The sequence below is a fragment of the Dipodomys ordii genome, unplaced genomic scaffold (genome assembly GCF_000151885.1).
Source record: "Dipodomys ordii isolate 6190 unplaced genomic scaffold, Dord_2.0 Scaffold39, whole genome shotgun sequence".
Classification (NCBI taxonomy): Eukaryota; Metazoa; Chordata; class Mammalia; order Rodentia; family Heteromyidae; genus Dipodomys; species Dipodomys ordii.
This window is the reverse complement of record NW_012267255.1, coordinates 6,632,427-6,776,605: the sequence shown is the minus strand read 5'-3', so window position 1 is coordinate 6,776,605 and position 144,179 is coordinate 6,632,427. Positions and strand designations below refer to the sequence as shown.

The 144,179-nt window shown below is 40.1% G+C and overlaps 2 protein-coding genes across 6 annotated transcripts in view; both read left to right on the top strand.

The window, feature by feature from the left end:
• The window catches only part of Mcoln2 (mucolipin 2), a 53,801-nt gene extending 16,124 nt beyond the window's left edge, over positions 1–37,677 (top strand). The window contains exons 3-14 of one of the 3 annotated variants that reach the window (XM_013018257.1): positions 3,022–3,195; positions 5,334–5,487; positions 11,061–11,145; positions 11,254–11,350; positions 13,880–13,979; positions 20,156–20,268; positions 21,610–21,759; positions 25,528–25,629; positions 25,739–25,861; positions 33,129–33,335; positions 34,437–34,552; positions 37,264–37,677. In XM_013018257.1, coding sequence (XP_012873711.1) covers positions 3,022–3,195; positions 5,334–5,487; positions 11,061–11,145; positions 11,254–11,350; positions 13,880–13,979; positions 20,156–20,268; positions 21,610–21,759; positions 25,528–25,629; positions 25,739–25,861; positions 33,129–33,335; positions 34,437–34,552; positions 37,264–37,300 — 1,458 coding nt within the window. In that variant the 3' untranslated portion in view covers positions 37,301–37,677. Of the gene's footprint in view, positions 1–3,021; positions 3,196–5,333; positions 5,488–11,060; positions 11,146–11,253; positions 11,351–13,879; positions 13,980–20,155; positions 20,269–21,609; positions 21,760–25,527; positions 25,630–25,738; positions 25,862–32,547; positions 32,636–33,128; positions 33,336–34,436; positions 34,553–37,263 lie in introns of those variants that run through there. The other 2 variants (XM_013018258.1, XM_013018259.1) reach the window with 2 other exon arrangements.
• Positions 37,678–65,833: 28,156 nt separating this feature from the next.
• Positions 65,834–132,246, top strand: Lpar3 (lysophosphatidic acid receptor 3). Of its 3 annotated transcripts, none has more exons than XM_013018192.1 (4): positions 65,834–65,982; positions 74,982–75,092; positions 90,591–91,347; positions 130,465–132,246. In XM_013018192.1, the coding sequence occupies exons 2-4, from the start codon at positions 75,048–75,050 to the stop codon at positions 130,791–130,793; spliced, it is 1,131 nt and encodes a 376-aa protein (XP_012873646.1). In that variant the 5' UTR covers positions 65,834–65,982; positions 74,982–75,047; the 3' UTR covers positions 130,794–132,246. The 3 variants fall into 3 exon arrangements, with proteins under 3 accessions (XP_012873646.1, XP_012873648.1, XP_012873647.1); XM_013018194.1 differs by lacking the exon at positions 130,465–132,246 and adding an exon at positions 91,937–92,108; XM_013018193.1 differs by lacking the exon at positions 74,982–75,092.
• The last annotated feature ends 11,933 nt before the right edge of the window (positions 132,247–144,179 follow it).

Below are 144,179 nucleotides of genomic sequence, written 5' to 3'. Positions count from 1 at the left end.
CTTGTGATGAGCTTTGCTTCCCTTCTGGAGTATCTGGTAGTAGGAAAAAAGAAAAAAAATTGCCTCACATAGTGTGGAGGCATCAAATGAAAATGAAAATCATTAAGTTTTAGCACTGTGCCTGGTATTCCACTCTAAGGGTTGGTGTTGCCCACATTGTATCCCAAGCTTGGCACAAGACAGACTTAGCAAACTGTGATGGAAGCTTCAGTGGTCAGAGAGTGTGGTGGCCTCTGCTAAACCTTAAAACAATTGTGTACATCCATTTCCAGATTTTTCAGCTTTTAGAGAGCAATAAGATCTTTCCTGAAGTCTCCTACAGTTACCACTGACAGACAACAAATGATTAGAAGAACTTTTAACCTTCAGTTGCTTGATTTTCAGCACAGGTTGGAGGGTGTGGGACCTCTTCTCTGATGTTTTTCTTCCAGTGGGTGGGTTTTAGCACTTGCTCAATCATTGGATGTGGTATTTGAGGAATGTGACATGGTGAAAGCATCATCTATGTATATTCTCCAGCAATAATTGCATTTCATAATTTGGAAAAACTTGCAATTAAATTCTTTTTCATAAGAAATCTCTCAGAGATACTTGATAGAAAAGCATTCATTGTTGCACACAAAATAAGATAGGGTGGGTGTTATATCTCACTCTTATTCTAGTTAGTTGGCTTGTGGCAATTTAATGGGACTAAATCTCAGTTTCTACTGTACAAAAGCACAACAGTTGTGATGGTACACTAAATAATGCACGTACAAGCTGGACCCAGTGGACCCTGTAATCCTAGCTACATAGGAGGCTGAGACCTGGAGGATTATTATTTGAATTAGCCCATGTGGAAAAGTCCTTGAGATTCCATCATCAAAATGACCAGCAAAAAGCTGGCTGGAGGCATGGTTCATGTGATAAGATCACCAACCAAGCAAGTAAGGCAAGGAGGTTTGAGGCCCTAAGGAAAAAAAATCTCCTTTGACACTTTATCAAAATGAATACCAGGAAGCTGAAATATGTATTACCTGAGGGAGGAGCTTAATAAGAAGGGAGCGGACAATTGAGTAGGGGAAGGGTGAATGAATAAATCGTAATACTCAGTGTATATATGTGCAAATAAAGCCAGGTAACTGGAGAGGATGGTTGGGGTTGTGAAATTAGGGAGAATGAATAAAGGAGTGACATTTATCAAAATTCTTTCTCCTCAAAAACTGACATGGTGAATTGAAACCCCTTTCTATTACTCCTTAAAGCTAATAAGAAAATAAATATAAAACATTAAACAGATAACAATGCTTGAACAGAAGTTAACATAGTACCTGGCATAATACTCATTGTTGACAATGGTGGTGGTTAATTTTAATTATTCAATTCTTTAAAATAATCCAACAAAATGTAAAATCTAAAAAATGTAAAGGACTAAGGCTGGGTGCCAGTGGCTCATGCCCACCATCATATCTATTCAGGAGGCTGGGATCTAAGGATCATGGTTCAAAGCCAACCCAGGCAGGAAAGTCAGTGAGACCCATCTCCAATTAACAGCCAGAAAAGTGGAAGTAGAGCTGTGGCTCAAAGTGGTAGAGCAACTAGCCTTGAGAAAAAATTGCTCAGAAATAGTGCTCAGACTTTGAGCTCAAGCCTCATGACCAATAAAAACAAAAGTAAAGCACTAAAAACCCTTATTCCAGTTTGTATATTCAAATGGATATTAGCTTCATCTGAGTGGTTCATAATTGATTTCTTTTTATTGGGGGGGGGAGTCCAGTCGTGGGGCCTGAACTCTGGGCCTGGGCACTGTCCCTCAGCTCTTCAGCTCAAGGCTAGCACTCTACCACTTGAGCCACAGCACCACTTCCAGCTTTTTTCTTTTTGCTTATATGGTGCTGAGGAATCGAACCCAGGGCCTCATGCATGCAAGGCAAGTGCTCTACCACTGAGCCACCTTCCTAGCCCCATAATTGATTTCTTATATACTAGTATTCAGACGGATCCCATTGGATGACGGAATGACAGAACCATCAGGACCAGTTAATTAACTTAAAATTTCACCCCTGAAGAAACAATTTCAAAATGTTTTGCTGTCTTAGTTGGGTGAGGACTTTGGGAGACTTTAGAAGGTTTCTTTGATTATATTATAAGACAACTTAGGAAGGTATAGAAAGATATGTTTGAGGGGGTTATAGAAGATTGCCCAGATATAGTATGTGAGAGACAGAGAGGGGGTCGAGGGCATGGATCAGGGTGTAGTAGATATGCCGAGCACACAAGGTGAGGGCACGTGTGACAGTATGTGTGTGTGTGCACATGTGTGTGTGTGTATGAGAAATAGATATATCTACAAGAACTATGGATGAGCTATATACACACATACAGCTATACAGCTATATATATATATATATTTATATATCTGTATCTATCTATATGTATATATGTGTATCATTTATACCATTTTTAGTTTTTGGAAAGTTTGGGTGCTGACTAATTTTCCCCTTTATTGGGTTTCAAGAAAACTCTTTTCACTTCCTGTTGAAGTGAGCCTTTGGCTATCTAAACTTGTGTGTGAGAACACAGTGTAAGAGTGAGCAAGAATGTGTTTTATCAGGAGCAGGTGGGTGTTTGGTGACATGTCTGGGTTTGACATCTACAATTATGTTTCTTCTGGAAGAATTTCTCTTTAGTGAGAGAAAGTACAGGGAAAACCCCTCCCTGTACTTGAGAGAAAGGATTTGTGAGAAGATCAGAGGCCCTGGCTCTCAGCTTGATTCTTTAGTTCACTTTTGAAATTAGCATGTCAAAGTGCCATACTTTTAGATCATTGTTTTCTGAGCCCCAACACAATATTATCCTGCTTAGAACTGCTGATATAGCACAAGGAGGTTGTTCTTTTTGCTGGTGTTTTGAAATTGTTGCTACTAGTGTAAAGTTAAATATTGAAAATTTTCTTTCTTTTAGAAGTGAGGGTTGGTAATAATAAGGAATTTTCTTCCATTGGCAAGGGGTAAATTTCATATTCCTATTGTTTTTTCCTAGCTTGTTCGATTTGGTTTAGGTAACCAGTTGGTGGTTACTTTCAAGGAAGAAAACATTGTTTCATTTAAGCACTTGTTTTTGAAAGGATATTCTGGTGTAGATGAAGATGACTATAGCTGTAGTATTTATACTGAAGAGGACGCCTATGAGAGCATCTTTTTTACTATTAATCAGGTAAGAGCTTTCATATACACATGACCTGTACTTGATACTTGTCTTTGCAAACAAATGAAAATTATACATATATCAAAAATTTCAATGAAATTGTGCATTGTCTTCCAAAATGCTATTATTTCTAGAGCTTTATAACAGTGGTTTTCTATTTTGAGTTTAAAAAAATTACCCTGTCTTTATTTCTTCATAGCTACTACCTTGGAGGAGATTATCAAGTGGCTAAGAGGGTTAGAATGTCAAATTTGATGAAGATTTGAAACCCATTCTAAAAGTCTATGGTGGTCTCAGTTTTGACTTGTTAGTATTAGGAAACCTAGCTAAATCTTGAGGATAAGAAATATAATATAGTTGTAGCTAGATAGGTATAAGAAAGTAGATTTGTTAGTCTGAAGAAACATTTAAGGGAGAAAGACTGTTTCACTATTTATTGGAGTCAGTGGTATATAGAAAGCACTAGTCTAGGCCTCGGTGGTATAACTAAATAAAACAAAATCCTTGTTCTTTTTAGAGGAGAGAGATAGCCAAGTGAAATATGTAGTATTAAGTAAGTTTTGGCTTCCACAACACATGTGGATACATAGAGCTGAGTTTTCTTGCAATTGTGGTAAGAATACAGCTACCTTGACCAATCTTCATCCTTTACTGTGGAGGGACCTTAATTAAAACTAAGTAAAGATCATGCTAGAATAGTTTAAGATTGGCTGATACAGCAAGGTGGGGGCTGGGGAAGCAGTGTGAAAGATTCTTGGAATTGTTAATAGATTAGATCTTCAAACGAGTATTTATTTGGTTTGTGGGGAGGGGGTTGGTCTTGAAATAGACAAGAGTTCTTTGCAAGTTTTATGTTCCTGAGTCAAAATTCCCTGTGTAATAAAATCGTATTAGTGAAGATGGAGATGAGTATAGCTCTTCAAGTACAGATAGGCAAATAGTAAAGTGTTAATATAGGCTGTGGTATGGGAGCCTCCATCGTGTGTCCAAAAGTGAGAACCACTGAGGAATGAAACCAGGAAGGAGATGGAGAAGTAGGTGGGCACTGGATGGATATTTGCAAGTTTCTTTAGAAGTATCATCATCATCATCATCATCATCATCATCATCACTATTATTTTTATTATTGCCAGTGCAGGGCCTTGAACTCAGGACCACTTACTTGGCTTTTTTACTCAGTAAGGTTGGTGCTCTGCCATTTGAGCCACAACTTCACATCTAGCTTTTTGCTGGTTAATTGGAGATAAGAGTCTCATGGACTTTTTGGCTCAGGCTGACTTCAAACCTTGAGCCTCAGATCTCAGCTCCTTGAGTAGCTAGGATTACAGCTGTGAGCCACCAGTGCCCAGCAAAAGTATGTTTTACTTACTTATATTTTATATTTATATTTTTAAAGGACAGACATAATTACATGTCATGTATTTATGGGGTATAGTGTGACAATTTGGTATGTTTGCAATTTTCCTTTGCTTCACTGAGGTGATATTTTGAATCAAAACCTGATGGAGCAGGTAGATACGGAAGTTCCAGGGAGAAAGAGGCCAGAGGCAGAAGTATAGCTGGCAAGCTCCAGAAACTGCCTGGAGGCAGACCAGTGTGACTTTGGGACCCCAGTATGTGATAAAGACTGAGAGATAAGACAGGACCTTGGCTGTGGCTCTGAGGGAGACAGGATCCATGGTCAGCACTTAATGTAGTGGAGTGTTGCATGAAGCAATGTGTCCCCACACAACCTGAGAAGATTACTTTGAGGTATTTTTACTACAGAGGACCACAAGGGACATGATGTAACTATAAAAAGTAGCTCAAAGGGCATTTCATATGCTGCAACAACTGGTTAAACTCTTAAAAGCTTGTGTGTGTGTGTGTGTGTGTGTGTGTGTTTAAAACTTAAAAAAAAATCTTTTTGAGTCAGTCCTGGGGCTGGAACTCAGGGTCAGCACACTGTTTCTGATCTTTGTTGCCCAAAGCTAGGGCTCTCCCTTTTGAGCCATAGCTCCATGTCTAACTTTTTGGTGGTTAATTGGACTTAAGAGACCTGCAGACTTTCCTGTCTGGGTTGACTTTGAACCATGATCTTAGCCTCCTGAGAAGCTAGGATTACAAGCCATGAGCCACCAGTACCTAACTATTTTGTTTTTAAATAGTATCATCGCCTAAAGAACATCTCCCTGGCACCTCTTGATTATGGTGAAAATGAAGAGAAGAGAATTGGCTTAAAAATCTGCAAGCAATATTATAAGAAGGGGACCACATTTTCTTCTAATGAGAGCCTGACTATTGACAGTGACGTCGAGATAGGTAAGAGGGTGACCATCTTGTCATATGCCTCTCTCTGTTATCCCCGGTGATCAGAGCAAATGGCTCCCATGTGCTGGCAACTCCGTGGAACACCTTGTCTCTGGGCAAGGACCCTTATCCAGGCTGTGCCTGTCACATTTGCCTGTAAGGACTTTGGCTCAGGAAACTGTGTGATAACAGGACATAGTCATCATTTTGGTAGATCTCTTTGGTAGAACTCAAAGTACTGGTTTGTGGGTTCATGCTTGTTTAGGTTATTTTCCCAATAAGGGAATGATTATCCTTCTTTCCTTCCTTCCTTCCTTCCTTCCTTCCTTCTTTCCTTCCTTCCTTCCTTCCTTCCTTTCTTCCTTCTTTCCTTCCTTCCTTCCTTCCTTCCTTCCTTCCTTTCTTTTTTCTCTCCTTCTTTGTTTTTCTTTTTAAGAAAACTGGGTGTGTATGTATCAAATGAGATAAGGAAGTAAAAATGTTTTGCATCCTTGTTTTTATTAGTTATAAAATATAAAAATGCTTTTCAAAGGTGATTATTAACTGAATATCTCTTTTAGGGGATTCTTAGCAGCAAGTTAGCAGTTGATCATGTTAGAATTATTTTGCACCCATTCTGTTGAGAATGTCAAAGAACACTATTTAGAAATGCAATATATCTGACTTAGAGCTTGAAGGTTTTGTATTTTATTCAGTAAACTCAAGGCACTCGCTGTTACATATAGTGGGGTTGTGAGTAACCAACTAACCAACTAGGAATCCTAGTAGCATTTAGAACCTGGAATTGTGCTAGTACTGGGTCTTGAATGTTAGGCCTTGTGCTATTATTGCTTGGCCTTTTTCCGCTAGAGGCTGGTACTATATCCCTTGAGCCACACCTCCACTTCTGGGTTCTTGCTGGTTAATTAGAGATAAGAGTCAGATTTCTCTGCCTGGGCTGGCTTTGAATCACGATTCTCAAATCTCAGCCTCCTGAGAAGCTAGGATTACAGGCATGAGCCTGTAGAGCCATGCTACAATGGTTTTTATGAAATGAATGAACCATATAGTTCATTTGGTCATAAATGACTCTTTGATCTTAGGGTATCTTGGTAACACAGAAAAGGACATTGTTGTAGGACAGAGGTTTTACCTCTGTTTCTGCCTGTTCAGAATATCTATATGTACATATGTGTTCTAGGTTCTTGATTCTGAAAGATGCAGCCCCTAAGCCATGCATTGAAGCCATGTGCTGCCTGGTTCCAGGCTGCCATCAGAGACCCCTTTGCGGAGAGTTGCTTGGTTTTGCAGCTGGAAATGCTGAACTGTTGCTCCTTTCAGCCATGTATCCTGTGACTCTGTGAGAGATGGCTCAAAGCCAGTCTGGTTCCCCCCCTGCTTCATGTAGGCCCTGCCCTGTGTCATGTATTTGCCTTTTTAAATGTGTCACTCAAATTCCATACAACAGAAAATGTTTTCCACTGGTTCACATGCTGTTTTTCTCAACTGACTTATGAAAAATTGGTAAAAGAAATTTGGAAAATTAAATTAAATTAAAAAAAAAAGAAATTTGGCCCAAGTCAATATCTGGAGGCTGCCACCAGACAGTGGTGCTATTGTTCATTTTTTCTCTGTAAGAATATGAGGCCATGTTGAATACATGGAGAGAGGTTGATTGATTTGACTTTAAGCAGATGAATTGTATTTTTTGCCTTATTAAGCATAATTCATCAAGAGTCTTTCAATAGCTGGGTGCTGGTGGCTCACACCTGTAATCCTAGCTACTCAGATCTGAGGATCATGATTTAAAGCCAGCCTGGGCAGGAAAAGTATGTGAGACTCTTATCTCCAATAAACTACCAGAAAACCAGAAATGGCACTGTGGCTCAAGTGGTGGAGTGCTAGCCTTGAGCTGAAGAGCTGAGGGACAGCACCCAGGCCCAGAGTTCAAGCCCCATAACCAACACACACACAAAAAAAGTCAGTGTATTAAAAAGGTATAAATATTTTAAGAAATTCTTGGTACTCGAATTTAGGCCAGCTTTTCTTAGATATATTGGGTGATAATAAATATGAATTGAGTTTGGCTTCATTGAGGAGGCATTAAGGCATTATAGTTTGAGTAAGGTGAATTGATCAATGCTCTCCCAGATTAGCTACTCAAGAAAAGTTTATATTCTTTACTAAGAGACTGTGCTAAATGCAGAGATGTGCCTACTATCCAGCTTTTCTGGGGGGTTTATATTTAGTTGCACCACTGATTTCATAGATCAAGCTAAGTGATTGCCCAGGTTCTGAGTTCAAGTTCCGGGACTAGTGATATGCACACACGTGTGCGTGTGCACGTACACGCACGCACACACACACACACACACACACACACACACACACAACTGTTATGAATTCTGTCAAAGTATATTTCCCAATAGTTAAGTGGTTATCATTTTAATACAGGTTCAGTGTACTTTATCCAAAATTCTTGGAACCAGAAGTGTTTCTTTTCTTCAGATTTTGGAATTATTGCATGACAATAATGCAAAAATATCTTTGCAATGAGATTCAAATCTGAACATGAAGTTCCTTAATGTTTCATACAAATAACCAGAAAGGAATTTCATACGACATCTTTAGCCCATCTGCATATTGAAAGTCACTCATTGTGTGAGATCAGGTGTGGAATTTTCCAATTGTATCAAGTAAATGCTCAAAAAGCTTCAGATTTTGAGTGTTCCAGAGGTGTTTGCCCTAAAAAGTGTTCTATTTTTGGTTATGGTTTTTAGTTTGTTACATGCTTCTTTCCACGTGTTTTTAACATGAGGCATAGTCACTGTGTCATCATTTTTCCTGTTGTTTTCAGAGTAGAGAAGATTGTTATAATGTCAAGTAGGCTTCAGAGAATTCTGATCATGTATTAAGGAAACGAGCTCTAGAATAATAAAGTAACACAAAACTTGCACACTAAGCAAACTTATAAGGCAAGTTTTATAGAGAGTATAAAATTAATGGAACCAGAGAGGTTCTTAGGTCTCTAAATGTAAGATTCCATTAAAAAAAAAACACCTCTACCACCCACATTCACCACAGTGGGATTTTAAAAACTATACAATTGGATTGAGTCACTTCCTAGTTTCAAAATTATTATTATTATTACTGTTATTATTGTTATTAGTATTATTATTGTTGGTACTGGAGCTGAACTTAGGGCCTCTCATATTCCCTTGGCATTGTTGCTCAAGGTTGGTGCTCTACTGCTTGAGCAACTGCCCTACTTCTGTGTTTTTGCTGGCTAATTGGAAATAAAAGTTTCATGGACTTTTCTGCCCAGGCTGACTTTGAACCAAGATCCTCAGATCTCAGACTCCTGAGTAGTGAGGATCACAAGCATGAGCTATTAATGCCCAGCTCTAGCTTCAAAATCAGTGATGGCTTCTCATTCAAGTTGAAATCATATATACAGGTCTCTATGGGAGCTGACCACTTAGCTGCTACACCACGCTCTTCACAATTGCAATCTTGGTTCTCTGTTCTACCATCCTTTCTGTTACTGGAACAAGCCACGCTCTGTTTGGTCGGATTCCTTACTGCTTGCTTGGAGGCCTGGAGTATCCTGTTCCTTTCCTCCATATCCCGACTGGTTCATTTCTCTTCAGCAACTTTAGCATCTTGAGTGTTCCTCTCTGGTTCACCTTTCCTCAAGTGACTTTATTCTGCTAACTGACCTTCATTCCATCTTCACCATCTTTACTTCTCACACTGGACTTCTCTTGTGTCATGTTTTTGATGGATTGTTTAGCTTCCCCACAAGGAGATGAGCTCCATGCTGACAGTGGCCGTGTCTGTCTTGTTCATTGCTTTACCCTCAGTGCTTAGTACAGGGCCTGGCTTGTTTCAGCAAATATTCCCTGAAGAAATGAATGAGTTAAGGAGGGAACTCTTCAATGTTTTAAAAGCCAGGCTTTTAGACATGGTGGTGGCATATACCTGTAACTCCTGCCACTCGGGAGGTAGAGGCAGGAGAAAGCAGAATTTGAGGCTAACCCTGACAAACAGAGACTTTGTCTCAAAAGCAACGTATAAAACTACATGGGCTGGGAGAGGGGCCTGGCTCAAGTGACAAAGTGCTTGTCTGGCATCCACAGGGCCTTGGTTTGATCCTCAGCACTAAAACTACACACATGCTCAGAGGTCACCCCCAGGGAAACAGGATCTGGAACCAAAAAACCAGGTAGATTTAAGTGTTGGATAAACACAAACTACTTGTGTGGCATTAAGGAAGCTTCCTGCCTTGTTTTGTTCATCTGTAAAGGGTAACCATGGTACTTATCTCACAAAGTCACTTTGAAGATCAAACAGAACGGTGCAATAAATGAGAAGACGCAGAAGGCCCTCGCACACTGCCTACGTGGTACTGTGTGTACTGGAGTGTCCTGAGATCCTGGAGGGCCCTGGCTTCTCCATGCCACACACTGACCCAGGAAGGCACAGGCTAGCCTGAGGGGGTCTGCCAAGTGTATCTCACATGAGTTCTGCCACACATGCTCCTGACCATGGCAGAGGCGCACCTGCAGCCTTCCTGCCTTCCTGCTCCGGAAGGCACCAGTGTTGAGCCACACAGTAATAAAATAAACTTCGTGGGAGGTTTGTTCTCATTAATGCTATGTATAAATGTTTCTCCTGAATGCCATCATGCTGTTTCTTCCACACAAGACCATCTCCCTGTAACAACTGTCTGGTACTCAAAATGATGAGTTAACACTACAATCTACAAGCCTTCTCCATACATCATTTGCTGTCCTTTGGTTCTTTAAAACCAAACTATATTTTGCCCCTACCCTCTCCTGTCAGGATCACACATCAAAATGAGCTACCACATATTGATCTTTTCATCTGGACTAAGATAAAGTTACTTGAATATGTATTTCTTTCTTTTATGATGTTGAGTTTTTGTGTGTGCCAGTCCTGGGGTTTGAACTCAGGGCCTGGATGTTATCCTTGAGCTTCTTTGCTCAAGACTGACAGACTGGCCCTCTACCACTTGAGCTACAGTTCTAATCCTGGCTTTTCTGGGAGTTAATTGGAGATAAGAATCTCAGGGGCTTTCCTGCCTGGGCCTGGCTTTAAACCATGATTCTCAGATCTCAGCCTCTTGAATAGCTAGAATTATAGGAGTGAGCCACTGGGTGTCTGACTGATCTTGAATTGTGTGTGTGTGTGTGTGTGTGTGTGTGTGTGTGTGTGTGTGTGATGGGGGAGGGGGGTCTAAGGATTGTACTGAGGGCCCTGCAAATGCTAGGTAAGTGCTCTGCCTTTTAAGCCATGCCCTCCACACTATCTTGACAAATGCAATTTTGACTGTCTCTTACTATGAGGGAGCATTGCTATTTCTTCATGCATCTGGAGCAGGGATACCACAGAAGCTCTGTGTCCTCAGTTCATCTTGTGACTGGCCTGTCAGCTTTGCTCCCTGAAAAGTCTTCATTTTCTTGTATATAATTAGTATTTTTCTGGGGAGATATTTGGAAACTTTCTACATATCTCACTACTTTGCCCATCCGCTTTGGCCTTGAAATGTGAAGTAGTCTTTGTTTGTTCTTCCCCTGCCCTAGGCTGCGTTCACTTAGACCTGCAGGCTCTCTTGAATGGGCCCGAGGACTGGAAGCAACTCCCTTTCTTCAAACTGGAATTTTATCGGTAAGTACATGCTCAAGTCCTCTCTCCCAGGAGAGAAGAGTTGGGTGAGCAAGGAGAATAGAATTGTCAGATGATGTTCACTCACACCTTTTCATATGTTTTATTTAGACTCTTACAAGTTGAAATCTCCTTTCACCTCAAAGGCATTGACCTACAGGCAATTCAGTCCCGCGAGTTACCAGATTGTTATGTCTTTCGAAATAAGGCAAGTGTCCTGTGTTTGTGTGTGTGTGTGTGTGTGTGTGTGTGTGTGTGTGTGTGTTTGCATGCATGCATGCACGTGCATAGGGCATAGATGCTGTACCTTAGATATTTTTGCTACCACCTGAGCCACAGCTCCACTTCTGGCTTTTTGGTAGTTAATTGTAGATAAAGAGTCTCATGGACTATTTTTTTGTACGTTTTGTGATTGTAAAAATGCTGTACAGAGGGGTTACAGTTACATGAGCAAGGTAATGAGTACATTTCCTCTGGAGCATTATTGCCTCCTCCTTTGTTTTTTCCTCCCACCCCTTCCCTCCGACCTCTACAACTTCCTCCCTACCCCCGCCCCCCACAAAGTTGTAAAGTCCGTTTTCAACATAGAGTCTTATACATCTCGTTGTTACAATGGGTCAACCTGTATCCCTATTTAAGCATTTTGTTTTTTCCCTTCCCCTCTCCAAATTAAAAAAGTGTATATATAAAATGCAGGGCACCGAAATCAAATACAGTGAAAACAGGGGTTATATGTGGGGAGAGGAACATGCCAAAGAAACAACAACAAAAAATCACATAGTACATTATAATTACATTATAAGCAATACCAAGAAAGAAAAAACCATGGCTTCAAAAACCACAATCCTTAGATCTCTGCCTACTGAGTAGCTAGGATTACAGGCGTGAGCCAGCTAAATGCCCAGCTAAATGTTTGCTTCACTAGGTTTTCATATTCCCTTTCCTATTCATTTTACTTTACATATTCTTCCATACCGCTTTAGTAGGTAAAAAGTGGAAATCACACCAACCTAGCTTTGGTCATGTTTACTAATCATTTGCGGTGTCATTGTTCCAGAGAGCCTGCTACTTCTGTACATGGGAACAGGTAGGTCCCGATTTTTACAGACTGGATGTATGACTTGAAACAGTTTTCAGAATCGCCATTAGCCTCCCATTCCTCTATGACATCATGACGATGCTTTTATCCAGCTCTGGAAGAAGGTTTGCCTTGGCAATTGGGAACCTCAAGGTTGAAACTACCCAGCTCAGTCCGAAGGCCTGCGAAGACCAGCGTGTGCGGGAGCAGTTTTCTCTTCATTGTTTGGGCAGGAAGCACAGGCATTAAGGCTGCTCATCTGCAAGCTGCCTTCCTGATCTCCTGCAGTTCCTGTTGCCTTTCTTTTTTTCTTTCTTTCTTTGTTTCTTTTTCTCTGCTGCTATAACAGAATAGGACAGATTGGGTGATTTACAAACAAGAGAAGTTCACGTCCCCTCCAGTTCTGGAGACTGGAAGGCCAAGACCAAGGTGCTGCCTCTGGGGGAGGCTTTCTAGCCATGTCATAGCAAGACCTCGCTGTCTCTTAGTAGGCCTCACCTCCCCATCCAGTTTGCATTGGGAGTGGGGGGACACATTGAAATCGCAGTATGTGACATTGGTGGCTGAGGAGATGGAGGTTAACCTCCCTGGGTGAGCAGCAGCGCTGGGAATGCCTAGCGTGATAGAATAGGGACTGGAGAGGAGGAGGAGTGAGCACCCAAAGTCAAGGGCATTGATGGCTTTGTTCATAATTTGGTCGACAGTGTGCCTTAAATCAGATGCCCTGGATCCTTCCTTCCTTCCTTCCTTCCTTCCTTCCTTCCTTCCTTCCTTCCTTCCTTCCTTTCTTAAAATTTTGTCCTTTATATTTCGCTCTACTTAAAGTTCTGAAGGCTTAAGGGAAATACTTCAGGGGGCTCTTCTAGGGGAAAGTGTTTGGCAGTGTCAGCAGAGACCTGTGCTAGCTGCCCTGCATAGAGAAATGGGGCTGGTAGAGTTTAACTCTTTGGATGTCTGGTTTGGTCTTCGTGATGTTGTTGGATTGCAAATAACATGACTTGTTTTCAGCAGTACTCAAAGTGGTGTGAAGTGGATCACCCCCACATCCAGCTCTCTGAATCTTTTTAGTTGTGAAATCTTGGAATTGTTTTAATAGGTCCACCCTATGAACAACTCGGTATGCAGCTTATATCACCTGTAAACTTTACATGATTCCGATGATTAATTTAGCTTTTTAATGTGGAAGGGTTAAAGACAATTGACTATCTTTGTTTGGAATAATTCTGCCATTTCTGAAAGCATTGTACATAGCTCTGGAAGCAAACAGAGTTTTCAGACTAATAAAAACCTAAGTTTTTATATCCAAAAGACTGAACTGATAGAAGGTGTCCTTCAGTTCCATTCAGTAGAATACTTAAGGACAATGGGCTCTCTTGTCAAAGATTGGTGCATTCTTATTTTAGTTCCCGGGACTGGTCAGCTACGTTGCTCTAGGATTCCTCTAAACTAGAGAGCAGAAATCCTAAATTTGGTAGGGCATCCTGTATCTACCCTGCAAACTTTTCTTCATAATAAAAGAAAACTGTGAAGAAATCCCATACCGGAGACAGTCTCACCAGTATGATTCTCTTTGGATCAGGCTGAGTTTTAAAGCACAGTTGCTCTAATGTGTCCTATCTTTGGCTGAGCTATAATCTCTCACTCTCCTTGTATCTCCAGATTACCTTCGATAATAAAGCTCATAGTGGCAAAATCAAAATCTACTTCGACAGTGACGCCAACATTGAGGAATGTAGAGCCTTGAACATATCTGGATCCAGTGAGTATGCGCCATACCTGGCCCTGTGGCCCAGGGGATGTTTGTTTGTTTTTTTGTTGTTGTTTTGTTTTTTAAACACTGCATTTTGGAATTTGGAGGATTTAATTGGCTGGTCTACATGGTAATAGGAAAAAAGAGTTCTGGAAAGCCATATTGAATATGAGATTACATGGAGCATGTCCACAGCTATGTACTTTTGTTTAATACAGCAAAACATTTATTACAGCAAACATTTATTACATATCTCTTGGAAGAGGTAGTAGGACTGGGAAGTTAGGAATACAGGTGTTTGGTTCCTGGGTTTATTTGCCATGCCTGGAATCCTGAACACCTTCCTTTCTTTTTCCTTCCTTCCTTCTATTTCTTCTTTTTTCTCTCATTCCTTTGTGCATATTCTGGGGCTTGAACTCAGGGCCTGGAGCTGTCTCTGAGCTTTTTTGCTTAAGGCTAGTGCTCTACCACTTGAGTAGCAGCTTTACTCCGGCTTTTTTGGAGGTTAATTAGAAACTCTGGGCGTGAGTACTGTCCCTCAGCTCTTCAGCTCAAGGCGAGCGCTCTACCACTTGAGCTACAGCGCCACTTCTAGTTTTCTGGTGGTTTATTGGAGATAGGAGTCTCACGGTCTTTCCTGCCCAGGCTGGCTTTGGACTGTAAGCCTCAGATCTCAATCTCCTGAATAGCTAAGATTACAGGCATGAGTCACCTGGCTTGAATATATTTCTCAAGTTCTCTGTTTCAGAATCTTTCTGTATGAAAAGAGGGTAATAATACTAGCTAGCAGGTATAATAATTCCTTCCAGTGTGCTGAATATTAAATCAGCTAATATGAAAGCAAAGTGCCATGAGCAAGGTGGGCACCTGTGAATTGCTGGGCCCTTTGAAGCAAGGAGCAATGTTTTGGAGAGGTGGCCGTGTTGTTGAGTCTCTGTATGATATGGGTTGGGTAAATGAAGGGAATGCACAAAAGTTCTGAGGGACAAGAAAACAGAGGACAAATTTAGAGACAGAAGCAGGAAATGTAGGATGATTCTTGGAGAGGACATGTTTTGATCTAAGCCTTTGGCAGTAGACAAGAATGAAGGCCTTAGAGTCAGAGTACTGTCTGTACAAATGTGCAGCAGAGGACTTTGTAATCCACACAGTTAAAATGGCTACATGGATCTTGTTCTGTTTACTTAAGGAGAGTCTCAGCCATGGAAATAATGGATAGCCAGTATTTTTTATTTGATAAGCTTTAAGTAATAAACTTCCCTCTGGCCAAATTCTCAGAATAAAATAAAATGTAATATGTCAGTGGTTTGTAGTTTGAATCACATTTGTTTTCAGCTGGGTGCTGGTGGCTCACTCCTGTAATCCTAGCTACTCAGGAGGCTGAGATCTGAGGATTGCGGTTCAAAACCAGCCAGGGCAGGAAAGACCGTGAGACTCTTATCTCCAATAAACCACCAGAAAACTGGAAGTGGCGCTGTAGCTCAAGTGGTAGAGCGCTCGCCTTGAGCTGAAGAGATGAGGGACAGCACTCATGCCCAGAGTTCAAGCCCCACGACCGACAAAAAAAAAAAAAAATTGTTTTTGGCTTTCTACCTTTTCAAGCCCCACGACCGACAAAAACAAAAAAAAAATGTTTTCAATTGGGTCTGACTTGTGGCTTTCTACCTTTTGGTTGTATACTATAGCCTAATTATTTTGATTTTTAAAAAAAACTTTTGTGTTAGAATACACAGTTTTGGTTGTCTGTGAAAAATGTTTTCTCTCTTATAGACATGTTTCTCTCAGACCCCAAATCAAGCCCAAGTATAGACTTCAGATATTTTCTATGAGAAGAACTAGCTCTTGTCACATATAAAATGTCATTGTGTGATCAAATGATAGAATCAACTGGTTGATTAAACTTGTTACCAGAGCAGTAGTTTCTTAGAATGTTGGGATCTCTGGCTTCCTCTTGTGGCCAACAGGAAGAAATACAAGCCTCTTTCAAGGCTTGTTTATGCTAACATGTTTATGCTCATCACTAGAATGTATTTAAAGTGAGGGACAGGAAAGCCTTAAGGCTGAAGTTTAGAAACCAGTTCGGGAAATAGATTTTTGCCCTTGTAGGTGTATCTGTTTGGTGGGATGATATAACCCTGGCTTTGGGGAAACTGAGACAAGGGCAGGGCCAGCACCTAGTGGGTTCCTTATGCCATTTCCAAAATATTCTGAGGTCCTTTCCCATCCCTACAGCTTCTTGTACCCATATACAACTTCAAAGCAAAGATTTCTTCTCACTTGCAAATCTCATCTGGCCTTTGATGACTGTGGCATATGTTCCTATTTACTTCGGCTAGCTTGAATTTATAAGCACAGTAGTTTGTTTGGTTTGGAGGACATTCCTGTAGAGTAACAGTTTCTGTGGAGTAAGAAAGTCATTACTTTGTTTCTAAAAATACTTTTTTTAACACACCAAACTAGTCTTTTCAATAATTCAAGGGAAAAAATAAAACAGAACAAACAAAATCCAAGTACCAATGGCTCCTGGTAGTAATCCTTGCGATTGAAAAGACTGAAATCTGGAGAATAGCAGATCAAAACCATCCTAGGCAGAAAAGTTTACTAGAGCGCATCTTGAAGCAAACAAGCAAACAATTGAAAAAAATACAACTCAGGTTGGAGGTGTGACTCAATTGGTAGATTGCAGCTGAGTAAGCAGGCTGCCTGCATGAAGCCTTGTTCAAACCTTGATACTGCCAGAAATGAAAAACAAAACAAAGCTGACTAAAAAAGAAAAACCCCAGAATACCCTACTGGATTGTCAGTTAGGAGGGTTTATTTAGCTTTCTGGGACTGTAAGTTTGCTTATCTATAAAGAACAACCAATACAAATAGTCTTAGAGATTTCTGTTCTAAGTATTGGTCAGAAAGAAAAAGTGCCCCATGCTGTTGCATTTCATAAAATTTTGGTCCTCTCTTCCCTTATTTCCTCAGGCCCCTGGTCCACAGGTCCAAGGAAAGTTATTTGTTTTGGAAAAGTTCTTTTGTTATGTACAAATGAAATTCAGCACAGCTTGAGTATTCTTAAATCCAAAATGGCTAGAGGTAAATTCCAGCACCATTTCACCTGCCCTCAGGACTTGTGGGAGGTAGGGGCTGTCTGTCTCTTGCCTTCCCTGCTTTGTAGCGGAGGCTTCTGAAGCTTAGAAGAGTTAAACCAGTGGCTTGATGAGTTCCAGCTCTGCTCATCACCTACCACTTTTTCCTCTGTCCTTCATCCAGGGTGGCTCATTGAACAATGGAAACTGTCTGGCATTTTCTCAGATGCCTTTCCAGCTAGGTGTTGCTGATTGTGCGGCGCACAGATACATCTGAAGCACATGTGTCCCCAGGCCTGTGTCCTTGTGGTGAACCTCACAAAAAGAATGTAAAATGGGAAACCAGAGACAGAACAAAAATATTGATTATTAAGCATAGGACAAAACATTAAAGGCAGAACCTCTTTGTAGAGAGAAACTCCAGGTTAGTCACTAAAGGGACAATTCCAAAGATAAAGCCTTGAAGTATATTAGGGGGTTAAACACGGGGTTACTGGAATTCAGTAAATAGTAGTAAGACAATCAGTATCCGCCATAAGGAGGGAGTGGGGACTCACCAGGCCAGAGGTGACACCGAAGGCTCAGTGACCTCAATAACCGGAATCAAGCCTTCCCTCCGCAGATTCTGAGAGATGGGTGAGAGGCGAACCAAGCATAACCACCAAATTCCGGCTACCTGCACAATTCTTGCTTCTCTACCCCAGCTTGCTTGCTCTGGCTTATTGCAAAAATGGCACCTGTGTGTGGTGTGTGCCCTTAAATACTCGGCAGGTCCACATGTGGGGGCTACACTCCAAAGCTCTGCAAATTGGAAGCAGTTGCTATGGGGTAATAAAGGCTCCTAGCCTATTGACTGAGTGTTGGGGTGTCCCGTTGGGTACAACACTCCCCTGGACTTTCTTGCCCACCTGTTTCCTGAGATCATCTTCGAATTCTCAAACATGGATGCTCCCACCCCCATCCTGTCCAGGCTGCTGGTTCTCTGTGTATCTGTCCACATCGATGGCTTCAGTCATCACCAAGATACCCTGGCATGATTGTCCAGCTTGAACTCAGTTTACCCAAGATAGGAGCCATTCTTGGTTGTCTTTTTCTCTAGGTCCAATTGGGAGCAGGGTGTGACTCTTACACTTTCATCTCTGTTTTCTCTTCTTTCTCTGCTTCTGACTTGGTCCAGATTGTCTTGGAGATGATTCAGTGGTCTTCTCATATTCTGTGTGAAGCTCTTCTCTTATTTGTGAGCATGAGGAAAGCTTGTTATAAAACCACAATGTCATATTTGTACCCTGCTCAGGGCCCTGGTGTCACACTGCCCACCATGGTGCAAAGATGGATATTGAATGATAAAATACTGAGCACAGTTGAACACTGGTGGCTCATACCTATAATCTTAGCTACTCAGGAGTATTAGGTCCAAGGATTGCAGTTCAAAGCCCGCCCAGGCAGGAAAGTCTATGAGACTCTTATTTCCAATTAAGCAGAAAAAAAAACCCTGGAAGTGCAGCTGTGGCTCAAGTAGTACAGTGCTAGCCTTGAATATAAAAGCTCAGTGTACAGGGCCCGGATGTCCAGGACAGACAGACAGACAGATACACACAACACACATATTCACACACATACACACATATACACATACACACACTCGAGCACAATATGTGTCTGGTATTATTTTCCTAGGGCTTCTCTAGGAAAGAACTTGTGTCATCTTCACAGTAGGCCTATGATATGGATCTCATTATTATTGCCACTTTCCAGATGAGGAAATGGAGACTCAGAAGTTAAGCAGCTTTCCTGATGCTCCCCACCTTCTGAGTGTACCCAGGCTGTGCGGCTCCAGATACCATGTCCCCCCTTGTACTGTCCTGTGTCGGTACTCCATCCTGTGATGTCTCTGAGGATGTCATTGTGAAATTCAGTGGCTGGCACACAGAGAATGAAAGGGACCAACCATTTGTATCGTCATGGGGCTATGAAAGAATATAGGTGGGACTAACAGAGGTGGGAGTTTTGTTCAGATTTTTAATCTGAAACCTGATGATGAAACAAATAATTGGAACCTACTGTGTGGAGGGAAGAGCTGCTGTTTTCTGTCAGAGAAACGAGATGTACCAAGTCCCTGAGGCACAAGCAAGGACTGCAAGGGAGAGAGAGAAAGTGTGAACCGGGCAGGTGAGAGAGTATTTGGAACTTGGGATGGCGCTGTGAGGTCTGCGAGATACTAAGACTACAGGCCCATGTCTCTCTGACACAATCTCCTTGGGACTCTGTCTTTCAAATCATACATACAGCCATAGGGCTTTGAACTAAGGGTCTGGTGCTATCCCGGAGCTAGCGCTCGACCGCTTGAGCCACAGCGCCACTTCCAGTTGGCTGGCTTTTTCACTTAAGGCTGGCACTCTACCACTGAGGCCATAGCTTCATTTCTTGCTTTTCATGGTTAATTGGAGATAAGACTCTCACAGACTTTTCTGCCTGGGCTAGCTTCAAACCATGACCTCAGACTCCTGAGTACCTGGGATTACAGGTGTGAGCCTGCACCTGGCTCAGTGTGGTAGACTTGAATTGCAGACTGGATGTCTGTAGTTAATGTTTTTAAGTAAAGCACCTCAGAGTATGTTAGAGGTTTTAACCTTTTGAATAGAGAAAAATGGGTCACATTCTACTTCATTGTGTTCTACAGTAAAGATTTTTTTTTTCAGGCAAGGGGTAGGTTTATTCAGTAGACCTGCTGGGACCAGGCAAGGCTGGCACTCCATGTGGCTGGGAAAGGCCTGGGAAAGAGAGAGAGCTGGGAAAGAGAGAGGAAAGAGCTAGAAAAGAGCAGAGAGAGCAGAGAGCTACAGTAAAGATTTATAAATGCATTTTTTGTGTATTTATTGACAATTCGTATGTTTTCAAATGCATTCCTGTTCACCTCAGAGACTGGCTTTACCTTATTTGTGGACCTGGGAATGAATGTAGTGTGAGTTGTTTCTGATACTTACCATTTCCTTTTAGCTACAGACAAAACATTTTTCTCATTTACAGTTCCTTTCAGCTAGCCATTTTGCTTGAAGATGATTCTCAGCGTAGGTGTGTTTAACATGTGCTTTCTGTTTTGTTCTTCAGTTCAGAAAAATACTCAGTATGTCCTGCTCTTTGACGCATCTGTCATTGCCATTTGCCTGGCATCTCTTATCTTGTGCACGAGATCCATTGTTCTTGCTCTGAGGTTACGAAAGGTAAGCCTGTCTGCGTTTACCCCCTCCCTCTTAGTCTCCACCTCAAGGCTCTCTGACCGATATTGGGCTACTCTGGCCTTCTGGTACCCTTGGACACACTTAAATTCCTTTAAGTGATGGCCCTATATATGAAGCCCTATATGAGGCCCTATATAAGGCACTTCAAGCACAGGAAGTAAGAAAAGGGCTCTGGGTGTGTCAGGGCAGACCAGATAATTTACCTGCTTAAGGCTGAGCTAGGGAGTACATCCAGGTGCTTCACAGTGAGTGGTAAACTTCTGATCTTTTGGGTGTTTCTAGAATAAATGATATTCTTTTAGCTTCAGGAATTATCTCAAAAGAAAAGTAACAGCATGTGTAGGTTTCCTCTTTTGTTTTCAAATCAGAGTTCATTTTGACAGGAAAGGACAGACTCTAATGAACTTAAAATACTTTAATTCTATATTTAAAATAGTTGAAAAATTCTTCTCAAATTTCATCTGACCTTTTAACCTTTGGGGCTCCTGTGAATCTATGCTTCAGCTCCCCACCGATCTTCCAGCTGTGGCATTCATTTGAAGTCCTACTGGAATCAGAGGAAATGGGAAGTTGTGGGAATGCCATTGTGTAGCAAGGAAATAGTCTATGCCTATTTTCCTTGATGGAGGACTTTGGTCAAGCTGATTTGTAAATATCTACCCACTTCTCTTGTCTGCCTCCAACCTTCTTTTATTTGTGCCCATACTGGGGCTTGAACACAGGGTCATGTGCTCTTGATTAGCCTTTCCACTTAAGACAAGTGCTCTGCCACTTGAGTCACATCTCTACTTGTACTTTTTTGCTGCTTAATTGGGCATAAGAATCTCATGGACTTTTCCTGCCCAGCAATCCTCAGATCTCAGCCACCTGAGTAGCTACAGGCATGAGCCACCAATGCCTGGCTCTTCCAACCTTCTTGATATTCTGAGTCCAAAGTTTAGGTCCTATTTCTTCCAGAGAGAGGGAGACAACATGGAGAGCACCTCCTCAGGTCCAGGCTTAGACTCTCTGTACCTCAGTTCCCTTAACTGGGTGACAGGGCTTGCTAGCACCTAGTTTATAGGGTGCTGTTGGTTCAAATGAATTGAAAACATAAAGTATGTGGGAGATACCACGAGTTAGCTGGTGAGCATCAGTTAGAGTCAGAGCATGGGCATTTCATTTTTAGTTTGATTAGCAGGTGCACACATGATGAAGGAAAGTTTATTTCACATGTGTGAAATGATCCATCCATCTGGAAAAGGTAACACGGGGAGAAGCACTGCATCTCCTTCCAGAGGGCTGGGTGGTTCATAAGAAAGAATCTTTGAATATTTGCTGCAGAGACTTGAAAACTTCTTCCTGGAGAAGTACAAGCGACGTGTGTGTGATGTTGACCAGTGGGAGTTTATCAGCGGGTGGTATGTCCTGGTGATTATCAGCGACCTGATGACCATTATTGGATCCATCTTGAAAATGGAAATTACAGTCAAGGTAAGGGACAAGACATTCAAAATCACTTGTGATTCTTCCAGATGGCCTCAGGCATCTCCAAGGTACAATGTCCTTCCTGAGGGTAGTTTGATTCTCGGGCTTGCTCTTTCCCCATACCCACATTCTTCCCTCATACTTTCTTCAGCTGCTTTCTTGGCTAGGGGATAAGGAAGCTGGTGGCCTGTGCCAGTCTTACAGGGCCCTATAGAAAAGGTGTGGCATCTTCAGAAGAGTAACTGAAGTTCAAGTAGATTGGCTCTTGGCTTTCATGTTTGTTTCAGTTGCAGAAGGACTACTTATCCCACAAATCAATCAGTGCCCCTGAATGTAGGTGTGCCTCAGTGGTGGCAGTCTGTGACACTGGTGCCCTGATTGATGGAGGAAGGCAGGAGCATTGAGTGTCTGCATCCACAGACACTGTTGTTCAATGAGTTGATTCGATCTTGTGACTCATTTCTGATCCTACCTCTCATGCTGTGGCCCATCATCATGAGCAGAATCCCTCACTCTACAGTGCATGCACTTCTCTGTCTCTGGCTTTCTTGTCTTCTCTGGCCCGGTTTTAACCTCCTACTGTTTTCGTGTCTTCAGTGTTTTTGCAATTAAAAAATAACTTTAAAGCAGTTGTACAAAGGTGTTTTAATACAATGGGTCAGAGGATGAGTACAGTGCATCCTGATCCATGTCACCCCTTCCATCGCTTTCCCCCAGCTTACCCAATCCCATCCCTACCCTCAAGTGTGTCTTTAGTCTTTTAAAATCTGTCTACACAGCTGCCACAGTGACTTTTTTCTGGAAGTGTCTGCCTAGCTGATACAAACCTGTTTACCTCCTAGGCCTTCCCTTTGGATGTGGTGGCCTCCCTGTAACAGGGCCTCCAGGGAATCCCTCTGTCTGAGCTCTGGCCCTGATGCTACTCTTCCAGGATAACTTGTTGGCTCTCAAAGTTGTGCCTCTGTTCCACCTTTTTATTTGTCTGTGAAACTTTCTTCAGCCTGTGCAACTGCAGGCTGTGGGGTCTCAAGCGTGGCAAGCTTATAACAAGCAGTACATTGTGTCTCATTGCACTTTTATTAGAAGTCTCATTGCACTTCTATTAGAGTCATAATCATCTTTTTAGTGCCACTTAGAATTTATCTTTCTTTCTTTCTTTCTCTCTCTTTCTCTTTTTCCCTTTCTTTTTCTTTTCTTCTCTCTCCTTCCCTTCTCTCTTTTCTTTCTTTCTTCTCTTTTCTCCCTTTCTTTTTCTTTCCTACTCTCCCTCCCTTCTCTCTTTTCTTTTTTTCTTCCTTTCTCTCTCTCTTTCTTTCTTCTCTCCTTCCCTCCCTCCCTCTTTGCCTTCCTCTCTTCCTCCCACCCTCCTTTCTTCTTTCTTTTTATCTTTCTTTGTGTTGGTCCTGGGGCTTCAAATTAGGGCATAGGCACTGTCACTGAGCTTTTTTTGTATAAGGTTAGCACTCTGCTACTTCAGCCCCAGCTCCCCTTCCAATTGTTTGTTTGTTTGTTTTGTGATTAATTGGACATAAGCATTTCAGGGACTATCCTGCCCAGGCTGGCTTTGATTCTCACATCACAGCCTCCTGAGTAGCTATGATTTCAGGCATGAGCCGCTGTCACTTAGCTAGAATTTCTTGAGAAATTAGCAAATCATATTGGAGCTTGCTTGCACAAGTAGGTGAATTATATAGTCTGATTTTTATTTTGTTTTGTTTTTAATATACATTTTTATTGTAAAGACACAGAGGAGTTATAGTTACATGAGTAATGAGTACATTTCCTATCTTGTATTGTTACCTCCTCCTTTGATTTTCCTCTACTATACCGTCCCTCCCCACCTCCCCAACTTCTCCCTCTCCCTGCCCCCAAAGCTGTAAAGTTCATCTTCAACATAGTGTCTTGTACATCTCATTGTTACAATGGGTCAACCTGTATCCTTATTTAAGCATTTTGTTATTTTCCTTCCCTTTCCCAAATTAGAAAGATGTATATACAAGATGCAGGGCACCAGAATCAAAAACAGTGAAAACAGGAGTTATACCATGGGGGAAGAACATACAAAAGAACCAAAAAAAATCACATAGTATATTATAAATACATTAAAAACAATTACAAGAAAGATAAAAACCTCTTGAGTCCCTATCTTGGAGTTCATTTCACTTAGCATCATCTTGTATGGTCACATGTTCATAGCTTTTGACCTCTTCTATTTGTCCTAGACATATACTAGTTATTGCAAATAAGGGAAACCATGGGACCTATGTTTCTTTGGATCTAGCTTACTTCACTTAATATAATTTTTTCCAAGTCTTTCCATTTCCTAACAAATGGGGCAGTGTCATTTTTTTCTGATGGAGGCATAGAATTCATATATACATATACGTATATATCACATTTTCTTGATCCATTCATCTACTGAGGGGCATCTGGGTTGGTTCCATATCTTAGCTATGGTAAATAATGCTGCAGTAAACATAGTTGTGCTGGCAGCTTTGGTATGGCCTTGCTTGTGATCATTTGGATAAATGCCCAAAAGTGGGATTGCTGGATCATAAGGGAGCAATATGTGGAGTCTTTTGAGGAACCTCCATACTGCTTTCCAAAGTGGTTAAACAAGTTTACACTCCCAACAACAATGCAGTAGGGTTTCCTTTTGGCCATACTCCTTCCTGTTGTTATTAGATTTCTTGATTGTAGCCATTCTAACTGGGGTGAGGTGGAATCCCAATGTTGTCTTTATTTGCATTTTTTTTATGTCTAGAGAAGCTGAGCATTTCTTCATGTGTCTATTGGCTATTCTTATTTCCTCTTCAGAGAAGTTTCTCTTTAAGTCTTTAACCCACTTATTAATTGGGCAGTTGTTCTTTGAGGATTTGTTGTTGAGGGATTTAATTTTTGAGTTCTAAGTATATTTTAGATATGAGACCCTTGTCCATTGTATGGCTAGTGAAGATTTTCTCCAAATCTGTGGGCTTTCTATTGATCTTGCTAGTTGTGTCCTTTGCCATGAAGAAGCTCTGCAGTTTCATACATGCTTGATTTTTTTTAATGCTGTTAACATATTCTTTCTTGGGGGGGGGATCTGGTCGTGGGGCCTGAACTCTGGGCCTGGGCGCTGTTCCTCAGCTCTTCAGCTCAAAACTAGCACTCTACCACTTGAGCCAAAGTGTCACTTCTGGCTTTTTTCTTTTTGTTTATGTGGTGCTGAGGAATCGAACCCAGGACCTCATGCATGCAAGGCAAGCACTCTACCACTGAGCCACCTTCCCAGCCCCTGTTAACATATTCTTTAATGCTATTTCTACTTCACAATATTGTTTGGAAAAAATCAGTTCAATCAGTTGAAATACTGAAAGGAAATGAGAAAGAAACATTTAAATTATGTCCTAAATTCTTCTTTAGCTTTTAGTAAAAAACATTTAGTTGGGGTGGGAAGGTGGCTCAGTGGTAGAGTGCTTGCCTTGCATGTATGAGGCTCTGGGTTCGATTCCTCAGCACCACATAAGCAGAAAAAAGCAGGAAGTGGAGCTGTGGCTCAAGTGGTAGAGCGCTAGCCTTGAGCTGAAGAGCTGAGGGACAGCGCCCAGGCCCAGAGTTCAGGCCCCACGACCGACAACAAAACAAAACAAACCCACAACACCCCCCCTCCAAACCCAAAAACATTTAGTTGCCCCTATAAGGAAAAACTCATTCCACTCCTCCATTTGTTGAAAGAAAGTTAAATAAGTCAAGCAGACTAGAATGTTGCATTTATCTTTTTTTCCCCCATAGAATCTCACAAATTATGATTTGTGCAGCATTTTGCTTGGCACATCTACGCTGTTTGTGTGGATTGGAGTCATCAGATACCTGGGATACTTCCAAGCATACAATGTAAGCATTGGGCCCCGCGAAAGAAACACAGGGATTAAGACTCACCTCTTTGGGTTCTAGCACCCATTTTTCCATCTGGGCCATTACATGACCTTCTTTTTCTCCCCAGGTGCTCATTTTGACAATGCAAGCCTCGCTGCCCAAAGTCCTCCGGTTCTGTGCCTGTGCCGGCATGATATACCTGGGCTATACATTCTGTGGATGGATTGTCTTAGGACCATATCATGAGAAGGTGTGTAACTGTTCCTTCTGCTCTCCAGAGCCAGGCCTCCACACTGGACTTCTTCCTTCCTCCTCCTCTCCAGCATGTACCCTTGCAGCATCATGAGGATAGCTGTGCCTTTGATTTCTTTTCCTTTTCTTTTTCAGGATATTGAAGTGACTTTAGGATGTTGGGCCTTATTGGTTTGGTCACACATTCACTCAGATGATTGTCAGTTGAGAGATATTAGAACACAAGATCTCTTTGGTAAAAAAAAAATAATCCAAGTACTCACACCTGTAATTAATCTTAGCTATGTAAGAGGATGGGAACAGAGGATCATAGTTCAAAGCCAGCCCAAACAGGATAGTTCATAAGACTCTTATCTCCAATTAAAGTAAAAAGTTAGAAGCATAGCTGTGGTTCAAGTGGTAGAGCACCAGCCGTAAGTGAAAAAGCAAAGCAAGAAAGTGAAGCTCTGATTTCAAGCCCCAATACTGGCAAAAATAAATAAATGCATAAGTAAATAAGAAAATTATTACAAGATCTTTTAGTTGGAAGACTTAGATTTTTCATTTTGCTAGCTATGGAGGGAGGTAAGTAAAGACTCGGCTTCGAATGACCAATTTATTTCTGATTGAAATGAAAGCACATCTTTGTAGGCGGTTTTGATCAAAGCACCATCTTTGTGTCTTATTAAAGATCAAAATCTGTGTTCCACACTATTGCTGAGCTACAGGCAGCATTGGAATCTAAGCAATGTCAAAGTGCTACTAAGATGTTCTGGTTTTGAAATGATAACATTGATTGGAAGGTAATTTATGAAATGACACAGAAATGAAAGGAGTTATTATGACTTCTTCCACGGATCCATGGCTAATGGAACAAGAAAAATTACAAAAGCCAGCAAACAGCAGTAGCTAGCTCTTGTTGCTTGGGTGTTAAGCACGATGATCAGCATTGCTGCATTTTTTCTTATTCCATCCCTGTGAGTATCAAGGGCGCTGTAAGGATAAAATGGCTAGAAAGAAAGAAAGAAAGAAATAAAGAAAGAAATAAAGAAAGAAAGAAAGAAAGAAAGAAAGAAAGAAAGAAAGAAAGAAAGAAAGAAAGAAGGCAAGAAAGCAAAGGATTGCTACTAAATTTGGGTAACATTTCAATCCTAAATTTTGAGATTGACAGCTACATTAACCAAAATATGTGGTCAAATCTGGGTTCCAGACTCCACAGAGTAAATTGAGAGTTTGAAGTTCAAACATTCTCTGCTGTCCTACTAAAATAAACATACACATTATAGCTTTCCTCTCCAAGTGTCATATTTAATAAGCCCAAAGAGAATAACAATTTTTCTTAATTGAAAAATAGGATTAATTAACAAAGTGACAACCTATGATTCAAGAGTAAATCTTGATGATATGATCAATTTTCCAATTCCATATCACTTCCTTGATGGTGACTCATGAGGAAAATATTTCTTTGAAGCTGGACACTGGGGGCTCAATGCCTATAATCCTAGCTACTCAGTAGGCTGAGGTCTGAGGACTACAGTTCAAAGCCATCCCAGGCAGAAAGTCCATGAGACTCTTATCTCCAATTAATTACCGCCTTTCCCCCTCAAAAAGCCAGAGTGGAGTGGTTGCTCAAGTGGTAGAGTGCTAGCCTTGAGCAAAATACAGCTCAGGGACAGCGCCCAGGGCTTGAGCTCAAGACCAAGGACCAGCAACCCTCCCCCACCAGCAAATATTCTCTTTGATATGGTATTTATGATCTGGAGAACTCATTGTCTTAGTGTCCATGAAAATTTGCATTTTTCTTCCTCATTTTAGGCTCTGAAAGCTGTTGCATGTTTTTGTCATGAGAGGGCAGTGTTGCACTGTGTGGAATAAATATGGAGCCTAACAATTTGGCTTTAACTCCTTGGCTCCTAAGACTCCAGGACGAGTGGTATTATCTCCTTTGCCACTGGCTTCCTGTGTTCTCCACCCCATAATTATTCTGCAATTTTCTCAGTTAATGTTGCTTGAGTTTTACTAAGTGGGCTACTATTCTCAAGTGCTGTTTGTAAGGCCTGGTGCCTAAGTCTTTATCTCTTGGTGTGTTCACCACCCTATCCTGGTAGTCAGCTTTCTGTCATTGTGACAAAATGCCTGAGAGGGTCAACATTTAAAGAGGAAAAATTCAGTTTGGCTAATGGGTTTAGTTCATGCTCACTTGGCTCTGTTGCATTTAGGCCTGTAACAAGGCAAGACATCATGGTGGAAATGAGCGTCAGAGGAATGTATTTCACCCTACAGTGACCATGAAGAAAAGGAGAAAGAAAGGAACTAAGGTTCCAATAATTCCTTCAAGCACACACCCCTAATGACCCAACTTCCCCCTGGTAGACCACCTCCTAAAGGTTCAACCTACCCAATATTGCCTCAGGCTGGAAACTAAGCCTATAACACATGGCCCTTTGGGTTGATATTTGAGATCAAAACTACAACATTACAGCTGGGTGCTGGTGGCTCATACTTGTCATCCTAGCTACTCAGAAGGCTGAGATCTCAGGACCATGGCTTGAAGCCAACATGGGAATGAAAGTCTGTGAGACTCATATCTCCAATTAACCATCCTCAAATCAGAAGTAGAGCTGTGGCTTAAAGTGGAAGAGCACTACCCTTGGCCAAAGAGCTCAGGGACAGCACCCAGGCCCTTAGTTCAAGCTCCACAACCAACAGCAAAACAAAATACAACTACAGCATTTTCCTCTTTTCTTCCCCGTGGGAAAAGATTATCCTTTCTTTCTTTTCTTTTTTTTAAAGAACATTACAGTAAGGAAGAATCCTTTATAGAAAGAAATGTTTGATACTTCTTCTGAGGTCACCCAGATAATGAGTGACAGAAATGGTATTTAAACCCTGATATGCCTGACAAACTGATCTGTTTGTCAGTTGTCTATAGAGATTTTTTTTTTTGGTATAATCTAAGACAGAACATTGCAAGAGAATTCGGGTTGTACTTCTACATCAATGGTAAGGAAAAAGCCCCAGACTCTATCTTAATCTCTTAATGTGTGTCAAGATCACCTCATGGAAAGTGATGCCGTTTGCTTTCTGAGTCCAGCGACATTGCCACATGCTCAGTTTTGCTCTTTCATCAGATCAAGGTAAAATAGGGGTGCTCTGGGTCAGCAGTGTCCAATAAAAATGTAATATGAGCACAAATGGAGCCATGTGTAGACTTTACAGTATTCTAATCGCCATAGTAAAACAAATATGAAATTCATTTAAATTATATATTATATGGAACCTAGCATATCCAATATTGTTTCAGTACGTAAGCAGTGAAAAATATCACTGCTTTTTGACTAAGTCTTTGACAAAGTGTGGTATCTTTTGTATTCCCATGAACACCTCAATTTGGACATCCCACATATCAGGTACTATACAGTCCCACATGGTGAGAGGTTATTATTTGGGATAGTGGATTTTAAGCTGTGTGTCTCACTTAATGTCAGCTTCCCTTTAAGCCCTGGGTAGTAGAGGGATGAGGGATATCTCTGGGAATCCCTGGCAGGTCTGTGTAGGTACCACATTCCTGGTCTCTAGCCAGGCTGATAGACTGAGGTCATGTATGCTTGAGGTAATTCAGGAAATGCACAGGTCAGCAGAGGGAAAGAATTCCAGTCTTATGCTGCTTTTCTCTCCTTCTCTACCTCTTGCAGTAAAATTTCCCTCAAATGTATCCAAACTGCTCGGTATCTTCCTTCCCCAAGAGTTCCCTGAGGCCCTTTAATACCAAGGACAACTGCAAGCATTTCCGCAAAGTATTTTAGAATCACAACAAAGCTTTAGTGTGAAGGATATATCGTTAAAACAAACAAAACACCTCTGAAGAGGAGATATCAGAAAGTTACAATGGGATGCTACTGTTTGGAATCAGCCAGCGTCCTAAACATCTTAGCTTTCTGTCTTCCTGTAACCTTTAATTTCAGTGGGTCAACTAAAAGGAACAAAGGAATGAAAAGTGTCCTACTGATAGGTTTATCTCCAGCACTAATGGACTTTGGCTCTGTGCCCTTTGAAGATCTCTGGGCACAGAGTGCTAGAGACTATTGATGTTCTTCCAAACCTCATCTTGAATGATTAAGCATTTCTCTAATGTGGTTTTCACATTCCCAGAAGGTTTTCTCTAGTACGAGGCATAAGCAGTAGTTTTGCATTGTCCCCATTTTAAACATGAGGAGTCCAAAGCATTGGAAAATTGTTGGATTTTATGGTTAAGTTTCCCCAGATCCCGCATCACACCTTTACGCTTGACACTAGCCGAGAATCTCTTACTCAAAAATCTCTGAGCCAGCGACAACATTTTATCTAAATGTTACATGAGATTCTGGCCACCAGCTCTTGAAGCAAACTTTACCATCATTCTTCCACATAAGCGACTGCAGGTTATACTGCATTCAAATGGCAGTTCTTTTTGGCTCAATCACAAATGCTCATTTGTGAAATGAACTTTAGGTTCTCTTTGTAGTCCCATAGAATCTACAGAGACATTTTATGGAAATGCCCTTTTAATATTTATTAAATGTCCTCTGGGCACCAAAGCTTACACTCTGGCAAGAGTCAACCCAGTTCTTGGTACACATGTCCTTCTAACTGGAAACACATTAGGACATTACTGGTGGAATATTTGAAGCATACTTCCACAGAATTTACTCCCTGAAACGAACTCATAGCCAATTCTTATAGCACGAAAATATCCGAGTAGGAACCAGTAAATTTACTAGGTCTCCGCTTCCACTTGTTGGTGGCTTGAAATGATTCATATGTGCACACAAGAGGGAGATGTATAATGGTTATGAATAACAATGTTGAAATGACTTTAAATGACTTGAAAGCCACGCTCTGTAAAGCTTAAGTTTTACTGCAGCCTGAACTGGAGAGTAAAGAGGTTGAAATGGAAGACAAGTTTCACTACTAATCCTATAATGTTATCCTAATGAAGTGTTGATGTGAGAGTGGCGCAGAAAGGATGAATCGGCAAAACAGAAGACCGGACTGGCCTGAGACGGACAGAAGAAGATTTTTAGGAACTTCAGCTGATAGTTTTGAGTATTTGATTATTTCAAGTTAATCTTTATTTTTGGCAGGAGATTGAAATCAATGAGAGAAACAGGAGAATTGGGAAGGAAAACCCTTTTTTTTTCTGGTAAGGGTGGTGGGAGATTTTTTTTTTTGCATGTGAAGTAATAGCACAACTTTCAAGTCATGATGTCTTAGACATACATTCTCAAGGCTGTTCTATCTCCTCAGAGTCACGCTGACTTCATGAACATGCAGTCCTGACTGCCAGAGCGTGGAATTTGGCTCAAAATTCGGATCTGTGTTTCTATGAAACATTTTTTTTTTTGCCTACTAGATTATGATGTCTCCGTACAAGCTTTTCCTACTTACCAAATATTTAACTCACCACCTCCAGAGATGTTTTTGCCTGTTGTTTGTTTTTATTGGATGTGGCAGTAGGTCAACTTCTCAAAGCCAGGATGGCTGACTACCAGGTCCAGTGAGTGATATTTATTCTATTGTGGCCTGGGATTGGCTCCTGAACTCCAGTGTACACCTTCAACCAAACTACCTACTGTCAGCATTCCTGGGATATCACATCACCTTGTCTAAAATGGAACCCATAGCTAGCCCCTTCTCTTATCCATACTTCAGACATACTTTCTCCCTGCCCTCTTGCTTGTCCAATCAGGCCTCTCCCTCTCACCTAGACTCCTAGTCACCTCTGTCTGACATCCTGCCCAAGGGCTTTTCCCATTCTAGGACAGCTTTCACATACCATTGGCTACTTTGAGAAACACAGACCAGATCACATTACTGCTTTGATTACGATTTCTTTTACTTGTGTCTATTATGGGCTAGACTGAGCCTGAAGTATAAAGAAGAAAGATCCAGTGAGGTCCTGAACAGCATGCGGCAGATATCACCCTCCAGCCACTACCCCTGGGTGCAGCACCAACCTTCTCCTTCTAGGGCTAAGGGTACCTTACCTGCACAGCGCATCTCAGCTCTGCCAAGGGACCTTATTGTCGATCTTGTTTGGTTTGGTTTTGAGACAAGGTCTCAGCATGCTATGTAGCCTGGAAGCTCAAGAGCTTCCTGAAGCTCTTGATCATCCTGCTTTAGCTCTTGAGTACTTGGATTACAGATATGCACTACCATCCCTACTTGCTTACTGTTTGTCTTGATTGTGGACTACCTGCTCCTTCAGGTAGGGATAATTGGAAGTCATTAGCTATGTTTATTTCTCTTTCAACACTTCTCTCTTCTGGCATCCTTAATTTTTTTAACATGCTAAAATTACCTGGAGGAATGTTGGAAAGACAATGGCAAAACCATTTAGCAAGATCTTGTGGTCCTGTGTTACATCTCAGTCAATTTTAAAGATTGCTGGTCAGAGTATACAACCACTGCAGTTTGGCAGTTCATAGCCTTAAAAATGTTAACTCTTAGACTCTACAACAGGAAAAAAACATTTGCAGAAATGTTTGTTCCATTGTTCTTCAAATTAGCAGACATGGTGTCTCCAGTGGTAGAGAAGTATGTCAATTTGGCATTTTCAAGGATAACTTATTAGATAACGATACTTTCTCTGTGTGAGTAACGTAAGATTTTTTATGTGTGTGGCGGTTAACATGTGGCTTATCATGATGTCTCTTGTTCCCATAGTACCCTGGCTTCCCACTCAAATGCTGCTTCTTCCCATAATGATCTGGGTACCCATTCAACCAATTAAAAGGATCAGGATGATACATTTGCAAACCATTAATCAACCAGCACAAAGCCCATGGGAGGAGATATAGGAGGAGCCTTATACTATAAAACTCACCCACCAAGAAGACTTTATTGGACTTGTCTTTTTGGGAGAGACTTTCACTGCTTTCTTTCATTTTCAAGTAAACTTGCTCTGTCTGCTTTAAAAAGGAAAAGCTGTCGATGTGAAGTAGAAAAAAATTAGAACCAAAATTTGTTGGATGATAGGAATAAAACCGTGTAAAAAGTGCACGGGAAATGCCAACACAAATGTCAAATATTTATTTCTGAGAGCACAGTGGACAGTCAAGAGTTGAATGTTTCCTGTTTTTGTGGATTTCTAGCTGTCTTAAAAGGAATGCTTTTAGTATGACTAAACATCATCATCAACAACAACAAAACAGAAAGACCACTTTAAAAAAGAGAAGCTAAATATCTCTCTGCTTTGTTGGATGGATGTCTTATCTCTGAAGCTAATTTCTGTTTCCTCCCTACAGTTTGAAAATCTGAACCTAGTTTCTGAGTGCCTGTTTTCCCTGGTCAACGGTGATGACATGTTTGCAACCTTCGCTCAGATCCAGCAGAAGAGCATCTTAGTATGGCTGTTCAGCCGCCTCTACTTGTATTCCTTCATTAGCCTTTTTATATACATGATTCTCAGCCTTTTCATTGCATTGATTACGGATTCTTATGACACTATTAAGGTATGCAAACTGTGTAAAATCAGACCATAGGAAAATACCGTGTTTTTATTTAAGCATGATTATTTTATTTAGCTTTTGTTGAAAATGAATCTTTTGGTTTCCTGCAGCCAGGTTGCTGCACTCTGTACCACTTAATATTCCTGCCCACATGGCTAACTAAATTTAATTGATGAGAAGCCACTCTGAAAACTAGCTGGATAGTACCACACTTCATGCTGATCGTATAGGCCTTCCGGTGGCCATATGAAAGCAAAAGCTTCCCACTTTCCTAAACTACCTGATATGTTCCAGACTCCCTGAGGCCAAACCTAGTTATTTGAATTGTAGCATGGAGGAAGATCACTTCCTTGGGTGCTGGTACCTCCACAGAAGAAAGGATGTATGCAAAACTTTCTTTCAGGGTCAGTGCCTGATCAACATGGGGTACCATGTTGATGCCTTTGGGTGCTGTCTTCTGCTCAGCCTCTTCCCAGACTAACTCAGCATAAAGCCAGTCTTGTAGGAAAATGAAGCAGTCGGTGTGTATGTGTAGATTCTAGTGTTGGGCATGGTGGTTGGCTCTAGCATCCGATGTGGCAAGAAAGAACTGTACTCTTGTAGGAGGTCTAAATATTAAGGTGAACAACTTTACTAAGTGTGAAGGACAGGGACTTCCAGAGTCTTTGTGTCTATTGGGAAAACCCACTGACCTCTGTTCCACTCAGTGGACAACTTCCATAAAAGTAGAGCAAGTGGTTTACATTCCAGAAGATTCTAGGTGCACAAGGTATATAGTGGGATATCTTCTCTGTTCTCACTATTCATATTCTAACTTTCTACTTTTGACTATTTCCTTCTTTCCCTCTGTCAACACTCTTCTGCTCTTCCCACCAGCTCTCTTTCAGTGGTTTTCCTCTGTATTGTTCCCTGTTCCTGAGGCAGCCCTGGTGTGGCTGTTCTGGAACTGGCACATTGATTCATCATCGTCAATAGAGCTCTTTGGATCTGAGCTAGCACTGTGGGAGAGTTTTCTTTCAGCAAAGGTGGGGTGGTTTGTTGACAAAGAGAGCAATTTTTCATGCTCTATAAAGAAGGTAACAGCATTGTGTGCTTTTAAAAAAGAAATATCAGCAGAATGGGTTTCCTGAAACGGATCTACAAGAATTCCTGAAGGGATACTGCATCAAAGAGTATGAGAAAGACACCATTACCTTCCAGACCCAAGTCGGCTGTCAGAGGTCAGTATTGCATGTAATCTCCAGGTTCCTGAGGTGAGCTGCTGTGTTGCCTTAAGAAAGAGTTGATCCAATGCTCACACCATACTGTGAAATCTGCTCTTTGTGAACAATAGTTTATCCACCCAAATTGGCTTTAGAAATATGTTGTTTCTTGTAAAACAGGTTTGTGTAGAAGGCTTCATGACATAAAGTCAGGAGGTTGATCCCTTCTCCCTCTTCCTCTCCCTCCTCCTCCCCCCCACCTCCAGTCATAAGGCTTGAACTCTGTGCCTGGGCTCTGTCCCTGAGCTCTTTTGCTCAAGGCTAGTGCTCTACCATTTTAAGCCACAGGGCCACTTCTGGGTTTTGGTGGTGAGTTGTGATAAGAGTCTCATGGACTTTCCTGGCCAGCTGGCTTGGAACTGTGATTCTCAGATCTCAGCCTCCTGAGTAGCTAGGATTATAGGTGTGAACCACCGGTGCCTGGCAAGAATTTCTTTTTATTTCTTCCAAATATTTGTGGTTTATAATTCAGGAGGCTGATCTTTTAAGGGAGCAAAGAAAGAGCTCAGAGTTCTCTCTTTTTTTGTTGTTTGGAAGTGGGGCTTTGGGAATGTCTTATGGCAGTTTTTCTTCTCACAGTATGTGGCATGGATTGCTTCCTCCGGCAGAGAAGGAAGACTCTTTGAGAGGAAGCTGTGTGTGGCCTTGGTTGGGAGCAAGAACTTGTAGCTCTTCCTGACACATCTGAGGGTTTTGTTTTGTTTTGTTTTTTTGCTTGCTGCATTGGACTCAGAAAAGTGGCTAAGACCTTAGTGGACAACATATACCATCAGTGGTTTGGGGACTGGGGATCAGATGGAGACTGTTTTCTTCCATGTGTCTCTCCATGTTTTCATCAGAAGTTATTGGTGGGAGTTTTTGTGCACTACCCTTGTTTTTCAAGAAGGTTCTTTCAGTCAAATTCCTTGAGGAAGATGGGAGAAGATCATTGCGACTTAAAACCATAAGATGTATTTTTTTTCCTGCTAATCAATTCATACCACATCTTGGGATTTGAAATGATATAAGTGAGCCTATCCAAAGACTGTCTGGTAAATAAGAAATGAGGTCTTCTAGGAGAATTGAGTTTTCAAAATCACATTTCAGCTTCTCAGAGCATTAAATTGTTGTTGTGGAAGCTGGGAAAAGAGGAAATTAATTTTCTTAATAGGAAGCTGACTTCTAAGAGTCTGCCTGGATAGGGAAAGTTTCTCAGAATTGTTTTTCTAATTATGTAGTTAACTATAAGAGGGAAGAAATTGCACTGGAGAATGTGGCTGTGAATTGTAAAAGGTTAGTGACAGGCTTTTTGGTACTCTAGCTTGGGACCTGTTTTCTATGACCAAAAAACAAAAACAAAAACCCTCAAACTAGAAAGTTGTTAAATGTTTTCTTGTGCAGCCATTTAGAATAAAGGTAGTTTTGAGATAGGACCAGATGCCTTATATGTTAAGAATGGGCCTGAATGGTGAAAGAAGGGAGTATTATCAGCAGACAGTTGTCTTGTTATGTGCTAAAGGCCTGTTTAGAAGATGCATGGTGGGAAGGATGGGGAGCCCAATATGAGGGATGAAAGAATTAAGGGGAATAATAGAGTCCACCAAGGAAATTACAGAACTAGGATAATAGTTTTGAAAAAAGAGTTTATCAGGGGTTTGAGGTGTGGCTCAGGTAGTAGGGTGCCTGCCAATGAGCAAAAGCATCAGATCATCAGATACTGAGTTCAAGTCCAGGTCTCAGAAAAACAAACAAGCAACAACAAAATAACAAGTATATCAAACACATAGAAATGGTTCTTGCCATGTGATGTTAGTGGGATTAATGAACCAAAACCTAGATACCAGGAGGATCTGATGATTCCTGTAGAAAGTATATGAGTCATGGAGTCTGATGGGAGGGGTAGATTGCAATGGGACCTTGGGAGCTAGTGATTGTGCTGGTCCCATCAGAGATTATACCAAGATGTGTTTAAAGGCTAAAAAGGAAAGAACAGAATGAAACTGGGAAGGATATGGAGAATAAATACATATAGGAAAGGGACCTTGCTGAGGCACCTTGGGTAATAAAAGCTCTGCAAAGATTTGTGTCAGATGACTGTCAACCCCCTCAGCTCTGCCCCCTGCAGGATGTGAATGTGATTGCTCTTTTTCAACAAAGCAGTCTGGCAATGCCCACCTATGAATTCCCTTTGAATTGCTGACAGAGCTACTAGCCTGGTCATCAGAATACCTGGGTTTTGTTTTAGACTCTGACACTGATTACTTGTGTCCTATGACCTCTCCTAAACCTCTCTGTTTCTTCAGTGTTACCAGGGTAAGCCAGGTGGCCCATGAAAGTACTTCTAGGCTAAAGGGATGTGGTATTTTGGAGAAGGATGTTTTATTGAGCAGTTGTAAGTTAAATTTCCTCCTTATTTATTGGAGTAAAGGAAGAAAACCAGCCCTTGTGATTATTGATAAGGCTTTATTATGAAAGAGGGATGGAGGGTCCTAATTGATGAATGGCTGCTCACAAGTTGTTTCCAGAAAGGTGCACTAAACCTCAAATAATGCAAACTTCCCTCCTTTTACGTTGTACTCCTGTTACTCATGTGTGCCTAGGATGTAGAGTATTCTGATGACTTGGTGAAAGTTTTTTTTTTTTAACTCATTGCTCTTCTTTCTCTTCCTCTTCCCTGTTTCTATTTGTAGGAAAGGAAGTGATGATGACTTGATGCTTATTAATTAAAGTCCTTCAGCTATGGACAACTGTCAGGCTCCTTCTGCAGTGGAAATGCAGAGGTACCCCAGATGTCTTGGACCAATAGGTCCAAAAGGATTGGCTTATTTAACTGCGCATTAAGCAAGAAGACTGTCAGCTGGCTAATCGGAACCAAAGTTTCAAAGTCACTTTATGAACTTAGTGGATAAAAACAAACTGCAGGCTACTACAAAACATTAGTGCAATTGAAATATGGACAATGGACCCAGGTGCTGATTGCTCAGGCTTCTAGTCCTGTCTACACAGGTGACTAAGATTCAAGGATCATTAATTGAAGCCAGCATGGGCAGAAATTCTACATGACTCATCTCCAATTAACCACAAAAAAGCTGAAAGTGGAGCTCTGTTACAAGATTTAGAGTGCCATCCTTGAGCAAAAAGCCCAAGGACAGTGTCCTGACCATGAGTTCAAGCCCCAGCATGGAAACAAAAAGGGCAATGAAATTCTCCATTTATTTGATAACTCAGAACAGGATAATGTGGGGATGGAAACCCCATTCCCCTTTTCTAGTATGGAAAACAAGGTGTTTAAAGCCATGCAGTATGTTCATTGTCATGAAAAGATTTTTTTTTTCTGAGTGATTCTTGAGTAGAAGACATTTTTAAATTCATGATCTTCGCAGTTCACTGCAATATCAAATTAAGATACCAAGCTGGAGGAGTATTAAGCCATGTAAAGATAGCACTTAAGCCAGGTGCTGGTGACTCACACCTGTAATCCTAGCTAATCAAGAGGCTGAAATCTGAGTATTTTGATTTAAAGTCAGCTAGGGTGGGAAAGTCTATGAAACTTTTATCTCAAATTAATTACCAAAAAGCCAGAAATGGAGCATTGGCTCTAGTGGTACCATTAGCCTTAAGCAAAAAACTCAATGACAGTGTGTAAGCCCCGAGTTCACGCTCCAGGATTCACACACACACACACACACACACACACACACACAAATTAAAAAATGCACTTAAATCAACAGGAGACAATAGATATCTATCTTACAATAGCTATTTCTTGGTCTGTTTTCCCATGGGTTTTCTTCCTCATCATAATATGGAGTGACAACTGGCAAACTCGGTGGGATGAATTGGAAACAAAACATTTGCATACCTCCTCATTTGTCCTAATCCTGACTGGAGTCACACAACACGTGGCAATCACCTATATTCACAATGGGTCTCCACTGCATTGGGGATTTAACATTGTCAAGCAATTTTTCTTTAAATAAATTTATTTTCATTATATAGTGGTGCCATTTGTATTTATTAAAATGCATTATCTCTTAATATCTGAAAAATTAGGAGCACATTTCTATAAACTACTTGTCTAAAAAATTTCTAATTTTTAAAAAGCAGTGATAGGGGTTAGCATATAGGAGTTATTAAATATTTAGTGATGATGGATTAATATTGCTCATGCATAGATTTATATTTGTGCAATCTCAAAGGTCAACGACTTGAGTTTGTTGGTGAAGAATGAAAATGAATTAAGCAGAACCCTTATCTCAGGGCAGATGCTCTATGGCTGTACATTCCTAGTCCTTCTTTATGATGGTTATTTTTGAGATAGGTAGCTCACTTTCTGTCCAGGCATGTGCCTGGACTTGATCTGTGTATTTTAGGATTCCTATTGTACGTACGATGACAGATACATGACACCACACCTAGCTACAGATTAAAAAGGAGTCTTGGGAACTTTCCTAACCTGGCCTGCCTCAAACTACAATTTTCTCAAACACAACAGCCTACAATGATATGTGTGTACCACTTTACCTAGCTATGGGTGAGACGGAGTCTCATGAGCTTTTTAGCTTGTTCTTGAACTGTGATCCATCTATTTCCAGCTAATATTATACGTCAGTGGTGCTGTGGCTCAAAGTGGTAGAATGCTAGCCTTGAGCAAAAGAACTCAGGGACATTGTCAAGGCTCCAAGTTCAAGCGCCATGACCACCACCACCAACAACAACAAAAGCATATGTCACTAGCAGTTGGCTTATGTTTGCTTTTTAAACAAGACTGTTAGACTGATAGATTTTGGCTCCTTTACATGACTCCAGAATCAGCTATGTGGTTAGACCACTTATTAACTTCTGAGTACAGTTCCCTAATCCTTGTCTTTGAACAGAATTGCTTCTCAACTAGTCCAAAGCTGTGAATGCCATTTGAATAATGTTACTCTTTTACTAGTTTCCATGTTTCTTTTTATTTTTTTTTCCCCTCCAGTTTGACAAAACCCTTTCAGGTAGGAAAATCTTTTTTTTCCTCAAAGTTACCCTGAATTGGTGGAAACATTATTTTCTTCATTTTACGTAATTTCAGCCAATTGTCACTTTACCAAGTGTATTATTTGGATTTTATTGAACAATGTTGCCTCAAAATTCTGCTAATCCATACATCTAAAACCATTCTGCTAGGCCTCCACTTGAGGAGTTCACTGTGAAAGTGAGGAGACATTCTTTCTGCCTTACTAGTTTTATTATGGAGTCTCCACCCCTTCTAGAATTTACCTTCCTGACTTGCAGTGACATAGTCAAAGTCAAATGCAATGTCTTCAGCTCGTTGACCTGGAATGGGAGGAGAAAATGTGGCCATGGAAACTTCTGGAGTGAAAATTCTAACTCAGCCATACCACAGAAACTTTGAGGCTCTAGACAAGCTTAATAATAATAAATCTCAATAAAGTGTGACAGTTAAGTCACACTGCTCATGCAAAATCTGGCATGAAATGAAACCTAGCCTTTCTTTCCCCTTGATCTTCTGCCGTGTTTCCAAGTAGCTCCCTGGAAGTGCTGCAGACATTAAGAGCATGGCTTCCTCCTCCTGGGTCTCTGTGGACAGGACACATGCCTCAGTCTCCCCAGGTATAAAATGGAGATTGTGAGAATTTACTTTCAATGAGTGAAATATTAAAGTGTATATAACAGAACATGGCTCTTTAAATGCTCAGTGATGATTAGGTTTCAGTAAAAAAAAAAAAAAGTGCTTTCCTTGCATGGTCTTCAACTGTAAAAGTCTCACCTGGACTAGCCATAAAGATAGATCTTTGTTTCGATGGACTTTGTTTTTGTTAGGACTTGAAGCATGCAGAAGTTCCCCATTAACTCTGTCCTGGAGGTGGTTATCATTTCAACCGCAATGCGTGTACACCTAGCTGTGGAGGAATGGCATGGCAAAGCAGCCTCCATATCCTGTCATAGGGGCTTAGCTGTCCTGATGGAGCAGTAAGTGTACCAGAGCGTCACACATCCCTGGTCCTTGCACATGGGGAGACCCTCAGTGTTCTACCAGGGGCCGTTGGCTCTTACCAGTCTCACCAGAATGTGCCAAGTACAGGCCAGATTGCTTCATGGCCTGTGCTGATCCAACATGGTGAAATATGGACAGGTGATGGAGATATTTAGCCAAAGCCACATTGGATTTCTGCTACTTCCCTAGCTCCTGTGGAGGGCCTATACTGTAATATGTGTAAGAAGTGCACCCTGACCAGAAGTGCACCCTGACCAGGTGGAAGCCCACGCTTGAAGCCTGGAAAAACATTTTGGCTTAGCTTTGTAACCAAGGGATGAATAGACAGTTACCTGATAGTCTGTGAGGAGTCAAGCTGAGTTAGAACTGCTTTTTTTTTTTTGTAAAAAAAAAAAGATTTTCAAAGAGCAATTTTAGGTCTATAGCAAAATAGGGAGGAAAATGCAGACAGCCTCCATAAATTCCCAACTGCCACACATGGCCAGCCTCTTCTCTCATCAGTGTCCTACATCAAAAGGGGACATTTGTCAATCCTATTGGTGAACCTACCTTGGCTCATCATCCTGGTTTTGTAGTTTACATTAGGGTTCACTCTTGGTTTTGTGCACTTTGGGTTTTGTAATATGTTCCCACCATGCTAGGATGTGAGATCGTCTCACTGTCTTACAAACTTGCTTGCTCATTCCTTCCACCTTCTTGCTCCAACCCTAAGCAACGACTGCTCTTTGTGCTGTCTCTACGGCCTGTCCTTTTCCAGAACATAATACAGTTGGGATCCTACAGCCTCTTGCCCTTTCAGATTGGCTTAATATTTACTCATATTTTTTTAGTTTCCTCCATATCTTTTCATGAGACTGTGTGTTCACAAGGGACACTGTTTTTTTCTGTCCTCCATAAACATGTGGTCATGTCAGCTGTTTCTCAGCCAGCCAAGACAAAGATTAAACATCATGGTGAGTGAGTTGGTGAGCAGCCATGTTTTTGGGGCAGGCTGGGTGCTCTGATGCTCTCCTTTGGCTCATTTCCTCCATCCTTCAGACCAAAGCCTCACTTTCTGGATTTCTATTTCATGGTTTTCCCTTGACACAGAATGAATGTAGGGTGCTATGACTTCTAAACTCAAGTCGATCTGTCCATTGCCATCATCTTCAGACTTTGTGCAGTGATGTCCTCTGAGACCTGCCCAATATAGTGGACCTGCAAGCATTCCCTTCAGTAACTTTTGTTTGGTTGGTTTTCGTGGTACTGGGGTTTGAACTCAGAACCTCACACTTGCTAGGCAGAGGTTCAGCCATCTGAGCTACACTTCCAATCTCCTTTATCTTTATGTTATTTTTCAAATGGTCTTGCATTTTGACTGGTGCTGGCCTAGAACTCAGTCCTCCTAGCTATAGCTTCCACACAACTGGGATTACAGGTTTGTACTATCACACCCTTCTCCAGTGATTCTTTTTACAGCTTTTAGTCTGAAGGGCCTATGTGTGAATGAGAACCAGTAGGACTAATTAAAGATGCTGTGTCTTGGAGAAAAAAGCATATTAGCATCGGGAGGACTTAAACCAAATTTCCAAATAGACACTCAAGTAGTTAGGGAAAACAATTCAACTCATGTCTGTTCTACTTTGGGCTCATTTATAGCAAATGCTGCTGTAAACCAGTGTGTGAAATAATGGAAATTGTGTCTCTTGCCATCTGTCTCTGCTGGAGAACCCGTGAGTGAATGGATGGCTGTGAACATGCCACACCACCTTACATAACAAGGACAGCAACACTCTGACTTCTTAAAGCCTCCTGGGAGTTATTGGCTATGGTAAATGTGGGTGATAATTTATTAGTGTGATCTATGTGTCTTAGTTTCTAATGATACATAAATTATCCCATGAGCCATGATACATATGGTTCAAGAGAATTTTAAATGAAAGCAATTTTTTTTCTAGCAACACTAATTGCCTAGCAGCAGTAAATTACTTCTCTCCTGCCGCTCGTGGGCTGTGGTCATTACTCTCTCCTCGAGGTTGAGCAGATGTTCCCCAAGAGGAAAGTTTACCCTGACAAAGCGAATTTATATATTCATGTGACCCTGCCACATTAGGTCTAGAGGACAGAGCATTACTCTGTGTGTTTGGGGTGTGTGTGTGTGTGTGTGTACCATGCTGCATGTGTTACCCACAAAAGGATCGTGAATTTACTCCTACTTTTGGTTTGCCTTTAGGGGAAAACCAGTTTTGCTATCAAGAATTAATCTTCTCCAGATACAGGGTTGAAAGTAGACGGCTAATAAGCGTGAAGTTCCCTAGGTGACAAGCACGGAAAGGGATACGCATCATTAATTCTGGAGAACACTAGATAATTACATTACGTGAAGAAGGAAACTGATGATGGTATTAAGGACCATGAATTCATCACATATTTGTTAAATTTTAGGACTATATTAAGTACTAAGGCTACAAGGATTGAACTACAAGTTCCCTTCCTTCAACAAGTTTGGCATCTAGTGGATGAAACACTTCATCAAAATCAAGGATAGGAGCAATGTCAGCCCAAGGTAATGTTTTTTCTGAAGGGTAAAATAAGGTCTCTTGAGACTAAAAAATTCTAGACTTGAAACTTAGAGAATACATTAGCTGGGCCTGTAGGTCATGCCTATAATCCTAGTACTCAGGAACCTGAGGCAAGGAGGATCACAAATTTGAAGTCATCCTTAAACAGCCTAAAAGAAAAAAACAAACAAATAGAAAAAAATGACAACAAAAAAGGAATATATTGTATTTAACCCTATTCGTGCAGTGGTTTGAGGGGAGGACTTTCTGGATAAACCTGGAGGACAGAATAGCAAAGGCTTAGACATCTGACATGGGACCTGGTTAGTTAGGAAATTTGTGCTTTTGAGTGGGTAGAATGTAAGTTGTATACTGAGGAAAAGAATAGAGGATACCAGGCGCTAGTGGCTCATGCTTACAGTCCTGCCTACTCAGGAGGCTGAGATCTGAGGATCATGTTTCAAAGCCAGCCTGGGCAGGAAATTCAGTAAGACTCTTATTTCCAATAAGCCACCCAAACAACAATAAACTGAAAGTGGAGCTGTGGTAGAGGGCTGGCCTTTAGTACAAAAGCTAAGGGACAGCATCTAGGCCCAGAGTTCAAGCCCCAGGACTGGCAGGAATAAAACACCAAAATAATAGAAAGAAAACTAGGAAAGTAGAAAGATGGGCCCCAGGACATTGAATACCTTGGAAGAGTTTAGAGCTGAGAGCCATATGATCAGGGAAGGTAGACTAGAAAAGATAATTAGGGTGCAGTCAAGTAAACATAAAAATCAAATCAGTTATGCTGTAAAAATCATATATGAACATGATTACATGTGTATTTTCTATGTGTGTATATATCAATTATCTATCCATGTGTCTGTTATCCATCTACTTATCTACCCACCTATAAAAGAGAGAGACAGAGACAGAGAGAATTACTCTGTCCTTAAACACAATAAGAAGCTGACCTGAAAAATTGTCACTATAGGAATATACCAGATTATACTTCATTGAATATATATACATATAGAATATGTATATATATGTAATCTGTACACATATGTACATACATATATATATGTAATCTGTACAGTTCTCAAAAGAAAATTCCCTGGCATTTTCTTGAAGCTTCTCACTTTGGGGGAAGGAGGGGGTCTCCTTTTTGAATTTCTGTTAGTGAGAAACTCAGGTACTAGGATGTTTTAAGCAAAGTTTTGAGCAAAGCAGAGCAGTTCATTCAAGACTTTCTCTTTCTGCCTAGTTCCTCTCCACTCACCAGACACCCAGACACTCTGAAGTCCTCTGACCTCAGCCAGAAGCAGATTTGTGTTTCTAATTGTGCCAGGACCTGCATGTGTGACCACACTAAAAGTTTCAGTCTGTCATGAGCTGTGTGAAACTTCTGCTGTGCTTAGAGCTCATAAAGGACTCTGCCTCACCTCCACATTCCTGCTGTGACCTGTGAAGATTTGGGAGAGGGATCACAAAGGTTAGGAAGTGAGTGTGACTGTGTGGGGCTTCCAGCAAATGCCAGGAAGTGCTCCCAGTAAGTTTCCCTTATTAAGTTCCCATCAGTCTCCTGCAGAGACAATACTTTGTGCCAAGGCCAGCCATAGAGAGAGGCCATCTTCCAACCCTGCCATCCTCTGACAGATGCACCCATATGGCTTAGAGGTGGTAAACTCCTAACTCTTCCTTAGTGCGTTGAACCTATGGGAGCAAAGGCAGGGAGACACCCCATAAGATGTTCCTCACCACTCCAAACAGGAAGTGGTGGGGATTCTTGCAGCCTTGAAGGCTGACCATGGAGCAGAGAATCTGGGGGATATGTGGGCAGCCCAGCACTGCTTGGTGGAGAAGTTCTTTTTTTTTTTTTTTGGTCCGGTCGTGGGTCCTGAACTCTGGGCCTGGGCGCTGTCCCTCAGCTCTTCAGCTCAAGGCTAGTTCTCTACCACTTGAGCCACAGCGCCACTTCCGGCTTTTTTCTTTTTGCTTATGTGGTGCTGAGGAATCGAACCCAGGGCCTCATTCATGCAAGGCAAGTGCTCTTCCACGGAGCTACCTTCCCAGCCCCAAGGAGGAGTTCTCTAGTATGTTCACAGGGCTGAGCGGTGGCTATAAAATGATCCACACCAGCTCATAGTCCTGGATGGCCAGTGGGGCATGAGGAGGGGAAGCCATCATTGTTCTGCAATCATTCCAAGGCAAAAAGGCTCACCCACTCCTGGGCCAATCTCTGGGGCAGGGGAAATGCATTTCCTTTCAAATGAGACTAACATAAAGACAGCTTCCCATATTTTTCTCTTCAAGGTCAAGTTCCTGGAATAGCTTTTAAGGCATCGGAGTAATGGATGGAGAAAGGGGAGAGTACAGCCGTGAGGATTCTTCTACTAGAGTTTTTTTTTTTTTTTCCACAGCTCCTCTAAAAAAGCTGAACACAAGAAGGGAGGTTAGTCACATAAGGGAAGTTTGGAGTTGGGGTGGCTGATAGAATGATGAGGAAAGAAGAGAGGAACAAAGAAAGAAAGGGAGGGAGGGAGGGAGGAAAGAAGGAGGGAGGGAGGGAGGAAAGAAGAAGGGAGGGAGGGAGGGAGGAAAGGAGGAAGAAAAGAAGGAAGGGGAAGGAAGGAAGAAAGGAAATATAGAATCAAAGAGACTTTATTATAAGATGACAACTTCCAGAAAATTAAAAATGTAAATGAAACTTGAAAAGCATTCTGGGGAAAACCATGCAGCGGCCCTATATGAGTGGCTAAGCATCCATGGAAAGAACTGCAACTTGTTCTGGGAGTGCAGCAAGCCCTGTATTTTCTGTCTGTTGCATGTGCCTAGCAGGGTTCCTGGAGAATAATAGCAGCCATTCCACAAACAGTATGTTTTTTAAAAAAAAAAAAGAAAACTCTACATAACTGACTGCCCACTACCTGCTATTCCTCCTAACAAATTTAAGGGCTAAGAATCAGGATCTCCATTTCACCAGAAGAAAAGACTGAATACAGAGTAAGTGGCAGAGACTGACTTTAAACCCAATGCTTCTGACTCCAAAGTGGTCTTCTTCTTTCCTTTCTGCTATGTGCTTCTATCTAAACAAATGCTTCTTGATTGGAATTCAATGGAAGGAAAAAAATGTTTAGCTTACTTAATGAGAAACATGACTTCCAATTTCAAATAACACCTTGTTAAACCACATGCTTTGAACCCAAACTGTGCTAGTGCTGAGGGAAAATAGTTTTATGTTTGTGGGGGAGTTGAAGAGCACATATTAACTCCCAGGTCTCACACTAGGCAGCCTAGTGATGTTAGACAAGCAGTGTAAGCTGTTCCAGTCTCAGAATCCATATCTGGAGCACACAGATAAAAGAATCAAGAGTGCAGAAAAGCCCAGTCACTTATCCTAGATCATCCAGGGGTAATTGACAGCCTGGAAAATCAGACCCAGGCAGTGATATGTAGAGCTGGAGAGTTCAGTCTAGTGTGATATCTATGGAATTATGGATGTCAGAAAGATTTGAAAAGGATAAACTGGACCCAAGTGCCAGTGGCACTTAGCAGGCTGTGATCTGAGGATTGAGGTTCAAAGTCAGCCTGTGCAGGAAAGTCTGGATTCTTTTTTTAAATTTATTTTTATTGTGAAAATACTGTACAGAGGGGTTACAATTACATGGGCAAGATAATGAGTACAAGTCTGGGATTCTTATGTCTAAGTAACTATCAAAAAAAAAAGCTGGAAGTAGAGGTGTGGCTCAAGTGGTAAAGTGCCAGCCTTGAATGAATAAGGGAAGAGACAGCGCCCAAGCTCTGGGTCCAAATACAGGCACACACACACACACACACACACACACACACACACACAGAAAAACGAAGGAAGGAAAGAAGGAAGGAAGGAAGGAGAGAGGGAGGGAAGGAGGGAGTGAGGGAGGGAAGGACTGGAAATATTGGGTGAATGGGGGATACAAACTTGGAGTATTGAGCCTGGTTTTGGTGCAAGAATTGTGAAAAACAGACTTCACATCTCTGAAGTATGGGTATGTGCTTATTTTCAAACATAGCTTAACCTATTTTCAAACATACCAGTACAATGGTAGACAGATATTATCCTTCCCAGTCCCTTCAGAGAAAACCAGTATGACAGTACTGATTGATGGACCAAAGCCAGCATGCCCCAAATTAGAATCTTATCCAACTAGCTCCTTAAAGGTACAAGACACAATGTCAAAAACGAACTTTACAACTTAGGGAGTGGTGGGGCAGGGAGGGAGGAGTTGGGAAGGTGGGGAGGGAAGGGATAGTAGGGGAAAAACTAAGGAGGAGGTAACAATGCTCAATAGGAAATGTACTCATTACCTTACTCATGTAACTGTAATCCCTCTGTACAGTATCTTTACAATAAAAATTTTTTTTAAAAAACACATACACTGAGGTAGGGTTTTTAGACTGTACAATAATGAATCACCAAATCATTGAGATTGAAAAAAATGGTAGCCACCCAATAAAACCAGCACCTCTTCCTCTCACTGGCCAGAAGCCAGAAGAGTTGGTGTTAATAACATGTTTTAATGACATTCATGTTCTTTTCATGGACTGGTGCAGTATTGATCATTGATGATCAGCTCTTGTATGTATATCATATATGTACACCTTTCCCAGGCTGGTCTTCCTCTTTTTTTAAATAAACTTAAGAGAAGGTTTCATATACTATGAAAGGGACACAATATAACTTTCATAATGCACCAAGGGGATGATGTAATACTTCCATGTGTATTTTTCAGGCTCTAGGGTGATCTCTTGTCTAATCACCATAATATGGCTAATTCAGGAACTTTAGCATTAAAATCACTCTTTTATCAAATGTTTGATTTATAATCATTGTCATCAAGCATTTTCATAGTTCTCTAAACAGCATTTTTTTTCTTTTTAGCGCAGGAGCCAATCCATGGTCAAAAATAAAATTAAGTGTCATAAAAATCTCGTTAGTCTCCTCAAATCTGGGATGGTTTCTCAGCCTTTCTTTCTTCTTTAGGGATGGTGATACAGCCCTAAGGTTTGAACTCAGAGCCTCACATCTGTTAGGCAGACACTCTACCACTTGAGCTACACCCTCAGCTCTTTTTGCTTTCATTTATTTTTCAATTTTTTTTTTTTTTAGGCAGAATCTCTCACTTTGTTCAGGCTAGTTTTACCTTTTTACTTCCTGAGTTAGCTGAGATGACAGGCAAGTGTCTCCATGCTGGGCAAACTGCATAGTGTATTTCATTGACATTATGATTTTGAAGCCTCACTGGTCAGGAATCTACATAAATCTCCTTATCTGGACTTCGTGACGTTTCCTCATAAGTAGTTCTTGTGTTTCTGGCAGAAATACCCAGAAACACTGTCATAATCTCCTCAGGGTACCCTATCAGAGGCATGTGATAGTGAGTGGTCGGTCCTGATTGACGACATTTGTTCTCAGTCAACATGTTGTCTAGTTCCTCCATTGTTGTGGTGGCAAGAAGTATCATAAACACACACACCACTCAGGCCTCTTGTGAGGAGCATGATTTCATGGGTTGACCCAGCTGCTGTGCTTAGAATCCTTCTATATGGGGGCTAGTTTTCCCCTGACAATGATTGTACTGCAATGTAATTTGTATCTTAAAAAATTAATTTGGTGTACCCCTCTATACGGTATTTTCACAATAAAAAACTTACAAAAATTAATTTGGTGTTCATGAACAGTTGGGTGATTGTTGTAGACTCAAGTAATTGACCTCAAGAATTCAGTTACCTAAATAAATTTTAGAACAAATGCACAGAAGCATGGCAAGACATTTTAGTCATACTAATTGAGCTAAGAAAAAAAACCAAAACTAGTTTTCCTTCCCTTAAATGTAGACCTAGATGTGTCTATACCTAGGGTAGAAAGGTGAATGGTGAGATTAACTCCTATGCATTGCTTTATATTTGTGCAAATATATAAATGGCAGTAGTTTTTTTTGATAGAGCACACGATAACAGTTACTTAAGATTTTATTGGCATATTTGTGAAATAGTAATTAGTATTAACAACTCACCCTAGGAGCATAATTCTTAGTAAGAAAAACATATTTACAGAGTATTAAAAGATTTGCAAATGTTTTTCACATACATTATTTAATTTTATCCTGACAATAACCCTGTGCAAAGTAGAGTACGTATTATGATTTCTACTTTATACATGGAGAAATTGTATTCTCTTGCAAACAGAAAGATGAAAGTTAATTGAAATGTCAATGACGCTAAGGAAAGTATCTGAAACCTGGCATGCAGCAGCGAGTTTCTGAAACTACCTGCTGTTATGCCTGGAAATTTTCATTTCTTATATAATATTTAATATTTAATACAATTGCTAATACACTAGAGTCAGTGTTCCTAACTTGTGGAGAGCTCTCCCTTAAATCTATAATTCCTTTTGCTACTTTTGGCAATCAGGGTTTAATAAATAAAATAACACAAGCACTGAAGATCAGTCTTTTTCCTTTGAAACTACTGAACATTATGAGCACCTTTAAAACTTTTTGGTTACCATGCGGATAATTAAAAGAAAAAGGAACCAAATTTAGTAATTTTTAGATCTGATCTATCTGGAAGGGGGGATAAATATGTGTTATATTTCATCTAAAAGATGCAATGGAAATGAATTTTTCATATGGAAACTGGCTTATCAGTAAAGTAACTTCTTGGAGGATTGCTTCTTTTATGTTGGTGGTGATTCTCCTTATCCCAATAATATGTTTTGCTTTTATGGTCTCTTTTTTTGATGTTTGATTGCACAGGCTCTTGTTGGTTAGGTTTTACTTAGTATATAACTCTTCATTATAATTTGAATATATTTCACTTCAGTAGCATGTAGCTATATTTGGTGGTTCAATTCTACTATTTCTAATGGATCCCAATTGTTATTTTGTTGACATTTCTTGTGATTTATGCCTATAATCCATCCTAATTTGTGTTTTTCATTAATAATTTTTGTTTCTCTTTTCTCCTCTCATTTTACTGTACTAATGGAGTTTCTGTTGATCACTTCTCTTTCTTTGTACTCATTCCACCTTGTGTTAACTATTTACCTGACTTGAAAAAAATCTAAAGTCAATCAAAATCTCTGTTCTTCTTCAACCATATGATAACCTTAGACTCTTCACCTTAGGTTGCTGTAATTTTCCATTTACTCTTTACATGTATTATTTTTGCTTGTGGTCTGTCCTCTATCTTCCTTCCCCTATTCGTTATTTTGCATTGTTATTTTTACTTGTGCAGACAATGGTCATTCAAATTTGCTTTTCAAAATTGCTTTTTGTTTTACCACTACCACAAGGCAAATGATTTTGCAGACCACTTCTTTCAATTTCCTTCTTTCTTTGGTAACTTATACATTTGGTTGCAATCTTCATCTGAAAAAAAGAAAATTTTATTTAGTCATTGTTCTGCAATAATTTTTTAGCTGGAAGTGAAAGTTCATGATGCCCAGTATTTTTCTTCAATATTTTGTCGATTAATTTTCATTTTTTTTATTGCTTTCTACTTTTGCTGGAAAACCTGTTTCCAGTCAAATCTGGCTTTTTTTCACTAGTTTGTAATTTTAATATTCATCTGTAATACTTTATTTTGTAACTGTTACATTTAAGTTATTTATACTTTTTAAATTAGAAAATCCATATTTTTCTTCAATTCTGAAAAAAGGTCATGAGTTTTTGTAAAAAATATTTCCTCCTTTCCAGTTTTTCTATCAACATGTTGTGTCTTTTCATTCACTTTTCCATCTCTTGTTCTCTTTTCTAGTTTTATTGCCTCTCCTCCTTCTTCTACAGTCTAATGAATTTCTTAAGATGTATCTTTCAGATACTTAGCTCATTCTTCACTGATTTATAAACTTACAAAATTTATATTTTAAAATATTTCCAATGGCTCTTTTTCACTTCTAGATGTTTTTTAGGATCTTATTGTTAAAATAATGACCTTTTTTTTCTTTTGAAAGTATTTTGTTAAAATTTCAACTGATGAAGCAGGATGAGCTGGAGGTGGGAACAGAAGATAAATCTAGTCTTTCTCAAGTTTTCCATTTAAAGTCCATAGATGATCTGGCCTGTTCCTGCCATTTGGGGTAACATCTTCAACAACTCTTAAAAAGGTCCTAGCTATTATTAGATATTAACCTTGTGATCATTTCTAGATATGAGAACATTCTACCCAGTGTAATAAATTTCTGAATTGTATTTTGGTGTTAAAGCTTCTCGTTTTCCAAGATTTGAGGTTTTCCAACTAGGAAACTTGAAGTGGGAGAAGGGAGTCAGATTTTTGGGGAGATTTCTTTTCCTTTTCTGTGACCCAGTAGTCAGTTGCCTTCATGTCTAGTATTTCCAGGGACAAATTTAGGAAGTGAATGCAAAAGGAAAAACACAGTATTCTGTGGCTTGATCTGACTTTGGGACTCCTTTGGGAGTCCCAAAGAGAGTTGCTCTCTTTCGGTCTCACAGGATGCTTTTCTCAGTTTCTGGGGGTAATACTCTCACTGCACATGCGTACAGTTTCAATTTTCCTGAGCAGGCAATGCTTTCCTGGTAGCCGGTTGCTCACTTCTCCAGTCTTCACCCTGGGCTTCCTACAGTGTCCTTGCAGGGAGGGGGATAATTTGCTCCAAGGTGGCTTCTGTCACAGTCTTTTCAAAACAGTCTCAAGTTGACAAAACTTGCTTGGCTCATGGAAACCCTCTGTGCTCTTTCTGGAAAAAAAATGCATATGTTTCCTGTGTGACTTTCTTCCCCTATGCTCTGCCATCTGAGGAAATTGAGGTCCATTTCCCATTCCAGTCTGATGGCTTCCCAAAGCCTGGGACAGTGGCTCTCAGACTCCACTGAAGCCAGCAGTCACCTGGGGGTATGGTTAAATGCACCTTCTGATTCAGTGAATCTAGGACTGCCATCCTGTGTTCCTAAGAAGCTACCAGATGATGTCTACACTGCTGTTCTATGGACTACATTTTGGATAGGGTCACTGAGTTATGTTCTCTTTGCTTGAGATCAAGGGGAAGAATCAATCTGTCTCTTCTCTCTCTAGGACTGAGAGGGAGAAAGCATCTTGGTATTTCAGTGACATTTTCCAGTGTAATCCTTGCTTGACCTCTTCTATTTGCATCTTTTATAGGCTGGAGGTGAGGCAGATTGAGAATACTAGAAGTCACAGTTTTACAAACACCCATCACGCTTGCACAAGCAGGGTCTAGCAGGCCAGCATAAAATATGAGCTCCTGGTATTTTGTTTTATTGTAGGCCTTTGATTCCAAAGGCAAAAACTGAAGAGAGCACCATTAAAGCAATACACTTAGACTCTTTTTGTTAGCCAAATAGGTTTTTATAAAAATGAAAAAATATACCACAAAGTAGAATCATAACAAATATATTTGAAAAATCATACGTATCCCAGACATTGTCCCCTGCTTCTTTCCAGTGAGTCTCTGGCACTTGGATTTTTATAACCAGATTTTACTTTTGTTTGTTCCAAAAACTTCATAAAATGAAATAAGGACCATAGACTACAGTATTCACCCTTTCAGGTCTAGCTTCTTTCCTTCAATTTAATGATTTTTAATTTTAATTGAATTTAATTTTACTGCATTCTTCAGTATATTGCTTTTTAATTTTAATTGAATTTAATTTTACTGCATTCTTCAGTATATTGCTACAGTGACAGTCCCCAAATCTCAGTAGATTAATGTACCAAGAACCTCTTTTTCTCTTTCCCTCCCTCTCCCTCTCCATTCCATGTCTCCCTCCTTCCCTCCCTTCCTCCCTCCCCCTTTTTCTCTTCCTTCCACCTTTTTTCTCTCCTCCTCCCCCTTTTATACCTTCCTCCTCCCCTTCCCTTCCCTCCCTCCCTCCCTCCTGTCCCCTCCTCTGACCTGGGGCTTGAACTCAGGGTCTGAGTGCTATTCTTGAGCTTTTTTTTTTTTTTTGCTACTGGCTAGCACACTATCATTCAATCTATAGCTCCACTTCCAGCTTTTTGGTGATTAATTGGAATAAGTCTCATGGACTTTCTTGCTCCAGATTTTGAACCACAATCATCAGATCTCAGTCTCCCGAGTAGCTAGGATTACAGGCATGAACCATTGGTGTCCAGCTACTTTTTTCTCTTTTCAAAAAAAAAAAACAAACAAAAAACCCATTGTATATCCAGGCCACTCTTCAGAATAACTGGCTTCCATGTGGTGACTCAGTGATCTGATGGCTCTGTACTGTGTCAACACCTACATCATGGCTGCAGCAGGAGAATAAGCAGAGAGGACCTGGAAGGAGCTGGTCACTGCATGAGTCCAAGGTCTCATATGACTTGTACAGTATCTCTTGGTTCAGTAATAGTCAAATGTCCCCAACTCCCTAAATAGGCTAAAAGGTGTGAGCTTTCATGTGTCCCAGGAAAGGAGTAAGAAACGTGTTTTGAGGCGTTCTGTCAATAAGCAGAGATGCAACTGTGAATAAATGTTCGCTTTCAGTTCTTATGAACCCTCTCTAGCAGATCAACTCTGGAGCCTGCTAGGGTGAACAGAGGCAAATGTTGAAGCCAGTTTTTCTCTCTGGGATCTCTCTCTAATTTCTGATGTCAATAAGCCTTGTAAAAGTGGGAGTGTGGTGAGGTAAGACTCTCAAAGTCCTCTATTCTCCCAGTTTAGGGTGAATGAATTAATTACCCGTAGAAACCACAAGGTGAATAAGGGTTGTGTGCTTACTGTTCCCAGCCCTCTTGCTGGCCAGAGTAGGGAGGAATGACCAAATGAAACTGATATTCTCAATCAACACACTTTACCTCTTGGATCTGAAAACTGAACATTAACTTTTTGCCCAGAATACTGTCATGTGCTGGGATGGGAAATAATAAATGAAGTCATCAGTGATAGAACCAAGCAGATGTCAAAATGTTGAGAGTTGGAGAATTGTTGTCCTCCCCCTCCTCCTTTTCTCCCTCCTCCTCTCCCCTCCTCCTCCCCCTCTCTCTGCTCCTTCTCCCCCTCTTTCTCCTCCCCTCTGTGTCTGGCTTAGTTCAAGAAACATGATTTTCTCCAGCCCCGTCCATTTTGCTGCAAACCACAGAATGTCATTCTTCTTGTGTATACCACATTTTTTAAAAATTCTACATTGGGTTGAGTTCATGTCTTGATGATGGTGAAGGATAATTGCTGGAGGGTGGCAAGTCCAATGTCATGATGGCAGTCAAGTTCATGGTGAGAACTCTGTCTTTGTTTGCCCATGGTTATTTTCTGTTTCCCCACTTGGTGTGAGATTTTGCCTCGCTATGTGATTCAAATTCACATTCTTCCTGCCTTGTTCACTTAAATGCTAGGATTATACATGTATTCTACCCAGCCCAGGTTAATGATTTTAATATTCATCCTGGTGGTCATATTATTAATTTATGCCCCTTTTGGGGAAGATACACAACTTGTTTTAACTATTGATGGACATTGGTATTATTTCCAGTTTTTAATATAGGTGCCACAAATGCTGCTAACTAGCTTCTTGTACACATATGATTTCAGTTCTTGTGAGTAAATAAATACAAATAAAATTACTGTAGGAATATGTTTAAGTTTATAAGTAGTTCTTTTTTTTTTCTTATGGTTGTATCAGTTTGTACCAGGCTCCCAGTTGGTTACTTTTAGTAAGTACTTGCCATTCTTACTCTTGTCAATGTTAGTCACTATAGTACATATAAAGTGCCTTATTGGTCATATAATTATATCTTTTTTTGTGTATGTGCTGGTACTGGGGTTTGAACTCAGGGCCTTGGGCTCTCACCAGCTCAAAGTTGGTGTTCTACCTCTTGAACCACACTTCCACTTCCAACATTTTGGTGATTAATTGGAGATAAGAGTTTCATGAGCTTTCCTGCCTGGGCTGACTTTGAAGCTCCGTCCTCAGACCTCAGTCTCCTGAGTTACTAAGATTACAGACATGAGTCACTGGTGCCCAGGCACCAGTATATATTTATCTTCTTTTGTGAAGTATTTGAATAGTTTGCTTACTTTAAAATAGGATTGTTTTTATCATCACTATTTATCTGTTAAGGACCTTTAGTATTAGAGATATAAATCCTTGTCAGGCACAGGTACAACAATTTTTTTCCAGTCTATGGATTATATTTTCATTTTCTTAATAATACCTTTCAAAGTATAGAACTTCATTATTATTATTTTTTGGGGTCTGGTCGTGGGGCCTGAACTCTGGGCCTGGGCGCTGTCCCTCAGCTCTTCAGCTCAAGGCTAGCGCTCTACCACTTGAGCCACTGCGCCACTTCCGCTTTTTTCTTTTTGCTTATGAGGTGCTGAGGAATCGAACTCAGGGCCTCATGTATGCAAGGCAAGCGCTCTACCACTGAGCCACCTTCCCAGCCCCAGAACTTCATTATTTTTGTAAATATTTTTAGTATATTTTAGTAGCTATACAAGGGAATTGCCATTCACCAAACCAGTCTCTGAACACAGTGCATCTTGATCAATGTTACCCCTTTCCACATTCTCACCCACCCTTCCCAACCTACCCCTTCCCTCATTTTTCTTAATTTTTAGGTTATATATTGATTTTTGCCATTTAAGAAAGCAGTTTATATATGCAATACATCTTGATCTGTGTCATCTCTTCTTCAACACTCTTCTACCACTCCTTCCTTTGTATTTCTCAATTCTGTGGTATATTCGGTGAATTCTTGCCTTCATTCTCCTCCCTTCCCCCCTTCATTCTTCTATCCCTCTCACCTTGGCCTCACTTTCCCCTCTTAGAGGTACCTATTTCCTGGTATAAGCAAAGCAATCCAAATCCAGAGAAACATTTGTGGTAGCTAGAATGTGGCTATAAATCTATAAGTAAACACACTGGGCAGTAAGCAAGTGGTTACAAATGAATCAAGCGAGCTCTATGGAGAGCTCAAATAGCATAATTCTTTTAAAAGACTAAATTAAATCTTCTTATTTTGAAGTGCAATTTGTTAATTTTAAATTTATCTATGAGCTCTCTTTGAACATTTTTATTGTTATTATGAAGGTGATGTACAGAAGGGTTTCAGTTACCTAAGTCAGGTAATGAGTATATTTCTTTATGGTCAATGTCACCTTTCTTCCAGTAGTTCCCTCCCATCTCCACCTACAATTTGTATAGTTTGTTTTCAGCATAGTGTTTAGTGAGTACCTCTACTGCATTTGTTCACCCTTTTTCCCTTCATTTCTATGCCCCCCTTTACCCTCTCAAAGACAGATAAAACAAACAAGACAAAAAGAAAGGAAAACAAAAACAGCAACTAAGGGAAAAGAAAACCTCTTGTTTCATTTCCTGGAGTTCATTTTGATAAATATTATTTTATATGATCAGAGGCACACTCTTTGTTCTTATCTAACAAATGGATCATCTCATTTGTCTCTCATATTTTCTTCTGGAAGTGTTACTGTCTCAGCTTCAAAGTGTAAGTCTACAATGCATTTTTTCCCATCTAGATAACTAGTTGTTCGGACACCATGAACTGAAAGACTATGCTTTCTCTGTAAATTACTTGGCTCCTTTGTTGAAAGTCATCTGGTCCTTCTCATGGAGACCTGCCCCTGACTCCCTTCTTGTTCGAGATCAGTACTCGTTTGGTTCTGATGCTTTCCGTCATTGGCTGGTGCTCTACCACCTGAGTTACACAGCGAACCTTTGTGAAGACTGATCTCTAGATTCTAGTCTAGCCCATTGAACTACTTGTATAACTTGCATGAATATCACACAGTCTTGATGACTGGAATTTTGTGGCCTTGAAATCAAATAATGTATGTCTCCAACTTTGCAACAATCTAGGCAACTTTAGGTCTTCCACTTTCTCACTTATTGAATCAACTTATCAATTTGTGGGATCATGATAGGGATAACACATATGACTTTTACTAATCTGGTCAGCTAACAAGCTTTTGATTTCTCTGTGGTTTACTCTCACTTTTCGTTGTTTTTTATTCTGTTAATTTTCATGTTTACCTTTAAATTTCCATTTTATGTTTTTGTATTTAGTTTTTCTTCTTTATTATTACTTTTTGAGGTAAAAGTTTTAGATTTTAAACTTTGTTTCCAATATGAACATTTAAAGCTATAAATCTCCTTCTTAAGTATTGCTCTGGATGTACCCCATAAATTTTGATATGTGATGTTTTCATTATTATTCACCTCAAAATATTTTCTAAATTCCCTTTGGATTACCTTGATTTATGGGTTGTTTATATACATATTGCTTAATTTCCAAATATTTGAGGATTTCTAGATTCTTTTGTTATTGGCTTCTAATTTATTAGTATTTTTGGCTAGAGAAAAGTTTCACTCTTAGACTTGTTGAAACTTGTTTTGTGATTTGAGTATGTCCTATTTTGATGAATGTTGTATGTGCACATACAAAGATGAATTTTGTAGTTGACAAGTACAATGCTTGTGTGTGTGTGTGTGTGTGTGTGTGTGTGTTGTGTTTGTGCAGGTCCTGTCCTGGGGTTTGAACTGAGGGCCTGGGCACTGTTCCTCAGCTGTTTTGCTCAGGACTGGTGCTCTACCACTTGAGCCGCAGCTCTATTTCAGGTTTTTGCAGGTTAATTGGAGGTAAGTGTCTCCCAGACTTTCCTGTGTGGTCTGGCTTTGAACCTCCATCCTTAGATCTCAGCCTCCTAAGTACGTAGGATTACAGGTATGAGCCACTGGCACCAGGCTTGTGTTTGTTTTTGAGACAAGTTCTTGCAGAATAGTGTAGGCTGGTTTCAAACTCATGACCCTCCTGCCTTAGCTTCTCAAGAGCTGTGATTATAGGTGTGCACCCTTAGTTTGTCTCATATATTTTGAAAGTTTGGTATTTGATAAAAGGATCTTTTTTCATCATGAGATGAAATAACATTTTTTCTTTGGGAATAAGCTCATTTAAATAGTCATTATAGTATTATTTAAAACATTATCATTGCATAATTTTAATTATACTTGCATTTGGAAGCAGGTACTATTATTCTACTTACTGTTGCAGAGATGAAATGAAATTGGATGAATTGAATGAAATGAAGTGGGATAGAGGGCACTGAAGTGGATAGGTTTAGAAGGAATAGATACTTTAATTCATATGTTTGTATAAATAAATCCTACAACATGTCTATAGGTCATGTATTTACCTTTTAGCAGTGCTAACGTTTGAGCATGAGACTTTGTGCTTGCTAGGCAGGCATTATGCTACTTGAGAGAGACCTCTATCCCTTTTCACTTTAGGATCTTGGATTTTTCTGCGGGGGCTTGTTTTGTCTGATGATCCTCCTCCTTATGCCTCCTGCATAACAGCAATTATAGATATGCATTCCCACGCCTGGGTTATTGTTAAGTTTTGGTCTTGCTAATTCTTTTACCAGACTTGCTTTAAATTGTCATCTTGCAGATCATCCCTCCCTGAATAGCTGAGATTACAGATGTAAGCCACAGCATAGGCCTCAACATTATTTTTAGTATCTTGATTTTTTTTTACAACTTTTTGCACGCATTTTATTTCTGCACAAATGGGCCATCATTCTCCTTACTAATTTGTGTTCTTTTCCTTCTCATTATTATTTGTCTTTATCTGGTCACACCACAACACCATGTAATCAAGGTAAACCACATCCAAGTAGAAAAGATAAAACCAAGATCTGAGCCTCTAGAAATCTTTTTCATTAAGGTAAGATAATGTATATTGACATGCTTTTGTAGTTGTCGAGTCAAATATTAACGGTTTCAAAGTCAAGTATAAAATCATATGATGTACAATGTACTTTTTCATGATATTACAGAATCCTATTTCTTTCGTTTCAAAGTTTATTATGCTAAAGAAAACACTCCAAACTTCCTACTTCTTGATCTTTTATTTTAAATGAATCAATCTCATATTTGAAATGAACTAAGGATTAACAGCCCAGTTTATTTTATTTTCAGTTGTGGGGCTTCAACTCTAGGCCTGGGCACTGTCCCTGAGCTCTTCAGTTCAAGGTTAGCACTCTATCACTTGAGCCATAGTGCCACTTCTGGTTTTCTGGTGGTTAATTGGAGATAAGAGTCTCCTGGACCTTCCTGCCTAGGCTGGCTTTGAACTGAGGTCCTCAGATCTCTTCTTCCTGAGTAGCTAGGATTACAGGCATGAGACACTGGCAGCTGGCTCTAGTTTATTTTTATAGTGTATTTGTATCTAGGTCTACCGTGTTATTATTCAAATTATACAAAAACATTAAATATTAATCTTACCAAAATCATCAGATTCAATTGAAAAAAAAATCAATTCCCAAGTCGAGAATGTTAGTGTCATATTGCAGCTTTCTTTTGCAAAACAAGGAAAGAAAGTTTAGTGTGTAGAATGCAGAACTTTCTAGCAGGATTTATTTACAACTATCCATTTTCTTTTTCAGGTTTACCAGAATAAATATTTGTGCAGCTGACACTGTGGCTGGTAGCAGGTTCTTGTTGGCTGCCGTGGAAAAGGCAAACAACTAGTCATCGCTTGAGCATCAGGTTTGGAAGTAGTTAGTTTATTACATAAGAGACTGCCATTATTGACACGTGGCTTCATGCTTGCCTGAGAGGCCCCCTGTACCGCTTAGCTGTTGAATATATGGCAGGCTTGATGGTGCTTTCTTCAAGTATCTTAATGTGTTATGTTCACATTTCTCAGGTGATGAGCTTAGGTGGGCAAACATATATGTATATATGTATATATATATATACACATATGTATGTGTGTGTGTGTGTGTGTGTTTGTAAAGACCTAAATTCTATCTTGAAACCTCTATTTCTATCAGTAGCAGGGAATTTTATCTTGTCACTTTTCAGGTATTTTAAGACAAATCTTTATCTCTCTAGCTTTATCCTTAACTTTAAACTAAGCAATTTTCATCCCTTTATCTTTAGGCTTCTGTCCCTTGTCTTCTGTCTGTTGTTCTGAGGTGACTTTGCAGTGTTCAGGGATTGGGGCTTGCTCACTACAATCCTTTGAGAGGACATTTTCCTTCTCAGCTTTAGGATGTTGGCCCCTGGCTCCATTGCATCTACCACTGAAGCTTTTTTTTAGGTGTTTATCAGTAAAGAACTGCTTTTGGTGCCAGTCTGCAACACTCCAGAAAACTCAGATGGAATTTGGTACCTCCTGCATTTAACTCTGCCAGGTTAGTCTTTCAATATCGCTGTTCCCTGAACGTGTGCCTCAGTGAATAAGTCTGAAACCCTCTTGCCCAAGATGCAGATGGAAAGCATCTGCCCTATGAGTCTGGATAGAATAGACAATGTTATGATGATAAATGCTGTGCAAATCTCCATGAGTTCATAGGCAGAAGTGTATTTGTCATTGACCTACTCACTCTGGATGAATTCTGCTACTATCCTATGCTCTCTCTATTCCTGGATCCAAGTTGAAGAAAAGATCTGATGTTACAGATACAAGGATAAAGGACAAAGAGAATAAAGGGAACTGGTTGGTAAACCTATAACCAATGGTTCAGCATCTTTCTGGCTTTAGCCCTTTGAAGCTCCAGAGAACCCATCATTTACAAATCATAAGCCTTGACTTTTCAGATTATTATTATTATTTTGTCTTCCAAGCTTAAGAAAATCTATTGAGGACCCTAGCAGCTGTGAATTGACATTGTTTGGGCTTTCTGTTCTCTCCTCCTGCCTTTCCCCTTCCCTCCCCCTTTGAAAACTGTGTGGTTTCATTTTATTTGTTTTGTGTCATCCCCTGATGAATGCTCCCAGAAACAACAAATGCTCTTGGCTTGGTGGGCTGAGGAGTCATGGGGGCAACAATCAAAGGAAACCTCAATTATTATCTCCAGATGCAAGCTCATCCCAATAGAAAAGTTTGGAGTGGTCGCCAAAGTAAAGCCTGCCTGGGTGAGCACTTTGGGGTGCATTATCCTGAGTGAATTTCTAAGGCATACTGACCTTGGTGGAGGTGGTTCATCATCTCTCCGTTCCACGATCTGTAAGGCTCATTTTGAAGATTTATAAGGCAATAATGGTGCTGTCTTCCTATTTTCTGTCTCAGTTTTTTCTTTGAGAAGTAACATTTGTCCATGGTAAATCATGAGCCACACTCACCAGTGTACTGCATCAATACTTAAACCAACGTAAGATTAGAGTTAAGCAAAAATATTAATGAAACCAGAAGCTCAACTTAAAAGTCCAGGCTTCTCAAGGCATTTAAACTAGAACCAATCTTCCTCTCTCCATTTGACTGCACTGACCTACAGGATCTGTAGGTGGAATATCTGTACTATCCAATGCTTTACTCCTCTCATCTGCTCCAGTGTCATATTTCTTTGATATCAGGGAAGGTGATTGGATAATGTAGCAACGAAATAGATTCTTTTGCAGGTGGCTTATTATTGGATAATAAGAACAAACCTAGATAGTTCGAGACAGCCAGCATGTAGGCTAGCTTGGCTTTGCTTTGCTAGCTTGCTTTGCTTTTATATTATGTTTTTGTATATGCTAGAGTAAGGTTCTCATGACTTATTTTCAAAATTGGTCACTCGTTTTGGAATCATAGGAATATACAGAATTAAGTACTGATACATTGAATATATAAGAAGTAGATTTTAAATTTTGTATCTGTAGTTCTACACTTTCTGTGAGATAAAATTTGTAAGTGAACTTCTATTTTTTTATTTGTTTGATACTTCTGGTCTATTTCTGTAATTTTCTGTTGCCTTCCATTTGAAGTCAGCTGAGAGATAGAGGTCTGTGCAACCTACAGTGTTTACAACATCTCTCCTTTCTTTTCTATGTAGTTAACTGCCAAGGCTTGGCTCTGAACCTTGATTCCAGATAACTGTGATTCCAGGTACCACTTTCTGCCATTCCACTTTCTCCACTCCTCAGCTGCCAGCATCCTCCTCACTGAGGAGTACAGATGAGCAAATTTCAGCAAAGCATCTGCTCAAATACTTGCCAAAGTAAAGGACAGGTGAATAGATCCCTGCCCATAAGTTTGGTGGTCCAAGCTGAAATTGGAACAGAGGAATGTATCTTTTTCTATAAGCCAGATTTAAAAAAAAAAATCTTCCTAGGGTCCTATCTGCTTCTTGCTTGTGAGGAAGCAGTTAGTGTTAAATTTTATTAACTTGTCTTGCAAACTTATGTCCTTCCATGCAAAGCTGGCTGGCACAGGTTCTCCAAGGCCACAATTCCTCCAGCATTATCTTTTCATCAAGCACTGTGTAATGCCCCCTTTCCACAGTATTACAAATCTTTGTGTTTCTAAGAAAACATAATTGCAATGTAGTTGATGATGAGGTATATTTTTTTAAAAAAAAAAAGGTTTGAATGACTGTTCACAGCTAGTAACTGCTGTGCATCAATCTTGTGTGTGTGTGTGTGTGTGTGTGTGTGTCAGTTGTGAGCTTGAACTCTGGGCCTGGGCGGTATCCTCAGCTCTTGAGCTCAAGGCTAGCTCTTTACCACTTGAGCCACAGCACCACTTCCAATTTTCTGGTGGTTAATTGGAGATAAGAGTCTCACAGCCTTTCTTGCCCAGGTTGTCTTGTAACCGTGATCCTCAATCTCAGCCTCTGAGTAGTTTAGGATTACAGGTGTGAGCCACCATGACTGTTTGTGCATCAGTCTTCGTGCTTGATATTTTTGATTTAATTTACTTGTACTAATGAAATATTTTAATAAAGAAGTGAGACCCAACAAGACTTAAAGAAGCCTCTGGTGTACAATACTTGTGATTTAGTCTAAAAATCTAGGTTTTCTGGACCGCACTTTTCTTTGGCTAGGCTTTGAACTCAGGGTCTTGCACTTGCTTGGCAGGTGCTCTACTAGCTGAGACATGCTTCTAGCCTGGCTTTTTGCTGATTAACTGGAGATAGAGTCTCAAGGACTTTTCTGCTTGGGTTGCCCTAGAACTGTGATCCTCCAGACCTATGTCTCCTGAGTAGTTAGGATTATAGTCATAATGCACCAGTGCTCAGTAATACAGCTTTTGTTACAGTTGTCCTCTACCTCTTGTCCTTCCTCCCCTACCCCTTCTACTGCCCACAAGTCTTTATCACTGCTTCTGAGTGCCCTAAATCATTTCTTGCTTTTACCTTAAACCTGACCACCTTTGTTAAAAATTAAGTGTTAGCTAGAATTTTTCCTGATAAGCAACACAGTTCACTGTATTTACCTTTTTTCCTGTCTCCATTTTATACCTCTGTGGTATTAAAGAGTTTCATTTTGATAGTTGCATGTACATAGTGCACTTTGGACAAATTCACCCCTCTACCATAAATGAATCCTTACCCTTCTTCCTCCCCCACTTTTATGTCCTCTCTCTATTTTAAAGATTCGCCTGTGTTAAAGGTGGTCTCTCCTTGGTTTTGCAGGGTCCCTGTTCTCTTTTGCAATGCTCGAGTTCAGGAAATCCTCACATTGCAACATAATGTGTTTCTAAAGTGCCTTTCTTAATCTGTTGTTTGTAGCTTGCAATTGGTTTTCTCAGCAAAAGAGGGCTTTACGTGATGTTTACAGTTCCCAGTCCAGCTTACAATAGCTTGCTTAGTTTACATACTAGACATTTGTTGAAGTATTTACTAAGCAAAGATGGTTGAAAGTTTTTCTGTTCATTGCCATTGTGCTTCAGCATTGTGATGTTTGAGGTAGGCTGTTTACTCCCCTGATCCAGTTCTCAGATATCACATTTATATACATACACATACACATATGCTGATACTGACATTTGAACAGAGCTTGGGCACTATCCTTTTGCTTTTTTGCTCAAAGCTGGCACTCTACCACTTGAGCCAAACCTCCTCTTCTGGCTTTTTGGTGGTTTATTGGTTGAGAGTCTCAGAGACCTTCCTACCAGGGATAGCTTCAAAGTTCAATCCTCAGATCTCAGCTTCCTGAGTAGCCATGATTACAGGTGTGAGCTGCTGGCATTAAGCTTTACAGAATTTTGCATGTGTACTGTAGAGAGGTATACAGGTCACAACATTAATGCATTACTACAGTAATGTTCTCAATCCCCAGATGAGGCAACAATAGTTCACACATGCACATGGAAAATTCAGCCACGTGTCTGTGGATCTCTGAGGCACACTGTGCCTTCCAGTCCTGGCGTGCAGGTAACATGCACCAGGTGAGATGTGACATTATAAAACATTGTTTCCTCAGAAAGTTACATCTGGATGTGATAAATTAGACAGGACTCTAAACACTCACACAGTGGGACCAAAGGAGGATATTCTTAGGACAGGTTCACAAGAGCTATAACTATGTGCATATGATCATATAAAACGATACTTATCAAAATGAACTCCAAAAAATGGAAATGAGGGTTTTTTCCCCCTTTTCCTGTTTTTCCCATTTTGTCTTGTATGTAAATTTATCTGATTTTGGGGTGGGGAAGGGGAAGCACAGAAAAGATGGGACAAAGGGTGAACAAATGCAGTCGTGATGCTGAATATGAACTTGTGGGGGAATGGGGTAGGGAGGGAAATGGGAGAAAATAAGGGGAAAAAAACGTACTATTCAAAAAGACATATACTCATTACCTGCCGTATGTAACTATAACGTCTCTGTATGTCATATTTACAATAATTTTTTTAAAAAAACATTGTCTTCGGAGACTGTAGCATCTCTTTAAATGTATGAGAGAGTGTCTGTTGCTTGTACTGGGGCTTGAACTTCACATCTGGTGCTCTACAACTTGAGCCACATCTTTACTTCTGGCTTTTTGTGGGTTATTTGGAAATAGGAGTTTCTTTGATTCTTCCACTGGCTCCAAACCATCATTCTCAGATCTCAGCCTCCTGATCATAAGCGTGAGCGACCAATGAGCACAGAAGGGCCCAATAGCAGTGTTGAATGTCCAAGTGATTAAATGAATGAATGATAGCGAAGGGCTACAGAAGACAGCTGAACACTTGCTGTCAGTTTTCCCCAAGAATCGGAGGCATAAAAGGGAAGGTTTTTTTTTTTTCACTTCACAGAATTTCCTTCTTGTCCGATTCCAAAGAAGGCCCAATTTTGAACATCCCTGTGATCTCAATTTTGCTTTGCCAGCCAGACATAAAGCTTCAATGGCATTTGCTTTACTTTGCCTCCTTCTTCTTTACTAAACATAGGTCCACGGAGGCTTTATATACTGGTTTTGACCCCCCCCCCAAAAAAAATCGTGTCTAGGACTATTTACCAAGAAATCCCTTACAAGACACTTCAATGCATTTCCTTCCCTGTTGTAATGAAAAGGTGCGTAAGCTAGGCCCCAGGCCAGACAGACGCGAACATTTTTGACCTCTGGGAGCTGCCAGCCCCCTCGGGTAGCTTTGGGGTTCCAGTTTCCCAGTATCAGGCTTGGCCTGGCAGGGAGCCGGACTCCCACAGGTGGGTAGTGGGTGTGGCCTGCGTTTCTCCCAAGTCCCTTCCCCACCCCACCTTTCAGAGCAGAGAGGTGCCAGAGGGATTGCACCTCCATCGGGAGCCTGCTGAGGTACAGGCCGGTGGGGGGCCCTGCAGTGGGAGCCCTCCTCCCCTGGGGGCCCGCCACCATCCTGGGGGTTCAGGTCCCAAGCCGCAGCACCTCGGCAGAGAGCTGCTCCCCGGGCTGGCCAGTGGGGGGCGCTCTGTCGTGGGAACACGCGGAGCGCCGAGCAGGGCGGGACCGGGCGGGGCCGCGGCCCCCTTCATTCCCTCCCCTCGCTCCGCTGAAGTTTCCCCGGGTTCCGGGCGCGTCGCAGCGGCCTCTGGGGAGAGGAGGCGCCCGGCCGCGTCCTGCGCTGTTCCCGGGCGCCCGGCGGGGAGCCAGGTGCTGGGTTGCCCCGTCGCGCTCGGTCCCGAGGGCATGCGGCAGCCGCAGGGGCCCCGGCTCCCAGGCGAGCGCGTGCGGTGAGTGAGGTGCGGGGCGGGAAAGGGGGCTCCCGGAGCAGCCGGCCGGCCGGCGCGCGCGGGGTGACTCCAGGCACTGGGATCGCCGCGGATCCCAGCTTCTCGGGGTTGCTTGGCTCGCAGCTGGGCCCCCAATCCAGTCCAAACTTGCCGCGGCAGAACTTTCCAGGCCAGTGCCCCCCCCGGGGGGGCCATCTGGTCCTTGCCCACTTGGTTATTCTTAGGAGCGACCAGTCCTGGAGATGCGCGCTGGGGGCGGAGGCTGTGCGGGGCTGGTGGGCTAGGGGGACCGGGGCGCGCAGAGGGCCGCCCCCCCTTCCCCAGGGCTGCGCAGCCCCGCGCAGGTGCGGCTTCCCCCGGAGTGGAATCTGGTTCTCCCCCGGAGTCCCGGAGATAACGTTCTTCAGCTTCTGATTACACTCGGGGCAGGGGTGTGCAGATTGAGGGACGCTCCAGCCCTGCACTGGCATGCGTGTCAGGCTTCGCAGGAGTCATTCTTAACGGTTTTGCAGCGCTTATCTGGGCTGCTCAGGATGTGTAAGTGAGAGTCCGCAGCGACCCTCCCACCCCTCCTGGGCCGGACAAAAAGTGCTTTGTTTTCTAGCAGTGTTACTTTATTGCTTTCTTCAGAAAGTGTACAGGCCAAATGGCTTAGAAGTTTCTCAAGCATGTAATTTGAGGAGTGGCTGTGATTATTGGACACAATTTAGTCTATTTAGGTGATCATTAAAAGTGCCCTCAAAAACACTTGTGGGTCCATTTTTTTTTTGAAACTTACTAATTTTCACTAATCGTTTTCCCCATAATTTGTTTTTTTGTGTTAGTACTGGGGCTGCTTTGGCTTTTTTTTTTTTCCTCGACCACTTGAACCACAACTCCAGTTCTGGCTTTTTCTGCCCAGGTTGGCTTCAAACTGTGATCCTCGGATCTTCGGCCTCCTGAGTAGCATGAGCCACTAGCACCTTGGCTTCCTATAATTGGTATTGTCACTATAACTATTTTTCTCTCTCCTCATTAACGGATCACTTTATAAAGTAAAAGGCCATTGAACTTTTCAGAGCTCCCCCTTGTATTTTTTTATGTTTTTATTGTGAAAATACTGTACAGAGGGGTTACAGTTACATGACCAAGGTAATGAGTACATTTCTTATCAAGCATTGTGGCCTCTTCCTTTGTTTTTCCCCTACCATCCCTTCCCTCCCATCTCCACAACTACACTCCTGCCCCCCTAAATTGTAAAGTTCGATGTTCAACAGTGTCTTGTACATCTCATTGCTACAATGAGTCAACCTGTATCCTTATTTAAACATTTTGTTTTTTCCCTTCCCCTCCCCAAATTATACTGTCATCAAATACAGTGAAAACAGGGGTTATACTATGGGGGAGGAATGTACAAAGCAACAAAAAAAATCACATGGCACCTTATAAATACAATAGCAAGCAAGGAAAAAAACACTTGTGTTCCTATCTTAACATCATCTTATCTGGTCATATGTACATAGCTTTTGACCTTTTCTGCTTGTCCCAGACATATACTAGTTATTGCAAATAAGGGAAACCATAGGACCTATGTTTCTTTAGGCCTGGCTTACTTCACTTAGTATATATTTTCCCAAGTCTTTCCATTTCCTAACAAATTCCCCCCTTATATCTTATAAAACAAAATTAACTTCAGACACAGACATACCATATTTTGTGCACACATGCCATTTTGTTAATGCATGAATGTTTGTACAGCTAAGAATTTTGGCTTTTCCCTATGAACTATTAGTAGTTCATTTGCTACTAACCCTACTTTTTATGAGATATTGGATCCAACTTTATGTGCTGGTCTGAATCCAATGAAGTAGAGCTTCTCTTTTTGTCTCTCTGTCTCTCCATCTCTGACACTCTGTTTCTGTCTGTGTTTCTGTCTGTGTGTCTGTGCTTCTGTGTGTCTGTCTGTCTGTCTGTCTGTCTCTCTCTCTCTGTTTTATCCAGAAGTGTTACAGTTAGAAACAACAACCTTGGCTCTGTTAACATCATGCCTTTTCAAAGAAACAAACTTTTCAGAATTGCCATTCTAAAAAGTCCAGCAAGCCAACCCTGCCAGTGAGTTCTGGAGTACTGGAGATAAGCACACTCTCTTGAGAGAGACTGTGTGGACCCAGCCACCTAGCCATCTGATTATTACTGACATATAACTAGTGAAATGGATCATTTGGGCAATGTTTAACATTTCTCCTTTGTCTTTTAAATTCAAAACGTTGGGAATTTTGGTTTAGTTACAAATCACTCCTCTTTTATAAATGTAGCCAATACATTTATCTACTACGCAATTGTGAATCATTGCTACTCAGTAGGTGGAGATTGATGATCTGTGTTCTGTATTAGAGTTTGAACTCAAGGCCTTGTGCTTGTTAGGCTGGTTTTGCTTCTGGAGCCACACCCCAGCCTGAAGGTGGAGATTTGGAAGGTTACAGCTGAAGGCCAGCCTGGACAAATGTTAGCTTATCTCAAACAACCCAGGCATGGGGGTGTACCTGTACCCCCACTTCCATGGGCAGCATAGACAGGAAGATCAAGACTTGAGGTCCGCTTGTGCAAGAGTCAGACCTTATCAGAAAAATAACTGAAGTACAAAGAGCTGGCTCAAGTGGTAGAGCACTTGCCTAGCCAGCACAAGGCCTTCAGTTCCAAACTTAGTACCCCCCCCCACTCCCCTTCCCAAAGACTCTATGCCAAATCAGATCTATTTTGGGTTTGTGGCTGTGTTATGGGGTGGCTTATGGAACAGGTCTGCATGTTTTCCATGAATAAAAATTCAAGACATTAAAATATGTGAGTATTTTTGTGTATGTTCATCAGAACTTATTTGAAATGCTACAGTACATTAGTATCCAGGCAGAGAAAGACAAATGCACACACAGTGTTGTAGCCAAACAGCATTCTCAATCAGTTGAACCACACATGCCTTAGGCTGGTTGCTTATCTTCTTGATACTCCCTGCAAGGGAGCAGGAATCCACCATATCTTAAGCCAACCTCTTCTTTGTTTGGGCTGGAACAAGGGAAATCACTATAACTCAAGCGGGAATTTCTATAACTCAAATTACCCATTAGCCACTCTCCTTGAAGTGTGTGCATTAGTTCAAATGCTATCTGGCCTGTGATTATACCCAACAGAGTGGTTAAGTCTGATTGCAAGCTTCTAAATGGTTGAAACCGAGCACAGGGCATTATTAATGTAGGGTAAAGGGAAGAGCCAGGCTTAGCAGTTACATTAGCCTTTGTTCCAGACATCATTGTGAGCTTGGGAACATTGCTGCACCTCTGTAAACCTTCATTTCCTCATCTGTGTAAATGAAGGTTATATCCATCACTCAAGATTGAAAGAAAAAGAAAGGTCTCTGAAATGCAGGAAGTACTGACATGGTGGTTATCCTTATTTCCTCCTGGATGTTTATGTAAACCTGGGTACAAATGTATATTGTTCTAGTAAGGGGTAGATGCTCAAGCCACAGGTGACATAGAGATGCTAGATATACTTAAATGTGGTGTTCTCTTTTTGGGCCAAGAGTCTTTGGCTCCTCTTGCCACCATTGCTCCATCAAGTACTGAGCCTCTTCTGCTCTGGATTGAAGATCCTTAGTAACCTTTATCTTCGACCTCCTGTGTAGGTGGAGGGGTTTCCTGGGACTCCATGATGGGCTGGCCATAAGCACTGAGAGTTTGTGCTTTTACACATGAAGGGCTAGCATTTAGAGGCATACAGAGCCCAGGAATATGGATTCTAACCACAGCTGCACTCTTGCAAGCTCTTTTGACCATAAATATATGACTTGTGATTCTTGAATCAGTTTTGTCATTTATGCAATGGAGATAGTACTTACATGAATTTGTTCTTTCTCCATCTTGTCTTCTTTTTGTTTATTTATTTTTGGTATTTTTATGTACTTACCTTAAAATTTTTATCTTCTTTTTATTTGTTGTGTGTATTTTGAGACAAGATTTTGCTATAGAATCTGGGCTAGCCTTGAGCTCACTATGTAACTGATAGTGGCTTTGAATGGAACAATTCTCCTATCTCAGCCTCCCAAGTGTTGGGATTTTAGGTATGTGCTATCACACCTGCATGGGTTATTAGATCCCGTGAAGTCATCTACATGGAGAAACTTTGTCCCTGTGCAGGACCAAGAGATGTTGGAATTTTTGGGAAAGGGCATCCTGATTCTGGTCAGCTAGGCAGACTCTCTGAGCAAGGGGTGGCAAGATGTCCATGTGGTAGCTTGTGTACCAAGAAGGCATTTCCACAGTCCATCCTCACTCATTCCTCTCTCCTTTCCTTTGTGGTTATACTAGACTTCAAGGAAGAGATTGTAACCAGGAAGTTGGGAAACCTCTATGGGGAATATGTGAAGAAGATTAATTTGACTGAGATGAACAAATGTTATGTGAGGAAAGATCCAGAGCAGCCTCAAACACTCCTTGAATTACCTACGCTGTCTCTGACTTCTGTCCTCCATAGACAAACATCCACAGAGCCAACTCCACTTCCAACACGTACGTAAGGAAGCACACTCCTCCATTCCTTCCTGTGAACTTGGGTCTCCAAGGTTCAGCCTGCAAAACAATACTGGGACTTAGCATTCTTCCAGAGCATCTGATTATTTCATTTAGTCTCTTTCTTCTTCCCTCTTCCCCTCCTGATTTGACCTCTGTCTCACCTGACCCCCAATCTCCTGTCCTGGCTATCGACTTGACCCCTGTGACATTACCTCACTCCCATGAACCTTGTCTCCCTTCCTCAAATGTGAATCATTCACCTTCTCAGGCTGGGCCAGACTTCATGTTGCTCCAGAAAGCGACCTGCATCACCCTTTTCTAACATGCTTAATCAGCCTCTCTTATCTAATTACTCATCAACTAGTAGAATGTCCAGCCTAAGGTCCAGGGGAACTAAAGGCTGGAGGATTTGCTAGCCCTGGCTGCTGCATATAGGTGACATTATCCAGGGATAGCTTAACAACTGATAGGGTTACTGGGGTGTACATTAGCCCCTCCACAAGCTTACTAGCTACCCAATGACTTTCCAAGCCAATATGAAGAGTCAACAACTGCAGTGTACTTGCTTTCTAAATGAAGCCTGAAGACAAGGCCTTGTTCTCTCCCTTAAATCCTACAGCTGAAATATTGCCCTTGATTTCCAAATTATATTCATGTCTATCAGCTATTCACCCTTTAAATCTACTATTTGTTTTCCTTGGAGACATATTGGTGTTGGTAGAGAAGTATTCTAAGGGTGTGTTGATGGTTTATTCTCCCTAAACCTCTACCTACAGACTTACCTTTCATTATGAGTCTGCCAGTCAGCCATCTATCTCTGTGAAAGCTGTCAAAGATGATTATTGTCATCACTCTTTTACATGTGTTAGTTGGCATTCTGTTCTAAGGGAGAACTTACTTTCTCATGTTTTTTAAAAATTCTCTTCCTCCCTCCCTCCCTCCCTCCCTTCCTTCCTTCTTTCCTTCCTTCCATCTTTCCTTCCTTCTTTCTTTTTTTCTTCCTTTCTTCCTTCCTTCTTTCCTTTTTTCTTCCTTTCTTCTTTTCTTTTCCTTTTTTTTGGTCTATAGTGGGGCTTGAACACAGGGCCCAGATATTGTCTCTGAACTCTTTTGCTCAAGGCTAGTGCTCTACCATTCTGAGCCACAATTCCACTTCTAGTTTTCTGGTGTTTAATTGGAGATAAGATTTTTCCTGCTGGGGCTGGCATCAAACTGCAATCCTCAGATCTCAGCCTTTTGAGTAGCAAGGATTACAGATGTGAGCCACCAGTACCCAGTTTTTTTATTCTCTTTCATTAGGAAAGATTCATGGATTCCTTTGTATTCAATATGTTGAAATATTTCACTTAGTTTATGTGTTTTGATGTTCAACTTGTCCTCATTTTAGCCAGTGGAAACTTTGTAATACTTGCTCCTGTAACCTTTTGACACATATCTATCATTTGTTGAGTATTTCTTTAGTTTCTGGCACCACAGGATGTTCTAGGCCCATCTTGTACTTTCTCTAACCTAGTTCATCTTCCCTTTTAGTAGAGAAAGGAATGTTTTCTAATTAAAATTGCTTATGTTTAAGGGAGTACACCATGGATGTTTTGATATACTTATCTTGATATCTCTATATGTATATATAGTGAAATGATTAGTGAAGCTTAGCAAATTAACATATCTCTCTCATCTCATACAGTTGCCTATTCTCATGTGTGTATGATAAGAGTACTTAAAATCTACCATCTTGGCAAATAACCAGTCTGTAAAACTGTATTGTTCACAATAGCTCACAGTTGTATACTTCAGTGGAGAGGAGGGAGAAACAGGAATATGCAGACCAAAGTAAGATGGGTGTCAGTAGCTCACTCCTGTAATACTGGCTACCCAGGAGGCTGAAATTTGAGGATCGAAATTTGAAGTCCAGAAGACTCTTATCTCCAATTAACTACCAGGAAAGCCTGACATGGAGCTTTTGGTCAAGTGGTAGAGTGTTAGTGTTGAGCAAAAAAGCTCAGGGACAGCTCCCAAGCCCTAAATTAAGCCTCAAGAAAGGCACAATTTAAAAAAAAGATACAAAGCTGTAGTAAGGTTCAGAAGTCTAGAGGTTTGATTTATACAGGCTGATGTGAGGAGATCAAGATACAGAAAGTTGAGATGTCCATTCTATGGTGCTGATGTTGTATCTACATCACTCTGAAGACAAAGCAGGAAATCAATGAATAATTGAATAAGTAAATATGTGTATATACAAGCCACACACCCATATGCATCTATAAAATTTTCTCTATTACTTCCATATGAATTTAAAAATCATGTATTTCATACGAATACCTCTAACTCAGGCATCTTCGTGTTTCTCTCCTTGCTATATTTGTGTATTTCTTCTCTGGCCATTAGAATGTTGAATCTAACTATTTTCAATGTTTTAACTGGTTTTCTAAATGTAATCAATTAGTCACCCTGCTTCCTCTGTGTCCATCTGCCTTCTTTCCCGATGCCTCTTGTCCTTGACTGCCAGGTGTGTGAGCCTGCGTCTCTGTGCAGCTTCATCATCAGACTCTGGTCCTTCCAGCTCCCGGCTCTGTGTGGCTCATACCCATTGCCCTTAACTTTGTGTGCCTGCCTACACTCCCCTTTATCACACTCAACCTTGAGCTGACTATTCTCAGGAGAGAGGAAAAGAGAAGGAAGGGAAGAAAGAAAAAGATGGAAATGGACAGAAAGCAAGAATAGGAATAGAATGTATAAAATCTTTTGCTATATGTTGCCAAATGACATTGTTCAAAAGTTATATCCAGTCTCTTCTCACCAAGGTGCTATTAAAGCACTACTTTCCCCCCTACATCCTTGTTAATCCTGAATATGAGTTACCAGTTTAAATGTTCTTAATCTGAGAGCACTTTACTTCTGTCTCCATGTAAGCTCTTCTTTCACCTGCGAGGTCAGAATTCTCCCCCTTGGCAATGCTGATGTTTTGGTAGTTGTTTGTGTGGAGGGTAGAGGTGGGCATTTTGGCACAGGTAGCAGTATTTCTGACCTCTACCTGGTAGATGCCAGTAGTATACCACTTATAGCTATTTCAGTGAATCTAGATATCTTTGGGAAAAAGATGGAGTTAGCACTGCCTGGGACCCCACAGTTACAGATTATGATGTTTGTGAGGGCATTTTTACATCCTTATAAATGTCTTAATACATCTTTGTCTTTGTATTGCTTTTTTTTTTTTTGTCATCATGGGACTTGAACTCTGGGCTTGGGTGCTATCCCTCAGCTCTTCAGCTCAAAGCAAGTGCTCTACTGCTTGAGCCACAACACCACTTTCAGTTTTCTGGTGGTTTACTGGAAATAAGAGTCTCACCGACGGGGCTGGGAAGGTAGCTCAGCGGTAGAGTGCATGCCTTGCAAACATGAGGCCCTGGGTTCGATTCCTCAGCACCACATAAACAGAAAAAGCCGGAAGTGGCACTGTGGCTCCAGTGGTAGAGCACTAGCCTTGAGCCGAAGAGCTGAGGGACAGCACCCAGACCCAGAGTTCAGGCCCCATGACCGGCAAAACAAAACAAAACAAAACAAAAAGAGTCTCACAGACTTTCCTGCCCGGGCTGGCTTTGAACCGTGATCCTCAGATCTCAGCCTCCTGGGTAGTTGGGATTAGAGTAGTGAGTCACCGGCGCCCGGCACAGTGAAGAAGTATTAACTGGACTGGGAAAAGAAGAATCAGTAAATGGGTAGACTCTACCGTAACAGAACCAGTAGAACTTGTCTATCAATTACATGCATATAACTCTCCATAAATCGAAGTTCCAGGATCATTCAACAGAGGGAAAAGAATATAATGCCAACAAGGTTCGATTTTTATGGATGAGTAGGCCATTAGGATAAGTAGGACTCTAGCATTACCAGGTCACCATCAGTCCTAGATTTCCACCTTAATTTCTTATTGCTAAATAATTGACAACTATAACCATGTCCAGTTGATAGACTGTTTTGTTGAGGGGCAAAGGAAAATTTTTTAGGAAAAAGTATAACAGAACAGCACTCAAAGTTCTAGAAAGATGCAAATAGGTTACCTCTCTTAGCTTTTTCTGAAACAAGAAAATTGCCTAATCATTGTAATTTTCTAGAATATATTTGCAGTTTGATTTTGATGTTTTTACTTGGTTACATGGACTTTTCCATGATCATCTTTTGTCAAATACTTTAGAGAAGGGAACCACTTACAAGTTTTTATGGTATTTGCCACAATCAGATTATAGCTCTTCAGGAAACAGTAAAAGTTTGCAAAAGGCATTCTTGTCATTATGGAGAATAACTGCATATTTCATTTCTCATGGGAACAGATAATTGCCTACCAAAGAGAAGCTCCATACATTAGTATGGAAAAAAAGAAAGTTGGACTAGAAAGAGGAGTCTACTTCTCTGTGAAGTAGAGAATTTCCTATTGATCATCTGACCATCTTACCACAGGATCCGATGCAGAAAGATGTGAGCTCACTCTGAAAGCTGTTGGTGGTACGCAGTGAATGTGTCTTCATGGGCTACTCCATGATACCAATAGAGTGGTCTGGAGGAAGTGTGGTAATGTACAGCTTACATGTGATATACATATGACTTACATCCTGATTCATTGATGGTAATTAGAAAATGTGCTAGCCTGAAAGTTCAGTCATATAACTCACTTATGAAGCACCATAGGTTAACAACAAAGTATGCTGTAGGGTAGAGGCTACTTTCCCCTTTTGAATACATGACCATTTGGGAGCTGTGGCTTAATGCCATTACTGAGCATTAATTGGGATACCACATATGGCTAGCCCAGATGAAGATTGAGATTCAAGGTTGAACTACGTTTGCTACTCTGTGTGATTTACTCTCTCACCACCATGAAGTCAAAAGTCAACTTAGGAATTATCACAAATTGGGAGCCATTTGTAGTTAGGATGATAGACGTCAGATTTTCAGCTGAGCTGGCTAACTTCTTTCTTTTTCCTGATTATAAATATTCATCCAGGACTAATATGTTCAGTGGTGCTGGAAAAACACCAGTTAGTAACTGAACAGGGTGTGAGAGGAGGCCTGAGCTTTGGGTTTGTAATTCCAGTTACCCCCCAGGCCTGAGCGAGCCATCTCAGTAAACTCTGCTGGACCCCTCACCTCACTTCCTGGGAATAGGCTTAGCCTGGGGCTCACTGAACTTGCTCTTCTCTACACCCAGAGGTGCGCAGGGCTTTCCAGTTGCTGTGGCATTTACTTTCACCCAATTATCTAAATTAGATTTTCTCTCCCTTTTACTACAAAAGTAATTGAGGTTCAAAAAGGTGAATTGCTCCCTCCCCTACCCCCCAGGCCTTGTTGCTAATTACAGCGGTCAAGTGTGTCACCACTTAAGCTGTTCCTAGCCCCTTATTTGAATAGCCCGAGGACAAAGGTACTCTTCCTGTCCCCACTTTGTAGATAAGGAAATTAAGGCACAAAGAGGCAAATTGACTTGCTAATAAGACTTCAACCTGATGACTTGCTTGTTGATGACGTGACTATTCTGTTGCCCCTTAAATGGCTTAAAGGCTATTGTCCCTACTGAGTCCTAGCATCCTAGTTAAAATCCTATGATCTTACAGCCTTGTGGTTGTTTCTGGTCTCTCTATTCTGTTCCTCTGGTCTATAGATCTGTCATTATTCCAGTGCTATAAATTTTTATTACTGTAGCATTGAAATAAGTTTTAAGATCAGAAAATAGGAGGCCTACAGCTTGGCTTTTTCTTAAGGTTGTTTTGGCAATTTAGGGTCCTTCATGGTTCTGTATGGGTTTAGGGGTATTTTTCCTTCTAGTTCTATAAAATGTTATTGGAATCTTGCCAGAGATTTCTCTTTGAGAAGTATGGAATATTTTAGCAAGACTGTCTTCTGGGCCATGAACAGGAGATGTTTTTCCATTTATATCTGTGCCTTCTTTAATGTCTTTAAGCAGTGTTGGGGATTTTATATCTCCTTGATTGTTTATTCTTTGGTATTTTATTTATGTGTGTATATATGTTTTGTGTGTGTGTGTGTGTGTGTGTGTGTGTGTGTACATGTTCAAATGAGTAGTGGGGCTTGAACTCAAGGCCTGGGAGCTGTCTCTGAGCTTTTTTGCTTGAGGCTAATACTCTCACTTGAGTCACAGCACCACTTTTGAGTTTTTTGGTGGTTAATTAGAAATGAGAATCATGGAGTTTCCTGTTCCAGCAGGCTTTAAACCATCATATTCAGATCTTAGCCTCCTGGGGAGCCAGGATTACAGGAATGTACCACTGGTGCCTGGCTCAAGTGACATATGTTTAATGTATGTCTTGCAGGTTTACTGAATTAATTTAGTCTAGGAGATTTTTTTTTTTAGTCTGTGTGTTTTCTACATTGAAGATAATTTAACTTCTTGCTTTCCAATTTGTTGTACTATATCTTTCTTTCTCCTTCTTGTTACTGAGTAAGAGTAGTGAGGGAAGGCATTCTGACCTTGCTCCTGATCTTAGGAGAAAAAGTTTGGTTTTCCCCATTGATGTTTTCTGCTAGTATTTGAGCACCAAATCTGAGTCCTGGGTCCTTTTACTGTAGCATGCTGCTCTCTTCTCCTCTTACCCTTCCACTCCTCCTTTTGCTGTTTCTCAAGCAGTTCGGAGAGAAAGTGGCAGGTCTGAAGCCCTCTACTTTGGCACTTAGTCTTTATTGAGGCAGAGAAAGTCTTTACTTCAGTGTAGAGACTTATAGGATGGCCTTGTTATCATTTCCTATTAAAATGAGGTGTTAGAGCATAAATTTATAGATACCTAGAGTGCCACTGGAATATTACCTTATATTTCTCGAAATTTTGACTGACCTCACCTTCTTGGGAAGTGATATCACTTGTACCACTAGTAAGTACTGCTAGAAAGTACTAGATAAAATGAGAGGATGGGTGGAGGTGGGATAGATGGGGAGGCATTGATTAAAATGCATTAGACTCACAAACAGAGGTGTTGAATTGAAACTACTTTGTACAAGCCCTTAAGGATAGTAATAATAAAAATATGAAAGAAAGTACTACTGGAAGATAGTATTACCAAAAATAAAATTTTAAAAATAAAAAAAAGAAAGTAGTACTATCACTAGCCAAGTACTTAATTTCCTGTGTGTTAGAAGTGTTGCTTGGAGTGCATCCTTCCAGTATCCAAGATGGTTGTAATGATCATTGCTTTTTTTTTTGGTTGGTTGTGGGGCTTGAACTCTGGGCCTGGGGCGCTGTCCCTGTGCTCCTCAGCTCAAGGCGAGCACCCTACCACTTTGAGCCACAGCACCACTTCTGGTTTTCTAGTGGTTTACTGGAAACATGAGTCTCATAGACTTTCCTGCCTGTGCTGGCTTTGAACCGTGATCCTCAGATCTCAGCCTCCTGAGTAGCTAGGATTACACTGGCACCTGGCTGATCCTTGCCATTTTTAAAGGGGAAGAAGGTTCTGTTCAAAACAGTAGGGTGCATGTTAGAGCATGTTAGATGGACGACATCTGACCAGGTCCTGCTGACGGCCCCTTACCATTCTGTCTCTTCTGTACATCACAGTCTGCAATGCTCTCCTCAAAGGGTACAATCTACCCCAGAACCTCACAGATCTGGTTTTTCTTTGTCTAACTTGTTTTGGACATCCATGCAAAAGCATCTTTTCCCCTTTTCTGTCTTCATTCTGGCTCACCAACACCATGGCAGAACAGAAATGAAAAATCTACAAGATCAACTCCCACTTAGAAGACTGGGAAACCAGAGTTGAGTGCCTTAATTATGCAGTCTGTCTGACAGGGCATATGAAGACTTCCCTCCTTAGCAGGGGAATAAGTTTTTGTGGCTGAATGCTGCTTCTGCTCTCAGGTTAGGTTTCCCAGAGGCCCAGACTGTATCTTTGTCTCCTGGGAAGTCCTTCCTTGTTCTTGGTTCTCTGTGGCTATATCTAAAGTGAATGTTGGAAGTAAATGTGTGCTCCCTGACAGAGGAAGAACATGAGCGTTTCCAGGCCAACTGTGGCTTCCCTGGCAATACATTTCCTTCTGGTTTGCTTGTTTTTAGTCAGTTCTGCGAGCCAGTCACCACATCCAAATTCCAGTCAGGATCCAGTTTTTAACCATGTCCACTTGCCAGCTTTGGTGCTTGACCCATCTTTTTCTTTTTTTTTTCTTTGATATCTCCTTTGAAATACAGTTGGAACATGAATGTGGGTAGAAGGATGAACCATTAGTCAGCTGTTTACTGCAAGCCTGCCTCTGTTGTAAGACTGTTATAAGTAAGCCTTTGGGAAAGGCTGTTTGTGGTGAATGCTATTTTTTGTGTTTTGTGATTATAAAGATAATTAACTTTTTTGATCCTCTAAGATCCCTATCCCCAATATCTAGCCTCTGCCTATTGGCTTCCAGCTTTGCTTGCAGGTTTACATGCCATTCTTGCATGAGACCTGCTGAAAGCTAGAAGGAACAGCCAGCACTTGCTCATGCTCTGGTTGTTAGCAATCCTTCACTTAGAGCTACAGGTTTCTTAGACAAAATACAATGACTTGACTAAAACAGAAGTTTATTTTTCTCTTATGTTCTGCAGTGAGTGTTTTAGGTTCAAAGGGTTCCTTTGTTCTTGGTTCTTTGCCATGCTGTGGGCTACTGCCTCTCAAAAGCTCTGCTTAAAAACTGATTGTCTTTATTTCCAATAAAGAAATTCGCTGGCAGCACAGTTCAGTAGTAGAGAGCAGTTACCTAGTATGAAGAAGGCCACAGTTTCAATCCCCAACAAGAAAGGAAGGAAGGAAGGCAAGAAACAAGGAAGAAAGAAGAAAAAAGGAAGGAAGGAGAGAAAGAAGGAAGGAGAATGGAGGGGAACAAAGGGGAAAGGCTTAAACTCAGGGCTTAGGGACCATCTCTGAGCTTTTTGCTCAAGGCTAGCACTCTAACACTTAAACCACAGGGCCACTGCAGCATTTTCTGAGTAGTTTATTGGAGATAAGAGTCTCACAGATTTTTCTGCCTAGACAGGCATGAGCCACTGGCTTCTGGCAAGAATTACTTTTTCTTTCTTCCAAAGATCAATACTTGTGGTTTATATTCTGTCCAGAGACAAATCTACTGATGATGTGTTTGTTTCTCACAGCAATGTCAATTGCTATAAACATGTCTAAGTATTCTCAATTTCTGTTTATTATGGATGGAAACTTGTCCATGACTACTTTGATTTGAGCTGCTCTAGGGCTTTGGCCTTGTCTGAATGTTCAGTTCTAGATCACAGGCCTGTTTGTGTTCCAACTTGCCCAAAAGGAACAGTGCATGAGGTGTGCATGTTCAGTGTCTTAGGGCTGACCTGCACTAGCACATTTCATTTTGTGTTTACTTTGAATTATTGAGCAGTTAGTGGTGCTAAGTGGTCACCCCAGATGCAAGAAGGCTGGACAGTGGAGCATCCAGATGTGAGCTACAGGTCTATTATTCTGTAAAAAAGGAAACCATGATTTAGCAGTTCATACCGTGGAACATGAAACTAAAAAACATTGAAGAAATAATTACTACAGAAGTCACAGGAAAATTTGCAATTATGGCAAATGAGTTAGAAGAATGGCTGTGAGATCAATATCATACAACAGGCTTCTTACTCAGGGGTCCTGCTGGCCCTTTGATGTCGCCTGATCCTCAAGACCACGTGGGTGGTAAGGCTAATGATGAGAAATGAGAAATTCAAGTGCAAAGAAGCTGAGATCCATTCCCAGGGAAAACACAAAAAGTTGAGATTGCCTTTGATCTTCTCTAAGCATATCTGGATTGTGATTAGAAGGAGCAGGTGGAAGAGCAGGAATGCCACAGGAAAAGGAGGCTGTGGATGGAAGGAGGAAGAGCTTGTTCCTGAACTCTTCCCTCACTGCTCCCAGCTGCCAAACTTCTTTGCCTCTTCAGGGACTGTATCTAGCTTGTGTCCCCAGGCTTGAAAGACTCTTTGTCATATGAAAGTTCCACCAAGGTTGCAGGCCTTGTGAGAACAAATTTAATTTTCAATTAAGCTTAATTTTAAAATTAAAAGCTATTTTTTAAAAGTTTTTTATTTTTTGAGATATAGTCTTGTCAGCTAGTGAAAGCTGATCTTGAACTTTTGATTATCCTGTTTCTTCCTCCTGAGTGCTGGGATTAGAGGTCGGAGAGAAGCTCTTATCCAGAAGCTTCCATGGCTGACCACTCACTGGAAATGCCTCTTTGGAGGGTGGGTCAGTGGCACACACACACAAAAATGCACACATCTAACATGTGTGTTGCTTTTGCTTTGTATCTTGGCTGCAGGACCCGGTTGGCCCAGGAAGTGTAAAAAACAAAAGTTAATTGCTTTTTTTTCTCTACAGTGTCAGCTGCAAGTCTGGCTCATCTTTAAAATTAACACAGAAATCCATGTCATGGACTCCTGTGACATATAAGACCAGGAATATATATGTGGAGTTTGAATTAATACTGGACCACACTGAAGAACATTTGTGAGGCAGTCTGCAGTATGCAGAAATCTGGTTGGATTCCAAAGCAGTCATCTTTGCACTATGTATAAACTCGTGCAAATCACTCATTATAGTAGATTATTTATCATGTGCAGAGAAGTTTACTGGATTTTTGGTATGTATGAGAGAACTATGATACTGGTCGGAGCCACTGTATTTATGATTTATTCCTCTTACTTCTTTGAGAGTTGCTATAACTAAAGAATGTTATATGTAGTAGATTACTGTCAAAGATTATGAAAATCCACAGCATATTATGGATTCTCAAGTACCTGTTTTTTAAATTCTTTTAAAATTAAATATATATTTTTATTGTAGAGATACTATACAGTGGGGTTACAGTCACATGAGTAAGGTAATGAATACATTTCCTATTGAGCATTGTTCCCCCCTCCTTTGTTTTTCCTCTACCTCCCCATCTCCCCACCTCCCCAACTCCTCCCTCCCCCTCCAAAGCTGTAGTTTGTTTTTAACATAGTGTCTTGTACATCTCATTGTTACAATGGGTCAACCTGTATCCTTATTTCAGCATTTTGTTATTTCCCTTCCCCTCCCTAAATCAGAAAAATGTATATACAAGATGCAGGACACCGAATCAAACACAGTGACAACAGGGGTTATACCATGGGGGAAGAACAAAAAAATCACATAATACATTATAAGTACATTAAAAACAACAGCAAGAAAGATTAAAAAAAAACCTGTGTCCCTATCTTGGGGTTCATTTCACTTAGCATCATCTTATATGTTAAGTACCTGTTTTTATAGCATTTTAATGACTCTTAGAGGTCCACAGGCAAGGAATAGTCTGGTTAGCAGGTAGACCAGTTACTGATTATATAGTGGGTGCAGAGTTCATGGGAAAAAATAAGAGATGAGGTGACACCCTCAAAACAGAAGCAGTAGGGAGCAGTTAACATTCCTCAGGGAAGGTAGGAGGGGAGGCTTGCTGCTTATACAGAGCTGCTTGACACTAAGCAACAGTATCAACCTCCCCCCCCCCCCATCTCAACTTGGAAGAGAGGAAGCAGAGGAAATCACTATCTCAGCCTCAGGCTATTCACTCATCTCATACCTTGCTGTCCCTCTCACTGGCAGAAGCTGGCCAGCACAGAAGCTTTTCATATAATCCCCAAAGGCAACCTATAGGGTACAGAGCAAATGGAGGAATTTTAGGGGAGCTGGAGGGACAACAGTATTCACTTGCCTTTTCTATTCATTTGCATGATGTGGTTACCTTTATGTCAGGATGTGAACCTAGTAGGAGAGGAAGGAAGGAAGGATGAAGGGTTGAGCCTCCTCCTTCAATGGTGACTGCAGCTTCCTGGCATAAAGTGTAGTTAGTGTTCTTGCTGGAGATCCTTCTGACTTGTTCCTTTGGTAGTAGAAGTGCTCTACTTTGCGATCTCTAAGATCTAGTAGAAGAGCCCTTTCCTATGACAGCTGCATGCTTATAAGATATTATTTTTCTTTTAATGGAGAATTTGAGGATTTAGGGGGGCAAGTAAGAATTTAGAAGCAAGATGGCATCATTCCAACCACTGGTGACCTGGTGACTGGCTACTGTGGGACATCAGTAGGAAGAAGCCACTTAGAGCAAGGGACTACTTGTGTGTCCTCCTTAAGCCTGATGGAAGAGCACATGTCATGAGATGCAGTAAATGAGGGAGTCCAGTACCACAGCTCGATTAGGACAAGCCGTTTGGACCCAAACTTGTCTGTTGTCAATATTTCTCTACAAACAAAGATTTGCTTCTCCATGGAAAGGCATTTGTGGTAAACGAGCACTTCAGAGTTTTTCAAAATAATTTTTACAGGGGACTAAGTTTTTTTGTGAATGAAGAATATATCTTTCTGTTATGACTTTTCCATTTACACGTTGACATTCTTCACTCTTTCAAACATGTAAGCAACTACAATGTGGTTACATAAGTCTGTAAAGACCATTTACTCTAGCATTAGAACATGTGGAGTTATATATATTCATTTTGAGTATAGTCACTAGTATTTTTATTTTATGAGGATCAAAGGATAGAAGTACCTCATCTTTCTAGCCCAAGAAGTTAGAAAAAGATGAAATTTTTTGTAATAGGTTAAACACAAAGATTTATATTACATTTAGATAACCTAAGTCAGGACATTTGCTGGTCACATGAAGTGCAGTGTATCACCTCTTTTATTTAGTCCTGCATGTTTCCAGTCTGCCTTCCTGTTTAATCAAGGAGCATAAGCCAGTCTTCAGTCATCAAGAACATCTGGGGAACAATACCTTTGGTTATAGCTATTTGATAAACAAGTCCTAGCTTAGAAGCTGTGTGTATATACACATAGTATAAATCCACCTACTCGATTGGTAGAGAAGACAGTAGGTTAACTGGCTGAAATGCCACAGGCTGTTTTTCCTGCCTAAAGGGTGCAGAGTTGTGCTTTGTCATGAAAATCTGTTTATTCTGCTAAGCTTTAAGAAACTGAGTAACCAAGCCTTAGCAACGATAGAGGTTTAGCTTTCCCAAGGAAATGATGTAAGTCTAGCATGATAAGGAAATGGATTCTTAATAGTCCTCTCTTAGCAAGCACCCACAACGTAGACATATTGGTTTTATCCAGAGGCTTCTAATATTCTATGATGGGCAATATCCTTTCTGTTTAATCTATATCAAATTGCTACTCCTCTATTTTACCATAACAAAGAATAAATTAACTAATTAGGAAACCCAGGAGTGTTATCTGTTTTGAAATTATCGCAGTATAATAGAGTTGTAGCATTCACTCTTTTCCTTCTTGAAAATTAAAAAATAGTTATTTGCAGAGGTTTTATATTTAAAGAAACACTGAACAAATAGCAAAGTTTCCATATTCCCCTCCTAAACACAGTATCCCCTATCATTAAAACTTACATTCCTGTGGTATATTTGGAATAATTAACAAGGTGGTATGAGTGTATTATTATTAGCCTATACAGATTAATTTGATTTCTAGCCAATATCATTTTGTCCCATACAATATAAGCTTTATATATATAGTCATTCTGTCTCCTTAGGCATCTCTTGGTTGTGATAGTTTCCAGATTTTCCTTGTTGTTGTTGGTATTGTTGTTTTTCTCCCCAGCTAGGGAAGTGTTGGTGTTTTTCTTATGATTAGCCTGAAGCTTTTGGTTTGGAAAGAAGATCACTGAGTAAATTGCTATTCCTATTGCTCTTGCTAGCACATGATATGAAGATTACACACTAGCTACAGGGCTTAGAATGATTGCTGTTGGACTTACCTGGCTGAAATAGATTTTGTTGTTTCTCCATTGAAAAATCATTGCCATTCCATTTCCCTTTGGTCAGGGCTTGAACTCAGGGCCTGGGCACTGTCCCTGAACTCTTTTGCTCAAGTCTAGTGCTCTACCACTTTGAGCCAAAGTTGGACCACTTCCAGTTTTCTAGTGGTTAATTGGAGATAAGAGTCTTACAGACTGTTCCTGCCTGGGCTGGCTTCAAATCGTGTTCCTCACATCTCAGCCTCCTGAATAGCTAAGATACAGGCATGAGCCACCAGTGCTTAGTTCTTCTTCCTTTTTGGGAGGAAGTCACTAAGCATAGTCACTAGGTCCATTTAAGGAATGGCTACTTGGACTCCTTAGAGTGGACACTCTGTATAATCTACTAGGAATTCTTCTGCTCAGGAAATCTGTTTTCTAATGTTGACCTTTATTTCTCTTAGTGTAGACTCATGGACAATTAAGTTATACTTTAGATTATAATCTCACAGCACCTTACTTATGTTGTTGCTTGAATGTGTGTACTTCTCACTATTGGGCCCCCTGTATATTTGAAGTATTCTGATGTGCACACTTACAGGAAAGCCATCTCTGTGTGGAATTGTCCTTCAGACCACCCAGACTTGCCTTCTTTGGTTTAGCCACTGTTCAAAGGAAGCAAACACCATCCTCACACCTCTCAGCCAACAGAAGTTGGAACCAAGTCTATCCAGGGAAATGAAAGAGTTGTAAGACCTAAATTAGAGAGTGCATATCCAGAAGAAGAGAAAAGTAGTAATGGTCAGTTTGGGTGAAGGTCAGAGATGTGAGGGTATGTGTGGACAGGCTATATCATTCAATTCTAAATCTAACAGGTATTTACTGAGAATTCATGCGTGCTGAGCCTTCTTCCTGGCTCTAAGAGATATATCACAACAACACAAAATATCTACCTTCGTCAGTATACCATCTACCAACTCAACAGTGCTGGTGAGAAATGCTGTAAAGAACAGAATAAGGCAGGGTAGACAGCTTATGTGCAATAGGGTTGGGAGCGCTTTTGAGAATGGTGGGAAAAGGATCTTTGAGGAAGTGACATTTGTGCAGGAATGAGGTAGAGAAATGAGCCCTGTGGGCGTCCAAGAGGGGAAGAAGCTTCTAGAACAGCAAGGCCTTGAAAATAATGACCAAAGTGAATTGCAGGGATTGTAGGTGAATGTAAATCTCCCATGCTATCCTCGTTTTACCACTAATAGGAATTAGTAAAAAGAAACCAGTAAATAAACATGCTCACATATGCAGAGTTTCTTGCTAAGGTACCAACTGTCTCACATCCAATTCCCACGTGATTAGGGTTTCTAGAAAAGAAGTTTGTTCTACATTTGTGGACTGCAGGAAAAGAAAATATGCACCACATCAACTGACCTTCTCTTTGATGTGCTATGATTCCTCCTGGGCTGGGGGAGGGAGGAGAAGGAGCATTAGGAAAAACCAGCTGAAGAGCCAGGCAGCCACTTGTCTTGGAAGATGTAGCTAGAAATAAAAACAGCTTGAGTGGTTTTCAAATGTCTTAATTTTCATAATTGTTTCCACATTCTGGGCTGGCTGGACAGTTTTTTTTTTCAGAGAAGTAAGTTTGGGAGAGTCTAAATGAAAGCTTTGCTCATGAAGTTTTCATTTGAATTCCACATATAGACTTTCAGAACCCTCATTTTATGAAGTCTTAAATTACTGAAGTTTGAAGTTGTGGTAATTGCTCCAAAGTTTAGCATCTTTTGTTTCTGGGTCAGACCTATCAAATGCTAACCTTTAGTATGAAAAACAAGTAAACAAACAAACAGCTTGAGATCTGGCAGAAATAAAGCTGAGCCATGTCAATATGGCCCTGAAACTGACCATCCTGTGTCCTTCTTATCGAAGTTGAACATATATTTTCAGGAAAGTCATTGCTCATCTTCTGGGGCTATTACAAAAAGACAGATGCCAAAGGCTATATTGAATTCCCATCTATTTTTATCTAATAGTATGGGCAATCTTTGATTTGATCAGATCATTTTTATTTTATGAATGCTGTAATTAATGTAAGGGCTAGATTCTGTATGGTATCTCATTTGTCTTAAGAAAGAAAGCATACTGTTTTGGATAAACTTGTGGTTTATGAGCCAGGATTGCCTGAACAAAATTTTCCAATACCCAGCAGTGGAAACTTTGAAAGGTTCCTCAGTTTCCTTGTAGTAATAGTAACTATCTTAGTGTTGAGAAGGTTCAGGGAGATGATCCATGTAAAATGCACTAGAGTGGAGCTACTCAGTAACTCTTTCAAGAAAATAGTAAGTGAGGAAGCTGACTGTGGTGGAGTATGCCTGTAATCACAGCTACTCATGAGGTGTACGAAGAAGGATTGTGGTCTATGGTCTGAGGCCAGTCCTGGTAAATGAATTAAAGCCTAAAGGTCTGGGAACAGTTCTCAAGTAGTAGAGCTATGTGACCTGGCCATCTAATGAGCCCGTTGGGCAGCTGTGCAGAAGCTGCCACAGCTTTCAGATAAGAAGAATAAGGAGGTTACTCTGAGTCAGGGGAGGTATCTTATAGGAGAGGGTTTCTACACAATACTAAGATAATAGCAATTTCTTTGAAATACCAGTATTATGATTTAGTGTTTGAGAGAAGTCAAGAGATGATAAATTGGTCATTTGTTTTAAACTTGCTAAAGTTTTTGGTGATTTCCAGCTAGGAAAATATGATTAATTCCAATAAGCTTAGGATCACATGGTAGAGAAGAAAAGAAAATAAGAAGTACTCATGCAAACTATCCAGTTACTCAGCTTTGGAGCTCTGAGGTGATGATGACCAGAGAATTGATGAAAGTTATATCATATATATGGTCAGTTGTTTGCAGGGAAAGTTTATACTTAGGTGGAACTTTAAGTAAAATTGTATCTTTGTTGTCACTGAAAACTTTATCATGCCTTTGTATTGATAAGGAGAAACAAAATACTGCAAATCTCTGAGGATTTTTCTTTCAACATTAAATTCAAGTTCTCAGAACTATAAAAGAAAGGATGTAGGCATAGACATTATACAAGGAGAAAGGTTGTATAGGTTAAATTGAATGAGTGTTTATTTATTAAATATATAAAACATGGAAAAGAAATAGAAAAGAACCAGAAAGAACTTTTTTATTAATTTACTTTATTGTTATTATAGAGGTGATGTACAGAGGGATTACAATTATGAGTCAGGTAATGAGTACATTTCCTGTTGTATGGTGTTTTCGGTTCTCAATCCCTACTGGTATCTCCAACCACAAGTTGTATAGTTCACTTTCATTAGTGTCCAGTGAGCTCCACTGCTACATTTTTTTTTACCCTTTTTCCCTCAAGTTCTGTACCCTCCCCCAATCCTTCCAAAGAGGTACTCTTAAATACACCATTTGTAAGGTAAAGAAGACAAAAACTAACAACTAAAAATAAAGGGGGGGGGGAGTCTTTTGTTTCCATATCTTAGAGTCTGTTTCAGTATGTATATTATTTTATATAAATATGAAGAGGCACTTAGACATTGTGCATTTTTGTTTCTTTCCTTAAAGTATCCTCTTTTGGTCTTACTGTGTGTATCTAGAATCATGTATAATTTATCATGTTTCAGTGCATTTTAGATCTAATTCTCACATATCAAACATGTGTTGTTTCTCTCTGTGAGCTTGGCTTACCTCAGTTAACAAGATTTGTTCTAGTTCCATCCATTTCCCTGCAAATGACATTATTGTATTGGAAAGAATGATTTTTCAATTACATTTTTATTATCTTTAAGTAGTTGTACAAATGGGTTACAATTCAACATGTCACTTTATAGGTACAATGCATCTTGGTTGATGTTAGCCCTTTCTCCCCCATCCCTCCCAACCTATCTCCTTTATTTTCCTAATTTGATAGGATGCACATTGAGTATTATGACTGCATTCTCGCTCCTTCCTTTCTACATTCCTCTATCTTCCTCCTCCCTTTGACCTCCTCAAATACCAGCTTCTTGGTATTCATGGTGTTAGATTGTAAATTGTTCTTCATATACCATAGTTCAGTTAATATGTTTGTGTACATGTGCATATGACACTGTATATGTTGACATATCTATTTATAAATTAGATCTAACTTCCACAAATGAAAGAAAATATACATCTTTTATGTCTCTGAGCCTGACTTCATTTAACTACTTAACATACTTTCTTCCTAATGGATGTTCTTCCTAATGGATGAGCAAAATTCCATTGTGTTTATATATCACATTTTCTTGTTCCATTGTCCATTGAGGATCATCTAGGCACTTTCCACACCTTTGTTATGGTAAATAGTGCAGCAGTGAACATGATTGTTCAAGTGGCTTTACTGAATCCTGACTTACAATCTTTTGGATAAATGTATTGCTGGATCATAAAGTAGTTCTATGTTTAGTATTTTGAGGAATCTCCAAACTTCTTTCCAAAGTGTATGTATCAGTTTACATTTCCACTAATAGTATATTAGGGTTCTTCCCCACCCAAACTCTGTGTTTATAGTCTTGAAAATGGCCATTCATTCAGAGGTGAGATGGAGTCACAGTGTTGTTTTGTATTACATTTCCTTTATGGCCAGAGATGTTGAGCATTATTCATGTGCATTATTTCTGGGTCTTCTATTCCAATGAGTGTTGGGCTTATTTTTGTGCCAAAAAGTTCTACCACTCTTAATTCTACCAACTTAATTCTTAAGTTCTACATTTGGGATTGTTTTCATTACCTTTTCCTATACCTTAAAAATAGTCAACACACATATACTTCTTTTATATATGTATCATTGTATATGAATGCATGCAATTATTTGTAATTAAAGAAAGGATGTACTTTTCCTTATATTACCACAACCACTGTAAATGTGATTTTCATTTGCTGTGTGTGTGTGTGTGTGTGTGTGTGTGTGTGTGTGTGTGTTTTAACCAATTCCTAATTTGTTGATCTCGTTGCCTGTTTTTCCTAAAAGTAGAATCTAGTGTCAGGGAAAAGTTATGGCTAATCATAATTGTCCTGTGACATATGATTTTAAGACAAAAAAACTTCCTAGTCTCATAAAAAATTTTGCAAAAAAATGTGCAAGAATGAACTACCTTGGCTTTGATGAGGAAAAGTTGAATTTGAAGATTTTTTTGAGGGTTTGGTTGTGGTGCTTGAACTCTGGACCTGGGTACTGTCTCTGAGCTCTTCAGCCTAGTGCTCTACTACTTTGAGCCACAGCACCACTTCCTGAGTTTGACAATTTTTGAAGGAAAAATCATTAAGGTTTCAGTGCACTGTATAATCACCAAGTTAACCAAATGTAAAGGCCAAAACTAAAAACGTTTCTTTTAAAAAATTAAAAAATTATGGTATTTTAACATGAATTTTAACATATGTCCTAGTAACATATTAATCTTGATATTTTTAATAATCAGTTGAGGATGACATAGTATTTAAACTCAAAAACATCTTAGCTATGTAAAGTATGCACAAGATAAAAAACGCAGATTGTCATGATTATTTTTGGTGGTACTGGTGTTTGAATTCAGGGCCTTGCACTTCTTAGGTAGGAACTCTACTGTGGAACCATACCTCCAAACTTTTCTTCCTTGGTTATTTTTGAGATAGGATCTTGCCTTTTGTCCATGTGGATACCTGGACCATGATGCTCTGATTTCACATTCTCCATGGAAGCTAGGATAACAACCATGCACTGTCTCATCCAACTTCTTTCCATTGAACTGGGTCTTGTGAACCTTTTGTCTTGTGAACCATGATCCTCCTGATCTCTGCTTCCTGACTAGCGAGCATTACAGGCACATGCCACCACATCTAGTTCATCTTTTAAAAGTTAACTGAAAAACCACCAGAAGAAAGCACTCATTAATGATTTTGTGCTGTATTGTAATTGTTACCAGTGCAGAGTTAATATTGTAGGACTCGGGACATTTGAGATATATGCTGCCACCATCATCCATTCATCAGTTAGTCCAGCCATTCAACAATGATCGCTCATGAGCCAGGCAGACGACTGGATCCTGAGGTTATTTTTAATGATGAACAAAGAGACGCAGACCCTCCCCTAATGAAATTATGGCTTATTTTGGGACACAAACAGATTTTTAACGTGCAAACTCATTGCCATGATAGGAGGTCTGGGGTGATGTATTGGAATAAGGGCATCCATACTGAGAGATTAGTAAGAGCCAGAAGTAGGGGCCCAACAATGCTAATTAAGTGACTGATTTCACTAAGAGCCATATTTATTTCTTGTCTACATTTCTTTCTAGGGTGTTCAGCTCTTCTCCACAATGAATGAGTGTCACTATGATAAACACATGGACTTTTTCTATAATAGGAGCAACACTGACACTGCAGATGAGTGGACAGGAACAAAGCTTGTGATTGTTTTGTGTGTTGGAACATTTTTCTGCCTGTTCATTTTTTTTTCCAATTCTCTGGTCATCGCAGCTGTGATCAAAAACAGAAAATTTCATTTCCCCTTCTACTACCTGTTGGCTAACTTAGCCGCTGCAGATTTCTTTGCTGGAATTGCCTATGTATTCCTGATGTTTAACACTGGCCCAGTTTCAAAAACTTTGACTGTCAACCGCTGGTTTCTCCGCCAGGGGCTTCTGGACACAAGCTTGACTGCCTCCCTGACGAATTTGCTGGTTATTGCTGTGGAGAGACACATGTCAATCATGAGGATGCGGGTCCACAGCAACTTGACCAAAAAGAGAGTGACATTGCTCATTCTGTTTGTGTGGGCCATCGCCATCTTCATGGGGGCGGTCCCCACACTGGGCTGGAATTGTGTCTGCAACATCTCTGCCTGCTCTTCCCTGGCCCCCATTTACAGCAGGAGTTACCTCATTTTCTGGACTGTGTCCAACCTCATGGCCTTCTTCATCATGGTGGTAGTATACCTGCGGATCTACATGTATGTCAAGAGGAAGACCAATGTCTTGTCCCCACATACAAGTGGGTCCATCAGCCGCCGGAGGGCACCCATGAAACTAATGAAGACTGTGATGACTGTCTTAGGTAAGAGGAACCAAGTGAGCCATTATGGTCATCCCTTCAGCAAAGTTTTATTATCTACTGTGTGCAAGGTACTTACTAAACCACCAGAATATAGCAGGGAAGAAGATCAGACATTAATCCCTCCCCCCCCCATAAATCCCCACATGGAGTTCATACTCTTAATAGGAGAAGACAAAAATAAGAATTCTAAACAAAATAAGTAAACGATATAAATCAACAATAGTTCTATACAGAAAATAAATTATACAACCCACTAAGCAAGTATAGTTTGTGATATAAAAATGCATGCGAGTGACAACTCAAAGATGGTTTTTGAGAAGAGAATGAAGGCAGAGCAGGAGTGAACTGCTTGGGATCTGGAAAAGGGATCCAGGTAGAAGGTTGAAGGTATCACAGGAACCCTGTGTAGCAGAGGCTGGTGTGGGTGTAGTAGAGGTTGTGGGGAGGACAGCAGCAGAGGCCAGGCCAGAGAGCTCTAAGGGAAAAGGGTAGTGCACTTGGATTATGTCAGGCCTGGTAATCATAAGAACTCTGGCTTCTCTGAGATGGTTTTGAACAAGGGTGTGATATGATCTGACTTCTATTTTAGTGGCATCTCTGGCTGTTCTTTTAAGAAAATGCTGCCCTGCGACAAATATTTTTCGAGACATCACACAGTCCAGAAAGCAGGGGGAGGTGACAGATCAGATCTTGGATATATTTTACAGGTAGGATTGGCTGATGAAAATGAGACAAGGAGGATGTTGTTAACTGAAATGGGGAATATTGAAGAGGAGGAAATGTGGAGAGGGGAACAGGAGTTTTGTTTTGGACAGGCCAAATTTAAGATCCTGGCAGACACCCACACGGAGTGCTAATCCTATTGAATAGATAGTTGGATATAGGAATCAGGAATTCAGGATTTTGTTCTGAGCTACTGTGCACTCATCAGTCTTTGTGGGAAGGAAACTATCCTTTAAAGCACAAGACCTCAGGAGCTCACCATGCAAGTGAGTGTGAATGTCAAAGAGGACCAAAGAAGGAATCTTGCTCGTATCACTCCAGTGTTTGAAGCAGCCAACCAAGAAGCACCAGCAGGAGGATTTGGAACCAACAGGAGGTGAAGGTAGCCTAGAAGGAAGAGAAGAGAGCAGCCAAGGAATGGGAATGCAGGTTGAGTATCATGACCCCAAATGCTTGGGATGGGATGTATTTCAAATGTTTTATGTCTTGGCACTCACAGTGTTACAGATTTTGGAGCAATTCAAGTTTTAGATACTCAGGTCAGTGATGCTTAACCAGCATTTGCAGTGTTAATACTCCCAGGAGGTCACTTGAGCTATCATGTGGTACTAGATTTTGCTAAGTGGTAGTTTTTTGATGATCCTGGGAGTAACCAATTTTTCTTTAACTGAGAGCTCAATTGGGGTAAAATTAAGAAAGAAAAGGAAAAGAATTTAGGGCAGTCAGTTAGGACAGCTCTGAGTTTTACTTACACCAAGAGCCAAATCTCAAAAAGACACAGCTGGTCCAGTATATGTTTCCTGTATTTTATTTTCACTATGATAGGTGGCCTGTTCCCCACCCTGAGTCCAGTCTTGGGTTACAGGTAGAATTTGTGTAGGCAAACAGGAACTTCTGTGAAAGACCATGTCTCACTAACGGTGGTAGCTGCCACAGTGAAGACCATTGTGGAAACACGTTTCAAGAGTATATTTCTGTCAAGTCCCAAAGTGAAGGACTAGGAATGAATTATGTAGGCACTAGTAGAGACTGGGGATGAAGAGGGCATGTGGTATGGCTGGAGACCATCACCATGTCTGTAAGTCCTGATATTACTTATAAAAGACACATATAATTATTCAGACAATTTCAAAGTACGGGTTTATTGAATGCAAGTTTATATAGTCTTTACTGTGTACCCTAAGTGTTTTTGTGAATATACACTTGGTAACTCTGTGATTGACAAGATGAAGAAACTGAGCAGATTTAAGCAGTAGCAAAATCATTTCTCTGATAGTGATTGGGCAAAGCCTCGTTGTGGGCTTGACCTCCAGAACACATATGTTGAATATTATACTCTGCACTTAGTTTTGATTTATTTGGATCTTTTCTGGTATCTTCTTCATCCATTCTCCCTTTTCAGTCATCTTAATTTTCCCCTCAGCACTTTGACAAGAACAAGAAAGGCAAGTTCACCTTCATCAACATTTCCGCTTCTTATCTAACTAGAATATTAATAGTTTGGGTAAAAAGTGATGTTTAACATTTACAAGTTCATAGGCTGCACTATGACCAATACTTAATTTATAGACATAATTATTTGTTGGCCATGTGTGTTGAAGAATTACCTGCCTGCTTAAGAAAAACTTTTCTTTTTTAGTACAATAGACATCATATATGCAGGAGGTAGAAAGGCTTCCATACTTCTAGAAGGAGAAAATAGGACTCTGAGTAACAGTCTTGGTCACTAGCTTTGGTATCATATATAATTTTGCTAACAGTTGTGGAAGTGTTTTAAAAAAAAAAAAAAGGAGGTGTGTGGTTTGGATAGGTGTGGTATGAGGTAAGAGTAAAACCGGAATCACAATGAAATTGCCAAATAGGATAAGAGAAGTAGTGGGATTAAGATGAAATAGCACTGGGGAATTGGTTAATGGCAGGAAGACACTTTGGTATGGAGGAGCTGGGGAAGTTTCTTGGTGGTGAGACAGAGGGATCTGGTGGGAGACAGGAAGCTTGGGGAAGGAGAAATGAAACTGAAGAGGTAGGTGGTATCGTGTTACAGCCATCTTTATCTTTGGATAATGGAGATTTTTGATTCATTTTACCTTTTCTTGATAAAATTTCCTCATCTTCCCAAGTTATAAAGTTCAATGATCCCATTTCAACAATAAATAACCAAAGGGGAGAATGAGAAGGAAGAGAGAAGTGTGTGTGTGTGTGTGTGTGTGTGTGTGTGTGTGTGTGAGAGAGAGAGAGAGAGAGAGAGAGAGAGAGAGAGAGAGGGAAGAAGACAGAGAGAAGGTGGGAAGAGGAAAGGGAGAGGGAAAGGGAAAGGGCCAGAAGAAGAAGAAGAAAAAGAAAGAGTACAGATGAGTGAATGAATGAATAAATGAGAATCTTCTAAGGCAGTAGCCAATACAGAGCTCTTTCAGTGAACTGTGTGTCAAACCAGAGGGCCTATTTTTATAAGAGCAGCTATAGCGTCTTCCTATGGAGAAAGACCCCAGTTGGTTTTATCTAATACATGTAAGAATTTAATTGCCTAAAATAGTCATCTACTAAATGATATATTTTAGAAAAATCTGCCATCATTGTAGTTACTGTGTCTCATAATGTTGAGATAAATAGCTTAAAACTAATTTCTTAAATTATTAAAGGATATAAATATGACAAAATGACAAACTTTTCTATGATATCTTTGATATGTATCTTGTAAGGAAAACTCATATAACAATAAATCCCATAGTTCCTTACTTATGTTTTTCTTTTCGATATTAGAAAGTCAGCTTATAAATATACATTAATTATCTATTAAACAACTACTAAAGGCAAGTGATTACATTGATAATGTAGTGTAATAATAATTTCAGGGAAGGAGAAAAGGCTGGGATGGGGTTATTGAGTTACATCTTAGAAGAGATGTAATTTAGAAGGGAAAGTGAGAACTACACAGACAGGGCAAGAGCTACTTGAAATAGGAAAAAGAATGTGATTGAACTTGTGATGGTAGGAATGTCTACAGCTTGTGTCATACACAGGGAAGGGCCCCTGGGAAGAGATGCTTGTTGTGTCACAGAAGCAGATAGCAATGGACCTGAAAGGTTAGGTCAGCTGTCCTCTTCGAAAGGAGAGAGGTAGACCAAAATATCTTTATGTTCCTTTCCAGCATAAGGATTTTAGTTGTTCACAAAAGCACACAGAGCAGACTTGACCATAGAGTCTTTTCTTGAGGGTGATGATGGTGGCATTGATTGATGGTGTGAGTTTCAAATCTGCATGACTGAAAAGGCAGGAAGGCATCCTGTTCTCATTTCAACAGCCCCGAGGCAGTATGCTTGCTCACTTCTGGGCTATAATGTGTAATGGGGCCCTTTATAAGAAGTTGCTCATTGGTGCTCATTGAAAAGACATTGAAGACATATGATCCTTCTTTCCAAAGGGCACCATGGTCCTGACTAAAAATTTCATAATTCTACTTGTCAGTAAGCCCAGCTGGTCAGTTTGTTTATTATCAGACAACACACCATGTGAACTGTACATGCAAGGATCAGAAAATAGGCAAGACTTTCTGTTTTGCAGTGTTTTGAAATTCAAAAGAAAGGGTGAAGGGATTTGTGAACCATACATTTGAAGCCTTCTTTTGAAACCATGCTTCTGTGAACCTTCCTGTTTCTTAGAGTGATGTTCATCAAACTGGATCATAAACCACTGTAGTGTCCCCAGTTACCCATGGGCAATACATCAAACCACAGATAGTACCACACTCTACATTTACTATAGTTTTTCCTGTACATATACACTAATGATATAGTTTAATTTATAAACTAGGCATAGTAAGAGATTAACAGAAATAACTGATCATCAAGCTCAGCAACCTCCAACTACAGGCTAGTTTTATTTTTTTGTTTCTTTATCAAGTGGGAAACATTCACTTCTTACTTAAAACAAGTACTTTTGGAACCATGATGAAGTGAAATGAAGTATTACTTGAGCACAAACATTGTGACACCATGAGAAGTGATTTGCTCAACAAGATCACTGCTAAGTGACTAAGGAAAGGGTGGATATGTTTAGCAAACATACTTTGCATGTCCTAAGTGAGACTGAGTGGAACAATGTAAAATGTAGCATGTTAATCAGAATGGTCACAGCATAAAACTTACACATTTTTTATTTCTGGATTTTTTTCATTTAAGATTTCCAGATTGCCATAGGTCACTACTCTAACGTGGCAGGTGAAACTATAAATAACGGGCAAGTACAGAAGTGAGATGTAAATGGACACACAGTTTAACTATTGAATAATAATAAACGTCAGAATACATTGCATTCAATAGGAACTAGTACTCTTCATACCCTTTTATCTCTGTGTGTACTTGTTTGTGATTTAAAATATCTTTCTTACCATGAGTTGTTGAATATGTGGACAGCCATGGTCCAAAGGTGAAGGTTTCTGTCATGGACAACAAAAACTAAACACGTTTAAAATATGAATCATTTTAGTTACTAAGGTTTCTGGTCATTGATAGAAGGAGCTGGATGATTTTCTTCCTACTTCATCCTCTCTTATCTTCACTTAGGTTGATGCTAAGTCCCCTTTTCTTCTTCTCAGAGGAGAAGGGAAGGAGGCAAAGTGGTGGCAAGTGAAGAAACAATACCCAGAGTTCTAGCTAGGCAGAAATGGAAGGAAATGAACCACCATAAACAGCCTTGTAAAGCTCTAGTGATCATCATACATGCCATTCCTGCAATACTATGTTGTTTTCAGTGTTTTAATACATTCCTTTCATTTGGTCACATGGAAACCATGCAAAGTAAGTAGGGAATATATTGATTACCATCTTTTTGTGTTCTTCCCCTAGATGCACTTTATAGGCAAGCCATAATAAATTACTTACCATTCCCTATTTTGCCTCTTTGAACCTTTGCATTTGTTGGAATACCGTTTCTCTGGTTTTTTGATCTTGTAAGACCCAACTCAAGAGTCTACTTTCTCTGAATCTTCCTTTGCCCTATCTGGGTAAATCTGATTACTTTTCTTTCTCTGGGCCTCCACTCTTAGGTTGTGTATACCACAGTCAATACATTGAATTGTTGACTTGCCTTTATTTGGAACTAGAGTACTCACACTTTTGAAGTTTGGAAGTGTTTTCCCCTGCTCCTACTCCTTTTCCCACCACCTGATAATTTTTCATCAATCTTTGGATATCTAACATGTCTGGAACATGCTTGTTGAGATTTGGGGAAGTCTGGTAGCTTTTCATACAAGATGGGGTATGGTCAGTGTGGTGAAGCCATAGCTGTCTCGTGGTTCTTCAAAAACTGGAACCCATAAAAAGGTATCCTCACTTTCAGCTTGGCTTTTGGCAGCGCTGGCTGGCATGAGCCTTGCCTATGAAGTCCACAGTGGCAGGGGAATGGGTGGGTGTCCCGATTTTCAATATGAAGAGTCAAGATCTCAGAAGGGTAAGGGAGAGTTCCATCTTGGGCAGGAGAAAAGAAGGAACCCTATTTCAGAGCCTCCTATGATGAGGTTAATATGTTCTAAGCTTTTAGGATTTCATTTTATTTAACTCTCATAATAAGTTGGTGCAGGTGTTTTACAAAGAAACTTGAGTGGGCTTAAGTTTCTCACCCATACATCCATAACAGTAAAGATATTAATAGCTAATATTCATTGTGTGTTATACATGGTTATGTGATTTACATAATCTATTGTATTTAGTACTCAAAACAACCCTATGATAATATTAATATATTAATATTATTATTATTATTATTATTAGGTGAAGAAACTGAGGCCCAGAGAGGTTTGACATCTTGCCCAAGAGTAGTAGCAGAACTGAAATTTGAACCCAAGCAGGTTAGCTGTAGTAGCTCACTCTTCCCAGTACAGTAATGGCCTCTTGCAAATAACTGATAGGACTGGAATCATGAAGGCCTAAGTCTTGAGGGTCAGAATTTGTATCTCCCTTAATTTTCTATTTAGCTTATATTTATAAAGTAACATGTTGCTTCAACATGTAGCTCACTCTGGGACAGTTTTGAAGATTTTTCTGCATAGTAATGACAATTATGACAACTTCTCCTGGGGAGTGACAGCTACATATTCTCCAGGCTGTGTGCTTATTAAAGCAGATGCTTAGAGTAAGGACTTTGGAATCTGGGAAGGAATTAGATTTAAAGTCTGGCTTTGTTACTTTCAAGTTACATGGCCCTGAACAGTTTACCTGATCCCTCTGTCACTTGGTTTTCCCATCTGTAAAATGGGGAAGTTAGTACCTTTGTCATGGTGGAGTTTTGGGTATGGAAAAAGCTAATGCTCATAAATCAACTAGAATAGCACATGGTACATAGGAAGTGTTATTAGCTACGTAGGACTTAGTTTAACTTTGAAGAGCTTTGGCCTGCATTTAAGCAGAATCCTCTTTTAATTCTTCATTTAATCCCCAGTAGTGTCACTAAGCACCCACAAAAAGGGACTAGAAGCCTACTGCTGTCTATGTTTGTAACACAGACAAATAGCTAAGAGGAAGTTGACTGGGTTTGGCATAGATAGACTCCCTGACAACTGGAAAATGGCATAGTGACCCTGTATGTCACTGTAAGCACAATAACACATCATTGTAAAAACTGAAAATCTGTACACTTGTATTTTTAGTCCCTGTAAACTACCTACTCCCCTATGAAATTTGATTCATGACTACTGTCTCTGATGGATGATAGTTTCATTAATCACTCATTTCAGTTTTATAATATTTATAAATAAATATAAAGGAGACCCTCACCACCAAGCATTCACGTGATGAGATTCCAGTAGCTCAGCACCAGCACCTTGTATGGAGATGTATCAGATATTCCTTATAAGAGACTGTCTCCATCTTGCTAACAAAGCCTTCTGGAGTACCATTTATGTCAAGTACTCTGAGTACCTTTGCTAGGATTGGGATATTTGTCCTGAGTCTGGAAAGAACTTGGCTTCATCAGTGAAAATGTCCATGTTTCATTAGGAGTAAAGAGGGAAGAAAGGTAGAAAAGAGGAAAGGAAGGGAGATAGGGAGAAACAGAAAGAAAGAAGGAAGGAAGATGGAAAGGATGGAAGGAAAGAAATAAATCATGCTAGATGAAGAATAACTAAATCATTTCAGAGTGAAGCCATCCAAGCATCAATACTTAATCCAGAGTCCAAAGGTGTTCATACTTTTTTATTTTGGTCTTCAGACAGCTAATCAGAGAGCACCTTCTCTAAAGAGATGATTTTTCCCATCAGCTTTGTGACATCACAAAAGGGCTTTATGGGAGGGAATGCTTGCTCCCAAGTGAAGCTGTGAGTGAGTGCAAACGTGCAATTGTCTCTCAACTGTTCCCCAACAATACTGTCAAACATGGCCCCTCCACATCTCAGGTGGAACAACAGGACTGAGAAATCCTCCTGACGTTGAAAGAAAACAGCTTCATATTTTTAAAAAGTCTGTTGCTTCATGCCACCACCCCATTCTCAGATTGCCACTCACCACCCGTTGACTCCTCTAGCACAGCATCATTAGGAGTTTGTCCTCCTCCTTTGGCCTGCCTCTTTCACATCTGGTCTTGGTCTTTATCCCACTGTTCAGGATGCCTCTCTTTGCAGTGGGTTCAACAGTCATTTTTCCAAATCATTGTCTTTGTTTCTAGTTCAATTCCTTCCTTCCTTCTGTTTCTTCTACCTACCCCCCCCCCAGTCTGCTCTGTTTAATTCCTCTTTCACACACCCTTCACTAGAAGTTTTATCTGGCTTCTCTTCTCTTTAGATGTATGAAACCTTCCTCTTTTCATGAGGAAAAGAAACACTGATATTTACTGAGTGCAAGAGACAGATATGTTTCTTACATTTGGCCTCTTCAAGAAGGAAATTTTTGGACAAATCCTATTAGCAGCCATATCTAGCCTTGTCTACACCAATCTCTTAGAAGGTTCAGGGTTGTAGAACTTAGTAATACCTTCTCTCAAGGCTTTGATTTCTGACAGATGAGAATGTGGTTATTATCTATTACTCGATTATCACATCACCAGGCTAGTTGCACACCTAGTGTGTGCTGGCTCTTGGAAGAATTGATCAAATTCATGTTAGCATTGTGTCTTTTGAAGATTTCTACTGGGGCTGCTATGTTCATTGTGTAGATAAAACAAGCATGCCATGTGGGACTCAAGTGAAATATGTTTGCTAGAATCAGCCTCTCATAGACATAGGGGTCAATCTGGTACCTGGGGGTACTGAGCAGGAGAACCAGGAAAAGCTGGCTCTAGGATACCATAGAAGAGCAGTCCTTCCCTTCTGCTTAGACAGTTGTCACTAATGCCCAGGCACCTGCCCTCCTTCCCACCAGATTATCAGCAGGAGCTCTGCAGAGTATGCCAGAAAAGATCTCCTTGCCTTGAAGAATGAATATCTATGGAGGGATCTGACCAAGTGCCCTCTGTAAATCTTTGCTAATGCTGTGGCCCTGGCCATGGACATCCTAGTTTCTGAATCTTTCTGGTTGGAGAAATAGACCTATCATGGCTGCCTGAGTAACAGTGATGCACAGCAATGATTAGTTGCTTGTTTTCATCAAGTCAGAAGAATACTACCCAAGGGTGGGCCTATTTTATTCTCTGTTTTCTCAACAAGAAAAGATTTCTGCTTTCTGTATGTTCCCATCATAAACATTTATGAATCACTAACCAGGTGTGAGGCGGTATGCTAACACATGGCCCTTATCCTGAAGGCACTTTGTACCTTGCTTGCTCTTTTGTATTATGGTTGTCTGGAGACTCAACAGTTGCCATGAGGGAGATAGATCACCTCAAGGAAGATATAGTCCATAATGTACATATGGCTTATAGGGAATCATATTTGTAGGCTTATCTGAAGAAATGAAAAGCCTATATGAAAAGCTACACACACACACACACACACACACACACACACACACACAGGGCTGGATTGAGAGGGTCTAGGCAAAGCAAAACAAAATATACACCAAAAACCCAAACAACACTGTGGGATTAAATGGTTCTTGGTGGCCTCTTCCAGAGAGGCTATCTCAGTGATGCAAGGGGGAGGAGAAGGTAATGAGGCTGTGCAGAAAGGAGGAGGAAAGATGGCAGGAGGCTGGTATCAGAGATTGGTATCCACATGGCTAGGGAGCCCATGTCACAGATGTGAGTAGGAAGAAGAGAAAGACAAACGGTTTTTGAATGTTATTCATAAGAGTGATGCCAAGAACAAACTACTATCTTCTGAGAGTATTCCATTTTAAAGGGTGAGTGACCAGATGGAAGCCCCAGCAGAAACAGTCTAGAAGTTCTCACATTAAAGGCTTCCTTGGAATCTGGTAATCTAGGAATGTCACACATGGGAGAGTCCATTCACTGCTGGGCGGGAGAGGCAGGCCTTTTCCGCAGATGAAAAGGGATGGTGGGCTCATATGGGGTAGTGACTCCATTTGAATGACTTACAGACTAAGTCCTAGAGCATAGGCAAGCCAGAAGCAGCCTTGGATAGCAGACAGGAGGGTAGGCTAGGGCTTGAGACTATTGTGAGAGAGGCCTCATTCTCTTAAAGTTGGTTACTTTATTGGAACACACTAAGTGTTATGTATATATCATTTGGGGGTAGAAAGCTGAGACAGACCTTCAGAAAACAAAGTTAAAGAGGTTGGATGCAAAGATCACAGCACAAATTCTCCATGGGACATAAAACCCTTTAGCATGTCTGGGGTCCTGTTAAGTTAACCAGAGAGCTCTCCTGCCATTTTCTCAGGATGGAGATAGGGATGTGTGGAGAGCTGAGGGGATAAATGGCTTCTCAGGGACTTCTTATTGGGGTTTCTCTAATACCTCAAATAAGGAAAGGGTTATAAGAAGCCATCATGAGATGATGGCAGTACATGCACTTGAGATAAATTAAGTAGTACAAATGGAGCCTGGCCATATCCAGATAAAGACCTCTTGCCTCATCTGGCTGCTACTGTGCGAGTTCTACAGCAGGTGAAGGCTGGGGTTTCTGGCAGGCTGTGGCCCTGGATGCTAAATGCTGCTGCTGTCTCTGGGCAGGCTCCCAAAGGCTTGCTGTTCAAGGCATTGTCAGAGGGTGCACTGTAGACGGATCAGCTCCTGGATGAAGAGGCCCAAACAGCATGGTCCCTGGAATACATCCAGAAGCCACCAAGGGAAGATTGGGGTATATGCTGAGTAGATATTCATTCCTATCAGATAGGAGCACTGGGGATCAGTAGTGGGAATTCAGGGTCAGGTGAAAGGACCTGGCTACTGACATGGGCAGAATAGGAATCAGGGTGAGAAAGTTATTTCTATTGGAAGGGACAGTAAGTCCTGAAAGATGAATGAGAGACCCAGTCTCAGCAGACCTGGTGTGCCAGTCACATTACATTGATTTAGGGACTTAGGTATAAGGCAGATATCCAGATCTACTCACGAGGTCCAACTGAGATCTTAGGGTCCTCAGATTCCTTCTGATCAGAAGGACAATCACTTCCTGGGGCTGCAGCTGAGCTATGATAGCGAAATCTCTGCTATCCCTAGGAAATATAAGATACAAATTCTTTTCAAACCTCAGGAAATGCTTACTCAATCCTAATTTCTAGGAGAATACACTACAGTGTAGCCCCCTCAAAATTTCCCGATAATGCATTGAACTGCCTCCTTTGGCCCTCCTGGTAGGATCAATTTTTTAAGTATCTCTTCTTTTCTTCCTGTAAAACATTTTTTAAAAAGGTTAAAAAAATTTTCATCATTGTCTTGTTCTTTTGGTTATTAGGGATAAACTGTTTTGTTAGTTTGAAATTAGCCAGTCTGTATTTGTATCCAGTCTCATTTGCTCTGACACAAAGAACTCCTTTGTGGGTAATGAAAACAATTTAATGGTGTAGTCTGAAGGAGAAAACAGTATTACTCAAGCTATTAATGGCAGGAGACTCCTCGCTGACCTCTTCCAGTGACCTGCAAACTGTGCTTCCAGGGTTACAGCCCTCGTGAGGAAGCATGGAATGAAGTCTTGCCTGAAAATATTGTAGGGAATGCTTCATGGGAAAGCAGCATAAAGAAAAGCAAAGAGATGTATGCAGCTATAAATGAGAGATAAGAAGGAGCCTCTACAGTTAACTGATGGTAAGGTTTGCTTGAGTTCAGAGTAGCATGTCACCATGACATCTGAATTGGGCATGGGAGCATCATGAAGATTACATATCCGGTGAGGTCCTGTAATTTTGTGTGTTGAGATAGTCTTCTGAGAAGACATGAGTATTTGAATGAATGCAAAGCAGAGCATCTCTAACCTTGATTCAGACACTGTAACTTCTTGTTCTGCACTGGACTCTTACATAGCTGAACCATCTTTTATTTATTTATTTTTCTGCAGGAACCCTTGTCTGAAAAGTCTTCTTAACAAGGTTTCATTACCAAAAAACTTACTACCTTGAGTTTCATTATCATTGTACCAGAAGCATGATACGGGGAATTTGAGAGACATATGTAAAGCTAACTGAAATCAGTTGCTCCCCTAATGTTGGGGGGAACAGTACTCTCCAGCCACTTTAGAAATGAGCCCTTTTATCTGAAGCCTTGGTAGGAGGGATAATTCAGGAGTATGGCCATGGGGAACTGGTAGAACGTGATGTCCCACCCCATGTCTGTAGGTAACGTAAGTCTAATGAGCAAATTCAGAAACACCTCAGTGAAGCAAGTGTCTTTTCCTGAAGCTGTTGCTCATGTTTTTGTGTAAAAATCCCATTTTTTCCTCTAATAAAGGCAAGTTTGTTTTATCAAAGCCTACATTTTCTGTAATTCTTTTTTTTTTTTTTTAGAAATGCACCATTATAAATAGACTTTATTCTATCAATTCTTTTTTTTTTTTTTTTGGTTAGTCATGGGCCTGAACTCTGGGCCTGGGCGCTGTCCCTCAGCTCTTCAGCTCAAGACTAGCGCTCTACCACTTGAGCTACAGCGCCACTTGCTACAGCACCACTTCCAGCTTTTTCTGCTTATGTGGTGCTGAGGAATTGAACCCAGGGCTTTATGCATGCAAGGCAAGCACTCTACCACTGAGCCACCTTCCCAGCCCCTATTCTATCAATTCTTATATATTCTCCAACACATTGTGTCTCTAAGATCTGTAATTCTTTACAATTTTTTCCAGTTAAATACACATTGACAAACATTTTTCTTCCTAAATTTAAGTGGAAATTCAAATCTATTAAGTGAGAACTAACCTGGGTTAAATTCTGTATTTTTTCCAAATCTTGAATATTATGAAAAGGTTTTTCTAAACTTGTGCTAATTTCCAATTTGAGTACCTAAGCATATCATCAGTACATAATTAAATGATTAGTTGATGTTAATAAACATTGGCCAAGACAATTTATACAGTAAGAACCATATACTTCTTTCCACTGTTGTTTTTATTCCATATATAATGGCCCTGTAAACTGTAAATCTGTCAAGACAGAAGGGACTAGGATCATAGTATCAGAGATTATTAAATTATTTGCAAATATTGTTTGCTGTATTATTTGAAAATTATGAGGTTAAGAAAATGCCTGTTTTAAGGAAGCACTAGTAGTTTACTAACCAGTAGTTAATCGTAACTCAGGACACTGAAAACTGGAGTTTCACAGTTTGAGGCCAGCTTAGGCAGAAAACTACCATCTCCAATTAACCAGCAAAATCCTGGACTGGAGGTATCGCTTCAGTGGTAGAATGCCAGCCATAAGCCAAGGCCTTGAGTTCAAGCCCAGGTACCAACATGGAAAAAAAAAAAAAGAAATCCTGTTTTGAAATTTTGTTAGGTATTTCTGAATTGCTCTGCAGTAGATTATATCCATCTCTACTCCCACAGAAGTACTATAAATCTTTCTTTTCTTTCTCCTAATGCTTTCTATCAATACCAGGTATTTTATAATTCACATGTCTCTAAGTGAAACATTTCTATTTCAATATAAGATATTTGAAAGGCAAAAGAGCTATCCACCTATCACCTTTGCCAGTAAAAAAAGAAAAAGGAGCTGGGAAGGTGGCTCAGAGGTAGAGTGCTTGCCTCACATGCATGAGGCCCTGGGTTCGATTCCTCAGCACCACATAAACAGAAAGAAAAAAAATGGCCGGAAGTGGCACTAAATATAAAAAAAAGAAAGAAAATGGGAAAAAGGGAAGAGGGAGAGGAAAAGAAACATAATGTCGTAAATTAAAGCTGACAGGAAGGTCAGCAAAAGTTAGGCTAAAAATTAAGATATTTGGCTCCCATTCCTTCCCATGCATTTGAATAACATTTATCAAGGACCGCCAGGGAGCAGTCCTCATTTAGACCTTGGATAGCATGCAAAACAAGACAAAGTCCCTGCCTCCGTGAGCTTGTGTTCTGGTGTAACTGAACCATAAACAAATAAATGAGGATATTACATCAAGTACTGTGAAAAGCCCTGAATTAAAAAAAAAAAACCAACAACAATAGAACAGAGAAATGGCTAAGGGTGGCAGGGACAGGTTGGGGGACATTTCTCTGAACCCCAGAAGCAATGAAGACAGCCTACTAATGTGTTGGTGAAACTTCTAGGTAAAGCTGACAATAGCTAGTGCAAAAGGCCCAAGAAAGGAGCCAGGAGGATGGGTTCCAGAAATGGCTTCAAAGCTGCACTGATTTGATTGGCCAGAAATAAAAAACAGAGTAACTTATTTTCTTTATAGAATGTCATGTTCTAGGTGATTGAACTGTGAACTGCTTGTGTCTCTCTGGAAGAGTGACACTGTTAGTACAAAGCAAGTTTAACTACCCGTGCCCATCAGTAAGTCTGTTAACACGATCCATCAGATGTGCTATTTTACATTGCCTCTCTCCATGCAAAAGGCAGTGTATGCTGCCGTTTATACAAAGTTAAGACACTGCACCTTCAGCATTAAAGCGGACCAACACACTCTTGACCTATGGCTCCTTTCTGCTTCTTCTCTTCCCAGAACCTAGTTTATTATTAAGTCTGAAGATGAGAGGTCACAGTAGAAAATAAAGTTTGTTGAAAGCTCATCACAGAAAGAAACTTCTGCTTACCCACCCTGTATCTAAGGATGGTCTCTTCTCCCTACCTACTTAGAGATTACAGCAAGGGCTAAAAACAGCAGGGGAGGATGAGGTGAAAGAAAGTGAGCAGATTCAAGTGTGATGATAGAATGAAGTTAAGATTTCCTGCAGCCCAGAGCCTCCACAGCACTGGACTTGTGACTCTGCCCTGCCACCCACCCAGGCTTAACTAACTTTTAGCAGTGTGAAAACCAAGTCAGAAATTTTTTTGCTAACCTTCATTACTATAATTTTATTTGTTTATTTTTTGTGTGTTTTTATTGTAAAAATGCTGTACAGAGGGGTTACAGTTACATGAGCAAGGAAAGGAATACATTTATTATTGAGCATTGTTGCCTTCCCACCTCCAAACTATCCCCCCCTCTGCTGAAGTTATAAAGTTCATTTTCAACATAGTGTTTTGTACATCTCATTGTTACAGTGAGCCAACCTGTATCCTTATTTAAGCATTTTGTTTTTTCCCTTTCCCTCCCCAAATTAGAGAAGTGTATATACAAGATACAGGGCATCGAAATCAAATACAGTGAAAACAGGGATTATACCATGGGGGAAGAACATACAAAGCAACAAAAAAAATCACATGGTACATTATAAATACTTTAGAAACAATAGCAAGAAAGAAAAAAGATATTTGTCATTGCTATCATCTTAAATCTCCAGTTTTAAGGAATGACTGTCATTGCCTTGTAAGAAAGTTTTTTTTCTCTTAATATATATTTTTTATTGTAAAGATACTGTACAGAGGGGTTACAGTTACATAAGCAAGGTAATGAGTCCATTTCCTATTGAGCATTGTTACCCCCTCTTTTATGATAGAAGGTTTAAGAAGACTGAAGCCTTGCTTGTTGGGTGGTTTTTGTACACTAATTCCTCTTGTCTCGACATGCAGAGAATCTTTTTTCTTTCTTTGCTCTCCTCCAAGAGTCTTATGCAAGAGGGCTCAAACAAGAAAAACCTCCTTGTGAACAAAACAGCACCCCTGGAAGACTTTGAAATCCATGCCAAATGTGATACTAAACTTGAAATTCAAACATGGGACTGTTATTATTATCATCTGCTTCCAAAAGGAACTCCCAATTCTACCCCCATTTACCTACATAAAGAAAATATGTACTTGTTCATAAGTACCTTAAGAGATAATTTTTTAAGAGGACAGTTTTTAAAGAATGTTATAGATAAGCAGAATTGGTTTACAATTTGCACTAATGCTTTTCTTTTATTAACATGAAAACTAATCTACTTAAAGGCATTTCTTTTAAACCATCTCTTTAGTTAGGTGCTGGTGGCTCAGGCCTGTAATCCTATCTACTTAGGAGTCTGAGATCTGAGAATCTGGGTTCTAAGCCAGGAAAATCTGGACAGGAAAATCTGTGAAACTCTTATCTCCAATTAACTACCAAAACACCAGAAGCAGAACTATAGCTCCAGTAGTAGAGTGTTAGCCTTGAAAAAAAGTCAGGGATAGCACCCAGGCCCTGATTTCAAGCCTCAGGACTGGCACAAATATAACACAAAACAACAACAAAATTTCCACAGAATTCTCTTATAAAGATACAGTGAATATAATGAAAATGATGTCTGAAAGTTCATTTTCATAATTAAAATCATTATTATAAAATATGAGGTCTTCTTCCTTTCCAAAGTTATTTTCCCTAACTTCCATTTGGATTGTGAAATGTGGAAGTCTATAGCTCCTGGATGTATTTCTTCCATTTATTTACATATTTCTAAGAAGAGACTAAGAATCTGACATTTCCCCTTAAGCTATTCCAATCTGACCAAAAGCTAGGATCTTGTGATGGGAGTTTGATTATTCAGCCTGGGTCAGGTGCCTTGAAGAAATCAGTTTGTGTTAGGAAGGAGTCAGATTTTCCTCACCTGTGAACCCTGTAGATTGAGGACATGCATGGATGTGCAGATTAATAGAGACAGATGTGCAGAAAGCCATAGTTTCCACAGAAAGGAATGAAAATTCTTTGATGTAGTTGTCCCTTTTTAAAGCATGAAGAAATAGACATTAAATGACCGGAAATTGTGGACATGGGAGTTTGGAGAGAGAACAAATAAAAATTTCCTAGAACCAATAAGGGACTCACTGTTTTTCTTTTCCTCTAAAAGAGTAAACCCAACTTCAGTGAAATCCAAAAGCACTCCAGATTTTTAGTTTTAATGGACTTTTAAGTTGTTTCAAAATGTTTGATTAAATTACTGAGCAAAACAAACGTTGTATGTTGTAAGGGATCCCTAACAGTCTGTACAAATGTTTTAGATAAATATTTCCATGATTATGTTAATATTTCAAGTAGGATCTAATATGTATATGTATGTGTGTTTGTATGTGTATACAGATATATCACAAAAAAACCCAAGATTGAACATTAGAATTATAAAAACCTCAATATGTACTGTGTTGTTTTTCTGGCCAAAAGGCAGGACAGCTATTCAGAATTGAAGCACTGGATACCATTTGGATATCATGCAACACTTTGAGTTATTGTTTCTTCATGAGTAAATTCCTGTGAACATTTAAGTATGTCATAGACATCACAGAGGGTTGCATAGCCAAGGATCAACTCTGAATAAAAGTTTTTAATATTTCTGTAACTCTTGCTAAAAACTAGCCAATGATTTGAGGAAATGGAGGTACCCATTCCAATCATCTTTGCTCAGACACAGTGTCTTCGACAAGGGATGTGCATTTAATTACTCCACAAACTCCTGGTGCCATCAATATCTTTGGTTATATAATTTTCCTAGCCAAATTATTATTTCAATGAGATATTTGCTTCATTCTGAGGGATACACAACTGAAGCCTAAAGATGCAGCGTTTTCATTGTCAGTGAACTGTTTAGAAAAGTTTCACAAGCTGAGTAACAGTGGCTCTCAGGAGGCTGATATCTGGGGATTACAGTTGGAAACCAGCCTGGGTGGGAAAAACCTGTGAGACTCTCATATCCAATAAACCACTCAGAAAAAGCCAGAAGTGGTGCTGTGTGGCTCAAGTGGTAGAGCTCTACTCTTGAGCACAAAGAGGCTCAGGGACAGTACCCAGGTCCTGAGTTCAAGCCCCTAGACTAGAAAAAAAAAAGTTTCACCATAAAATGAAAGTTCTTTGGCTCTAAACCTTTTCATGACGAAGAAAATATTCCCTTGTAACTTTCTTGTCAGTTTATCCTTATGTATAAGAATTTAGTTTTTATACAAATAAGTGGTATGTTCCATCTGAATAATACTTTTGGATCATTGCCTCTTTAGAGTTCATTAAGTGCCTACTCATTCATCTACTGGTTTCAAAGTAGGTGATTTCAAAGTCTACTGATAGGATATTTTCGTGAGGAATCCTGGATCTAGGTGTTTGATGATTTGTAACAAGGTTTTGGTTGAAGATATTTAATACTAGGACCAGCATATATTTAAGGACTTTTACTTTATCTCTGTTATTCTCCTTCTGTAAAACTGAGCTAATGATGTTCATTCCATTTTATAAGCGCTTGTGGTTTCTTCATTATCATTAAGTGCTTATAATAGTTTAGCAAATGCTTATATAATCCTTCTTATATGCCAGGGACTCCTCTAAGCACTCTACAGATGTTTACTCCTTTGTTCTTCTCTGAAGTATGGATTATCATTATCCCCACTCTAGGCTGAAAAGTTAAATGATTTGCTCAAGGTCACAAAGTCAGCAATTGGTAGAGCTGAGATATGAATGCACACATGTTCATTCCAGAATATGCTCTTAAATCACTGAGCAATGTCATTATTTATTAACTTCACAAAGAACTAAGCATTTTCTGTTAGACCACCAAAAATTAGACATGCCTTTTCCATTACAGACCTACTCATGGTACAGAAAACAAAGAAAATAGACCATTATCAGGACTCTAAGAGCACGTTAAAGAGATTCTCCAGATGAACGGGTACCTAAACAGCCTCCATTTCCTTATCAGTAAAAGTACATAACCATACCTTCCTCAAAAGATAGAAGTAGGCCATAATCACTTAATGATAAAACCATGTTTATAGTTGATTTCAACCCTGCACAGTAAGACATTATTGTATTAAACCAAGTTACAAGCCCTGGGGTTGTATGAGGGGCTGCATTGTGGATCTGTAAAGCATATTGAAGACAGAGGGGACAAAGACCTAGAAAGAAGCTAGAATGTTCAGTTTAGTGCACTACAGATAATACAGAAGACAGGAAAAGTCATTAAAAGATGGTCAGATGAGCAACAAGGCTAGCCATTGAACTGACAAGATGAATACTTTTAGCTTTATCTGAGAGGCTTTAAGCTGGTAGATACTATTGTGAAATTTGATTCTTTTTTTTTTTTTTTTTTGGGTCCGGTTGTGGGGCCTGAACTCTGGGCCTGGGCGCTGTCCCTCAGCAATTCAGCTCAAGGCTAGCGCTCTACCACTTGAGCCACAGTGCCACTTCCGGCTTTTTTCTTTTTGCTTATATGGTGCTGAGGAATGGAACTCAGGGCCTCAGGCTTGCAAGGCAAGCGCTCTACCACTGAGCCACCTTCCCAGCCCGAGATTTGATTCTTATAAAGGTCATTGGCCACATTGGGGAATGAATTTCAGGGAGGAAAACAGGAGGCAGGACAGCTATTTGAAATGCTACCAAAGGAATCCAGACTAGATTTGATACTTGTTCTGACTTAACCACTACCAGAGGGATAGGATGGTTGGAAAGAAATGAGTGGATTAAAGAGAGATTAAGAGGCAGAACGTGCTTGATGATTACTCATATGCAGGAATGGAAGCGAGGGAAGTCAAGAATGATATCCAACTGCTTGGCCTAGACAACTGACCAGGTGAGCCATGGTACCATTCTCTGTAACTAAGGACACATGACCCCTACACAAACACAGATTCTGAATCATTGCCATTGGGACCAATGAGAAGATGGAGGAAAATGCAGTGCAGGAGGGTGACTTGTGAAAGCATCCACCACGGATGCAGGTGTTGGCACTGGCCAGCACAGATTTCTTAGCATTCATGCCAAGAGGATAATGACCAGATGGTAATTGGTCTGGGGCTGTTGGCATCTGTGACCCTCCTGTCAGATACCTCCTTCCCTAAGGATTCTATTTGTCCTCTATTCTGTAGGGCGTTGTCTGGAACCAAATGAGTATAACCTGTTTCTCCAAGTGTTAACCTGCGGCTCTATATGCCCCATATGTGTCAAGACCAGTGGGTTTTTAGACCTCTGATGTCCTAAGGAGAATTTTCCAACCATGTTCTATTATATGAGGCCAACTAGTTCCACTATTCAAGGTCAAGGAGGGTATTTCACAAGTAGATGTTGTAGCACTGAGATATATACATACACACACACATATATAAGTATATATGTATATATATGTGTATATTCTAAGGATATAATTTCTCAATCAGAAAATTTCTTTTACCTCCAAATAACATTCCTTTCACCTGTTTTGTGCAAGGAAGAACATGTGTTTCTATCCAAAGGTAGAAACCACTCTCCTTGATTATACAAATAAGATATGATGCATAAAGAAAGGGCTAGCTTGCTTATGATCTGCAATACCTCTCTTCACCTCACTACTCTCCTGTTTTTTTTCCTTTACTTTCTCTTCCTGTGTGTGTGTGTGTCTGTGTGTCTCTGTGTGTGTCTGTGTCTATGTGTCTATGCCAGTATTGGAGCTTGAACTCAGGGTCTGGGTGCTGTCCCTTAGCTTTTGTTGCTTAAAGATGGTTCTCTAACACCTGAGCCACAGATCCATTTCTGGCTTTTTGCCGACTAGTTGGAGATAAGAGTTGCATAGATTTTCCTACCTGGCTTCCAACCATGGTCCTAGGATCTCAGACTCCTGAGTAGCTAGGATTACAGAAATGAGCCACCTGTGCCTGACTTCTCCCATTTTATTTTTTGCTTGTTTGTGGGTTTTTTTTTTTTTTTTGCTTTTTAACATTTTGTTCCAACTGCTGGTATGGCAGCCCTCCTTTTCAGTGGCAATGGGACTTGATCTTATTTGAACTAGGTACAAACGTTGAATACTGTAATTGCCTGAGTACATATCATTTGCATAAAGCAAGACAGTCTTGCAAAAGATCTGCAAAATGTCTGTTCTTTCTAGAGTAATTAGAGTTGCCAAGCAAATAACATGATTCATAAAGCCTTGGTTCAGTCAAAACAGATGCATAAAATGGAGATTGCTGTGAAATTGAGATTCCAGGTTATAGGCATGGCACTTCTGCGCTTTTTGTTATCCATTCTTATGGAAATTTATTTTTTGCTCACATAGGAAGCTCAAGTTCAGACAGTACATGCATCTGCTGTGATAGCTAGGTGGAAGAAACTTATAATTCTAAGTGTTGATTTAGCAGTAAAGCCACTCTTGTTCATTTACCTTGTTATTTGCCTTAGCTCCTACCTGATTATTCATGGGATGAATGCTGCTGTTCAACCCTCTGTTAGTATTCGAAGGTCTTCTTGCATTTGGGCATGTATCATTAAACCATTCATTTATTCATTCATTTGGTCATTCAGTCATAAATTAATATAGATGAAGTGCTTGCTCTAAGTTAGTCATTGTGCTAAAACTCAGGGACATGAAAGTAAATCGGCAATATATTCCATAGGATCTCATTGTCCTAGAAGATATAATCACACACACACACACACTTGCAGCAGTGCTAGTTCCGTAATAGACATGTGTTGCTCGATATGTCTCAACATGCTCTTTCTGCCACTCGGGCCTTTTTACTCATCTCATTTGAACAACTGAATAAATTCGTTTTTACAAAGTCACTGCCCCTCTGAGATTTTGTAGAAAACAACGGTAGGTTTCTGCAAGTCAGGTAGTGCTGGTTTCTTAGTATTTTTTCCAGCTTTTCTTACGTTTGATTCTGCTCATTTTTAAAGCTAGAGAGCAGGATCAACCCAAGAATGGATGGCCTTGTGTGAGAAGTCAGTTAGCTCCTGTAACCACAGCAACCGGTGGGTATCCTTTTGAGACCAATAGAACATATAGGGTAGCTGAAGCATGGGTAGCTTAGTAGAGGTTAAGTCAACACTGGTTAAAATTTCCCAGAGGCAATAAACCCAACAGCTTGACTCTATAGAGACCAAGCTGTTAAAGCACCACACTGTATGACCCTCTGACAACTGTGTTTCCAAATATCAGACTATAATAGTCCTTTCTTGGAAGAGTCATAAGAGCTCAGCGTCTTGATCAAGATGGTGATGACTTCCCAAAGCCAGGTGCCACACAGAAGGACCTTCTATACGACCTCTCTCAGACCTCACCAGCCCTGGAGGGGTATTTGTTGTCTGTTTTACAGATGAGGAGATAAGGTTTAGAGGATATTATCCAAATTTATCTATTTTCTTTTTTGGGGGGTCCGGTCATGGAGTCTGAACTCTGGGCCTGGGTGCTGCCCCTCAGCTCTTCAGCTCAAGGCTAGCGCTCTACCACTTGAGCTACAGCTCCACTTCTGGCTTTTTCTGCTTATGTGGTGCTGAGGAATCAAACCCAGGGCCTCATGCATGCAAGACAAGCACTCTACCACTGAGCCACCTTCTCAGCCCCCTAAATTTACTGATAAAATCCTCCAGTATGTCTGTGCCCACAGGTAAAAATACCAAATTAGTCATTATACACAATAAAACACAGTTTGAGAAATATAAAAAAATAGTATATTGAGAGAAGACGTTCGAATGGTTTTCCCATGGAGGAAGGGGACCCTAGCGGACAGAAGATGAGATTTTTACTATTTGGCTATCAAAATGTCATTAGCTCCACAGTGTGAGATGGTATCCTAGGGTCCCTTTGTCAAAGTATTAGAGATCCTTCACACTTGCAGTTATCTTTCTCTGTGTTCCTCTTTACTTGCCTGGTATTTCTATTTGTAGAAGTTTACAAGTTGAGTTACTAATCAGATGCAATTCCTAGTAAAATAAACTAATACTAATAAGTCAAGAACTAGTAAAAGTAACTTTTTCAACAGTGGTTTCAAGCTATGATGTAATATAGTTTAAATGTATTTAGTGTACTCAGAGTGGCTGTAGTCTCAGCCCTCAGGAGGCTGGAAGAGAGTGTTTCTGCCAGGAGGATCAGTTGAGGTCAGGAGTTTGAGGCTGGCCTGGGCAATATAGCAAGACTCCATCTCAAAAAAAAAAAAAAAGTGTTCGAATTACCCCAGTATGGATGAACAGGGACTGCAAGAAGAGCCTCAGGCTTTTCCAGGTTGTAACACTTGGTGTTGAGGGGAAGAGCCCTGGTGTCTCCGGTTACTAAGATAATGGAGGCTGTAGTTAATTTGGGTGAAATGTGCCCTGGAAGTTGTTCTTCCCATTTGTCATCATGACAGTACCACACACGATACCTATTCTTGAAGGTATTTGCTGTATCTGTGTGTGGTATGTGTTTGTCCAAAAGATTGGGGGGGGGCAACTTACAAATATTCTTCCTACCAGAAAATTCTATTCCTCTATTTCCTTCATGACTCCATCATGTCTCTCTTTATAATTCTTCCATTTCCCCAGCCTGCAGTTTCTCCTGTCTGTGCTGGCCTCATTTGTCTACTCCACTGATTTGACATGTGTTATTTACTACCTTATGACAGTTATGTATATGCTCAGTTTGCCCAACTAGAGGGCAAATTCTTGGAAGGCAAGAATAGTATCTTTTACTATCTTGACTTCCCACTATTTATTACAGAGATTAATCAGTGTCTTTATGATTAGGGGAAGAAATAAAAATACTTTTAGCATTTATATCTATGTTGGGATGAGGTGTTGTCTATGATTGGCAGTATAGATTGAAACAATCTGTATTATATCTTCTGTAGGAACCCTGGATGGTTCCAAAGAACAATGCTCCTAGCATAAGCAACCTTTGAATTTAACATTGTTATATGCCTCTCTGGCCAATGAAGCAATGGAAATTAGAAATGATGTCTTAATACAGAAACAATGTCTTAATACGAAACAGGCGGGCTGGGAAGGTGGCTCAGTGGTAGAGCGCTTGCCTTGCATGCCAGAGGCCCTGGGTTCGATTCCTCAGCACCACATAAGCAAAAAGAAAAAAGCCGGAAGTGGCGCTGTGGCTCAAGTGGTAGAGCACTAGCCTTGAGCTGAAGAGCTGAGGGACAGCGCCCATGCCCAGAGTTCAGGCCCCATGACCAGACCAAAAAACAAACAAACAAACAAACGAAACAGGCTTCCCACTCAAGGACCTGGAGTTCTCAGTCTATCTCTAGTAGAGTGATTTACCAATACTATATTTTGTTACCTCTAAATTTCATAAGTTAATTACTTTATATTCTTTCACATGCTCTCACCTCTGCCTAGGTGCTTTCTATATACTTAAGATACAAATTGATCAAGGAACATTGTACTTTGGAGAGGCACAGAGGAATGAAGAGAAGAAAAGGGGAGACTGCAGTCACAAACTCAATGAATGTTCTACTAAATTAAGAAAAGTGAGGGAAGGGATGGGTTGGAAGGGATGAGTGAACATCTCGAAAGGAGTGACATTGATCAAGATGCATTGTATGCATCAACTGCTTTGTCGAATGGCAACTCCTTTGTACAACTACTTAAAGATAATTAAAAAAATAATACATTGCAGTCATAGTTTTGATATGTGCAATTAAAATCCTTTTGTATAACTACTTAAAGATAATAACATAATTGAAAATTAAAGACTAAAATTTAAAAATACACTAATTCTCCCATAGTCTTTCTATCAAACTTTAAACATTTGCTGTGAAAAACTGTGAGAAGGTTCCCAAGGAATGTTAACCTGCATCGTTGGTTCATTAATATAAGTCATCAAGCAGATTGTGCCTTGTCAAAGTTTTTTTTTTCCTTGAGAAGGAGTTTGATAGTAATTTTTTCACAGGGTTCTGTAGGTACCAGGCTATTCATTATTACCAAATTACATTTCATTATCACATAAGCCTCCAGAGGGTATCAGAGTTGAAGGTCTTTTCTTCCCAGCAGAAGGTTTCCATTTTCTCAGGGGGATAAAAGCAGTTATGGTTATCAGACTTTTGGATTGGCAGATTAAGAGATAAAAGATCTGAGTTTGTATAAAATCTAGCACTTTGCGTATTTGCCTAAGCATACTCATGGAGTCAGAATCAGCAGAGGGGAAATGATTGGCACTATACCCATAGGGGAATTAAGTTGGCAACGTCTCCATTTTCCAGCAGGGGTGATAGTAATAAGCCAACCAACCTATAAACAAAATAAAAATTGCAGATGACATAAGCAAATCATACTGAATAGTACCTGAGAGAATGATTAGGTTAAGTGCTACTTTATGTGACAAAAAAGAAAAAAAGGCTTCTCCAGTGAGGCAGTTTGGATCTAAACTATGAAAAGTCAGGAACTGATTGAGAAATTGATCTGTGTCTATTTTATTTACACGTATCATGAGTAATTATCACTATTGTTGGCTCTAGATAGGGGCTCAACCTTTTTCTTTGGATGGCAATGTCATACCCAGAATCTGAACAATGAAATCAAGGTTATTGTTTAAGTCTGAGGAGTTACCTACTTAGATGGGGTTGCTATCACAAATAGGATACCATCTCAATTCCTAAGGAAAAAGAAAAGTGAATATATGAAAGCAAGCGAAAAGAATAGTCTGTGTGAGGGGTGGGGGCAGGCATTTGAACAGCTAAGCAGTTGACAAACAAGGAAATTAAGAAAACAAGTCTATATTTGCACCTCTGGCCTTCCTGCTTTAAAAAAAAATCTGTCATCACTGCCATTTTCTTGGGATGGAACAGTGTGCACTTACTAGGATTGCTTTGTCGGTGACAAAATAAATGTTAATGAATCTTTAGATAACAAAGATGCTGTTACATTACCTTTCTTTGAAACAAATTCTAATTTCCCCCAAATCAGATATGATCAGACTTGAGCATAATAAAAGGAAGGTACTTAATAGAATTTGAATGGTCCTTTGAACCATACCCTGCTTAGTTAAAACTATAAAGGTTTGCCGTTTTGTTCTTGCTGTTAACTGTTGACAGAAAGCATGAAAGAGCAAAATGAGCTATTAGAGAAGTTGGTTACTTGAGAATTAGCAGAGTGTACTCACAACAGTCTTACCTCAGCATGTGTCCAGTGCTTGCCTAGATACTTTCACTCTGTGAGCTTGGAAGACAAGAAAAAAAGAAATTAAGAGAAAAAGAAGTGAATGTGTTCTCTTTTGCTCAGCGCCAGTATTTAGTGTCCAACTTGGGAGCAGAGCTAGAAACTATTTTTTGGGGGGAAGGGGAAGGGGAACAGAAGATACAGAACTAATTTTTGTTTTGTTTGGACTTAATTTTGAGTAGTAATAATGGTGGAGGGGTCACTTCATTTCATGAGAGACAATGAAATCCTAAAATGAGCCCATCTAGAAATGATTTGTGTTTTCCTGGTATCCCTGACCATCTTCTGGCACTTGTACTCAGAGTGGAGAAGGGCCTTGCAACACCAATAGTGATCCTGCTTCATCCCTTAGAGCTCGGCTGGCTTTATTTAATTGCAATGCTTAGCAAATGTAGTCGCTTACATTCTAAGTCCACAACCTTAAAAACTACAAAGCAGAGCTTGTGCAAGGTCAGCACATGAAAGAGAAAGGATGATTCTACTTAGAAGGATTTTTTTTTTTTTCAGTTTCTGCTGTCTGGAAGATGGTTTGATGCAGATCTTCATTCTCTGAGATTAGATTAGTTCTCCTTCCTTTTACTGGTACCTAGCCCCTGGCCCCCTACAGAGTGTTTTATTTTCCTGTCACTCTTACATTTTTTAAGCATGTATTAATTACACCAAGGGATTTCAACATAGTATCTCAGATGTGTATTTTTATCAGAATAACCAACCTATTGCTTTATCTTTTCCCATCCCACCCCAACCCTCTATTGATCTACAGCTTTCATAGTTGATTTTTTTCTGATAAACATTTTATAAGAAATGACAAACAGGAACTTGTAAGTTCAGCCCCACCTTGCTCCCTCCCAGGATCACATGTATTGACTTGCCCTTCTGTCATGTGATGACATAGCACAAAGGCCTCCAGATCCTGGCGCCATGCTTCATTATCAAGCTCCAAGTGAACTTCTATGGCTTGTAATTTAGCAGTAGGTATTGTACAATAGTAGCAGAAGATGCTCTAAGACAGCGTGTGTATAATGTGTGAGCATGCAATATCAGTCAAAGCACAAATTAATTGTCTAAGAAGCCCAGCAAACGAAGTAACCACCACGATCTAAGTACTCGGAATTAACATTTTTCTGCATGTCTTTTGTGCTGTGTACTCTCCACTAACTATCTTATTAAATGCTCATAAAACTCCTGTTGGGTCATGTCATCATGTTTATTCTATTGCTAAGGAAAATAAGATATTTTTTTCTTTGTTGTTGTTTCTGCTTGCTTTTCCTTTTATTTGTTTATTTAACTATCTTTAGGAATGTAAGGGGGCACAGAAATGGTGGGACAAAGAGTGAACAAAATGCAGCAGTGATACTGACTAGATTCTATATTGAAAATGAACTATAGGGGGCTGGGAAGGTGGCTCAGTGGTAGACTGCTTGCCTTGCATGCCTGAGGCCCTGCGTTCGAGTCCTCAGCACCACATAAACAGAAAGAAAAAAGCCGGAAGTGGTGCTGTGGCTCAAGTGGTAGAGTGCTAACCTTGAGCTGAAGAGCTGAGGTACAGCGCCCAGGCCCAGAGTTCAGGCCCCATGACGGGACCAAAAAAAAAAAAATGAACTATAGAACTTATGGGTGGGGACAGGAGGGAAAAACTAGGAGACAGTGTGGGAAGGGGTGACATTGTCTAAAACAAAATATATTCTATCTGACTTGTGTAACTGTACATCATCTAAAAAATTACAACAAAAAAAATTTAAAAAAGAAAGAAAATGGAGGTCCAAGAAGGTAACTGAATTGGCCTTGATCAGAAACTAGCCTTTGAACTCACAGCCTACCTTAGAATCCAACATCTTGGTTTGACAATATCACGGGAATAGTAATGGGTTTTTCTCTGAAGGGAGAATTCTATTTGATTGCTTGGACCATTGTTCTGCAGAGGATATAAGGTTATTTCTGAGCACAGAAGCAAGTAGTGCTATGGCTAATAGCAGTGGCCATAAGTATGCAATGAGAAGTAGTTTCTGTAGTTGCTCTATGTTTGACAGCATTGTTCCTGCTCTTTACCTCACCATAGTTATTCCAGGTTCACCTCTTGATAAGGAGAACATTGTTTCTACCCTTCCTCTGGTTCCCGAGTATCTGTAATGCAAATTATGACGTGCTGACAGCACAAGATTTCTAGCTAAGGTGCAACAGAAAACTTAATTCAAACAAGTAACTCCAGTGGGAAGAATCTCAGATCCTTGTGCAGACTACTTGACAGCTGTTGGACTTTCAGATTTACCAAACAAGGGCTACTTACGAAGGCACACAGCTGACTCCATACTTGTCCAGAGATGCCAGAGAGCCCTGGATAGAATAGTCAGTGAGGTTCTGAGGTACGACACATAGGATGCTTAAAGTGGAATCTGGAGGTGGAGATGGTGTTTTCTAATTTATACAGTTTATGGTTTCCAGCTGGTGCTCAGATTTAAACACTACAATTAAGTCTAGGCTGTGGTTCTAGCTAGTATGGTTCTGCTTGAAATTTTATTCTATAAACCCTTTGGCATCAAGCTTTTCAATTTTCCAAAGTTGGCTACAAAGTTAAAACAAGTGTCTAAAAACAGGTTGTTAGAATCAAAAGATCTAACAATGGTAACTGTAGTGTTAAATGAATCATTTGTGGAAAATTTAACTGTTCAGCATCTGTTTGGAGTCTCGTATTCTGCAATAAAAATAAAGTCAAAGCGACTAAAAGTATATGTTTTCATTCCTTCCATTTTTGTGCCAATCCATTTTCTCAGTATTTGACTTCTAAATTGCTGTGAGTGAATGGAATTGGACTTGAATGCAGGCCATATCTGAAGTGTTATTTTTGAGTCAGTGAACATGTTCTTTAACCTTATGAGAGTATTTCATATGAATATTCTGTTAATATATGGCTTATACGTGTAGTGCATCTAACCCAAAATAGCTATTTGCCTTTAATTTTTTACTTTTTCAAGTAAGAAGAGAGCATCCATAGAATGAGGCCCACAACCTGATTTTTATGTAAAGCTATAATTTTCTATTTTAGTAAATCAGACAGCTCTGTGGCTTGCTAGGTTAGCATTATTGCTTATGCATTGCAGTCGTTTGCTAGACTAAAAAAAAAAAAGAATAACAGAGTGAAAAGATTTAAAATATATCCTGTTTGATGAAATTAGTAGTCCATGTGCCAAAATGAGACTATTTTGTCACTGTTTTTGTCATCATGGATGTTTAGTGTGGCGCTTACATGTCAAGATTTTTTTGGTAATTGTATGTGTGAATTTTTAAACAGATGAAAATATGGCTACAGGCTACTATATGGTGTATAAAAGAATGAATCTCAAAGATCAGGTTTCATACAACTTGGCTCCAATCTTTTGTACTTTCTGTTTGTCACCAAAACCCCAGGAATATACATTCTAGTGAAGGTACTTTATTGAAATGGAGCATTGTCCTCCCTTCTGATTTACTACAGTAGGGTGAGGTATTAGCCTAGCTGTTCTACAAGCTTCCAAATTAGAGTAGGGGAGGGGGAATTATAGATGATTTAAACATAATATTGATGTAGAGACTTTGAAAGACCTTTTATTTCAGTTGTCACTAATATTTTCTTTGCAATTGTTTCTTTTTTTGGGGGGGGTCCAGTTGTGGGGCCTGAATTCTGGGCCTGGGGGCTGTCCCTCAGCTCTTCAGCTCAAGGCTAGCACTCTACCACTTGAGCCTCAGTGCCACTTCCGGCTTTTTTCTTTTTGTTTATATGGTGCTGAGGAATCGAACCCAGGGCCTCAGGCATGCAAGGCAAGCGCTCTACTACTGAGCCATCTTCCCAGCCCTGCAATTGTTTCTTTAAAGCATTAAATTTACTTTAATTTTATTTTTCTAATTAGCTTAAATTGTAGTAATTAAAACATCATCTCAGGACTATAATTGAATATTCTAGTATATGATTCATTATTAACATTGAACTCATATTATTGAGTGTGTGAAAGAGAGACAGAGAGAGAGAATGGAAGAGAGAGGACTGGGGCTTGAACTTTGCTTTTTTTTTTTTTTTTGCTCAAGACTAGTGCTCTACTATTTGAGCCACAGCTCTGCTTTTGGCTTTTGGTAAATTGGAGATAAGAGTCTCATGGACTTCCCTACCCAGCCTGGCTTGGAACAATGATCCTCAGATCTCAGCCTCCAGCGTAGCTAGGAGTATAGGCATGAGCCTCTGGCACCAGGTATATTGTTGAATTTTGAGTATGTGGCCCTGAAACTAGTTTATTTGATTCCTAAAGGGAACCTCATTTATACCTTAATTAGACTATTAGTACATCCCTTAAACAGGTACTGAAAGGAGATAAAACACAGCTAAAAGAAAAAATAACTAGAAGTGATCAATATAAATGACCTGCCACTTGGCAATAGGAGGAAATTGGACTTCTTATCCAACTTCATCATCATGAACACATTCACTTTTAGTAATTAGCTCAAGGCGGGTGATTGCTTAGTCAATATTTGTTTCTAGAGGTATATATAGCTTCACTTGCCATCTACTGCTAATGACTCCCAAGTCAGTGTTTCTGAGAGTCCTGAGCGCATTCTGGTTGCTTTCTAGACATGGAAGAGCCACAAATACTCTTTAAGAGCCCACTGCTTAAAACTGAAACACTGTCTTCTGCTCCTAAAACAGGTTCTGTCTCCCCTGCTTGCTAGTCACAACCACATGCTACTCAAATCATCTCGGTTTATTTTTCCTCTCTCTCACTTGCTAAATCCAAGTCTTCAGTTCCTTCCTCCTTTCTCCCCCTCAAACCTATCTAAACCTCTGTCTTTTCAGTTTCTGGTCAATCTCACCTGGACTTTAGCCAGGCCTCAGATACATCTCTCTGCCTCAGCCATTGTTTCTCAGATTTCACCCAGAAACATTTCCAGGGAGCTGGTTAAAACTAGAGATGCCCAGATCACACTCTGTCAGCTTCTCTTTGGCAGCAATCTGAAGGGTAGCAGACATCCCAGGTGATGGGGATGGAAGTGGGAACAGACTTGGAATTTTACTTGCCTCCTCTTGGTCCTCAACATATGGATACAGCTTTGCCCTAAAATGTAAGATTTTGAATCACACCACAGATTCTAAGTTTGCAAAGAACTACCATGCTATAGCAGATGTCTACCTACTTCTTAAAATCAGTAGCCAAGAGGGCCACAGTGTGCTTATGGGTGTGTATTGATGAGGAGGGCTGTGGAAGCCAAAGATGGGAATGAATGACTTTATCAACAACTTTCTCCCCCACCCCCCATTATCAACACTACCAGTTCTTCCTTTAATCAAAGAAGTCTTTCTTCCTTTTGAAATTTAAAGGGAAAGTTCCTTTGGGAAAAGTATGACTCTATAAAAAGAAATGATTTGAAAGGAAGATGGCAGCCTCTGGGATGGAGACATGGGTTCTGATACAATATTTCATGTTAACACAAGACTTACTTTACCACAAGGCTTATTTCCTCCACAGGCAGGCACATTGACAGAGTAAGCTTGTCACAACGCTACCACAGCCTTGTACCTTCACTGTGATCATCCCCACACCACAGGACCAAAGTAGTCCTCAAGATTCCAGAAGAGACCTCCTCCTAAAGGAGCTGGTTGAGACTACACCAAAACAAAACATTGACCACTTACTTATTGTGGCTTAAGCATCCAGAGATGATCATCACTTCCATGGTGCTTAGACAACCCCCCCAAAAGAAGTAAGCCCGTTTTTGAAGAAGTTCCACTTGCTGCTTTGGTGATTCACGTGTCAGCTAGGTTCAGAAGTGGAATGCCATCCATTCCAAAGCATCATGTATTCTTTCCACCGCTCTTCCCAGCCGGGCGCTGGTGGCTCACGCCCGTAATCCTAGCTACTCAGGAGGTGGAGATCTGAGGATCACGGTTCAAAGCCAGCCTGGGCAGGAAAGTCCAAGAGATACTTACATCCAATAAACCACTCAGAAAACAGGAAGTGGCTCTGTGGCTCAAGTGGTAGAGCACTAGCCTCGAGCTGAAGAGCTCAGGGACAGTGCCCAGGCCCAGAATTCAAGCCCCATGACCAATAAAAACAAAAACAAAAACAACTTGCTCTTCCTTTTCATTACAACTATTTCTCCACAGTCTAATATATTTGCATATATTGTACAAAATAATAGGCTTGGTTATGACATTTTCATACCTGTATATAATGTACTTAGGTCATATTTATTTACCCAACTACCCTTTCTTCTTCAATCCTCCCCTCCTACTGGCCCCTTTCTCTTACAAAATACTTCCTCTTCAACTTTTGTGTCTTTTTAAACAGTCTAGATTCTGCATGTGAAAGAAAACATGTGGTATTTGCCTTTTTGAGCCTGGCTTATATCAGTTAACATGATCTCATTTGATCTATTTTCTCACATCATGATGTTGTGACCGTGTTTTCTTTATCCATTTGTTCCTGCATGGCACATAGTTTGAATCCACAAGTTGGCTATTGTGAATAGTGCTGAATAAACATGAGTGCACAGGTTAAAATAGGACTGAAAAGCACCGATGTATAGAAGTACATTTTGAACTTCTAAAAACTGTGATGCACAATAAAAAATAGTATACATTCTGAATGTCAGCTTTCATGAAATATGCCATTAGTGAATTTGGTGTCGTCTTGTGTTTCCATGTTTATAAAACTGCTGGTTGCAACCAACTAAATTGATTTTATAGCCCACTGAGTTGCTACTAAGTCTGAAAAACTTTTGATCTAACATTTCTCCTTGGGGCTTTTTTATGAACCATGGAAAATAGAAATATTTTCTTAATTCTCTCAAGGATAGGACATCATTCATACCATTCTCATGCTTTGGGGAAAGTTAACTTATTACATACTGTGAATTCCAGGGCATTCAGGCTTAATTTTCTGGATGAATTCCTTAAAAAGGGCGTACTGTGTCTAATCTGTACAATAAATTTAAGCTTCTAAGTACTAAGCATAAGGTTCTTCCGGATTTGGTTCATGTTCACCTTTTAGACTTCATCTTACTTCCTCAATCACCTACCTGGCTTCAAACCATCTAATGATTTGGAATTCCCCAATGCGTCTTGCTGTTTTTCACCTATGCACACTCGCTGCTGATGCTTCAGCATTCAGCTCTACGAGGATCACTCCAACCAAATTCAACTGAGGGTCACTTCAATCAAGCTTTACTTTGACAGTTGTGAGTCATCAAGATCAATTTGCATCACTGCTAGCCCCTGAAGGGCAGGACTCTCCACTGTCCACATCACCAGGGCTGCAGCTTATATAGGACCTAGCCCAGTGTTTGTCTTTAGTAAACGTCAGTTACATTCACCTGACTCACCTCCTTTGTTGCTGAGTATGGGGCCCTGTACGTAGTTCTAAGAATATTAACAGGTCTATTGGTCCTGGAAGACAGGACCTGATGTTTTTAAAAGAAACTCTACCTCTTGGGCTAGGGCTAAGCTCAAGTGGTAAAATGCCTGCTTTCCAAGCATGAGACCCTGAGATTAAACCCCAGTACCAAGAAGGAAGGAGGAGGAAGAAAAGGGGGAGGGAAAGAAAGAAGTAATACCTCCAGTATTACAAAAGACAAAAGAACTTGCATGGGGGAAGAATTGGGCCTACGTTCAAATTATGACTTTTCTGTTTACTGACTTCTTGACCTAAAGCAAACGATTGAGCCATTTTAAACGTCAAGTTCATATGTTTGACCAGGATAGTAATAAGAAAAGCAATCTTGTAGAGCCGTGGGTTTTTAATGGAAAGTGCACATAAAAACATGAGAATTCTTCCTGGCCCAAGGTTCTCAGGAAAAGATAGTGTGAAATTAAGCAGGTCATATGTGCAGTGCTACTTGAATGTTTCAAGCAGGAAATGCCAGAGGAGTTGAGACAAGGGAACAATCACAACGTGAGAAAGATGGAAGAAGTTTAGTGGAGGAGAAACAATATGAGCAAGCTTAGAAAGAAAAATAGACCTTAGAGTAAAAGATGGAAGGCACTCTGGCAGGGTGAAAGAAAGAGCTGATGGAGCCCTGGGGCAGACTATGTGTGCTTTGCCTCTAGACCACTTTCACAGCTAGCTCTTGTTCACTGATTTATGCATGTGTGCCCAAACATTTTTCCAAATGCAAGTTGAAGATATTGATCCCTAGGGATACTTGTTTTCTTGTTTCAAAGAATTCTGTCTCTTCTTTCTTTTCCATGGTTTGTTTTTTGCTAAGTCTATATGGAACCTCAATTTTACTGTTAGAGTCAACTTGATTAAACTGTACTGGGTCAGCATAGAAATATGGTTTATCTCTTCACTGGCCATGCATTATGATCACCCAGGGAATCTTCTAGTACTCTGCATTTCCAGAGACGCTGATCCTGAGCTGATGCCAGAGGAGAATCTGCATTATTAAACAGCTCCCTTGGCAATTCAGTTGGCAAGCTAACTTGGAGAGCCACCAACAGAGAACATGTCTTGATCAGTTTTTAGCCATACCTTCTTAACAATTGTGTGTCTGGGAAGCAAGTCAAATGTACTTGAATTTGATGGGGAGTTGAAACTCATAGTTTTCTAGAACTTAGCAATTTTATACTTGGAATAGAGTTCAGAAGATACTCAACCTATCTTTCTTTCCTTTAGCAAAAGATAACTTCCCTTTGTGAATCTTAGGATGGTCCAAGTGAAAGAAATACCTTGGTGAAAGCTGTCAGTCAATAGAGGAATTGAATTGTGGGGAAAGAGAAATAGTCTCTGAGGAGGACGACGGGGAGTGGGGGGTTGTGGGGGGTTAACTAATGTAAGGGGTTGGGCTAATCAGAAGGATGAAAATAGTCAAAACAGATTGCTTGCAACTATGAGACTAGAACAATAAAACCCTTTGAAACTGTTTTGGGGAAGGTAAGAATGGGTAAAGGAGAATGATAAAAGGGGTGAGATTGATTGAAATATATTGTAAGTGTATGGAAATATATAACTGATATAAACTAACAATTTATTAGTTAAAGACAAAAAGAAATACTCTGGTCAAGGAGGGTTCTTTGCCAGCTGTAAAACACATTCCTCTTAAATTTCTCCATTTACTTGAAGTCTTAAATCTAAATTCTACCACTTGATACTTCTTCATTTGTTCCATGTGGCCTTTGCGAATGGCTCAGGATAGGTGTTCCATTCTTTGTGCAACTGCCTTTCAGGCAATATGTTAATTGGCACATTATGGAGAATAGAAAAACAATTTTAGAGGTTGTTTAGAGTGACTAGGTCACCTGACTAATCCTGTCAAGTTAATACATCCTGTCTTTCCTTAGTCTTTTCTTCTTCATGAGAAACATATATCATTTCTTCTACTAGTTTCCAGATAGGCTGTATGAACCCTTTCCAATTTGTTAATGCTCAATTTTTTTTCTTGGTGATTTCAGCTTGCCATGACTTCTTTGAACCTTGCTGGTTCCCAGCAGTAATAGTCTGAACATGGAGGCAAAATATACAAAAAACATTCCTTTTCATTCCTCCTTCTAGACTGGTAGAGGATAAACTGATTTCACACACACACACACACACACACACACACACACACACACGCACACACACCTTGTAATTATTAGTACAGATTACCCTTTGTATGTTTCTGATTTCTCCCACTTCTCTCTGAAATTTCCAAGATTATAATCCCCAAGGCCAGAACCATTCCTGACATATTATCTTTTTCTAACTCTTTCAGGCTTCCTAACTAGCTACTGGTACATAGTAAAATATTCTACTGAACTGGTAGACAGACTGCCTCCCTTCTAAGATATGTTTGGATTAAGAACTTGGCTTCCAGGTGGAGGAGTCTTGGTGGTTATGTTTCCCAGGGTAACTGCTGAGGTGTATGATAGTCAGCTCAAAGCATTGTTCTCTGAGACTCTGTTCTCTGCTAAACAGCAGTCTAGGGGGTTTGAGATGTTCTGTCAAAGAAGATTTGCTTTCGTTGTTTGGTGAACAAGCCAAAGAAAGACTTAGTTGTGATATATGTGATGTCTATAGACAGATATGAGACACTACAAAAGGAACTTTAAAGTCCAGAAGTAATCCTCTTTTCACTCATTTTAATTTCACTCATTTTGGACCACCATTGAGCAGCTTAGCATGTAGGCAGAGTGCACAGGCCATGACTGGATGCCCAAGTTGGTATCTTGGCTTTGTCAGGGTGATAAAGTGTGCAGGATATGTGTTTAACATGTTCTTTGAAGAAAATTAGAACTTCATGGTCCCCAGTGGCTGTCTTCTAAAGAGATAATCATATCATAAATTCTATGTTAAGCCTCTTCTTGCCTTTTCTCATTGTTTTACCACATATGGGTATAATATTAGGTGGATTTAAATTACTTAAAATATATATCACAGTTTTTGTTTGATTTTTGTTATTTTTAAAATATATATTACAGTTTTTGTTTGATTTTTGTTATTGTAATATCTGGATTTATTTCCAACATCTTACTTTGTTCTTCCTATTTTTCAATGATTCACTTTTTCTTTACTTCTTTATTTTCTTTTGAGACTTTTTTCCTTTCTTTTAATTCTACTTGTCACCTTCTATTGGTTTGAAGTTATAAATTTTGGTGTATATTTAACAAATATTAATAAATTACTTTTCTTTCTATTAATACAAGGACCTTGGAATACTTCTAGTGGGATTTCTTTGTAATTATACAATTTTTATAGAAGTTATCAAAGTTTTTTATTTTTCTTTTTTAAGTCTGGCTTGTATAGTTTTCTCTTGACAATATAATGACTCTCTTCAGAGCATAACAGAGAGAATAAAAGTTCCACCTCTATGAGAAATACATATCATTGGTGCTAGTTGGGGCCTCAAAGAATGTCTAAAAATTGTTATTTTTCAAAGTTTTGATCAAGGCCAACAATAGGAAATATACTTTGTTTCATAACGAATGCACATATAAATGATATAAAATCAAAATCAAACTAATGAAACAAATTCTTTAGCCCTTTGTAATGTGCAATGAGCTATTCTATCCTCATTTATTCTTTTGTTTAAAAAAAGGAAATGAAATAACAACAGCTCCACTATGTTTATGAATCCACTAAATTTATTGCATATCTGCTAAGGCATTATGACCTGAAGTTTAAGAAGTCCAAATCTAGCCTAAAGTCATCAATTGAGGACCAAACCCTAGGCCACAACATGGCTGTCCCAGAGTTGTACAGTAAGTAAACACAATCCCAACCTCTGCTTTCCAGTTCCCTACCACATGTTAACACAAAAACAGGGCAGCATGGTGAAAACAAATAGAGCTGTAACTACCAAGTAGAGAATTAAAGTTCTCTACTAGCTCCTAGACATTGAATTTTGAAGAAACAAAAATATCTCCTGATTCCAATGTCTGTTAGAGCCAACAGGATATTGGGTTCTCTTTCCCATTGCCTTTGATCCTCATATCCACACATCCATCCTCTATAGTCAGGCTTATTATCCGGACTTTATATAGGAAGTGAAAGGAGACTCAGAGAAGTGATGTCATTTGCTTAGTTTGGTATTCCTAAGAAGCGGGGTATGCTCATGTGACCAATGCTCATGGTGCCTCCCAAGCTTACACTGCTTTCTCATTCTTTACTTGTCTTGCTTGGTATTATGTCTCTGAGAAGGATAAAGCAGAAAGAACAATATTATCCAGGAATAACTCTCATCAGAATTATAGTTTTATAGGTTTGTTTATTCTGTTTCTTATGTTAGCTTTTAGTGCTCCAAGAATATGATCTTCACCTACTCCCATGCACATTGCAAGCTTGAGATGAATATGTTTTGAATGGATAAGCAAGTCCACTCTAAGGACACTGAAATTAAAGCAACCACATCACATTAAGGCTGTGCATCACGTAGTGACCAAGAACCCAGCCTATGAAGAAAGACTGTCTGTATTCAAAATTAAATGTTCCTTTAAAGCTTTTTGATCAGCCAGGTACTAGAGACTCATGTCTGTAATCCTAGCTACTCAGGAGGCTAAGATCTGAGGATTGCATTTTGTAGCCAATCTGGGCAGGAAAGTCCATGAGACTCTTATTTCCAATTAACCACTTCCCCCCAAACCCAGATTGGAACTGTGGCTCAAGTTGTAAAGCACTAAACCTTGAGCAAAAATGCTCAGAATCATTGCCCAGGCCTTGAGTTCCAGCTCCAAGAGCAGCTCAGAAAAAAGAAAGGCTATTTGGTCAAGTGTCTCCATTTTCTGGGGTTATAATAATTATTGCTGATCTCACAGTATTGTCAAGGAAAGTATTTACATCAATGTCTGACTCATAGCACAGAAGAAAGGTTAGCTATTACTGGTATCTGAGATTATAATAACGAAATAGCAGAATATCGAACTTACATCTCATATTTTACAAGAAAAACATCAGGAAGCTTCTAAGGTAAGCGTAATCCAATGGCTAGAAACAACTGTTCATGTTCCATTGCAGTCCAGGAAGCACATTTCTAATGATTTCACCATGAAAGATTTATTTGTGACAAAAAAATCTATCTCTAGAGCAGGTGATTAAGCAAATGGCCTGTGAATATGTCTAAAAGATATAGTGCTTACTGAGCATCAATATGAATTTATGAAGGATGAAATTTTTGAACAAGTGACTTAGCCACAATCGTTACCTGTCTCCGATAGCTGTCTCATTACCTGTCTCAAATCAATACTTGTGCAGGGCTATTTGAGGTCTGAATTAATCATTCTAGATTTTAAAGGAAGCATTTAGAAAGTCTGATGTAGAGAACCAAAGAGTGTAAACTGGGAGTAGGTGAGTCCTGGAGTCAGAGAAGTTTCTGAGTACATTACCTTGGAGAGGGACCTTCGTTTCCTCATCTGTCAAAGGTGGGTAATGACTGAAGCAGCCTTGTGGTTTGGAAAACTGCCAGAGATTGCATCGTGTTTCATAAGCAGGAGATAAATGCAAGCTCTTAATGGGTAAATAGATAAGCCAGTGAGTGGAACATGGCAGGAAGTCAAGGAGATCCTCAGCTGTTTGCTTCTCACAAGCCTGCGTCTCAAACACTCTGATAGATAGAAACTTGCTTTTCAGCCCACAAAACAAATCCTTTGGCTCCTTGATACCTCTGACTCAGGTGGGGAAGGAACACCTGATTAAGCACCTGTTGCCTCCTCTTGTCTTCCTCCAGGTGCATTCGTGGTGTGCTGGACCCCAGGTCTGGTAGTTTTGCTCCTGGATGGCCTGAACTGCACGCAGTGTGGCGTGCAGCATGTGAAACGCTGGTTCCTGCTGCTGGCGCTGCTCAACTCAGTCATGAACCCCATCATTTACTCCTACAAGGATGAGGATATGTACAGCACCATGAAGAAAATGATCTGTTGCTTCACTCAGGAGAACAGCACAGAAAGACGCCCCTCTCGTATCCCTTCCACCGTCCTCAGCAGGAGTGACACAGGCAGCCAGTATATGGAAGATAGTATTAGCCAAGCCACCATCTGCAATACAAACAGCTCCTAAGCTGTAGATACCTCTCCCATTGCCTACCCAGGCATCCCCTGGGGAAAGAGCTGTTAAAAATCATTACCTATCTCTACCAAATGCCCATGTACAGTGTTATTTGAGATCGGAATGAATCACTGCTAGGTTTTACAGTTTTGTTGTTGTTTTACAAGTTTAAAAGCCTGGGCAGTGAAGAGAAGATAGTACATTCAGTGAAAATGCAGAGAAAGATGGAGACAATACAGTGAATGGATTGCTGCTCAGTTTCCTACAAACTTCTCAGAGCATCACCAGCCAGCTGGGTACGCCAGGCTCTGCTGCCATCTTGTAGCGATTTGTTTTTTGTGTTTCAAAAGATGTCAAAGGTCGTAAGCCAAACTGAATAATAAATGATGCTACTTGAGCCACTTTATGTAGCTGCTAGGAAAACCTATGTAGTTTTTTTCTTCACACATCTAAAAGATTCAGAAATATTTCAGCAGTAGTATTCTTCTACTGAATAATTACTAAGTATTTTTTTCCTCATGAAAACCATGGCAAGTAGCTAGGTATTCAGTAGGAATCTAAGAATAACAAATTACTAAGGATTCCATAATAAACCTGATTTTTCTAGGGAGCATTTTGAGAAAGCATGTTTACTTAAAAATAATAACAAAAATAATGGAGACTTAGAACCTCATTTGATGACATGATCTTCTTAAACAGGTGTGTATGTGTATAAGCACATCTACTTAGATTCGAACTTTGCAATTCAAGACTCCAAGGATAGAGATGGTGAGATAGATCACTGCCATCCAAACTCTCCAGTCTAGAACAAAAGCTATAGAAATGACCTGGTGTGAGCTACATAAAAATGAAAAAAAAGCTAAAGAAATATTGTTTTAAGCAGACATTTTAATAGCAAAATAGAATGTATTGATAAGCAGGGTGAATTCTTTCTATATAAGATCAAATATGAGTGCTTAATTTCATCTAGCTCCACACCACTGGTAGCTTGTTGGCTTTTTTATGTGGAAATATTTCACATCTCAAGGTTTGCCCAAGGTTCTCAATGTATTTCATACTTGTCTTGTGGATTGAATTTTGAACTAGGTCATTTGAATTTTTCTCCTTCAAAGACCTAGATAAGCAACTTGAAAGGCAAATGAGTAAGAAATGAAAAATAGTATTTCATGGACATAGGCTACTGACTGAAGTTTTTATGTAAAACATTTAGCATATATTCTGATTTCAAATAATAACTTCAAGGCAGTTAATATTTATGTAGTCTGCTAACGAAGTTTACACATTTTTTGCTATTGTAATATAACATTCATGTGCAAGAACTACTTGTAATAAAAGAATTTCTGAAGTCATGCTTTTAGATATAATAGCCTAAAATAGAGTATTATGATTTGAAGGTGTAGAGTTCACATGCTGTTAGTGTGTCTACCTGAAGCTTATATCAAATCAATCTATAAAATAAAATTTAAAAAAGATCTGTTCTCATTGAGGTGCTTTATTGCTTTGTGTATCTTCTAAGTAAAAATACAGTTTGGGGTAACCATGGCACATATTTCTATTGCAAAAGAAAAATCAGATTTTCTGTGAAGTACATACTCTTTCGTTATTTATGTAAGCACTTTGAATCTACAGCTGGCCAAAGGGTGGAGAATTGAAATTGAATTCCAGTCCCTGAATAGCTGCTAAGGGATCTTTAAAGGTTTTATTTTGAGGAAAGAACCATTTTTAATACCCTGCAGCAGGGTGTTGTATTCAGAATGGTGCCTGGAGGGGATCCAAAGTGTGGAAATGCAGGGGGAAAATATATAGCTTTTGTTTTTATGTGCACACATATCTCAGTAATGTGCAAGAGTAGAGAAGTCATGTATATTTGGAAATATAAAGGCCGAGTGATCACAGAGCTCACTGAGTCCACTCAGCAAACCCAGCCCTTAGCAGGAAAACAATGTGAAGAAAGGATATTCCTCTGTAAATTCTAAGAGCCCAAGCTCATCTGCAAATCATTAAAATGGTGATACTGGGGCTGGGATGTAGCTCAGTGGCAAAGTGTTTGCCTAGCAAGTGCAACATACTGGGTTCCCCCTAGTACCAAAAACAGAAAAGATAAAAGAAAAATACAGTTTAAAAAACATGATGATTCAAAAAGATGGTGATGCTAAACAATTCACCTTGGCCTTTGATGCTAACTTAGCAAGGACTGCTCTCCCTGGGCAAACAAGAGTTCATCTTAGATTTTCAGCAGATGAGCCCAGCAATGATGGCTTATGTCTGTAATTCTAGTTACTCAGGAGGCTGAGATCTGAGGATTGCAATTCAAAGCCAGCCTGGACAAGAAAGGCCCTGAGACTCATCTCCAACTAACCACCTAAAAACCCAAAGTGGAGTTGTGGCTCAAAGTGGTAGAGTACTAGCTTTGAGCATAAAAGCTCAAGGACAGTACCCACCCCTGAGTTCAAGCTCTAGGACTGACAAAACACAAAGATATTCTGCAATTGTTCAAGGAGATCTGCTCAGTCTGCATTGGTGAGAGAAGTCAAATCTTTCCTGAAGACTGCCTTCTTGGACAGGGGTAATTTTTTGGAAATTATTGAAATTTCTTGCTCATTTAGTTTTTCCGTTGAGTAGTAGACTTAGATCACTTTGTGGTTTTTAGAAACCCTGAGCATGGATATGATTATGGAACTACACTGCTTATAGCTGCGTAATTTCAAATAAAAGCAGTACTAAATCAGAAGATAAATGTAAACCTCCAACCAAGTTCTGATTTTCCTCACAGCCAGAATTTTAAGGATTGTTTTTAAAAATATTAAAAGCCAAAGTGTATGTATTTCAGTATCCTGAATTCCTGGAATTCTGAGCACATGCTTAGCCCATGCTAAAATGCCCCTGGAACCAAAGACCCAACCAAATTGGTAGCAAGAGCATCACATGGATTAGTGGATGTGATTCCATTTCTGTGCCCCTCTCCTTACCCTCCCAAAGACAGATAAACAAACAAAGCCAAAAGAAAACAAAAATAAAGCCACAAAGCCAGCTGCTATACTTTTTGGAAGTATTGTATATCAAGAGCAATAAAAAGATAATATTTAACATAGCAATACCACTTTTGGAACTGTATGTTAAGGAGGAAATTAAAAACAAGGAAAATTATATGCATGATAGCATTCATTTTTTTGGCCCTCATTGAAATTGGTTGAAGAGGCATAATGAAGGTAAGCCCTGTGCAGAATCCATGAAGGTGACTCAGTGACAAGCTCAGTACCAGTGAGAACCTGGAGTAAAAATAACTTCAGTATCACCCTTCATGATGACACCTCTCCCTATGTACAGATCTGACTGCTAGGAAACTTACCGTAAAATTATGCCTCTTTTGTGGGTCACTAAATGTGGTGTTCAGTTGGAAACCCCCAGGACTCCTTTCAATTTTACATGTCACTTTTCAAGCCTAAGATAAAAGTCACTTAAAGACTGGTAGAACTTTAAGTAAAGGAAGCTGTGTTTTGTGTGATAAATACTCTCCTGAACACATGAAATAATTTTGAATACTCATAAGTTCAGACCAGTTTTCATGATGAAATAATTATTAGGTGGGATGCTATGACTGTGGATTTTTTTAATTTACTATTATATTTTGTTTTTACATGATTTCCTTCAGTGTCTTATAGAATGTGCTGTTTCTGAAATGAACAGATGGTAGACTACTGATCGCAGTTGTTAGGACAGAGTGTTTTTAACATTTATATCTGATGAGCCAAAGGCTTAGAGTGCAAACAATCACACAAAGGTCAGGCACTCACACGTGGAAGTTACAGCTCATCAATTAAAAGTGAAGATCCCACTATGTACCATATAATACAGTGGCTCTGTGTGACCAGGGAGCCCCACCGGCAGTTCCCTGGGCCAGTCAGTTTTGGAATCTACAACGGATAGCAGTATTTTTAGACCTGCAATGTTATAAATCTTTGCGACTATTTCGACTTCATGTAATTCAAATTTCCATAAAACATATCTGTAGTATATTTGCTACTGACATCAGAGGAGAGGTTTTCTGCCACAAGCCCAAATTAAATCCTTGTGTTAGAAAATAGTACTCCAAAGTGGGGAAAAGGGAATAAGAGCAAAAGTGAGGGCAAATTTGATCCAAGTAGATCATATGCATGTATTGAAATATAACAAAATTGCTTTATACGATTAATTATGCTGATGAAAAGAAGAAAAAAGAAAACAAAGCAAAGGTGTCTTCAAGGCACTTTTTACTTGTTTTGTTAAGACTTTGCTATTGTCTGTGCTAATGGATATGTCTGTCCCCAGCATGCCTGGAACATGTAGAGCTGTAAAGTTCATTACTCGTTTAAATATACATGACCACCCGGTTTCTGTTCTGTCCCCCTAAATGTCTATGAGACTCTAAATATGATTGCTACTCTCCTAAATGAGAGGCTTAAATAATAAGAATTTTTTTACAACTCCAAAATTCTGTTTCTGTGCCTCACCTCTCAGATGTTCAAGATGTGGGGTCTTCTAGAGTGAGTCCTAAGTTTTTTAATTCATTATATTGTGCTTCATGTGTAGGAATTTCAAAGAAAATGAGACCTGTTTTCATTTTGCTGCACTGATTATCAAATACTCTTGCATATAAGAATCACCTAAGGATCCCATCTAAAATAATCTAAAATTTATTTTAGGCACATACGAAATATAAATCTATCATGAATACAGGAGCAGAAGGATTTCTAAAGGAAAACTGACTTTCTAACCCATGCAGAGAATTTGGCAGACTCCATGATCTGCTCCAGTCTGCCAAAAGTGAAGTAAATGGAAATGTGTGAGCTGTTGTTCACCCCATCAAGGAAAATAGAAAACCACACATTTATTTCACATTTAATTTAACAAATGTTTTCTGAGGACTTCTTAGGAGTTAGGAGGCCCTTCCTCAAAGGAACTGACAACACTATGCATCAATACCCAAATAAATCAGAGAGAATAAAGTGAAAAGGAGCTGAAATTATTAGGGGTGGACATGGACATATATGAACATATTGTGGTATGTTGTGTAAATATTATTGGTGATACTGTTGAGGTATTTTGGACTTGGCCTCTGTTGTGTGTGTATGTGTGTATGTGTGTGTGTGTGTGTGCGCGAGCGCGCACATGCGCATGTGTGCACATGGCACATGCGCATGTGTGCACATGCACGTGTACAAAACTACTACTGGGTCTTGAACTCAGAGTCTGGGCACTATTTCTTAGCTTTTTCACTCAAGGCTGGTGCTTTACCACTGGAGCCACATCTCCACTTCTGGCTTTTTGGTGATTATTGAAGAAAAGAGTTTCATGGACTTTCCTGCCTGGGCTGGCTTTGAACCATGATTCTTAAATCTCAGCTTCCTGAGTAGCTACAATTACTGATGTGAGCCATTGGCCCAAGGCTGTAATATATTCTTGATACAGAATTCTCTAAGACCTGGAGAAAGAAAAAGAAATCAGATATATAGGCTACTTATTTGGGTTAAAAATATTTTGCAATTTATGGTTAGGAGATTTGATGATGATAATCTGACTTTTTATTGAGGTGAATGCCTGACCACAGGAACTGGGGCGTATCAGTCAGTTCTCAGTAAGAAAAACAAATCATTATAGACATTTGAAGCAGAAGGTATAAAGTGGGTAATTAAATGCTTAGAAATCAAGTGGAAAAGCTAGAGAACCAAAAAGAAGGGAAGCCCATAATTAAGCCTCAGATTTACAGTTAAGTTTTAGGGAATTATTGCTGCCAGATTGGGAACTTCTGGAAACTTCTTCCTTTAGAAGTAGGAGATTTGTGGAAGAATATCCAGAAACCATTGTAATATTTTTTTCTTTATTGTTATTATAAAGAGGGGTTATAATTACACAAATCAGGTAATCAGTACATTTCTTTTTTATTAATATATTTTTTATTGTAAAGATACTGTACAGAGGGATTACAGTTACATGAGTAAGCTTATGAGTACATTTCCTATCGAGCACTGTACATCTGGTTTGGACAATATCACTGTAATATCTTAATCTCAACTTTGCTGCTAAAGGAAGAACATAGTCTCTGCTTTCCTCTGCCCCTTCTACCTCTCACAATTGTCTGTTGCTGGCAGAATCTAAGGGATATTTACTGGCTTTGTATTCTTGGAAATATTGAGGAGAGCATGTGGAGAAGGATAAGCAATGGAACTTACTGCCAAAAGACAAGCCAACACAAAGTTAAAAAAAAGGAAGGGTCAGGGGACTTTCTGGCTTCTAGAACTTCCCTTTTTTGAAGATACCACTACTGTTAGGGTTTTTTTCATTTCTTTTTCTTTTCTTCCTTTTTTCTTTTGACTGAAGGAAGAAAATAATACAACTAATTCTACAGAATAGAATGATGATTCTCTAAAAACAAAATGTTAATGCATGAAATATGTAAATTTCTGAAGAGTAAAGACGAAAACAGAACATAAGTGTAGTTCACTTATTATTAGCTTTTCTTTATCCACATCGATATATAGAAGTTCAGTTTATACTGGGGTCATAGTTGATATACAACCATGGCAAATATGGCATAATCCTTCCTTTGTATCTCTAGATAGAATAGACTCAGACATATTTGTAACAAATGAGTAGAGTAGGTATAAAATCCAGACATTAATTAATTAATTAAAAGTAAGACTTTAGAGTTCCTATGATCTTCAAAGATGCAATGGACCAAAATGGGCGATGAGGGAGAAGTAATAGATCTAATTTGGGGATTTGGGGAAAAGTAACATCACAGCTTCTTCTTTTATAAAAATTAGCCAGCCTGATTAATACATCTAATGAAGAAGTTGTGATATTGGGACTATCTCAGTTTTGTTTTGTTTTTTTGGTTGGTCGTGGGGCTTGAACTCTCAGCCTGGGTACTGTCCCTCAGATCTTCAGCCCAAGGAGAGATCTCTACCGCTTGAGCCACAGCACCACTTCCGGTTTTCTAGTGGTTTATTGGAGATAAGAGTCTCATGGAGTTTCCTGCCCAGGCGGGCTTTGAACCAGGATCCTCAGATCTCAGCTTCCTGAGTAGCTGGGATTACAGGCATGAGCCACTGGCGCCCAGCTCTATCTCAGTTTTATTCACAAGGAAAATGGTGACCACAGATTGAATGAGTATTTGAGATACATAGTGACTAAATCAAGAGTCAAATTTAACTAAGTTCTCCTTTAAATCTTTATTTTAAAATTATTAGTTTCCTAATAACTATACATAACTTCAAATTACAAAAAGCTAATGTTTATTACTAATATAAGCTATTATATTATAATTTAGATAATTCTAATAATAAATATATAATAGCATAGTAATATAATGTTTAGGGATTAAGAAGATTGACTTTAGAAAGTAATTCAGTTTCTTAGTGTATAAGCCTAACAAATGATTCCAAACTAAGAAAAAGATTTGCCCAGAGCAGATATTAAATATATAATTTATAGCAACTATAAACATTTAGACAATCTATTCAGTCATGAAATAAATGTAAAATTTTATAGTCAAGCTCATGAACTCTAGGAACACCTTAGTTCTTTTATATTATAAGCAGGCAACTTTGATCAAATTCCTCTGTACTTTGATTTCTTTATAAAATGATTTGTTGATGATGAAATAAATTGCATGTATTTAGAGCAGTCTTGGGCACTGTGAATGAATAGTTATTGATGGAATGCTACTTAGCTTAAATTTACAAGTATGAATTATCTAATAATATCAAAAGATATGTATAATGTAGAATTTGCAGATGGGGTGAATATGGTATGCAGAGATGACATCTCTGAGTTGTCATCTTCTCTTAAGACATAATCCCTGGGGCTGGGAAGGTGGCTCAGTGGTAGAGTGTTTGCCTTGCATGCATGAAGCCCTGGGTTCCATTCCTCAGCACCACATAAGCAGAAAAATCTGGAAGTGGTGCTGTAGCTCAAGTAGGAGAGTGCTAGCCTTGAGCTGAAGAGCTGAGGGACAGCGCCCAGGTCCAGAATTCAAGCCTCATCACACTCACTCACACACACACACACACACACACACACACACTCACAAAATCCCACCCTCTGGTGGCTGACAACCAAGGTGGAGTGGGCCTCCAGGGCTTTTCGGCAATATTCAAGTCCAGGGCTTTACATTTGCTTGGTAGGCACTATCCCAATTGAGTTTCACCTCCACCCCGATGGTTTTTGTTGTTGTGTTGCTGGTTGTTTGGGAGATGGAGTCTCACAGATTTTTCAGCTGATGCTGCCTTCGAACCTAGGTCCTCTGTATCTCAGCCTCCACCACAGCAGCTGGAATTACACGTTGTGAGCCACCAGAACCCGGCTTCTATGGAACTTTTTGCCAGCCGGCCTTTAACCAAGATGTTCCAGATCTCTGCTGCCCATAGCTGGGATGAGAGGCACCAGCTTCCCCTGGCTCAATTTGAAGATGTTGGTTGAGGTGATGTTTGAGGTGATGTTCTGCAAGGAAATGATGACAGGCAGGCCTGCCTCTTCTGGTGGGTGCACCTTTGTTGTGTCACGTGCACGTAATTCACGACATAAGGATTGCACCAGGACTGCGTAACCTCCTGCGTGGGCTCCTCTGCGTGGGCTGGGTCTGCGTGGCTTCTCTGCAGGTACCAGCCACCTGGTCTAAATGCAGAAAATATGAGAAAAATCCCCCAAAAGATAGAAATATGAATGCAATGGGAGTGAGAAACCTTGCCACACGAAATCATTCCTCTCAGAACAAGAATCACCTGCAGAAACAAAGCCCATGGATATAAGGAATAAAGGAAACTCTTCTGACAGAAGTGGTCCTCAGGAAATGGACAGGGGTATGTGGGGGGGAATTTACATGTGTGAAGTATGTGGGGAAAACTTTACCAGAAATCACACCAGAATGAGCATCCAAAAAGTCACACTATGGAGAAGTATAAATGTCAAAAATGTGTGGAAAGCCTGGGCACGAGAAACTATGTGTGTAGAGGCTGGGGAAGTCCTTCTACAGTCAATCTCACCTCAACACACCAGAGGACTCCCGGCCAGCAAGCCCTGTGAGTGTAGTGGATAAGGGGAAATTTTCAGTAAATTAGCATTGCTCACTGTACACCGGAGAACCCACACGGGTTAGGAACCCTTGGTTTGTAAGGAATGTAGAAATGCTGACTCGTGAAAAGGCAGTTTATAAGTCATCCCTAAAAAAAATGCAGACCTTAAACAGTTTTGAAGCAGTAGGGATAAAGTCACAATATGGACAGGTGCTACTCACTCACATCTGTAATCCTAGTTACTCAAGAGGCTGAGATCAGAAGATCAAAGTTCAAAGCTAGCCTAGGAAGGAAAATCTTGAGACTTCAATTAACTATCAAAACAACAGAAATGAATCTGTGGCTCAAGTGATAGATCTAGTGCTAACCTTGAGCTCAGAAGCTCAAGGAAAGCCTCCTGGCCCTGAGTTCAAGACCCAGGACAGACAGACAGACACACACACACACATATCACAAGCTCAGTGGACCTTAGAAACCCCATTGAGGTGACATAGCACTGGGACATAGACATGTGAAAGATGTCCTGCCACAATTCACTGTTGATGAGGAAACTCAGACTAGAAGCTCTGTGCTGTAAGGAATACACACAAAAAGCCCCAAATTGAAGAACATTAGATAGCTGGTGAAAGTGAGAGGGCATTTGAAAGCCAAAGAGGAGGGAGGAAGATGTGCTTAAGTAGTAGAGCACACATTAAAGATGCCGAGCCAGCAACCAGTGGCTCATGACTGTAATCCTAGCTACTCAGAAGACAGATCTTATGATCACAGTTTAAAGCCAGTCTGGGTAGGAAAGTCTATGAGACTCTAATCTTAACTTACCCACTAAAAAGCCAGAACTGGTGTTAGTGGCTCAAGTGGTAGAGCATTAGTTTTGAGTAAAAATGCTCAAGGACAGGGCCAAGGCCCTGAGTTAATGCCCCAAGACACACACACACACACACACACACACACACACACACACACACACACACACTATGTGTGATGCTTTTATGTCTCATCATGTATTAGTAAATTCATGGTGGGAATCCTGTACATAGAATGAATATGGAAGTCGTTTTTACCAGAAATCACACAAGGAAGACATGTGAAAATGGACTGCAGGAAAGTTGGGGGAAGAGAGTGTATTTAAGCATCAAGAACCTTCAAGAAATTTTATCCAACACTGGCTATGAGCTTACCAAATCTGGTCTTCTGTGGGATAGTCAATTTACACTGCATAGCCTTGCTGTGCATAGGGTCTTGCAGCAGTTCTGCCATAGAATATAGATAAATGTGATTGCCATTAACGCTGGCTTGGCACATGTTACACCTCTCATTAACTTCTTCCTGGGTTCTTAGGCAAGCTGGGCCTGAACTGATTGTGGCCCCTCAGGCGACCACAGATAGATGAGATCTCTATGACTATGGGTGACCACAGAGAAACGAGGTCACTAGAACTATGGGTGACCACAGATAGCTGAGGTCATTAAGACAAAAGTAACTGATTAGAAAGAGTGGGGATCTTCCCATCTCTTGAAGATTGAATTAAGCTGGACAAGAAACATTTTTAAAGCATTGTGCATGGTCTGATTTATATTATAGTGCAATCCCACAGTAGGTAATTTACTATATAATTTCTGAAAGATCTCTAACCTTTTACAAAACACTAACACAATAGAAGTCTATATTGTTATATTTTATTCTCCAGCCAATTGATGGTGGATAAAAGCAATCATAGAGAAATTAAACAGTGTGGACTCTGCATGGATACTGATTGGAACAGAATGCACCTCAGTAGCAGGGCACTTTATAAGTATGCGTAAGGTCCTGGTTTCTGTGCCCGGCCAAAATAATTTTACTCTGAAATGTGCTACATTAAACATCATTCTACCACATGAAAAAAAAAAAGAATGACATCAAAGGTTTGAGACTGAATTGCTACAATTCAGTCAAAAATTGCTTTTTTTTCTAAGATGGTAGAAGAGCTGAGGTGGGGGGAATTAAGAATTTAGTTTTAAGTGTATATTTTTATGTCACAAAGAAAGAACTAGATCAACATGTCAAGAAAGCAGCCAGGTAAATGAGTCGAGTTTAGGGAATAGATCCATACAACCTATTTCAATCTCAGAGTCATCAGTAATAAGTGGTATTTAAAACCATGAAATGTGACAAAAATCACTCAAATAAGGAGTGTAGATCGAGATTACAATAGTCATAAGAACTCTCCTCTAAGGATTTCCAGTGTTTGCAGTCAGACAGAAGATAAGTCAGCCAAGGAGACAAAGAAACCTGTGGTATAGGAAGAGAACCAAAAATGCATGGAGACCTCAGAGTGAACAACTATGTCAAATGTCAAATGATGCTGGTTGAGGCCTGAGATACGTTGGTTTGGCTGTGGAACTCACGGGGACATTGATAAAGCTCTTCAGTGGAGACATGGCGGAAGAGAGCCAGGCTGGAAGGAGTTCAAGGGAGAATGGAAGGAAAGATTTGAAGAGAGGAAGGACAGTCTACTTTTGAGGGGTTATTTGTCTACACATGGAACCAGAGAAACAGAGCAGCAGCTGGAGGGGCATGTGAGGTCAGGGAGGGAGTTGTTTTTAAGATGGGAATTATTACAACATATTAGATGCTGGTGGGAACAGTCTAGTGGAGATGAAATGATAATGCCGGAGAGAAGTAACACGGCTGGCAAAAATGGGCTCTAGGACATAGGGAAAGGGATCTGGTCTTTGACCCACCCCAGGACATTTCCATCCGTAGTAAAAGGAGAGAAGGCAGGAGATGCATGAAGAGAGTTGTCATAGGTAGTGGGGGGCAGTGGGGTGTTCACTTGTTTCCTTCTATTTTATGACTCAATGAGTATTTTAGGTTATTAGGAGATAATAATAAATCAGAATGAGTTGGAATTTGAGGAGCAAGCAAATTATAGTGGGGTGAAGCAATGAATGGACCCTAAAGGACTGACTAGGGCTACCAGACCAATGCCCACCCTGAGGTTGGTGGGCAAGATTTAGAGTGTGACCATTCAGAAAGGTCATGTGCTTCTCTGCAGCCCATCTAGCTGTCTAGTGGTGTCACTGTGGTATGGGCAGAGAGTTGAATTGGCTTATAGGTAATGACTGTATCCTAATTAAATTGTAATCTCGGGGGTTGGGATCCAGCTGGAAGTACATACTAAGCGATTGTTATATGCAGGCAGGGTTGAGAACGTGGAGTGACTACAAGAAGACAGAGGGAAAGTACCCCAAAGAGGGTGAGGTCCAGAAACTCCTGCTTGTGAAAACTCAGCATACATTTAATTACTGGTGTAAGTTACACATTTAATAGCTAGCAAAGACTGGGGGCCAAAGGATAGGAAGACAACCTCAAGGGAGTACCTACTTCAGGTTAGGAATTTTATTGATCCCATTCTATACTTAATCTTGAAACAACCCCGAAAGCTAAAAGTCTCAACTTCTGCTTCAGAGTGAATACTCTGAGACTCAGGTGATGGGAGTTACTCATAGCTCCACAACTAATAAGCAATAAAGTTAAGATTTGAAGCCAGAACCAAGTTACTGTCTCTATTTCATAGTAGATGTGAGACTTGGGTTGTGTATTAAAAAAGAGGAGTAGAGTTTTCATACAAACAGCTTCTCCCTTTGAGAGGGAAAAAAAAGGCAGATTAAAAAGGGTTTTAAAAAGGACACAAAGGACAAGGAATACACAAAGAGAAGGAGGCCTCCTGCAGCTACATGCGCTGAAATAAGCAATAGGAAGAATGACCCAACCAACAATTGAATTGGGAGAGAGTGGGTTTTCAATAGCCAGACAGCTGGGCAGCAAACAATATACTTGGGACCCAAGGAAGCTGCTGGAAGAACTGCTAAGCAAATGTTCTCTGCATTGTTTGTATAATTCATTGTTGTTTTTTTTTAAAGAAAAAATGATAGCTGTTGGGCTCCATTGAGATAAAAGATGGCCTCTGAGTATAAGCTCATTATCATCTGTCATTATGGCTTGGGAGCTTTATGTGTCCACAGAATCTCACAATCTATATTTCTCCAGCTTTAATCTCAGGGTCGATATCCCAACACAGCACTGCTCATAATAAATAGCTCATATTAAATGATAAAGTAGGCTACTGTGTTTTATATTATTTGGCTTTTGAGCCAATCAATTTTATAGCTGTCTATCCAAGTGCAGAGAAAAACTCTAAAGACAGCTAAGAGTCATATGAAAACCTAAAATAGTCTGACAAAATGAATCTTTATCTCTCCAGCTTCCTCCTAGCAGGGAGCCCCAGGTAGACTGTTGATTATGCATATAAAAAGACGCTGCTCCTGGAAATAATCCTTCTGAATGGCTTGCGGAGTAACTCTAT

Coding starts and splice junctions, on each gene's coding strand:
- Lpar3 (XM_013018192.1), top strand. CDS start 75,048: ATGGGCTACTCCATGATACCAATAGAGTGGTCTGGAGGAAGTGTG. Junction 75,093..90,590: donor AGTGGTCTGGAGGAAGTGTG/GTAATGTACAGC, acceptor ATTTCTTTCTAG/GGTGTTCAGCTCTTCTCCAC. Junction 91,348..130,464: donor GACTGTGATGACTGTCTTAG/GTAAGAGGAACC, acceptor GTCTTCCTCCAG/GTGCATTCGTGGTGTGCTGG.